At 37.7% G+C, this 144,179-nt stretch overlaps 4 protein-coding genes across 9 annotated transcripts; all 4 read right to left on the bottom strand.

The window, feature by feature from the left end:
* Window positions 1-45,418: 45,418 nt before the first annotated feature.
* Window positions 45,419-61,734, bottom strand: card14 (caspase recruitment domain family, member 14). Its single transcript, XM_038295635.1, has 20 exons — window positions 61,393-61,734; window positions 60,170-60,307; window positions 59,757-60,082; window positions 56,634-56,741; window positions 56,394-56,513; window positions 55,822-55,947; window positions 53,845-53,994; window positions 53,627-53,749; window positions 52,476-52,576; window positions 52,005-52,060; window positions 51,760-51,814; window positions 51,240-51,456; window positions 51,039-51,165; window positions 49,418-49,658; window positions 49,265-49,328; window positions 49,060-49,180; window positions 48,784-48,948; window positions 47,749-47,867; window positions 47,341-47,456; window positions 45,419-45,856 (listed from the first exon to the last, which is right to left on the bottom strand). Exons 1-20 carry the CDS (start codon window positions 61,604-61,606, stop codon window positions 45,649-45,651), a joined length of 2,895 nt encoding a protein of 964 aa, XP_038151563.1. The 5' UTR covers window positions 61,607-61,734; the 3' UTR covers window positions 45,419-45,648.
* Window positions 61,735-64,094: 2,360 nt separating this feature from the next.
* ccdc40 (coiled-coil domain containing 40) lies at window positions 64,095-78,910 on the bottom strand. The gene is made up of 19 exons (XM_038295640.1): window positions 78,808-78,910; window positions 78,352-78,441; window positions 78,091-78,154; window positions 75,742-75,854; window positions 75,533-75,616; window positions 75,112-75,331; window positions 74,239-74,396; window positions 74,016-74,138; window positions 72,441-72,562; window positions 72,016-72,259; window positions 71,710-71,892; window positions 71,300-71,545; window positions 69,435-69,648; window positions 67,568-67,737; window positions 67,374-67,465; window positions 67,114-67,231; window positions 65,476-65,664; window positions 65,242-65,400; window positions 64,095-64,833 (listed from the first exon to the last, which is right to left on the bottom strand). The coding sequence occupies exons 2-19, from the start codon at window positions 78,427-78,429 to the stop codon at window positions 64,591-64,593; spliced, it is 2,820 nt and encodes a 939-aa protein (XP_038151568.1). The 5' UTR covers window positions 78,430-78,441; window positions 78,808-78,910; the 3' UTR covers window positions 64,095-64,590.
* A 3,547-nt stretch (window positions 78,911-82,457) lies between these two features.
* LOC119790205 (testis-expressed protein 2-like) lies at window positions 82,458-134,339 on the bottom strand. 6 transcript variants are annotated; one of them, XM_038295641.1, is made up of 13 exons: window positions 134,234-134,339; window positions 132,926-133,017; window positions 100,707-102,163; window positions 98,809-99,009; window positions 98,304-98,631; window positions 97,966-98,195; window positions 97,642-97,806; window positions 97,219-97,318; window positions 87,258-87,384; window positions 85,699-85,812; window positions 85,284-85,496; window positions 84,750-84,870; window positions 82,458-82,662 (listed from the first exon to the last, which is right to left on the bottom strand). In XM_038295641.1, exons 3-13 carry the CDS (start codon window positions 102,138-102,140, stop codon window positions 82,543-82,545), a joined length of 3,153 nt encoding a protein of 1,050 aa, XP_038151569.1. In that variant the 5' UTR covers window positions 102,141-102,163; window positions 132,926-133,017; window positions 134,234-134,339; the 3' UTR covers window positions 82,458-82,542. The 6 variants fall into 6 exon arrangements, with proteins under 6 accessions (XP_038151569.1, XP_038151572.1, XP_038151573.1 ...); XM_038295644.1 differs by having other exon boundaries at window positions 85,284-85,493; XM_038295645.1 differs by having other exon boundaries at window positions 85,699-85,806.
* A 2,363-nt stretch (window positions 134,340-136,702) lies between these two features.
* On the bottom strand, window positions 136,703-140,033 carry LOC119790215 (myeloid-associated differentiation marker-like). Its single transcript, XM_038295659.1, has 2 exons — window positions 139,910-140,033; window positions 136,703-139,829 (listed from the first exon to the last, which is right to left on the bottom strand). The coding sequence occupies exon 2, from the start codon at window positions 139,525-139,527 to the stop codon at window positions 138,643-138,645; it is 885 nt and encodes a 294-aa protein (XP_038151587.1). The 5' UTR covers window positions 139,528-139,829; window positions 139,910-140,033; the 3' UTR covers window positions 136,703-138,642.
* Window positions 140,034-144,179: the final 4,146 nt, after the last annotated feature.

Raw genomic sequence — 144,179 nt, 5'->3', positions numbered from 1 at the left:
TAAGCCACCGTACAGGAACCTCAATCTGTCACAATCGTTGATGGAGTGAGAGAAGCTGTGAGAGACAGACATCATTCATAACAGACATTTAGATCCCTCTCAGTCTTGCCCTCCATCACTCTCTGTCTCCCCCAAACTTGATGATCGGTATTGGATAACATGCTCTGCCTGGTATGCAATATTTAATTACAGAGAGCAACAAAGAGCTATGAGTTTGCAGAATATACAGAAAATTACAGTAATGACTATGTCTTTATCTGAATAAACTAGAATATTACAAAAGTAAATATCCATTTCACAAATTCAAATAAAAAATGAAACTCAGATTAAATGGTCACTACAGAGTACAAGTAATTATATGCATTTGTATTTTGACCTATTTAGTGATAATTGTGTATCACTTATAGCTAAAGGAAAAATAGAGAAATCTTGTTTCTCATCAAATGATTAATTTTATATTAACAGATATGTTCTGTTATTTCACAATTATAATAAAGACTGGTGACCTGGACAGCTTTACATAAAACATTTACTGTCAACCGTCACAAGAATGTCAAGCAATAAAAATGTGTTAGTAAAAGACTAGTTGCAAAATATTGAGCAGAAGGAAAACGTTTGTTTGAAACGGTGAAAAGTAGCAGCAATAACCACAGCCTTGACTTTGCACTTGCAAATGTAACAGATTTACTGAAATGTCACTCTATTCTTTAGTTTATATTTAAGAAAGTAACCATGATTGCAACCTGCTTCTTTCTAAATTTCTGTCTTTACTGTTAAATAAAGCCCCACCTCCAACACTCCTTTTGGACTTTAGAATCTCAACCTGTAAAAATAAGCATCATGTGTGAGAATTATTTCATTGAAGGTGGGAAAATACCAATAAGATACTCGTCAGTCTGAAATTGCCTACTAGTTTTAGCATTATAATGGTCATGTCTCCAATCACCTCTTTATGTTTGTAACTAAACTCTTCAGTTGAATAACTAAAGAACTATAGTTCTATTCAGAAGTGTTGAGTTGTTTCCAGTGGCGGACAGGCTACTGGGAGAACCTGGAAATCTCCCACAAGCCTGGCTGCTGCTCAGTGGTTCTAGATTCAGCAGGATTAATGGCTCTGTTCGGGCTGGGCTTGTTTTTTCAAACAGTGCTGTTTTTGACTTTCATCCGAGACTCTGTCTGAAGCTCCCGCAGACAGAGCAGCAGTGGTTAAATACAGGCAGAAACAACCCCTCACTCTCTTCTGTCTGTTTCTGGCACACGACCGGCTTAGGTAGATAGTCGAGAAAGAGGAGGATGAGAAGAAAAAAGAACTGGCCACAAAGTGCTGTGAGATAATGCCACAGAGAAGGGAAGACATACACAACATGGGAGACATCTCTAGCATATTCTATTCAGCATAACTAGCCTAAGTAGTTTAGTTTGACTTTGAGGGACCTAAGGAGGCCAAAACATATATAGTATAATGATAAAGAATAAAAACATAAAAAATGGTTTGCACAACACTGTCTGACTGTCTGCCAGATTGTAAACACAAATAACTTTTCAACTTGCCTGAACAAACACATTTGCAGAGGTTTTAGGACATGCAAACCTTCTGAAGATCAGGCCCTCAATAAATAAACATTTTGACTTTGCAGTCTCTCCATATAAACACATGTTATGTTATTGTCAAGAATCATGCTTCATATTTTCTTAACTACAAATATAACAAAATAAAATCACATATTTTTGTTGAATCTTAGTAAGATGGTAACTTCATTGGCTTCTGATTTAACTAAATCAGCTAAACTTAACAAAAAAACTTGTCATGTGAAAATAAAATTAAAATAAATAACATGAAAATAACAGTCAGCTTGAATTATTTTTGGATTCTGCAATAAAAATAAGTGAGCATATATGTTTCTGGTTAACTCCAGACTGTAGACATGAAGCTAAAATCAACCATGATTTGGACTGAGTGTGAACAGGAGCCAGGATAAACACAACGCCCATTGAGGTTAAGTTGGGTGTGTAACTTTATTTATCACAAAAAAGGGTGTTTTCTCCTTACACTTAGCTCTGCAAAGCCTATGTTTAAACCAAAAGAATATACTTATTTTTGCTGACCTGTCAACTTTATTAAATCATTTTAAAAGATAATTTTAGGTATTTTGTTTAATGTTTGATTAATCATATATTTTTATAAAAAATTATCAACATTGTTTGCACCTTTTAAAGTAATTGTAAGAGATGCCATAGAAAGTGTTGAAGTCATTGGAGTTTTATCTGACTACAAGGCAGTGCTGCCCCTCCCACACCTGTTACTGGGCACAACTTCTCAGGTGCTTTGGCAAAGGCTACAAAACATTTATCTCCCCTAAAACAAAACAAAGCAGCAAAAATAAATAAATAAATAAATAAAATAAAATCAGAGAATACAAATATTTATAGACACAAAAAGACAGACAAATATGATCTAGTAGGTGGAGTTATTTTGTTTGAATTTAAAACCTTTTCTCCAATGTATCTATAAGAACACTGCTGTGTTAAATTTTACCAAGCTTATCAGCAACACATTTCCCAAAAAAATGAAATGTTAACCCTCAGCACTATATACAAATATAAAGATGATATTAGTTAATACCACAGTTTAAAGCTAGACATTTCTGAAATAAATGTGGACTGAATGTATTAAGTGTGGAGAATTTCAACACAAATGACATCCGAGGAATCCTGTCAGACAGTCATTTCGCCCAATCAAGGGATCCATGGAAACAACAAATGACAGGAATTTTCCAGCACAGCCTTTATCCCTTGCCGCTTAATATTTTATGAGTTTATTGCTTCATTTTTTTGTTTTGTTTTCTTTCTTCTATTGATATGTTACTCATAAAGACCCAAAGATGGAAGAGATGCCAATTAAGAAGAAAAAAGGAAAAGAGAAGGAGTGGGTGTGCGAGTAAAATCCATATTGTGGTATGTGCACTTGTGTGGGAGAACAACATGCTGCAGAGTAGCAACCCAGAGGGGGTGAGACCTAGAAACACTGGAAAAGAGTGAAGAATAAGAGTGTTTCTAAAAAATAAATACAACAATAAGAGTGTTTTTGGAAGAGGAATTCTATGAGACTCTACTGAAAATGTTCAAGACCGGGATATGAGCAGGTACAGATGCAGTCTGACATAATCGAGCAATTTCCAAGTCCTCCTTGGTCCTGTTCTGTGGTTGCAAGCTTCCCCGTTCAGACGATATCGACTGCTTTGGTTCAATGTTGGCCATTTCCCTTTTCTGCTCTGGGGAAAAGGGAGACAAAGCAAATTGGAGTGGATTTTACTTTCGCCACAGCCAAGGCTCAGTCCAACCCATCAATCACAATGACATCCTCAATCTTTCACTTTGCACCTGGGAAACCTTACTTTTTTCTACATACCCACATATGAAGCATTATCACACACTTAAGCACATATTTATGGACATACACAAGTGAAAAGAGGCCCAAAGATGTGCAAAGTCTGTGGATCATTCTCAGGAGGGACCAAGATTAAAAGAAGATGCAAACAAAGCCAGGTACATCCGTACAGCTATACCTCAAACAGAAGAAAAAAAAATTAAATACAAGGCAACAGACGCAGATGTGAATATAGATGCATGCCCACATTTACATCTTTGTATTTACATGCAAACAGCACAGTGGGATTCTTTGTAGAAAGAACACACTCGCACAGACAGACACCTCTGAGCTCAGCTGTGTGGAATGAGGACACTTTGAAGTGCTTAAAAACGTTCTGCCTCCATTTTCACTGCAGTCCGCTCCCTGCGGGATAAATACTATGGCAACAGCCACCACAAGCATGCATGCACACACTCATACACACAAGAGCACAAACACTAAACTTTCTGACCTTAGATAGATATGCAGCCAACCATCCGCAAAAAACGCGCATGACTCTGGACTCCGGAAAAAAAACAAAAAAAAACACCCAACTTTGTTTTCAGCCATGAGGGTGATCAAAGAGCAAGATGCAGGGAATGAAACAGAGGTTCAGGATGTCAGATCATCCCACACACATTCTTTTTATCTCTGTTAGTGTAGGTTCAAGCTAAAATCTCCATACCCACCCCTGTGTAATATAAGAAGATTGACTTATTTATTTTGAATTTACACTGGATTTGGTAATAAACAGATCAATGAATGCATACAATGTCAAATGGGTTTTGACTTTTGCTAGAGGCTGATAGCTTATGCCTCGAGGCAAACATGACTGTAAAAGGGTTTGCAGCAGTTATAATAAAGAACAACAGAAACGATCATTCAGAATATTCACTAGCTATCATACGGAGATTTGACAAGTAGTTATGTGGAGAAGGGTTGTTATGTGTAAAAAAGGGAACCTTCTCATAAACTGATTTTTCCAGGTTTGAAAAGGCAACTGTCAGAATACATGTCTAAATAAAGGGCGATAAATGAACATCACAAAATTATGCTCAAATATATCTCTGAAAGAGACCCTGTTAAAAAAAAGCAATTGAACAAACACCTTACTATTGCCCCAACGATTAGGTGAATTCTTTACAAAAAATGTTTATTTTTATTAAATGTGCAAGGCTAGTGGTATCACTAAATCAACAAAACCAAAACAATTTAAAAAAGACATGCCAATTGCATTCACCTCCTCTGCTCTTTTATTTATTTTTTGTTTTTCTTACTTGCTTCGTACAGTTGATACTTCACAGTGTGTTGATCAGGTTGGGTAAAGTTGTGGACACTCCATTTCCAGTTTAACTAACGCTTATCCCAAGTGGGGTCGTGAGGTGCTGGTGCTCATCTCCAGCTGTCTACGGGCGAGAGGTGGGGTACACCTGGACAGGTCAGTTATGGACATGGTAAATAGATAAATAAATAAATAAATAAATAAATAAATAAATAAATAAATAAATAAAACTTGTTGATGAGACTGAAAAAAAAAAGCGTTCATTCATTCCTTTCATTAGGAGTGTATGGTGGCATTTAAACCCTAAACTAGTCCTACCGTGGTTAATTTACATCACATGCAACAAAACTGAACATGGTATGTTTTTTCTAATACCAAGCAATCATGCTTTGACAAAGAATATCTAAAGCATATTTTGTATTCCAATGTTTTATTCCTGTTTTTGAGGAACTTGACTACAGGATGACCACCTGACCAGTCCGCTGTTTTACCATGACTCTTTCTTGACCTTATAAGTATCTTAAAACACAGTGCCATCATCAGACACTGTGATCAGCCCTTTCAATCCAACAAGCATGAGCTGGTTGATCCAATGTCCTCTAATTCTAGCCTGCAGGCATGAGCCACGCCCGACCCTAAATCTAATTTTGCCCCTGGCTCTTTTGTTTGGGGGGGAGGCATGTCAGGAAAAGTAGATAGTTGCTTCTGTTTCACAGGTAATCTCTCCTGTATTGACTTAATGGGTTCAGGCGCTGTAATAGAGGTCATTTAGCACAATGGTTTGATGCTGTGGAACATTATTGGGGAAAGTGGGGCTTACCAATCCTAATGTTACATCTTAGCTGCAATTTGGGGATATTTATGCTCTACCTTCAATCCCTGAGCTCACATAGTAACCCCACTTTCCCCCCACCCAAAAAAAGAAAAAACCCTGTAGCAGCACTCAAATAGCCCCTCGAGACAGCAGATTTACAGGATCATCTTCCCCTGGGTGTGTATGTGACTGTGGAGCAGTTTGTAAATGGCTGAGGGGTATAGATTGATTTGGTTTTGTTAGGCAGAGAGGATTTGCACCAAAGCAAAGCTTCAGCTCTTTAAAATCTCACCCCTCTTTAGATTTCACTCCACTTTTTTCTCTTTTCAGTAGGGAGAGGGAAGTAATTAACAGCTACTTAAATTCCCTTGATGGACTTTGTGGACTATGGAGAAAGGGGAAGGGGGAGAACAGTGAAAGATGTGCTCTATCCTCTGAAGCTTAATGCCACGATTTGCAGAGAGGCATTTTGTCGGATAAAGAATTTATTTCATAATGATTGAAAAGAAAAAAACCTTCCTCTCTGGGCAGCATTATTCTGTGGTAAATTGGAATAATATAAGAGGCTACTGACATCTTATGAAAACCTCTTTGCATATGCTACATTCATTGACTGCATCAGTCTTTAGCCTTCCAGCCCTTTTGCCGTACCTGGGTTCAAGAGCTTTCCTTTTTTAAATCACACAAACCTTAAGACGACTCAAACCCAACACCCTGCTACCATGCTAGATACCAGATTTTAGACATTATCATCAATTAAGTTGAATTTGGAATGGCTTATTTGAATTGTACAGATTCACAACAAAGAAAGTATTTTTCATGAAGGATCTTTTAGAGTCTGCATGTGAAGATTCTCAGTTATCCGTTTCATGGTCACCAGTAAAACTCTTTTCAGAAAAACTAAGTGAAAGTCTGGTTGATCCCAATTCAAGCCTGTTTGTGGTGTTAGATTATCATTTTACATCATTCTTTGCTATTGCTATCAACAGCTTTTCAGAAACCCAGATTTGGGCTGACGGCTCGGTTCTGCTGCACTGTAGTCGACCTAAATCCTGGACGATTTCGAAATTCCCTGCAGACATTTTTTTAGGTATGAAAAGTAGGACATGTCTGGGAAAAAGATGATGTCTCAACAATTTTATGATTCAGTGAGTGAATGCTTGTTGCTATGATGCGTTTTTGCTCAGCAGCTTCGCTAGTTGCAAACCAAACAATCAGCACACAGCTCATCTAAATATTCATGATCATACCATAAAAAGGGCTTTTAAACATGCATGCATTAGGGAGCATAAAACAGCAAATATGCCATTTTCAGCCCAACCAATGTTACACACCCTATTCAGAGAACTTAAAGACCAGCACCAAATACCCTATATAATCATTCTATGACCCCTTTAAAGGCAAGAATTCAAAATTAACCATAATAACTGTAATTATTTCAGTTTTGTAAAAATAAGCTTATTATATTTGTGTGCACTGATTGTAGTTTATCTTCTAAATGTAAAAAGAGGAGTAGTCTATGTAGTTATGAATCCATCTGCAAACATGTTAGCACTGGTATATGACGTGTCACATCACACTTACTGGATCTGGCATGGCTGTGGTAGCTGGGTCAGAGGGCAGGTTTTGTTGTATTGTAGTGTTTTGTTGTGAAATGTAGTGTTGAATTAAGTTGTACTGAAGTGTGTTGATGTTCACAGTAAATATAAAACTATATTGTATTACTTGGGCTGGATTTTGTGTTATGTGGCTTTTTTAACAGATTTTTGGGCTGGAAAACCTCAACTCACTCAACACTGTCTCTAGACACATGGATTTTAGCACATGTTAACCACGTGACTTCCAAATAAACTAAGCAACGATTTAATCTAACTAAGTTGTAGTTAATTTATACAAACAGTCAGGACCTGATGACAAAAGTACACGTCATAAACCCCCCTCAAAAACACTTTTTAAAAAATATATTTAGAGAAAGATCTTGAATGTGCCTTGCTGTTTTGCAGGAGTGTCTAACTTAACATGTGCAGTATAAATATTATCAAAATAGGATTTTTCTGAATAAAAAAAAGTACTGTTGCACCTTTTCCCATTCTTCCCATACATACATTTAGTGGCATTACTAGTTTCAACAATGACTAAATATTGGAAGAAATAGCTTACTGTCTCATCTATTGAAAGAAAACAGAAAGTAATTGGTAGCGATAAGTGAACTGATGACCTCATTCAGAAAGGTGTCACAGCTAAACACTAAAGGCTAAGTCAGAAGCATCTCCAATGATGATAAAAATACATTTTAGAGACACTTAAGTTAATTTCAAGAATACAATCAGATGTAGCAAAGTAAAAAAAAACAAATGAAGTAACAGAGTAGGCCACTCATATTTCAATAATCTTCATGATGCAAACCAAGACTGATTGTTCAATCCCTAAAACCTGATACTACTAAAACTCTGTACAAAGTCATTAAAATAAGTATTGAGTGCATCAGCATTTTTCTTAGTTTACAGATCTCCAATTGTTTCATGGATATAGAAATCCACACCAGATGTAGTAGCTGAAGTAACCTAAATATACAGAGATATCACAGCAAATTAGTTAATTAATTAGTTAATTTTTGAAAGTTAATTTCTGACAATTGGACCAACATATTGGTAGAATAATGTAAAATGATAATCTAACACCACAAACAGGCTTAAATCGGGATCAACCAGACTGTCACTTAGTTTTTCTGAAAACTGGTGACCATGACCTGGATAACTGAGAATCTTCATATGCAGAATCTAAAAGATCCTTCATGAAAAATACTGTCTTGGCCATGGGAACCTCAAGGTGACTCCTGCAGGGTGTGCATGGAATTTTCTTTTCACACTAAGGGCTAAAAGCAAAATCTTGAATATTCTGGGGATGATACTGTATAACTGTGCATTCTGATATTTAGATAGCTGCCCATTGAATGAAGAAATATTTGACCGTCATGAGATGATGAGATGATGTAAAGCTAGGGAAACTTCAACACTTATGCAGGCCTGTATGTATATGATGCAGTACCTGCCAAAGAGGTAAACAAATTCTCGTTGTGCATGGGCATACAAGTATGGTATGAAGAAAAAAGTTGTCATAAATACGAAAGCAGTTTGAGTAGAATCTACAATAAGGTTCTAAAGCACAACTGTAGCTCTGATGTTCTAGCATTGTTGTTGATGTTAAAAAGGTAAAACTTTTTCCATTCTGGGAGCAAATTTCCAATATAAATTGAAAGGGGCTTTGCTGCCACTTTGTTTGGACAGGAATTGATGACAATTCTGAGCTTGAAAGACTGAATGCAAAAATTTAATGAAAATATGCTTCAGCAAGGTAGTAGTGACTAAAAGGTTAGCTATTTTTCTCCTGTAGGCCTAACTAACAAAATTTGAACAGAGATGTGTAGTGATGTTTATCGTGACGTCGTGTTGAGAGGCTGAAATGCTGACAGTCCACCTGCTGTCACAAATCAAAATCAATTCCCAACACATTCTAATGATTCACACCACAAGCTTGTCCCCACTTGTCAACAGGAAGTCAATAAAATCTTCATTACTTTCTGGCACTTTTTGTCCACAGAAGGTCAAACCCAAGCACATCAACCAGCAGCTCCCAGATGGAAACACGATTTCTTCCTGTCAACATCGTTCAGTATCCTTTTCCGTCTTGCAGTGCGAAACGACTCCTTCATCTGCGTCAAGGTTGCCAGATCAGATGTCCTGTGCCCAGTGTGGATATCAGAGCAAACAATGGACCTCCTGCTGCAGGCTGAAAGAACGCCGTCTAACCAGAAAGCGTTCATTTCCCCTCTTGAGATAATCCTCTTTCCCAGGAGAGATGAGCGGGTGGCTAATGAATACAGAAGGGGTAATCTGAGTTCCTCATGCTCCTAGTCACCAAACCATCATGTATTTTCCAATCTGTGTTTAGATAGATTCACTGATGCATGTCCTGACATTTAATCGTTTACACTTACACAACTTTTTCTTATGTAATTCAGTTGGAACATGGCTAATGTAGATAGGAATATAAGACTACATATAAATATGCTCACACACAAAGTTTACTTTCTAATATATCGCAATTATTTGACTGAATATGTGGTTAGCTATATATCATTATGAAATCATTTCAAATCATTTCACCCAGGTGATCGTGTGCATCAGTTTCACTGTTTCTGTAAAAATTTTCCTTATCATTAGCTACACATGATTTTTATTTTATTAAGAATATTCACAATTTTATGACACTTTTTTTTTAAACTTTAGCCTGTTCTGTTGTCAAATAAATGGTAGAGGTTTATTCATCTTTGTGACATAACCAGTTGTGTTCATCATGGTCAATGGAAAAGAAGTAATTTTACACTTGCACAGTTTTTTTCTTAAGGGGATAGTAGAGATTTGTTTTTTTTTCAAGCAGTGGCCCTGTAAAGTAAATATGCCAAGAAATTTAGACAAAGAAGAAGGAAAAAGAAAAGAAGACATTCTTGTCGGTCTTTATTATTCAAAATCTTTTTCTTTTAAGATCGCTCTCTGCCTGTTGACATCTGACCCCAGTTAACTGAGCCACAAGACAAAGCAGTGAAATCTCAATAATGACCAGAACCACATCTTATTTACAAACATGGTCTGGCAGAGGGCAAAGAAAAAATGCACAAGAGCAACAAAAAACATAAATAGAAAAAAATACTCTTATCAAGAATGTGAATCATAATGACAATATTAAAGCCAAGTACAGCTCTATAAAATGTTTTTATCTGCTTTATTTTTTTTTCTATTTCTTCCCAGCAGTGTGTCCCTTAGAAAAACAGTAGTATACTTGAAGTAAATTCTATTAGGAATACTTAAGTGTACTTAAAGTATTACTAAATAATACTTCTTCGAACTAAATTGGGACATTGTTAAGTTTACTAAAGTATAGTTTAGTAAACAATAAAGTAAACAATAGTACACTCCTGATCAAAATCTTAACACCAGTCAAAACATTGCAAGAATTTGCATTTTGCACAATTGGATCTACAGAAGGTTCTAAGAAGAGCTTCACAATGTTAAAAGAAGAAATCAGCGTAAGAGACAAAAACTTTTGAGCGGGGAATTAATTCAAAACTGCATTTACACTCAAACATGATTTTTTTCAGCTGATCAAAAGTTTAAGACCATAGCTCAAAAAAACCCGAAACCCCCCCAAAACAGAAATCAAAGTGTCATGCCAGTAACTTTGGAAGCCATCAGGACCATCAAGGTTAAATTTTTTCTTATCAGAGAAGAAAACTTTCTTCAACCTTTCAATGTCCCGTGTTCGGTGCAACCTTGCAAAGTCCAAATGGGCAATTTTGTGGCGTTGAAGAAGCCATGGCGTTTTAAGACGTTTTTTGTTTCTGAAGCCCTTCTCTCGCAGATGCCATCTGATGGTTATTGGGCTGCAGTCAGCACCAGTAATGGTCTTAATTTGGGTAGAGGATCGTCCTGTGTCTTGACGGATAGCCAATCAGATCCTGCGGCTCAGAGCTGGTGAAATTTTTTGGGGTCTACCACTTGACTTTTTTGTTCCATAACCCTCAGGATCATTTGAAAAATGCAAAATGACTGTCTTACTGCGTCCAACCTCAGCAGCGATCGCACGTTGTGAGAGGCCTTGCTTATGCAGCTCAACAATCCTACCACGTTCAAAGACAGTGAGCTTTTTTGTTTTTGCCATCAGGAGGTCTTGACAGTGTAAAGACTTGACAGAAAATGACATGGAATCCAGATTTTTGCACAGCTTTTGGCTTTTAAAGACTATGTTCTTAAACGTTTGATCAGCTGAAAAAATACTTTTGTGAGTGTAAATGCAGTTTTCAGAAAATTCCCTGCTCAAAAGTTCTTGTCTCTTGCACTGATTTTTTCCTTTAACATTATGAAGCTCTACTTTGAACCTTCTTAAGATCCAAAAGTGCAAAATGCAAATTCTTGCAATTTTTTGACTGGTCTTAAGATTTGGATCAGGAGTGTATAGTCAAGTACACTTGTCTATACTATTGTTAAGTATATGAAATATATATTTAGAATAAGTAAACTCTAAGTGCACTGCCTGATTTAAGTATGAAATTAGTGAACTTTTAGTATACTTGAATAAACTACTTTTTGCTAAGGGATAAACTAACTGTGATTGCATTGTACTGCAGGTGAAGACATTGTTGTGCAAAATAATGTCCTGCAGATAATGAATAGATGGTTATAGTTAATTATTTAACCTATTCAAAGTCAATCAATTTAGCGTTCTCGGTTAGACAATTGTAGCTTTGAATTATTTACTTACCGGGTTGCGGATTCACCTCTGGAGGGTTCCTGGACCAGCTGTTAAATCCAGGTCTCCACCAATCTAGTGACCCAGGTTAAGTGGCTAGCAGAGCTATTAATTATCAATAAAGAACCTCTTATCTCTGTTTATTCGCACTATTACCAAAAGGGGTGGATCCAACCTGAGTGATAAACCCTCCGTTATATGAACGACCAGAACCACTACAAATCAATGATGTCTTTATTCTAATAATTCAGGATTACAGAAAATCTAACATCTATGCAAACACTACACGCTACTAGAAAAATAAACACGAGGTAGATTAAATGACTAGTTTAACGAAATCCAAAATAAGGAATAAAACGAAATAGAAAACAAAGAAATAAAACCATAAGAGGCATTTACTGGCTTCTGAGATTGTCCAAATTATGCCAGATATTAATACATTCAGTAATGCCCGTTAGCAGCAGGTATGATGATAACAGAGCAATTAGTCACGTAAGATTAATAAATCCAGCTTAAAATTGGTAAATGATTAAAATGCATTAACAAACAGCAGCAGGTATGATGATAACAGTGCAATTGATCATGTAAAATTAACACATCCAGCTTAAAAATTGGTAAATGATTAAATATGTATTAACAAATAGCAGCAGAAGTCGTTTAGCAAACGCATTAACGAACTATGTACCTGTGTATGTGAAGGGGTGTAACTTTCTCCACGTGGTGAGAGGAACAAAGAAAAATGGGGGAGGGACAGTCTGTAATCAAGATGGCTCTGACCGCGTGGCCCCACGCGGTTGAATGTGGTAATTCGGTAATGGTCTTAAGGTAGAAGCACAAGAAGATAGAAAAGGGAAGAAAAAGGGGAAAGAAAGTTCACTTGCGCGCTCACACACACACACACACTTCAACCAAATGAACCAACTCTTAATCAGCACAGATTAAAAATCAGCATTAATTCAAATCCCTGAATCTACCTGTTTCTCTCGCCGAGCGCAGCACCTCATTAATGCATCAAAAAGGAAAGGAAATTGATTTACTGTGAGCTGCCTTCCGTCTGTGAAGGATTGGTGTTTCCAAGGGAACCGTGGCTTGCTTTCGGCCGCGCAGAGGGTTTCTCTGCACCGGGTTCACCCTCGGGAAAGTTCAGTCAGTTCGGTGCTTCAGTAGAGGGCTTGATATGCTCACAAGTCGAAGAGGATGGGTTTTGCGAAGGTAATCGGCGAGGAGCGTCCTCCTAGCCGACCCGTCCAAACGAAAGGGCGAAACGAAACTCACTCCGCGGTCAGCTTCAAAGGCTTCCGTCTCCCCAGTTGGCGCAGCCGCTGTGCACGATGGAACACTGCGATCCTTGACTTTTGATGCAGGAAAACGAGAGCTACCTCCAGTCAGCTTTCTTTTGGTATTTCACGAGAAATGAAGCCTCTCCTATCGGGTTAGATCCCACCGGAAAAGAGAAAGAAGATGTGCGCGCGGTGCGTTTTAAGCCATGAGTGACATGGGGGCACTTCCTGTCGGAGTATCGGCTGATTGGTCTGTGCCATGAGTGACATGGGGGCACTTCCTGTCGGAGTATCGGCTGATTGGTCTGTGATTAAGGTGATTAAAGCTCCGTTTTGGGCAATATATCCCAACAACATGGTCATGCAATCTACTTCAAATTGACTTATGATAAGACTGTGATCTTGAGGGACTTAGGAGTTATAAAGTTTTTTTAAATTACAGTTTAGGAATTTTATTGCCATGTAGAACACTACTAAATCTGATGAAGAAGAAATATGAATTTAAAATTGATTCGTTTTAAGCACGACTCTTTGGTTTATAGTTCTGCTCTCTTACATTTCTAACTTACATGTAGAGTTTGTACTTATAAAGTATATTTTATCCACTTATCCTACAATCTATAATAAAATTAAAAAAAACTTCTAGCTGCAACACTTTTTTCCTAGAGGGCAAACTATGCATCACTTAGTCTGATTACTAGTAGATGAAATATTCAACAAAGTCAAAAAATGATGTGAAAGGTTTAAACCTTTACATTTTTAAGAATAAATTGCCAAACAGAAATCACAGTATGAAAATGGGAAATAAATATGACGACCAAATTCCTTACAATTTGCTGTGTCCAAAAAATGAACACGTTAAACCTATCTTCATGTTTACAACTCTAACCTGTGAGACTTAATGGTTTCGTATTGCCTGCCATGGATGCAACACATGACATGTCTTTTCTCTAAAATGTCTTCTCTCTCTCAGGGGTCTGATGATATGATAGACTAGTATTAGCCATAATGTGAGGTGTCAAAAAAGGAAAGAGCCTTGATTCTTTAAAAGTGAAGGCTGTCAACTTTATAGATACCTGCTCCTTTCACGAGCCTGTAATCTGCCTCCATCAGGAGTCTGAACACTCTAGATATAAATACCCAGCAGTACCAAGAGGCTGCTGGGGGACAAATTAAACAGAGGGGGCAGGGGAGAGCCTCGCCAACGCACACAACACAGGAAAGCACAAAAATATCTCTTCTTCAACTGGCAATCAGGAGTGAATGTCCTCAATTTAGGAGAGATAAGTTCAGCTCAAAGCCAATATATAGATCTAGTAGAGTGTAAAAGGCCTTGGTAATACTTTCAGGTACTTACTGAAGGGGTGTGCTTTATAATGTGTGTGAGTGTGTGTGTGTGAGCACGTGATAGCACCAGGGCCATCTCACACTGTGAGGCCGGTGCTTCCCAGCTGCCCTTCCCCTGGATCAATAGCCCTCGCTCCAGGTTTTAATTAGCTAATCAGTGGAACATGGGCTTTTAAGCTCGGTGAGAGAACGTAGCTAAAACCTGCCGTCGATACCTATTAAAAAGGTTGCCTTAAAATGTGACTGCCATTGACTCAGACTTTTTTTGAGCTCTTACCAGCTTAGTTAAAAAAAAAAAAAAAAGCTGAGCTAAAAACAGGAGTAGAGTAAAGCCTTGCGTTATAGTCGTAGATGTTGTTAACAACTCCTTACTCTTCATAGATCTGCCTCTAGGAAATCTGAATTGCTCAGTAATCATTTGAAAACAATTGTCCTCTTGCACATCCCGTCATAGTTTCTCAACCTGCGTTTGAATTAATTAAACTTATTCATTGAAATTATTTTTTTTTCTACTCGGCTTATAAAACTGTTTCTGACTAAATAGATTGACTCAAATTCCCTGAAAGAAGCTGATATTTCGCTTGGAAATTGCAAAAAAAAAGAAACTATTACCACACCCTGTAAACCAAGTTGAATCGCTCTTGTGTAACAAGCTTATGAAAGCTGCGGATGCTAAAGAGAATTGGATTTGTGACATGAACTTCCTCAATTTTGGTCATGTTAAAACATTTTTTAAATACGTAATTGCCTAAATGTGTCTTTTGAATGTCAGGGCTACAATTAGTTTATACTACATATAAAAAATAAGGATGACATTTTATTTATTCTTCATGAGACTGTCAGTAAATGCCAATACACAACACAAAGAATCAGAACACTAATTAGAAGCTGATAATGCAAATTGTCAAACATACGATGAGCATGTTGTGATTTATGTAAGGAACTTTAGCTTCAGGAGTATATATTTTGAGGACAACATACCACTCGTTGCATGAAATAACCTGCCCATTTGAAGTCAATTTCAGTGGCAGCAATGATGAAAACGCATAAAGGAGAAGCAATAAATATACCAAGCACTAAACTCTGTCACATATCTGACTTTGTTTCCTTTCTCAACAATAAGCATTCACTATCCCTTTGACAACTGCCATGCAGTGGCCCCTAATTGCAACTTAAGCTTGATTTACACTCACTATGATGATACGGTTCAGTGTAAGTAAAACACAACCAACGCAACTTGAGAAACTGTTTAGTCTCTCAGTGTTAAAAAATAAAATGAACAAAAAAACTGCATGATTAGAGCTTTAGCATTTTTAATAAACCATTGCAATGTGAACATTGAAAATTCTTCTGTAAAGTACAGTATTCTACAACATAGTATAGTGTAGTGAAGTGTAGAACAACATAGTATTGTATAGTATAGGGTTGGGCATTGAGAATCGATAATTGATCTGAACCATCATATTTTTGATCCCTAGTTTTGGTGCCCAGTCCACCGACTGGAAACAGAAGCTGCCTAATATAAGCAAAAGTGTGTGTGGTGTGTTTATCTGTTTGTGAAGCTGTATTTGAAAGTGTGACTTAAAATGATCAGTCATTAAATTTGAAACTGGTGATGATGGATATGCAAAGGACAGAGCATGGTCAACATAATTCATCACCATCACAGTTAGAACCAGAGCCTTATTTTTGACCAGCGTTGTGTTAAGGTAGGTTCCCTGAGAGAATTTGTTTCTCTTCTAAATTCATTGTGCACCTTCTTTTTTTACTTTCTTCTTACTTTATGTCTTAACAGATATGACTTGTTTTCTACACCTTCTGGATAGAATGAAAAACACTTAAACATACAACTGCCAAACTCATAAAAAATTTCAAGCGTAACTTCATCCATTGTTTATTTTAGTCCATTTGGATCTGTTTCATATGATAAAAGCCACTTACTGAATGACTGAGTATGAAATTGTTCCTCTGTCCACAAAAGGAAAACATCACTTCTTCTATGTCTAGTTGAGTGGAAGGTGCAGTAAATGGCGCTGAGGATAATAATTCAGTCTGAATGGCTTCCTGCTGCTCTGCTTTTCCCTCCAGCTCAGACACTCAGCATAGCACCACACCACAGTCAGAATCAGGTCGATAAAATAATAAAATCATCTTATACGACATAAGGACCTGTTCCATCAGAAATATGATATATATGTACAATTTTTAATGAGGTTTTAAACAATAAAGCTGTATGTGAAAATATGTGTGATTAGACTTCATAAGATTATATTAGAATTCATAGGTTTGATATTGATGTACAGGTTAAAATTAAAGTTAGATGTTTAAGGAGATAAATTTAATTGAGAAGTTTATAATATTTAATCCAGATAAAGCTTAGTCAGCCAGCCAATTCAGGTCATAAATTTTATTATTCCTCTTCTTAAAAGAATCATAATCGAAAATCGATAGGAATCATCAAGGGATCATCCCTCCACGTTCCGTCATGCTTATCCCAAGCGGGGTCGCGAGGGGGGCCACTGCCTATCTCCAGCTGTCTACGGGCGAGAGGCAGTGTACACCCAGTCCATGGCAGGGCAACACAGAGACAAACAGGATGTATGTGGCTCTGAATATTTCTAGTGTCCTCTTTAATTTTCTTATCTCTCTTGTGGCCTTGTGTCCCTGGAAAATTAACTCTTCTCCCAAAAAGTACACTGGTAATTGGTATCCAGCATATAGACAAAACAGATTAACAAAAGTATTCTTCTAAATAATGATTTAAATAATACTACTTATACTTCAGTGATAGTATCAAGGTGCTACTTTAATGTTACACTATATCTGTTGGTTGTGCTGTTTTTTTTACATCTCTCTCTGCAGGTGATGAAGCAGACAAAAGATCTCCCTTTTTTCTCCTCTTTCTTTCATCTTTTCTTCTTTTTTCTGTTTTTCCTTTCCTGTTCTACTTACATTGCAGTGTCCATATAATCTGTAAAACTCCCTGGATGAATTATAATAAAGCTATTTACATGCACAAATCAAGCGGATCACTATGGGGATAGCTGTACTGCTCCACTTGTGAAAACAAAATCTGTTGGGTTCTTTTTTTCCATCAAGACAATTATTCTTATTGCTACATTGCAAGACAGTTGTAAAAAAAAAATTAATAGAGTTGAATGAAGAAGGAAGAATCTGAGGGAAGTGATGTTAGAGGGAGCAGGAAAGCATTTGTAAGTGTGGGGGAGGGATGTTCACAGCTTTAATATGATGACACCAGGCCAGCAAGGCCATTATCAGCTGGATAGACGTTTCCAAATACAGACGGGGAGAAGGAAAGGAACCGCTACCCTTTTTAATAAAAGGAGACGTTTGCCGCAGTCTGATTAGAAATATCATTTCCTGACACGCTTTTATTAAATTGGACAGAGTTGTGTAGGGATTGCCTGTATATTATTAGGTGCTGGGAAAGAGGCTTGTAAAAAACCCAAGTTGATAGACCTGCTAACAGACTCAGGCACATGTCCAGATACATTTACAACACATCTACTCATTGGTGCAATCTCATTTTGAAGTCCACTTATTTTTAACCTGTTTGCTAGTATCACTATCTCAACATAAGCAGAGATATCAGGTTGTTGATCTATGCTTCTCTTTAAGACTGTGTGAGGCTGTATGAGACAAGACCATCTCCATCCAAGCACGCAAGAGGGAGTTGGTCTGATAAGTGGGAGCGTAATAAATTGCTTAATGCAGCCGTGAACAGCATGTAGATATGTATGCACACACACATGCACTCACTTTCCTCTCTGCATCGCAGTTTTGGCCCCTGTGGCCAAAAAGGCATCTGCTACTCAAGCTGAAATCATCTGGAGATAATAACCAAGCTCAGCGTGGCACCAGGCCACAGGCAGAGCCTCAGACCACTCCACGCTGCATGGGCTTACTACGCTCTGGCAAACTACAGTACATCTGGGAGCTGAGGAGTTGGCAATCTGTAGCTGTTGATTTCTCTGAGGGCGGTAGGCTGATGGGGAAAGAGGGGGTTCATGGTGTAGGACACATGCAAAGTACATTGACTGGGATGGGGTGAACTGCAGTGAAGGGTTGATGACTCACTTGGGGTGTATTTAAGGTCTGAAATGGATGTGTAGTTTCCTCTCCTGCTACAGAGCTGCAAACTCCCAGTCACTCTGTTACAGTACAGCTGTGGAGAAAAGCCTCCTGAAGCTGGGGGCAAGATTATACAAACATCAACTAAGAGCCACAAGTGCAACTGCGCTGTAGTATGATGGATCAGCTACGGTAACTGTTTTTAAAACTGTGCAATTTAAGTGTCTCTTTTGATGCAGAAGCAACAAGTACTGTAAATCAGGAGTAACCAATTAAAAATCAGCGGTTTCCAAATAAAGAAAATCAACAACCACTAAAGGTCCAGGACACATCTTTAATTATAATCCGTTACTTTAAACAGAATTTAACACTGAAATAGAATGAGGTGTTTATGCATTCATGTTATACATTTAATTTTCAAATAGAAAACTATAAAACAAAATAGAACATTTTTCAATTTTAAAATCAGTGGGCTTTAGGCGGCCCTGCAAGGCTTAAAAAACTGGGTTTGAATGGCGACAAAGCCATTCTGAAGCACATATCAAGGTCCTCATTTGTGAGCCTGGATCGATATTTATTTTTGATTATGTTCATGGCGGGGAATCCTGCTTCACAGCAGGTTGAGCCAAATTGCAGAGGCAACTTTGAGCACACTTCTTTCAGCAGTCCACCACAGTTCTTCCAGCAGTCCACGCTTTCTCTGCTTTCTTTTTTTTTTCATCGTCTTCTCCTTCTTTCCCATCGCCCGTCTTGCCACAGGTTTGCCTGCTGTGTCTAAAAGTAGATCGCAACCCAGACTGACAGCTCATTGGCTAATTTGTATCATGTGTAGCCTGGTCTCGGACGCTGCGAAGGGCTTTACCATGTTAACAGGAGAAGTGGCGCAAGTGAAGTCAGACATAGTCATCAGAAAACATGTAATTATTATATATGTTTTAAATCAGGTTGGGTCCGGATTAGACAGCAGGTGGGTCCGGATCCGGATCGCGGTCAGCTAATCTGTGACCTCTGCTGTAGATACATTTTCAGCTGTTTGGTGTGTTGGTCAACACAAGTCATTGTGCTGTCCCCCAGCATCCTCCTCGATATACATATATATAAATATACAGCCAAGGTGGATGTATGATTTTTTTTGTTGTATACATTTTTAAGAAGCATACGTTTATCAGAGCAGGAAGTCTTCTTTGTTTGCATGAAGAATGTCATGGGACGAGTGCTTCAGCAACCTTGGCCAGTATAAAGAAGGATTAACTAAAAGATTTTGTTTGTCCGAGGGCTCTGTTTTTTCTGTCTACACAAACCATAGCGAAAGCAGAGAATTGTGCCCTCTACTTATGTTAGCACTGTATGCTTACTTTTAGCTATTTAAAAACATAACCTTACCAAGAATTCTGAATACCAATATCACACAAACGGTTTTGCAGTCTCTTTGGTTTCCACTTTTGTCTTGAGGAAAGAAGGACCCAAAATCCAGTCAATGACGTTCTTGGCACTAGTGCTAGCTAACTCATTAACTATGGTAGACACTGTAAGTCCAATCAGATTGTGGTTGTATTTACATTGTATTTCAAAAGGTATTTCAAATGTGCTTTGTGTTAAAATGTTGTCAATAACATTAATGAGTACAGCTTATGCTACTACTGTAAACTGCTTAATGGTAAAGTGGAGGATGTTCTTTTTCAGGGTGGATCATCAAAATAAGTGGTCCTCCTAATTTTCAGTCATTCTGTGGTATGTTTACATAAGGCCGTCCTACGTGCTCGTCCCCATTTTTACTTACTGGTGGTGAGTCTGACATAGTGGAAAAATTATTTTGTGCAAATCTTCTTTTGCAAAGCAGGCTTGTATGAGCTCTGTAAAAAGCTAATTTTAAACAGAGTGTGTATGAGGAGCATGCTCCCGCGTTCGCTTTTGGGAGTGGGTACAGGGTTGTGCTTGTACATTTTTTTTAAAGTGGAGAGGGCAGGTCTTATAAAAATATTTGCAAAGATCCTCCACTATACCTTTAAGTTGTATTTGCTATTATTTAAGAAATAAAATTCTGTGGTTGTAATAGTGGTAGTAACTGGTGCTTATATTGGGCAAATAAAGGGAATAAATTAAGTGCCTTCATTGCAAATTCACATAACAGACTTAATATTTTCTATAAACCTTCATCCAAAGCTGAACATCCACATGACTTCTATTTACATATTCAGCCCACATACAAAAGATATTTAGAACAAGTTGGGTACTCTAATATAAGCAAAACATCATTTCCTCTTTAGGGTTTTCTAAAAAAATCTTGTAGAAACATGTATTATATGTATATGTATCAGCATTCCCTTCTTTCTGTACAATTTTGAAGCTTAACCAACAGTAAAATTAACATACGGGTAGTGGAGAAATGCACCCCAGAGTGAATTTCAGACATCAAGACATACCAACCAGACTGGACCTAGGCTGCTATGTAAGTATTACATCCTTGATGCATATGTTGTACTATACACCCACAGAGATACAACTTGAACCGACCTTGTGTTACCACAAAATCAGTCCCTCTCCCCATAATTCATCTTTCTACAGTCCCTTGTGGGCTGGTAAATCTGGGAGCATTATCATGTGTACTTCCCACCCTGATGTACTTAAAGTGGTTGAAACAAGAGACCAGAACTGACGAATTAAGTTACTTTAGACAGCATGACTATCCTCTTCACAGCCCACCTATACTGTGGTCCATTATTGAAGCTATTAAAGGAGCTAAGAGGTGTCAATCTGTCCATTTGGACAGCAGTGAGTGGGTGGACTATTAAGTGGCCTCCTAGAAGGCCTGCTATTGTTTTCCTGTGTTTCTGGCAGAGAACCTTTGGACTGATTAGTTCTCTACTCTCTGGGTCCTTCTTCCTTTGGCATTCTTTTAGTCCTTACCTTTTTGTTATTTCTGCGCCTTGTTGTTTTTTTGCTCCAGTTTAATGTGGCTACTCAGAATCTCTTCTTGGTCTACACTTTCTGTCTATATTATTCTGCATTTCTCCTTTTCTCTCTCTCTTCCTCTAAGCTGTTTCTCTCTAAATATCAAACAAGCCCTCTTTTCTCTCTACTGGGGAAAGGAGAGCCTTGAAGAGGAAGAAATCACATTGTCTGCTGATGTCTAATTCTCCCCGACATTCACTTCAGGCTGTCTTTCTTAACTCTCATCCTGGAGGTAGAAGAGGGAAGAAGAGGAGCAGAGGGGAAGGATGGATCCTGTTGTGCAGGAAGTAGAAACATCATAGAGAAACAGTTGAATGTGTGCGTTTAGAGGAAAGTGCAACAGGATGGGGGGTAGTTGGCTGCAGGCAGCTTCTGACTTTCTGTGCTTCTTGTCAGATCAGCCATGGAGAAACCTGAGGCTTCACCTTAACATGAACATATATTACAGCATATAACATGTGTAGATGTTATTATGACAAGCTCACTTAACAAATTACACTCTAAAATTAGGTTCAGTTTAGATCAGTAGAATTATTAAATGCTTGTTCCATGCTCTACGGAAATATTTCCAAATGAGCTTAAAAACAAAACTAATTCATTCATGGTCCTTGAACATACAATATATGTGCAAATATATTTAAACAGGCTATTGGCGTCATCTTAGCCAGGTGTGGACAATATTTTGTTTCTGGGAAAAATGTGAGGAACTTTTGCATAAATTAAAAGATACAATATGATGAATTGCATTAATTCAATAAATGTTAAAGTACAAATTCTATGCCAATTGGAAGAGCCTTGGCTGCAATAAAGAAATTTAACCAACATGCTGCGAGGTAGATTTGGGTGCCCTACCATTTTAGGGGAATACGTAAATTAATTAAAAAATCCATATTAGCATACTTTACATTTTTTGAGCAATTGGTTCGACAACTAATAAAAATCCTGAGAGAATATCCAAAAACTGTGATGCCTAGTGCTAGAAATATAGTACTTTGTAATTTCCTGTTTGTGTGACTTGGAAAAATAATAATTTTCATACTTATTACCTTTTTCTTTATCTAGAACTGGGTTGGGGTCCAGACATCTCCTCCAACTCTGCCAGAGGAAGCCTGAGGTGCTACAAGGGCGACCACGGCTCATCTTTCTTCCAGCATGTCCTGGGCCATACCCTGGGTCTCCTTCTGGTTGGACGTGCCTGGAATACTGTACCTCCCAGCCACCTGGTGGAGAAGGCTAATTTCAGTCACTTGAGTACACAAACTCATTGTTACAGTCATGTTACAGATTTCATCATTATACTGAAGGGTAGGAACTTAGACAGACCAGTATATCGAGAGCTGGCTGATTCGCAAAGGACTATAAACCACCCCAGTGAATGATGTCATCTGCAGAAAGCAGGAACACCCCCATTAGTTTTATTCCCCTTTAGCTTTAATCATAACCTAAATATAACTATTTCCTAGGTATGTTTAAGCACTGTAGTCTTCCCTGGTTACTCTATGTTGACCTATGGGTCCCCTCTCCTTTCCACTTAAGTCTTTTCTTGCTACTTTGGTAAGGCAGGCATTTTCAATAGAGAAACTGCCTGCTTTGTAAGTGTTGTAGAAGTAAATCCAACTGTAGGCTAAACAGCTAATTTGGTGACTTACATCTACCTCTATTCATGTTCTTGGGCCAGTGAACCAATGGGCTGGTCTGTATGTCAATTTTGGGGCGTAACAAAAGTAAAGGCCAGAACCAAACAAGGCAACATCCTCAAGTTGACGTCAATTCAGGGCTTCGTTTGAATTCGTCCATTTTATGGTGGAAGTTTAGAATTGTGAGATTAGCAGAGGAAGGAGGTGTTGATGGGGTTTGAACTTCACTGTACTTCACCCACTAAACTATTGTTATTCATCTATGACAATGTAAACTCGGTTTTGCATTCTATCACCCCTTTAATTGACCTGGCCTAAGGTGGAAAACTGAGATTTCGATTTCACAACAGCAGGAGGGAGGTAGTTCAGTCAACTTTGAGTGGATTGTCTTGTAGCGCGAGCATAACAAATATAAAAAGGCATTATCGGTGGAGGACTGAAAACCTTCTCCCTGCTTGAATGGTTGTAGATCAATGTATTTTATTTAGTTATCCCACGGTGGAGAAGTGCACCTGGCAGCAGGTGAAGATGAAGTATTAGAAAGGTTGTTCAAACATGTAGGACCTATGCATCATTACATGGGATTCCTCCTCATTTAGATTCTGTCTTCCATTACACAGTAAATTTATATAATGCTGTTACACATATCACACATATCAGTGTTCTCTCACCGACATTAAGTTCTAACACAAACTTTTCTGCAACACAAGAAAGGGAGACTCGCCATAAAATGGGTGGTGGTCCACACATTCACAGCTGACAGAAGTAGTGGAGTCTCCATAGAGGTATTAACTTATTCTGAATCTTGTTAACAGAGAGTGGCAGGAAGGTCCTTTAACTTCCATAGCCCAGTTGAAACAGTAAGATAGATCAGTAAACAAAAATGGGTCATTTTTATACCAAACTGTATTCTTTATTGTCCACCTTCTGTATTACCAGCTATCTCATAAAGATACCTGTATAATACTACAAATGTGAGGATGGATAAGCTTGTTTATGTATATGTATGTGATTAATTGTGAGGTGAAACAGTACACTCATAAAGGGCATCTACATTATACACGGCCTGAGCATCCTCTGCCAACGAATATTTAAATCTATGTGAACCAATGCCACTTCTTCACCAATTGGATACTGGTCAAAAGGACATGCCATGTTTATGTTGTTAACATCTAATGTGTCTAACGGACCTACTGACCCTCACACTAAGGATCCCGTCATTTCTTCCACACCATATCACAAAGTAAAGTCCATCTCATCAAATTCTTATCCTTCGCTAATGCACCCAACAACCCCGGAGTCATTCAAGTAGTTTTAATAAACATACGGGCAATATTTATCTTAGGATGTAATAGAGAGTGTATTAATAAGTATTAGCTTTTAATTTTCTTTTAATATAGATGTCTTATTCATTGCCATTCTACCAATTATATTTTACGGCTTTAGTCTAGTTTTTCATATAAGAAAATAAATATTTTAGTTCTGGTTTAAACTGAAATACAGTAACACCAGAGGCAGTACTGTTTGCCTGTTTGATAACTAAAGTTAAATCTTGCTACATTTTAACAAAAAAAGTTCCATCAGTCAGCCATAATTGACTCCAACAACATATCTTTATAATGCAATTTCTAAATTGCCCATAAATTCCATTATTCATACACCATCAATGAGGAGGCATTCACACGGAAGCAAGAGACAAAGCCATAAAACAAGGTAATAACAGAGGACCTTCGATCTTGTCATTATCTAGCTTTTGCTGTGAGCAAATGACTTCATTATCTGAAAGTATCGATTGTCTTGTGGCTGTCTGACAGAAGGTCAGTTAATACATGGCGTTTTCATTTTTAGCTCAGGCCCATTTATAAACTAGAAAGGGTATATGCCAAGATATCTGTCCTTCACTCAAAAAGGAAGGCCAGATTTTAGGACTTGATGACAGGCGGGAACACTAACACATTCTAAGACTTCCTAAATGAATTACACATTATTTATTATTACTGTTAGGAGCTATCAGGAAGAAAGAGGAAAAAGTATGAATTAGGTTTAAGAACATTTGAGAAGTGCAACACAACAATATGAAGTCAAAACAAAATTCCATAATTTTTTTGTGGTTACAGTTTTGATTTTACCTTTTTTCTCAAATCCAAATATGGATTCAATAAAACTGTGGTTCTGGATTATTACAGTGCCTTTTAACAATATCATACTCAAACACCTTCAACATTCATATTAATGTCTTGGGATTTAATGATAAATTAAGAATGTGCGCTATCCAAGTCTTCCTGTGTATATATTTTATTGAACCACCTTTTAAACTCGGTTACAGGTCATTGCCCTGTTTTTATTGCCATCCCTTATCGAATCCACTTTGAACAGCTTGCCTGCCTCTCACTAGCAGACATTTTTTATAGGGCCAGTCAGGGGCAAATGTGCGCAGTTGGCCAAAAAGGCACCAGAACCAGTTTTGGATCAATCTTTACTTATAACTCTGTGCCAACAGTAAAATGAAGATTCTCAAAATGTGTGCTTTACGATAAACTGACAACAGAATCAATTTTTATGAAGCATAAATAAACACACGTTAAAAATCTACTATCCACTAATAATTTATGGTTGCATAATATATGCATGAAATGGCTGCAAAAGTTGTTCTTTATCTCTGAGTGATTACATACAACCTTTTCTGGTTGACCTGCAGAGACACGTAAATTCTTCTTTTCCCCCATAATACACAAAATCTAGTTCATCAAAGAGTAATAATTATGTGTATTTCATATTTAACCACTTGACGCCATAAAACATGCAAACAACCATTTGTATAAACCAAACAGCTAGGATAGGGTGTGGTTTTCTCCCAGTGCCAATTATTACACATTCAGTGCAGACCTAGTGTCAGATCGAGTGGAGAATTGAAGAGGACCCAAATGCAGAGACGGAAGCTGGGTTCCTGCAGATTTGATAACAAATGGTGGGAACAGTAGCTTAATTGCAGAAATAACTAATCACCGAACACAGGAACCAGAGCAAAGGGGAACACATACAGTAGGTCAAAGAGGGAATGAACACATAAGAACTAAAATACAACCAGAAAGAATCTAGAATGACACAAAATGGAAATGAATCCATTTAGCTGGAAAACACAGAATTACACGATTCAAGCTGAACTGAAAACTCAAAAAGAAAACTCAAACAGAACCAAAATGTGCAGAATCATGATGCCTAGGACCCTTTCGTAAGCACTTGTTTCTGATAAAACTGGCCCCTGAAGGTGTTTGTTATAATAGTCCATCATATGTTATCATAGACCATTATAAGTGTATTTTTCAATATAACTGAATTTGTACCTGTGCAGTGGCCAAAGTAGCTGTCTCAATTTGGCAACTACTGAAAGGAAAAAGACATAGACAGTGCTAATCAAGGACAAAAAAAGTACCTTGGGTGAATTAATACATTGCAAAAAGTTGCATATAATTGAAAAACATTATGGAGGTGAGATCTGTAAATCTGGCAAGATGATCAAAGGGATCTTAGAACAATAAATTATAGTAGTCTCTTATGAGGACCAGGCTGCAGAGGCAGGAGGAATGTGAGGAGAAGGTGCTCTACTCCAAGCCTCACTCAAATGGCTGATCTCCTCAACCTATCTCTAAGGGAGTGTCTGGCCACCTTATGGAAGGCAACTGATTTCAGCTGCTAGTATCAGGGATTTATTTTTGGTCATGACCTACAATTTATGTTCATAGATGAGGATAGAAATGTACACCTAGTCTCATCGAGTGGTAGATTAAGAGCTTTTGCCTTTTATTTCAGCTCTCTCTTCACCACAACAGACTGCCGCAGCACCCACATTATGGTGTATGTCGATCTCTCACTGCATTCTGTCCTTGCTCATTAGCAGGACCCAAAGACACTTAAACTCCTGCACTTGGTGCTGGAACTCTCCTCTGACCCAAAGAGGGCAAGCCACCTTTTGAGAACCATTGACTGAAACTTGAGCAAGTTGATCTTTATCCCAGTAGCTTTGTAGCAGCATATTCTGAGGGAAGTGAGCAGAACCATTTCATCGAAAGAAACTAAATCAGTACTAAATTACACAGCAGATCTGTCTGCAGTGTAATTTAGTATTCATTATGTTGATGTCTACTGTTATATAATAAATCTTTGAGGCCTTAACAAATACAGCAGGATTCATAACGAATTCATAAAAAGAACTGAGAAAACTGGTAACTCTTTAACATTACCACTTAAGGGTGATTGGATGCACAGGATTTTTATTTGTGGGTATTAGAATAGAGATGGGTGAATACGAGTGAATTGTACATTTTTAAGTTTTTGATATGTGCTACTTTGTTTTAATTGGTCAGTTAAGATGATTTACAGAAGGGTGAAATAAGATATGTGGGAAAAAAATGTATAAAGTATGTACACTTAAGTTAATTACTTTACTTAAAAAAAATTAAAAAGTTTTTCCCACCCTGTTCTTTTTCTTTTCCTGGATTTTGTTTTCAGGAATACATTCCTGAACATGTATAATATTGCCTCGTGAGATCATAACTTAAAGTAGGCAGGTCTAATCCGTTATATCTCTGCCTCTTTTAGGTCTCCATGATCAATGACTCCAATTACCAGATCTCTGACCTGCTCCAACTGGGCATGTGTGGGTTAAAAAAAATCTCTCAATACCTTTGTTGCACTGAGGGATATTTTTACATTAAACAGCAATATGCAGCAACAGAAATATGGGCCCTCAAGTGCCGAAGAGAAAAAAGGCAACTTCTCAATCTGAAAATCAATGACGAGCTCTCTACCCATTTTGGCTGAGACACACTTCGACTAAGATGCCTTAACTTGAGTGCTTTGTTTAGCTATTAATCTCGATTAATCAATTGTTGAAATAATCATCAACTAATTTAGTAATCCATTAATCGTTAACTAAAGTATAGAGATTTCAAAAAATGCCTTTAGCCAACAGAGCAACCCACTTACAGCAGTAATTAAACTAAGATTGTAAAAAAAAATATAAACATTTTGCATTCGGATAAAAAAAATGTAACCTGTTAAAATGCTCTATTCAGAACTCATTTAGAAAGACTTTAGTTTCACAGGGTCTACGTAAAAAGTCCTCTTTAACGAACCTTTGCCTATTCGATTGTTAATCAATTAATCAAGGAATTAATCGACACATATGACTTTGCTCACAGTGGTCCTCAATGTAATCTGGGTGCTTGTGTGTATCTGCAGACACATGAACAATTAGAGGAATTGCTGTTTTAGGGCCAGGAGTTCAAGGTAAGACCTAAGGGTTGAATTTAGTCTAGGTTGGGGTTAGGATTAGGTATAAATCCGTAATGTTGAGGGCAAGGTTCCCGATTGGGCTGTAGAAATGGCTTAGAAATAAATAGAGGTCAACGGATAGGCCTGGCAAAGATAAAGAAACATGTTAGGTGTGAGTATGTGTGATGGTGGCGGTGCTTGGTGTTCTCACCAAACACTTATGCGAGAACCCCAAGGACTTGTGATGTAGTGGTTGATGGATATTATTTAAAGTTTCTCTTTTAGTGCCGCTGCAGATTCATGTGATACCTAAATTGAAAAGCTGTTTCATTGGACATAAAAGATAACCGAAGTCCTGTTTCCTTTTATATAATTTAGAATTTATAGTGTGAATATCTGTAGCTGTTTGTTTCCAGCTGTTCCTGGTTTGCTCAAAGGTTAATCTAGTTCATGGTTTGCTGAACAAAAAACCCATCACTTTGTTTGGCCACACTTTTACATCGCATTATCTTTTAACAGACTTTTCTAGAATACAAGAGACTATCTGGAATGAGAGACGTTATTTCACTGGTGTGAAAAAGAATGCGTGCAGTCCAGTCTGAGTAACAATAAAAGGACGCAAAAAGCCTAGTAAATGAATGCTCTTTCACTTTCTTTTATGAATACTGAATGTTGCTGTTACCCATTGCCTCTCTTGATTCCAGTTCAGATTAACTAATGTGAATCTTTAGATAGGATCAACTGTAACTCATGTGGACATCTAGTCAAACAGGTCTATCTGCACATCCTGAACAGATTGTTATCAACAGTTATTACATTCAAAATACCTGTAACTTCAACTTCCAGAGAAAAAGCTTGAGAATGCTAAAACAATTATTGATGTGTGAATTTGAAATGATATTAAACCCAATTTAAAATCATAACCCCAACCCCAGAATTCTGGAAACCTTCACTAACACAAGCTGCACCATATAGGCCCTAAGTGGCATGGCCAAGTGTGAGGAGGAGCTGAGGGGGTTTATGGTTGGGAAAGGAAAAAAAACAAAACAAAAAAACAGTCAAGGTACGTAAAATGAAACCTAAATAATTTATTTAATCAATGCTTCTAATGCTCGCAATTTCAACTCCTGATTGGCCCTAGGGGTGGGGTGTATTTATGGTGTTTTCCATTAGGTTTGAATACCACAAACAACAGTTATTTTCACTGTTTTTTGTTTTTTTTGTTTAGCAGTTGCCAAATATAAACAATGGAGAAAAGAAAGCTGTTATGAGCTTCAAGAGTGATAAAAGCACCATCTTACCTGCATCTCCTAAGTCTCATAGAGGGTAAATCTGAGAAGTTTTTATTCCAAATATTGCAGAATTAAACAGGTTTACATAAACATGTCAAAATTTACAGTAATCATAATCAGCTAGACTATTGATTTGGCATATTTGCTTGTGATTATTGATGTTAGATTGTTCACTTTTAAATATTCTCTGTATAAAAAAGGCAGCTTCACAATCAGAATAGTTAACCACAATTTGCCTGTGTGTTGTTATAAAGAAAAAATAAATAAACTGGCATTCAACACACACACACACACACACACACACATTTTAAACTTTTACGGAATGTCTTTTGACAATTCAAGGCAAGCCAAGGTCAAAAAAATGAAATAAAATACTGTTATAAAAGACTACAAATTCAACAATATTAGGTAAGTTTCCAGTCTATTTTCAATATAATTTTTGTCTTGATAAAACTTTGTATAGACCACTTTATCTGTTCTGATTGATAATGTCCATTTATTTTAATATGTCAATTTTATTCTGAATTTCTTTTGCCTCGTCACCTCTACAATGTGCTTTTCTTTTTCCCTATACAGCCCTTTAATCATCTTGCCATTGAAAGATGCATCATAACTGGTCTTGACTTGCCTTACTGCGAAATTGGTTTGAAGAGTAGGCTAAATTAATTTCATTCACTGCAAATTTAATGCAGCATACAGAGAGATGGTGCTGGTCGAACTCATCAATCTGGAAGACGAAGAACTGCCTTGTTTGCACATGCGCAGTAAGCAAGGTTCAACATTTGCCCAAAAAGACCTTATGAAGTCCGAATGAATTTCAAACATCTTTGATTTTCTTCCGATTCCTGATCGGGAGATGGTCCCGAGAGACTAATAATCCCTTGTTATCGCCTGTATACTACACAATGCAGGACAAACGATGAGGATTAAATTCGTCTTGATCCACAAATTTCCAGCACAACTGGAGAATGGGCCTGTAAAGGTCAAAAAGTCGTAAAGTGTATACCCGCTTTAAGACAGTTTGTTAACTGAATTTGTATGTGGCATTGGCTCCAGACTTCTGGTAACACCACTTGTGTTGCTATAGCCTTTCAATAACAGAATGCCTGTATATACAACAAATGAAATTTTTTAGTTCCACCATACAATAAGCTTTCTTTCCATACTGAAACAGCATGGATTGTTTGCTTTTCAAATATTAGGTTTGTTGCCTTTTCAAAGCAACCACGAAGGGACTCAAACCCTCAATCTTCTGATCCGAAGTCAGGCGCCTTGTCCATTAGGCCACGTGGTCCTTGACGAGCAACTCTTTGCCTCAATGGCGCCAAAACTTAAGTGTTCATCACTCACAAACACAAATTGATGGTATTTAATGTATTTCATGAGGACATTACAGTTAGCTGAAGGATGAGGGGTACTCTTTATGTGTATTACACATAAAATCTTGTAAGGGCATAAGGCTATTTCAAATGGGTGACTGTCAAAAGGTTTCTTCATTAAAGTAGATAGTGTGTCTGCCTCACGGATTAAAACTGGTAGTTGGTTCCACAGGAGAGGAGCCTGATAACTAAAAGATCTGCCTCCCATTCTTCCTTTTTAAATTCTGGGAAGTACTAGTAAATCTGCAGATTGAGAGCGAAGTGCTCTGTTAGGAACATAAGGAACAATCATATCTCTGATGTAAGATGGAGCTTGGCTGTTTAAGGCTGTTCACTAAATAAAAAAACAAAACAAACATAAACAACAAACATGAAAAAGTAAGAATAAAAAATGAATACTGATCTGGCCCAGATAGATGGACTGAACCATATATATAGCAGAAGGGAGCAGGTGAATAAGATCAATGGTAATTTAGAGAGCGGGGAGGGGTATGGTAGGAATGAAGTGAGTAACCAGATCAGCATGGGGCTGCAATCATGACACCTGCACGAACGATAAAAACATGCTCTGGAGGAATTATTTTTAATCTTTTTGTTAATCTTTTCTTAAGTGTAGCATAATATTGAGAGACACTTTCTGAAGCCCAGTTTGAAACATGCCAAATCATCTCTATTTTATCTAAATGCTTTAATACCCAAAGTGTGATTAAGCTGAATCTTAAGTTGCCCTGGTTGCTTTAGCTGTTTTTTAAGTATAACAATAAAAACAATCACAACAAACATAATCTACATATGCAGCGCAAACCTACAAGAGACATTTAGTCTCTTAGGTGAATTTAAACCAGAAAGATTAATCTGTTTATAAGTCACATACATTTGGAAAATTATAAAAGAGGTGCAATGTCATTTTGACAAATGAGACAAGGTCTTAGAAAATCTAGTAAAAGTAGTACTTTCTTCTTTTGAATTCTAAATTGTTTGATAAAACATATTCTTAATCTTAAGCAAATTCATTATTTGATTTTGTGCTTTTCCAAAGTGTCTTAATTGTAGATGAATATCTTCGATCTTAAACAACCAGTGGGTGAAGTGAATAAGCAGGTCTGCTTTAGGTGACATTTAAACACATTGACATTTAACTTTGTTACTATTGTGAGACAAGTCTTTGGCAGGGGCTGAGGAATTCTGGGTAGAGCCCTTTAAGTATGTTTAAAAAGATGCCACTGATGAAAGATGCTGGATAGACTCTTAATACCAATGGTAGAGAGAACAAAACTGATGACAAAAGGGTTCTACAGTGATGAGAGGTCTAAAAGCTGAGGTCTTAGTATGTGTAAATGTGTGTTTGTAATGATAGTCCAAAGACACTCACACTTGAGTTTACAACCACCCCTGTATGACGTGTTTCACACTGTGCAGGGTCATCAGAGGGTCACTTCTCTCAGTATGGAAACATACATTGAAAGAGATAGATTTCTGATGCATTTTAGTTTTTTTTCCAGTACTGTAATAACATTTAAGAGTTTAAAGCCACCAAACTGGAGATAATCAAATTTAACTGTACCCATCCGCTGCAGATCTACAGGTAAGGGTTCCCCTACCAGCTTAGTGTGGTGAGAAGCAAGCAAATGATCAAATTATACCGCATGTTGTGAAGTCTGACTAACAGTAACTGAAGCTCACTGGAATGGCCCCTCTACTATTAGAAGAAAGATATTTTTATGAAAAACCTGATAATTCTACTGAAGCTATAATGTACATCCAGTGGTTGCCACAGCCATAGACATACATACTTGTTCCTGCAGGTTTGCTGGTGGCCTGATACAAATCACCAGTGGTCTTTGGTGATAGGAGGCGTAACTCTTGAACAGGTTGCCAAGGGATATGCATTATAGGGCAACACAATTACACAATACAAAAAAACCACACACATCCACTGTTACCTGATGGCAGTTTTAAAGAGACCAAAAAACCTACCAGTGAAGTTTTTGGATTGCAGAATATCAATCTTTCAGGCTGGTCCTGGCCAGGTCACCCAAGGCCAACAGCCGACGACAGCCCAATCTTTAACCTAACTTTATAGACATATTTGAAACAACACGATTTGAAAAAGATATTTGACACTTTTCCTCATGTTGACTTTTATAAGTAGAGCAAAGTGTGAACTATTACAAGATTTCCCTTGGTTCTACTCAACCTAAACTCATTCAGACTGAAAAAGAACAAAACTGACTTTAACTTTGCATAGACAAAGTTTGACAGAGGAAAAGTATTTTCCAAGCCTTGTCAGAACAAACAGACCCAGCCCTTTTGAACATGATTTATCCAGGCTGAGAGATTATTTTGACCAAGCCCAGATATATTTAGTTATTACAACATGATTGCTTCGTAATGAAAGAAAGTGAGATCACTGAATATTTTTCCTACAGTTTGACTTTATGATGTTTATTTTTCTGAATTTACTGTCAAACTTGAACATTTCCTGTTTCCAAAGCAAAATATCATGAAGGAAAGATTAAGTTATCATTGAATCAAGAAAGGGTTTATTGTGAATTAGAAAACAAAGAGTGAAAACCATCCATATAAAGAACTGTAATGATGTCTATGAGTATTGCTTGAGTAGTGATGCACTAATATAAGTTGCAGGTTAAACGGGAATCCTGAAGTTGAGTACTTACATTATTTTTGAACCCCATTTTGAAGTTGCCCAGTCCTGAATGACCCTGAAGGCTCAGCAGCATAATTAGTCAACAGAGAAAGCTATACCTTACAAAACACTGAAGTGTGGGATTTGACAGAAAACCACATATTGTACCTGGAATTTGTTTTCAATCACAGTGTTTTTTGTATTTCTAATAAATGTACCCATGCACTCATTTAGCCTTTTCCTATCCCATGATAACCTGCTGTTTAAAATACCTGAATATCAGGTTTTTCCAGTCTTGTTCAAAGCTAACATGTGACGCCCTGATCCTTTAAAGGTTATAAAAGAAAACATCAGACCGCTCCCTCTCTCCTTTGTATGTTTGTACATAAAAAAAATTTATACATTAACATTAACACAGTGCTAAGACCAAATTTATTTCTTATCTATTAAATCTAGATGTTAAATATTTTTTATTCTGCTGAGAAGTTTTATCTTGAAGGGAAGTGACACAGCCTTAGAGAGTCAATTCAAAACACGATACCTTCAATTAAATGATACAGCCATGAGAAGAATATGAACATGGATTAAATTAGAATATTGTTTGGACCAGGGTTCTTCCAGACTGTAGGCTGAGAATCCTCTCCAAAACAGTCCAAAAAGCAAAATACATCCTGGACCTCCTTCCCTGTCAAAGCCCTGTTTCCCCTCATCCACTTCCTCTTTGTGCAATTGCAATTTCTATTTAACATCCTGTGTGCAATGACCTGTTTCTTTATATTTGACACCTAGTGCAATAGCTATATATATAAATATTCATCTATATAAATACCCATGTAAATACCTTGTGCAATAACCCTGTATAATAATCCTGCTATTAAAAAAAAGCTGTCATATATGAACGCACTGTATATACTGTCTATATCCCATGCACCTTTTTCTTCCTTTGGCACCCTCTTCTTCTCGTTTTGACTATTCGAGCTGGTATAACAAGTACATTTCTCTACTGTGAGATCAATAAAGTCAGTCAATCAATCAATCAATCAATCAATCAATCAATCAATCAATCAATCAATCAATCAATTTGCCTTTGGATCTAGATGAGGGACACATTGGGAGGGACCACATGAAGTCTGCTGACAAGGACCACATACTTGAAAGCTTGATAAAAGGTTGACTACATCTGCTTTACAATAAATTATAAAATTATGTCAAACTCTATTTTAACATGGGCTTAAACACTAATATAACATTAACATGTGTCTTCTGATTCGATCATTAAATCTAATTTCTAAAACAGGACAGAAGAGTCCATTTAAAACAAGTTCTGTGGTGTCTGCCAGCCATTTGATTTTTGTCTAAAAAATTTAACTAATAGAAAGTTAAACCCTATGTCATAATGGTTCCTAATCTGAATGGTTACATGGTTTAAAGAATGTTTTATTGATTAGATAATGGTTTTCAATACTTAATATTTGCATTTTTCTTCTATGTGTAAATAGTAGCTATATAGTTCAGCTAAGTTTCCTTAGCTCAGTTGAGAGTTTTAACTGTAATATGTGGAGTTCATAAAGGTTTTTTATACTGCAGGTGTGCAGAGTTTATTGTTTTATCATGATTTGGGCTTGAATTAGAATTTCATTTCATATTCAACACATGGACAGGTGGGCATGTGTTCACAGAACAACATTACAGACCAAAGGTTATATGGTTAAATATTAGATAGCATAAATAAATGAACAGAGTATACATTTATAGAAAAAGGATATATGGAAAGTTATCACAAAACATTTACTTTAAATTTACACAAAATCAGAATCTATACATTTTTACTGTTGACTGCTTTGGTTTTGTTTCGTCTTTCTCCAAACGATTTGCTGAACCCTAAAACAAAGGTTCCATGATCATTGAGCCACAATGTTTTTAATAAAAAGGAAAAACATTCATATGTAATTCAAACCGAGAAATATAGTATATTAAAGTGCCTTCTTTTTAAAAATATGATATTCTATCGCTAGATGCAATATTTAGCAACAGGCTTTCATGTAGTCTGCTCATACTTTCCCTGCTCACAGAAAAGTCACTTTGGCACAGACAAGGTTATCTTAAAGCCTTCATATTACATTCCCATTGGGTTTTTAATTAACATGTTATACTCTACAATTATTGTTGCTTTATTATTCCAGCTAAACCTAGCTCAACCTTTTGAATGTGGCAGCAGGCGCTTAAATGGGAAATCAAGGCATGGTGATCATGCATGTGATTGTATTGTTATTTTCAATTTCCTCCAGCTATATTTGCCTATTTCCTGTCTTTAATGCATCCTGACAATGCACAAATCACTGAAGTGCTTTCTCAGCGTAAGAAGGGAGGCTTTGGAGCCAAAAATATCTTCCAGTCAGGGAAATTGATTCCATTTAAATTTTAGAATAAGCCCTAGATCTGGTCGATAAACAATAGATGATTAAAGAGAGAAAACAGAGATGAGAGGGAGTGTGTGAGCAGAGCAGGGGGTGAGTTGCCTCTTGCTGTTTTACTGGTCCTTTCCCAGTTAATGTGTTTACAGCCTGCACTGTGATGCTCTGTGTATTTGGTCAGAAACCAAATAGCTGCTTCCCATTACTACCACAGATTTAGCTGCGCCATTTTTAACCACATGTGCTTCTCTCTGCTGCCATCAAGTGGTCAATGAGGGTCTAATATTCGAGCTTATTTTTCACTTTCTGGGGGTCAGAAGTTTACACACGCTCATGTATGGGCGTAGATTTGCATAGGGACCACAGGGACATGTCCCTACCAAAATTTTGGACCGACCTACTTGTCCCTACCAACAATTACATGTGAAGAACATGTTTATAATTTACAATCCAACATTTCTGCAGCAATAGAGGAGTTCTGGATGGAGAATTTTGACAGACGAAAACATGTTTCATCTAAAATGCAAAATGAAAATGTTTATTTTAGTTTTTACAATTTTGTCTCTATAAAGTCTCTATACTCCAGTTAATGATTAATTGATTACTAAATCTGTTGACATTATTTCAATAATTGATTAATCCAATGAATTGTTTCAGCCATAGATAAAATACATGAAATGGGTTAAACAGAGTAACTACAGCCTAGATTTACAACTTGTAGAGTAAAGTTAATATATGAAATGCTTAGTGTCAGTTCCTCTTCTATTTCCAGTACTTATGTAAATACAATACATTTATGTGGCGTCCCTTGAATCTATTATTTTGCTTTGTTTCATGATACAAAGAGAAAATTTAAAAGATAAGAGTGGGTTTTACCTCTGTTTACCTCTGCACAATACTATATTTTAAAAATAAAAAAAACATATATATCCACATATAGCAGACATATTTAGACTATATTCTGTTAAATAGGCACAGATAATTTCAAATGCAAATCTTTTCAAAGTGGAAAAAGTCCTAAGTCCTCATTCATCAGAGCTAGTTAAGCTTCAGTCATTGATAAACAGCGTCTAGTGTGTGTAGTGCTTATAAAATTTGTGTAACTGTAGCAAGAAATGCTGCTTTTCTCTTTAAACGAAATACACCCTGATTTTCACGTCAAGCATAAAATAATGAGCATGCATATTTTTGTATAGGACCAATGACATCAGACCAATAGTTTCCTTACCAAAGTTGAAATCAAACCTATGCCTTTGAGTTATGGTCAATGTCAGCATTCAATAGTAATAGTTTTAAGGTGGTTAGATTATAAAAATATTTTATAAATCTTAAAATGAGATTTGATTTTCTGATTCAAACCAGTAAAAATTTTTACAAATGGCTAACATTGGTTAAAATATATATCTGATGCTTAGAGAGTGACTGCAATATTTTCAAATGTCCTGGGAAACAGTTTTCCTTTAGGAAAGTTTGTGGTAGATTGTTGAAACACCTTCACCTCTGCAGTTGCGTCTTGCTCCCTTAGTTCCAAAAGTGTCTTCCCCTTCTGTAAACATTGATAAACCAAAAATATTTCATTGTAGATATAAAGTTTTTAAAAAGTCTTCTGAATTAAACCATGGCAGATAATGGTACGAGTGAGCTAGCTTTCCTAATAGAAGCACTTTGATTTGGTTAGATCACATTTATAACACATTCAATTAGATCTTTCTTTGAGACATTTGCTACACACCTCTCCAGAAAGTGATGGCTGCAATCAGTCCATTAAGCCGGCAATTCAGTTTATTTGCTGGGATTTTTCCCTCTGTCAGTATGTATTTATTCATTTTGTGAAATATTAGATGCATTTAGTTAGCCTATATTGGTATAATATTCGAAAGTATTGCATTGATAACTTTAAAATATTGCTTTCTGTCAGGTTAATTTAATTTCAGACAAAGGGTTTAAAACTAATGAATATTAACCATCTAATCCAGCTTGTAAAATATAGATATGTGCTCGTGTGATAAGTATATGCAATTCGATATCAGAGTAATATGGGAACTCAAATTGTCTTTATAAATCATTTTATAATAAAATAAAACCTATTGATAAAAATAGAGCGAGTTAATAGGGAAGCTTTTGGAGGTAACATCCACAGTTGAGGAAAAATTAAATGCCTTATACCTTCAAAGTTATTATGTTTGTGATATATAAAAAAACGTATTTTGATGTATTGAGAATTTCTTAATCAATTTATTCTGATTGTAATAAATAATGCATTCAAAATCCATTGTCCTAAGCCGCCTTCATTATTATTTTGTAACATAGTCCCTCTATTAATATACATTTTTACATGCAGTGGAAATGTGCTTCGTGTATAACTTTAATCACATCTTTTGGGATGGACAGAGAATAAGCTAGGGGAAAAAATGATAGATGTTTTCCATTTTTGTAAGAAAGATTGTGCCTATAATGGAGAGGTTTATCTGGAATCAAGACTTCAGATAAGGTTTACTTTTTCCAAGTTGTTTGGATGTCAAATCTAGTTCACTGAATTTGAATTCACTACAGAACTCTTCTAAGACAGAATTGCAATGAGGATTTTGGCTTGAAAGGCAAATTGTCAAGCCATTTATCTCTTGTCATGGCAATATAATGTGTATTTGAGTACAAGATTTGTCTCAAAATATCTTTGAGAAAATCTTCTGAAACAACAATTGTCTAATTATTCTGATGTTTAGCACTTGTGTGAAGGAAGCCCTGGGAAGTTTGAAGAAAAAAAGTAAATATATTTATTTACTACAAAATTGTGAACTTTAAACATAAATCTGGGCCCAAGAAATGAAAATGAGGTCAACAAAACCAAATTTAACACAAGCAACAGAAGTATTAATTGACCTAACAAGTATTAATTATTAATTGACCTTCTTCTTTTCTATTATGGCAGATCGCAAGCAACTTTAAGGTGCATACCACCACCTACTGTACATGAGTGTGTAGCAACATTACTTTACATCTATCATTTTCTAATTTTGTATTCTGAAGATACATAAATAATGCTTAATCTGTAAATATCCTTTATATTTCCTTCATTTGCCAATATTCCTTTAAGACTCCATTCTTTGCCTGTCCTTCCAACCATCCTTCTCAACCTCTCCCTTTCATGTTCATAAGTTTTACTGTTCATCAGTACATGTTCTACATTTTCTTTTTCTTTCATTTATCATTATTTTCCCTCCCCATTAAATATAAATAGTCATTTAAATAGGTATGTCCCACGTTTAATCTGATCATTATTACTTCTTCCCTTCTGTTTCCCTCATTAATATTTCTATTTAATACTAACTTTTGTACTTACTTTATAATCCTCTTCCTTACTGATCTTCATTCCACCTCTTTTGAAAGAAATTTTTCCATTTCTTTAATCCAAGTGATTTACCTTCCCCTTTCCGTAAAGGAATTGTAATTGACCCTCTAAAGCCCTTTTTGCCAATATATCTGCCTTTTCATTGCCTTTTCCACTTTCATGTGCTGGAACCCAACACAACCAAATATCAACGCCACCCTTACATAATCTAAATACACTTTGCTGAATTTCTAATACTAAATCTTTTCTATCATTTCTTCTCCCTGAATACTTTCTAAAACTGCTATGGAATCTGTACAGACCACCACCCTGTCTGGTCTTCCCATGGTAAGCTTAGTGTAACTGCTACTACTTTTGCTGTGAAACAGATAGATGATCTGATATTCGTTTAGAAATGTATATTTTAAATTCTGGTATATATTTCCTATTCCCACACATCCTTTTAAATTCTTAGAACCATCTGGATATATTTTAAGGTAGTTATAATATGAGTTTCTTAAATATATATCAGTCTTTATCCCTATTTCATTTAAATTCCAATCATTTTTCATTTTCAGTCTCATGTCTACATTTACCCCAGGGAATAGCCATGGAGGAATAACACTAATTGGGTTAAACTGAGCTATTTTCTTATCTTCTGATCCATTTTATTTAATCAATTTGCTTATAATCCATCCAAACCCATTACTCTGCAACTTTGAATATTTCAAACAGTTTTGTAGAATTGTTGAAGTTACATTTTCTTCCTTACTGCTTTTAATTTCCATCCAACGGTAATTTTATTCTTCTCATTTCCAATTGAGTCTCTCCAGTTTCAATTAAAAGAGCATTAATATGTATTGTTTTCACTGCAACTGTACATATAAGTAAAGCCCTACTCTGTATCTTTTGTAGTGTTGTTTTAGCTGCTGCTCCATATATATTACTGCCATAATCTATTATTGATCTCATGAGAGCCCTATATACACTATATTGCCAAAAGTATTTGCTCACCTGCCTTGACTCACATATGAGCTTAAGTGACATCCCGTTCCTAATCCATAGGGTTCAATATGACGTCGGTCCACCCTTTGCAGCTAGAACAGCTTCAACTCTTCTGGGAAGGCTGTCCACAAGGTTTAGGAGTGTGTTTATGGGAATTTTTGACCATTCTTCCAGAAGTGCATTTGTGAGGTCGCACACTGATGTTGGACGAGAAGGCCTGGCTCTCAGTCTCCGCTCTAATTCATCCCAAAGGTGTTCTATCGGGTTGAGGTCAGGACTCTGTGCAGGCCAGTCAAGTTCATCCACACCAGACTCTGTCATCCATGTCTTTATGGACCTTGCTTTGTGCACTGGTGCACAGTCATGTTGGAAGAGGAAGGGGCCAGCTCCAAACTGTTCCCACAAAGTTGGGAGCATGGAATTGTCCAAAATGTCTTGGTATGCTGAAGCATTCAGAGTTCCTTTCACTGGAACTAAGGGGCCAAGCCCAGCTCCTGAAAAACAACCCCACACCATAATCCCCCCTCCACCAAACTTTACACTTGGCACAATGCAGTCAGACAAGTACCGTTCTCCTGGCAACCGCCAAACCCAGACCCGTCCATCAGATTGCCAGATGGAGAAGCGCGATTCGTCACTCCAGAGAACGCGTCTCCACTGCTCTAGAGTCCAGTGGCGGCGTGCTTTACACCACCGCATCCGACGCTTTGCATTGCACTTGGTGATGTATGGCTTGGATGCAGCTGCTCGACCATGGAAACCCATTCCATGAAGCTCTCTGCGCACTGTTCTTGAGCTAATCTGAAGGCCACATGAAGTTTGGAGGTCTGTAGTGATTGACTCTGCAGAAAGTTGGCGACCTCTTCGCACTATGCGCGTCAGCATCCGCTGACCCCGCTCCGTCAGTTTACGTGGCCTACCACTTCGTGGCTGAGTTGCTGTCGTTCCCAAACACTTCCATTTTCTTATAATACAGCTGACAGTTGACTGTGGAATATTTAGGAGCGAGGAAATTTCACGACTGGATTTGTTGCACAGGTGGCATCCTATCACAGTTCCACGCTGGAATTCACTGAGCTCCTGAGAGCGACCCATTCTTTCACAAATGTTTGTAAAAACAGTCTGCATGCCTAGGTGCTTGAATTTATACACCTGTGGCCATGGAAGTGATTGGAACACCTGATTCCAATAATTTGGATGGGTGAGCAAATACTTTTGGCAATATAGTGTATGTCTAATAGTGACTGTCTATCTGCACCCCAATTATTTCCAGCCACAGCTTTTAGTAGATTTATAACTTCCTTACATTTAATTTCCAAGTTATCTGTATGTATTTTCCATGCATAAGAACTATCCAACCATAGTCCTAGATATTTCAATGTTGCTACCGTTTCCAACAGCTGTCCATATAATGTTATTGTTCCCATTTCAATACTTCTCTTTTTTGTAACAATTATAAAACAAGACCTGCTTGCTGATAATTTAAAACCCTGTTCATAAGACTTATTTTTTTCCTCTATTAATTGCTTTCTTAATATTTCCTACCACATATCTTAAATTCTTTACCCTCATCCATAGACCTAACGAACTGATACACAAGGGGAAGATATATACTGGCTGGTGAGGCCATTTACATACATTTACCTGAAAAAAAAAAAATACAAAAAAAAAAGAGCAAACTAATCTATACAATACAAAATCAGAAAAGTGAGAGAAAATAACTCAAGGAATTAAACTCTAATTAAAACAAAAACCTACCAAAATGGCAAAACTTTAACTTTTCCACACCTCTTCTAAAAATAAGTGGAATATTCCGAACAAGTTTCTGCACCACTGACATTATTAAAGTTTGAAATACCAGAATTTGTACATAAATATGTCTGATTACATCACTTGAAACACATTAGATTTAACAAGGCAACAATTACTCAGTGCTTGAAAGGTAATTTTACCAAGAATTCTTTTTTTATTATTTTTACTTGAGTAATTTCTTGTCTACTTTTACATGAGTTAAAATGTTGAATAAAATGCTTTGGGTTCCACAGTATACCTATACCTTCAAATAAAACTCCACTAAAACATTGTGTTTATACACTTTTTTCAGGATCATAGTTGAGAAGTAATTCTACAGAAGCCCTGAAAAGCAAGTAAAAAAAAAAGGCAAGTTTTTCCTGTTTTTTTCTTGCAATAATTTATTTTGCCACTAGAGGCCCTGATGTCAAAAGACAGTCACTCACAGCTGTGCTCTTCATCTGTATAAAGTCAGAGAGGCCTGGTTTTCAAGATTTATGTTTAAGCAATAGAGCAATAGAGAATTATTTGCAGGGATGATCCAGCTTATTTGTAGGACATCATCATAACTGCTGTTTCTTTGGATAAAAACTGTATTTCCAAGAAAACCTTAGACTAGCTGTAAGTCAATGCCTATCAATCACTTACCTTAAAATTAAGTTAGACATGAGTTTAAGAAATAATTTGTTAACTATTTAAATATTAATCCTTCAGTTATAATAATTCAAATATGCAGAAAATAATACAATAAAATAAAACTTCAAACTTTTCCATATGTTTCAGAAAACTCTAACAATATGACAAGTTGGAGTCATGCACCTTAAATTCCCTCTCCCAGGATCAATTTCAATATATTTATGCTACCAGATTTTTATAAATAGAAAAAGTTGTCCATTCTTCTTTTACCATTACTATGAAAAAGTACTCCCTAGATATACAACAATCTGTGTAAGGTTTACTCTTAACCAGCATAGCATACAAATATATTATAGAGCTGGTTTAAACTAAATGTATTATCACAGACAAAAAAAAAGTCAAGGGATAGAAACAGTGAATCTCACTGTGATATTATGGCTCTTTAACACACACTGTATGAACAGGTATTGTTAGGGTAACAGATCGATCAGCAGCATATCTAAAACTTCCTTCATCCTTCTTTTTATATATTTATGCTAAACTTAAACAGTAAGAAATTAAATATAACAAAAAACAAAAAATCGTCTAAATTTAATAGCCTTAGGAATCAAACAATCAGCATATGTTCTATTAAAATAAATACTCCAGATAAAGAGATATATGAGGCTGCTTTTTTTTTTATTGCCAAGAAACTCTGAAGTCTGGCAAAAAAAAAAAAAAACGCAAAGATGCACAAAGAGGCTGCAGAGACAAGCATTCAGGAATAGAAATCATGCTCAAGTTCAAAACTGGTTGCTGAGAGACAGAGGAATAAAGAGCAAGCTTTTCTGTGATTGCATCATAGCTGTTAAGTACCACAACATAAGCTACAAGGAAGTACGATCATAACAGAGTTCAGAGAGCACATACACAATGTGTCCAACTGAGGGCTCAGTTAGGGGTTAGGGACAACATAAGACAAGCAGCCTTAGAGAAACTACATTTACACAGAGATCTGTAAAGCTTTTCAAATCTTATTAAGAACCTTATATTCCATAAATTACATAAAGTGGCAAATGTAGTGGTTTGAAACTGACCTACAAAAGATGCAATCCATAATAGCAAGAACTTACCTACAACCTAACAAGGATATATAATTCCTTACAGTTAATGTGTTAAATATGTTGGTGAAGTTTCTCTGTCATCCAGGTCATAGTTATTCCAAAAAAAAAAAAAGTAAAAAACAATCCACTGTACTTTGTTCCAGATTTTAAGACATTTTGCTTCCCATTCAGGAAGCTTTTTCAATTCAAGAGATGAAAAAACTAAAACTTGTCCACACCTCTTCTAAAAACAAGTGGCAGAGTCCGAACAAGTTTCAGAGCCACTGAGATTATTTGCAGCTGGGACTCCTGCTTCACCGCCCCAGCCAAGCCTACATGGCAGCCTCACAGGAACTGGACACTCAATAGAAAATAATTAGTTCTAAATAAATCATACAAGAAAATTGTGGCAAAACGAGTCAACCAAATGTGTGCACCCAAATAGCCAACCAATGCCAAATCATTAGTAAAAAGAAACAAAACCAACATGGTAAACAAATATATCCAGGAAGTTTTTTCAATTAAAGTGATGATAGTGGGAAGGGATTAACTCAATAGCTGCATTGTAGGTTTTTGAAAGCTGAAAGTCCACCTCTTCTGTTTAAAGCTGGCTTTTCTTTCTTAACATGGCTTCCTTCATGCCCTTAAAACCACCTATTGTCTTTGTCAAAAATGTGAACATTCTGGTCCTCAGGACCAGACATTCTTTTGAGCAATTGAGCTGATCCCTTCCCGCTATCATCGCAACCCCTTTAGCCCGGCATACACTGTGCAATTTTTTTTCAATCGTTCCACGCAGCTGCTGCTCACACTGTATGACTAAACACAGGCTTTAGTCGTACAGGGTGAGTTCACAGCTCACGATTTATGTTCGGTCCGTCAATTTTGCAGACGGATCTGCATTTCACTCATTGCATCCCTGACACACTACTGTGTTTACATCTGAGAGGAAGAATAAAAAGAAGAAGCCTTGTTTGTGCATGTGCACTGAGCAATTTACCCACGACGGTCGGGAGAAAATCCGACCTCACAATTCCTGATCAGGAGGTGGTCGTGAGAGGCTGATCGGTGCTCGTAACCCCCTGTACACTACACAACTCACGGCGAACGATCAGGCTGAAAGCCGACCAGATTGAAAGATTCTCGCATGACTGGAAAATTGCCCCGAAAATCGCACAGTGTACGCTGGGCTTTACAGGAGAGCAGAAGACCTCGCCTATTCAGCCAGGCCAACAATGCCCTTTAACAACAACCCTTTTAGAGACATTGTAAGGTATGGGTCACACATTGACAGGCTAACAAAAGAAGCCAAATGCCCCATTCCAAAGGGATGGAACCCTTCATCCATTTCAATTTGCATGTTTTCAAAACAAAAATAAGGTTTTGATGGGCCACTGTATAAAACCTCGAACTCAACACTATTCCTGAAATTTTGAAATAAAAAAGCTTCCTGGATGGGAAGCGAAACATCTTCAAACTTGGAAACAAAGTTCATTGGATTTTTTTTTACTTCTTTTTTTTGAGTTTTTAAATATGCTTGTTATAAACAAATACAATCTATAAATATCTTATATACTAAAAAGTATCACAGATACATACTCATGTCTACAAAAAAATATCTTGTAAAGCTTATTCATTATTGTAGTATCCAAAGCTGAGAATCAAGCATTCTCTTCCTTCTTCACCACAGATCTGGCTCCACCCAGACGATCTTCCTCTGCTCCTCCCAGATGATGGTGCGGAGGCTGGTCAGCAGCGAGTTGAGGTCACACCAGGAGTCAGGTGCCATGCTGTGGTACAGACACGGCAGCTTGTCCAGCAGCGGCTCCTCGCTCTTCAAACATGACAGCAGCTGTTCCTCCGTCTGGCCTTTACGCTGCAGCTTTGACCTGCAGCACGAACATTTTAAAACTGGAGCAATAACTTTCAAACATGCATCATTTCAATAGAGTTCCTTACCGCATAATTTATGTTGAATATCATGGTTTTGTAAAAATGTAATAAATCTGTACTGTCAGGCCGTATTCTTAAGTAAATATTTAACTGCTAATCATATATAAGGGGAAAATGTAGTTTATTTTAATTAGGAGTCAAATTAAGACCTCATTTAACAATAGAATGTCATAATTTAAAGTAAACCCATCTTTGAATGAAAATATCTTTTGGGAGCAGTTTTTTAAAAAGATTGTGATATTAACAATTGTAAGCAAATAGCTCAGCAATGTGACCACTTTCCTGTCTGTGGTTTTAATGTTACAGTCCTAGAGAAGTTAAACCCGTCAAACCATTTTCCCATTTGTTCATCCTTAACCTTAAAGGTTCATGCATTTAATAGGAATGTTTTTTTAGATAGGCCAAGGTGTAACCTTTTGTAAAAAAAACACACACACCAAAAAAACAGGAGTGTCTGGGTTACATTTGTCCACAGTACTTCCCCCTCAAGACTTTGTAAAGCCACATTTCGTTAAAACAGCAACTTTTTTCTTTTTATAACTCCATTAGAAATAAACTATTTTCACACTTAAGCATATTTCAATCTAAACTCTTCCATGAAAGCCTTTTGTATGTTTACAGCTATTTTCCTTTTAGATTATCAGCCTTTGTCCCAGCCTTCACCTAGGAGTTAAGGATTGCCTTATATTTGGCTTTATTAAATTTTCCCATTAACAAGGACTGATTTCAAAGGCAATATTTTTTCTGCCTGCTTATTGTTGTCCTCACACTGTCAAAAGTACAGAGCAACTAAATTCACTCTTTACATTTAACCCATCCACTTGTGGAGCAGCGGGCTGCCATTGTGCAGCACCCAGGGAGCAGTGTGGGGTTAAGGGTCTTTTGCTCAGGAAGTTGCAGTCTACTCGAACTCAGAACCTCAGGATTCCCAGCTCTATGCCCTAACCACTAGGCTGCCACTCCCTCTTTTTTTTTTGACTCATTTGTGCTGGAACAGGGATGCCTCTAAAACCTGCAAGACAGCAGATCTTAAGGACCAGTGTTTGAGACCCTACTTTAACACAAAAGTGATCTCTGCAGCTCCTGTTGCCTGAAAATTAATCTGCTCACCTGCTGCTGCTCAGCCTTAAATTAACTGGATTTAAACCATAATTGCAATGTTGCTCATTATACTGCAAATCTTCTTACTAATTAGGCAACTTCTGAAGGAAATCATTTGCAGTGGAATTAATTTACAAGTATTGAGTTTAGGGCTGATTAATGAAACTTTAACTTACTTTAAAAACCATGAACTATATTACTACCATTGAGCTACCATTATGCACTACGCTTTGTTGCCCTATCACATAAAATAACTGCAACACAACTTGTAAAGACGTTTGAAGGGTGTCAAAGTATAAGCCAGAAAAAGACAAAATACCTCAGTTTACGCGCACTGCGCGCAGATACGCCAATGAATATGATAATTGGAAAGATCTCGTAGCGGTGCAGCCGACGCACACAGTCCAGGCCTAAGGGCAGCACACAGTGAAGGCCCTGAAAGAAGAAGATGGATGGGGGGTGTTATATGCCTGCCAAATCAACATCCATCACTCGTCTGTAATACTGCTGTCAGCTGATAGGCTTCTGTCTCTTCTGCTTGTTTATTTGGTTTTTATTGCCTCTAGATGAACCACAACATGGAGGTGGAGAAGTGCATATATAGACAGATACAAATTATTCAATCTAACAGCAATGAGGCGGCAAACAGATTGAACTTAGTTCCATTACTTTTCTTTACAAAAGATGACTGACTCCTAGTCATTAAAGCATTGGAGGTTTTCCTGACCTTTTTCATGACCTTGTCAACACTCTGAAGGGTGAAGCACTGATTTCCGCCCGGTTCAACCTCCTCCAGAATCTCAGACCTCTGGAGTCGAGCGGCATGCTCGCTGGAGGTCAAAACCTCTGCAGGAAAAAGGAAAAACGCATAAAGGAGGAGGTGAGAGGAAAAGAGCTCCCACGAGACAACAATGTGTTGGTCATCCTAAGGACTGATTATTTGACTCTCTCAGTTACATGTTCTTGTTCACTGCTATTGAAATCATCAAACTTTCCGTCAAAGGTCAACAAATATTTACTGTAACCTGCTGAACATCGGCACACATTCGCTATTTATAGCTGCTGTGGTTTAAAATAAATATTTACCCACCAAGTTTATTTCCTTCTTGAATTATCATTACAGACAAAACCTTAAAATGTTTACACCTGTCCAGTAAGAGACCAGATTATTTACAGAGCTGGCCAGACACAGCATCACTTCAGTGTAAAGTCGGAAGTAGAGGAAGAGATGAGTCATTAATCTCAGCAATAAAATGTCTACAGAACAGACGGTGGGTCCAAATGGCCTTCATGGCCTTTAAACTGAGTCACATTTTGTCACGTTATAGCCGCACACACTTTGTTTAGCACTATTTGGATTTTAAGCAACAGACCAACAACAAGCTTTGTAACACTGGAAGGAAAAGGATAAATAGTTTAAAAAAATGTTTAAATTCAAATTTGAAGAGTGATGTGTGCACCTCTCCCCCTTTACTCTGATGCTGGTAAATAAAATCTATACAATTGGTAAAAATAAGAGTTCGAATGTGTTGAGCTTAATGTCAACATGAAACCAGCCAATATGAAACCATCTTTTTCACAGGTTCTACATTACTTTGTTGGCTTATTACGAAAAATGAAAAAGACACATTGAGGTTTAAGATTATAAAAGGAAAAATTGTAAAAAAAAAAAAAAAAAACCCAAGAGGAACAGAGAATTGTATGCACTGTGTTACAACCTGTTTCCTTGTGGCGGTTCTAATGAGGCTATAGCATTTCTTACCAGGCTCACAGAGTTGGAAGCCCTGCCAGCTGGCCAGCTTCTTGTCCAGCATGCGGCCCAGTATTGTAGGCAACAGCAGGATAGGTCTGCAGACTGGAGGGAAATGAGGTGTAACCAGGGTGAAGGGCATGAGGGTTACACAGCTTTTGGATGCTGATGGAGGACCTTGAGAGGTGGAAGGACAGAGAAAAAACGTTTTATAAATACTGCAGTAGCAAAGTCGAAGTAGAGATGAGGATTTTCCATATGTGACTGTACTGCTGTAGTTTACCGTACCTGACTCTGTGCTCTTGTTGTTTTCCTCCTCCACACTGACCCACAGAGGGTTCCTCCCCTGACGCCCTGTGCTTACAATTCTCACAACCTTCTGCTCGCTTTGTGTGTTCAGTCGCCCAACCTGAAATGAGGAGTTTTCCAGGATCGACTTTAAACACTGATCTCTTGATTTGTCAACTGGCTTGTGTTTTTTTTTTTTTTTTACCTTTTGACACTTTTTTGTCTGAAAGCTCATATCTTCAATTGTTTGAATCAATAGTCTTTGCGCCCTTTAACAGAAAGAAATCTGTTATTACTCCATAAATGTCATCATCTTGACCTTTTATGATCTGCTACAGGCTCACAGCAGTGCACCAACCTGTAATAATTGGGTACAGTACCGCTCTGGAGATCGAGCAGCTTACACGGGTGGACTTGGCTGGCATGCCACAGATCCTCAGTGCCAGCAGGTCGTGTGTTTGTCACATGTAGGATATCATTGCAGGACACGGCCAAGGTCCAGCTGGCACCGGCAGAAAGGGATAGATTGACCCGAATGTAGAAGGAGTCTCCTGATGACATCTTGCTGTTCTGCAGCTGCTGCAGCAGAGCCTCGTAGTCTGTGAGGCATAATAACAACACTAAACACACTGCAACGCCACGTGGACTCCTTTGTTAAACTTTCCCCTTTTGCATATGAAGATTTTGATCTTGCAAAATTCATCATTATTAATTCTTATTTTTTGAGGTGAGATTAGGTAACGTCCTTTCAAAACAGTGGTCCACACAGCTAGTTAAATGTTGATAACTGCTTTCTTTGATAGATACACACCATATTTAGTTTCGAGTTGAGTAAGTTATTTTTTAAAAACTATACAGCATTCCTTTTTTAAGATGTCCCTTTTTTTTTTTTTTTACTGTAAAACTATTTTAACTTTTTTGTATTTCATGCGGACATCACGGGCACTAGGGTGTTTGCAACACCTGAATGAATTGCTTTGGATGGATGAGTTTATACTTTTGGTAAAATGCTCCATAGCCCATTAGAAAAGTTGACTGAGGTCAACTGGGGTTCACACTGCATGAATCTAGAGCACAGACTGCCATAAGCTGAAGCAAGCCTTCTATTGATAGATCAAACATCAGAAAAATAAAGAAGCAACAGATGGAAAATGAGAGGTGCTCACACTTGTATTTGCATTCGAAGTGAAAGTCTAGAGCACTGAAAGGAATGTAGATGGACTGCATGCTTCTCTGGAAGTCTACTGCACCTTTGTGCTGATTAAGTTAAGCAGCGTGAGTGCAGCTAAGATCTGAAAGGGAATCCAGTCAACAGCCACCTTTATTTTTAGCTGAAATTGGTAGTGTTTACCTTTAGTTTCTAAAAAAAAAATAAAAAAAATAAGAGGAACTTCACAATAACAGAATCAAAGATGTTAAGAACTGAATGGATGCTGGAATCTTAAAGCTTTCCAAAAGAGTAAAAAAAACAACAAATCCCCTGGACTTGGTTTCAAAGTTTGAAGACATTTTGCTTCCCATCTGGGAAGTTTTTTTTTTTAATTCAAAATGTATTGAATTGAAAGAGCTTCCTGGATTTTTTTGCATGACTATATGACCTGAATGAATCTTCACCAGCGATCTTAAAGCTTAGATTAAAATGCATTATATGATGTTTAGTTTATAACTCCATGATTTCTTTACTCCACTTTAATGCAGCAGCTGTTTTTAATCATTGGCATAACTGACAAATAGTGAAACACAGAAACAAGTCTTTGACATTATTTCTGCCTGTTACAGGTTTAAATATTAGTCGTAATCTCATTTCACAATCTCCAGAAAAATCCACTTCCTGATAGTTTCACATCACTTGGAACCATTATTGTTTAGTCAGTGTATCAATGTAAAAAAAAAAAAAAAGAAGAAGAAGAAAACAGATTCACAGTGGCTCTGCTACATGTTCAGGTTCATGTTAGTCTTTTCCATGCTGTAGGACCTACCATTTTGCCTGGGGCGAAGGGACAGCTGACAGAAGCCTGAAACCTGGCTGAGAGCCCATGTAGCTTCTTCTAAAGTGGAGTCCTCCAACACCATCTTCAGAGCTTTGTTATTTTGCTCATGCCTGACCTGCAGAACAAAAACATGATGTGGGACCTTTTCATCACATGCATATTTATCACCTTTATCCTCTCTAAACTCACCTCCACTATCTGCGCCCCAGGGGAGATGCCAACAGTATGGGCAGCACTGCCTTCAGTCACCTGGTGCACAAACACCCCCGACTTATTTCCTCCCACTACAGTTATCTGGCTAAGCAGTGCCTCACACTGGAGGGAGATGCTGAGAACACGGCCGTTTACACGTATCGCTTTTGGACGAGAGCGCACAAGGAAGGGGGGGGCTGAGCTTCTGGAGAGGCTGAGAAGAAGAGAGAAAGCCGGGATCAATTTTCAGGATTGTTTTATTCAAAAATTTCAATCTTGCAAAATATTTGTTCAAGGGCAAATTTTTTTCTATAACAAATCAGTTTTAAAACTACTGAGACACACTACAGTACATAGCGTTATTAATGAAACTAAAATGCCTGTTTTTGTTTTTCAATTGAAAGGTTTATGCTTAAAACTTTTACACTTCATCATTTAGTGTGTTACAATCAACCTGGCTTCTTCTTCAGGTAACAGTACCAGCAAATTCAGGCCAGATTATCAGTGGACTCCTCACCAGACAGAGCTACGAGTAGAGGGAGATCTGGGTTTCTGTTCGTCTTCACCTCCTGCTGAACAAAAGAGAGCTTATAAAGTGAACTCTCACCAGGATTGTTTCCACCCGCCAATAATATGCTAGAGTTCATGTCTCAATTTTCCATTTTGGCAAAGTTTGGCAAAGTAACAAAGGTCTTTTGACTCAAGAGAAAAGTATTAAACACTTAAAATAGCTCACTGTAAGAAAGGTTTTGTCCCACATACCATCAGGAAGGAACACAAATTCATCCAGTAGAGAGTCAGTCTCCGCTGCCTCCAAACTACATGAGGAAATGAAAAAGCATGAACTTTGGAAATATGTATGCAGAGCAAAGTCTTAAATAGCTCAGATGAAATCATGCAACAGCACAGAATGGTTTACTAGGGAGCAGTAATTATTGCCTCTGGATGATAAAACTTAAGCTTTTGGCAAGCTTCCCACTGAGCATTCCCTTAGGCTACAGGGACACAACTAATAAAACATTTTGCTTCTAAGACTGCATGACTTGTACCTCACATTCCTGTGAATTAATAATCCACTGGAGCCACAGGTTTCAACAGTACAGGAACAATGCAGTGGAAAGAACAGCTCAAATATCCCTTTTCAGGTTTTTAAAATGACTCATTCAAAGTTACTTTGGAGGCTAAAAAAAAACAAAAAAAAAACACACATCGGCCAAAAAGACGCAGACATACCTGCTGTCTTTGTATAAAATTTCCTGTCTTCGACGGAGAGACTCTGGACTGGGTGGCTCGACACCTTTGGATCGGACACTGGTCGGCAAAGCATTTTCTGACTGTAGGATAAAAATAAAGAAAATATCAAAATAATGAGAAAATTAGAGCACTCAAAATTTCTTAGTTTCTGCTAGCATAATGTTTCATTGTTGTCTATGTAGTTCAAGTAAAACTGCAAATTGTATTCAGCCCTCGGTACTACATTGTTCATAAGAAATAAATGTCTACTACCTGCCTATACAAATACAGTTCAGCTGTCGGTAAAATATATGCAGTATCGTTCAGCCCTGAGCTTTGTTGGAGAACACTGGAGAACAAAAAGCATCTAGGAAGACCAAGGAACCAAGGAAAGGGGTCAGAGAGAAGGAGGTAGAGAAGTTTAAAGCGGTTGAGCAATAAAACTATATCTCAAACTTTGAGCAGCTAAACTTTTCAGTTAATCTTTCATAAACAGGGATAGGTTTGGAAGAACAGCAAATTTATCAAAATGTAGCCTTTCGCTTAAACTGAAAGGGCAGACAAACAGGACATTAGTCAGAGGAACAGCACAGAGGCCCATTAACTCTGGGGGTAAAAAATCAATAAACAGAACAACTTAGTGGTAAATTCCAGCAATCTACTCATTATGGAGGTATGGCAAGATGAGAGTCAGCGTGGAAAGACAGGTACTCATGTTTGCAGTTCTTCTAAGGCTATGCATGAGGCACAGAGTAATTATTAATCATGCTGTTAGATGTTTGTACTCAACAGGGAAGGGAAAGCTGCTCAGAGTTATTGAGCTCATTAACATAGTCGTGTATGAAGCAGCAACGAGATTATGTTTTCATTTTGAAAATATATCAGTCAAAGTTTAAACTCAAATCCAACTGAGACTTTAATGTGGCCAAAAAAACATTCCAGATGTGCATAGCTGATTAGGGGAAACCACAAATAGATTCACATGAGAGGGACAAATAGGAATGATAATGAAATAAGAAAAACGTGAAAAACTGCTACTTTGTGTATGTCTACAACATATAGTTGCAATCATTGTAATAACATTTAAGGAGTTTAAAGTTTAGAAAAACACCTAAAAGTAATAAAGCATTCCTTAAAATAGAGAGACATACTTCTGAAAGACAAGAACTTAGGGACATGGGGTTGAGAGCATCCATGCGTCGAAGCCTTCGTCGAACAGGAAGCAGACATTCTTCAGAGCTGGAGGTTTCGCTGTCCCAGCTCCTCTCCTTCACCTTTAATTACAACCCCATTGCGTTAGTGGAGTCATATTAGTGCCTGATGGGTTTGCGTTTACAGAATGTGATCGTTCTTGAGTTTATAAACATACATCCGAGCTTTGTAGTTTGATCCTAGGGCTCCGCTTAGCTTGAAGCGCAAAGACGGCCTCCTGGAGCTCCACCAGCTGACTCCTCAATGTGTCCTTCTCAGCCAGGATGCGGGCGATCATAGCCTGGGCATCATCTCTGGACTGGTAGGCCTAGTTAAAACAAAAAACGGATACAGATGCATTGCTGACTCTGTTGGGCCAGATTGCTGATTTATTCTGAAAAACATCATTATTATTACAATTTTAAAAAATTGTTATTTGCTATCTACAACCTGGAATGCAGATATGCAAGGGTTTGTTTAAATGCTTCTATAAGATGGCAAATGCTGGCTAACATCTACTTCCTTTTTCATTTTTTTTTTATTTACACAAATCACATAAAACTGCAAACTATTTAAAATGTAATCTAATACATGCTATTATGTAAATACAGTGGTTTATATAAGGTTACCCAGTTTACCCAGTTATATTATAGGTTATTATTATTACTAGGGATGGGAATCGAAAACCGGTTCCTGTTCAGAACCGGTTCCGTATTTTCCGATTCCATGGCATCGTTTGGCAGCTCGCTGAACGATTCTTTTTTCGATTCCCGCAGCACCAGAGCCTAGAGCGCCGGCTCTGGGGAGCACGACTTACGTCACGTTTTTTTACGTACGTTACGTAAGTTACGTAAGTTACGCAAGTTACGCAAGTTGGAAGAACTATTCGAGGAGGAAGACAACGAGCTGGGGTCACTTTGTGAATCAAAGCCCCGTCTTTCCTTAGCCCAGAGGGTAGATCAGGAAATCCAGCTCTATAAAAGCTTGCCCTCCATCCCCTGCAGGGATAGCGCCACACTGTGGTGGTGGAACAAGCAAGATGTGCTGCCCTTGCTATCTGGACTGGCTGAAAACTACCTCTGTGTGCAGGCTTCCTCCACCCCATCTGAGAGGGTGTCCTCCATGGCTGGAGACACCATAAGCCCTGAAAGATCCCGTATCCTTCCAGAAAAAGCAGATATGCTCATCTTTCTGCAAAATAACTGTTAATTTTCCCTACTACTGTTTTATAATTAGTATTTTTTGTTATTTAAAATAGGTTATTATCCCATCATTTGTTATTAGACATTGTTGGTTATTAAGTTTGTTCTTGTATTAATTTTTCATTTAAACACAGATGTTACTCCAGTTTCACATTTCCTGTGGACATCTTGATCTTGTTGATTTTGTAAGATTGTGCAATAGTTAAGTAAACACAGTTGATGCTGATAATCAAACTGTTTGTTCTCCTTTTTTCCCCAAATTGGAATCGAAAAAAGAATCGATAAAGAATCGAATCGTTTCATAGAATCGAAAAGGGAATCGGAATCGTGAAAATCTTTTCAATTCCCAACCCTAATTATTACGTTGTCATACTTTAGTGATAAAGTAATAAATCACTTAAGAATAAGAGATGGTTTTCTTAGGAGATAACAGTGTTTTTAAAACACAGGATTAAAAAGTAATGTATGATTTGAATAAAAGAATGTCAAGCATGAGCAGTTTATTACACTCAGGAAGCGTCACACAGTGAGGTAGACTGATGACACTAAGGTGCGGTCACATTCTACATCTGCGTTTTTCTTAGAACAGAGATAGTCTTACAAATAGCAGCCAAAGGGAGGAAAGTGTGCAATAAAGCATGCTTTCCCTTCAAATTAAAACACAAACCTTTCTGCCTAGATAGATGATTTTTTTTTTTTTATTAAATTATGCTACAGTGTTTGCTCATCCAAAAATAAAAACTTAACACTTAAATTAGAATAGGAACGTAAGGCAAGCTTAAAGCAAACAGCTGAAAAGAACACAAAAGAGTTTGATTACTCAAACTGTTGGTATGTTGCATAAGTGAACAATGAGAATGTTATTACAGGCGACCAGTTCCAGGTGAGCATTGCAGGTAAAGTATAAATCAACAGGCATATTAAGGGGGTATTAAGGCGGAATAGTTAGCTACCTGGTCTCTCTCAACCTGAAGCTCCTTCATCTGACTCTGAACCACAGTGCTCTTCTGCTGATGCATTTTACAGTCCAGAGAAAGCTGCTGCACCTGGAGGCTCAGAGTCTCTGTTTGATCCAGGAGCTAAAAAAAAATCAACAACCAAAAATTTTTCTTTAAGAACATGCAAAATATCAGATGCAATTTTTGTCGCTAAGCTAATGTGTTTATTATTATGAAAAAAAAAAACATAATTTTCCTCTGGTTGAAGGATGAATTCACCTACGTCATGGTTAATGTTATTTGTTTCTACTTTACTCATGGCATGTTGCATTTATTATCCACATCAGCAGATTTGGGTAGTTATATTTACTCATTGGAAGAATTGTAACAGTTGTTTAGTATGTATGAAAGACAGACATGAATCAACAATGACCTCTTCATGGTTAAATGAACATACAGTTTCGAACTCCAAAAAAAAAAAAAATTAAAGGTCACTCTACCTATAAATGAGTGACCTTTATCCTTATAAATGTTAAACCAAATTTGCATACTTTTCCCAGATCCCATATTGATGGCGGAACACATACCCCTTGTTTTTCTCTCAGCAACTTTTCATTTTCTTCTCTGTAGCTCTTTAGGTGCTCTGCAAGCTCCACCTGACTGTTAATTGCCTCTGCTAGGTCCTGTTCCAGGATGTCCTCATGAGCCTGACAGGTTCAAAGCAGACAAGGAAATATCATGAAGAGAGAAGGAACTGCTGATGCTTTCTCTTTCTAAAATAAATTGGGGAAAAAACATAATAATGCCTGATTATAGAGGTTTCTGACCTCCTGCAGCTGTGGGGTGTGAGAAGAGAAAAGATTTCGAAGGGAGCGCTGTTTGTGGAACTCCTTCTCCATCTGAATATTCTGGAGCTCCGTCTGCAGCTGATATACCTGTCATCAAAGACCAATAAATGCTAATGTTCTTAATCACATGCCATGAACTGATTTAGAATAAAGCTGATTTTAAATACCACAGTGCTGTCTGTTTTACAGAAGCCTTTTATGTTTTTCTTGTTTTTACAGCACTAGTGGCTTGTTTTTTATGAACAGTAGGCTGATAAGAAAGTGGGTACAAGAGAGGGGGAGAGACATGCGGGAAAGGACTACAGGATTCAAACCCGGGTCGCCTGCGTTGAGGACTGAGGCCTCCATACATGGGTTGTGTGCGCTAACCACTACGCCACCAAATCACACCCGATTACAGAAATCTTAAAGGCATTTTTCCTCTGCACAGCCCTATTCCCATAACAAAGAAAGGGGTTAATCAAAGCTTTGAGTCACACAAAACGAAAAAGGATATGATTCCTTTCTACTCAGGGGAACTTATAAAAGCTGAAAGACATCAAAGTTTTGAAAAAAGTAATCAAATAGAGGTAACATTTAGTCTTAGAGGGGGCAGCAAGTCAAAAGCCAGAGCAGAGAGTCATGACATGCCTTAGTGTTAAACCCTTTGAGTGGTCATTATCACTAGAAAACGCTTAATAAATTAAGTCTATCTACCTGTGACCTTTAATCAAGCCTTCCTATTAAGTAAATTAAATATGGCTAACCTGGCAACACAGGCAGTTTATTAGAAAAGTGAGAAGATAAAAACAAGAGGCAATAAAAATGAGAGAAATGGAGAAAACAAAAAAAAGCAAAGGGTGTTGTTGTTTAGGACTGAATCTATGCAGTCGAAGTAATAGGTCTGCAGTTATCATGAGAAGACTCTAGAGGTAGACAAACTTTTTAAGAAGCATAAATTCTACATTTCCATGAGAAGATGGCAGTAATACAGATCATCTATAAAAGAAGAAGATGAGGAACAAGAAGCACTTGACTTTTATTAAAAATCTTTAATAAAACAATAAAGCCAGTTACTTATTATAGTGTACACAACCACTCAACCACGTTTGCTGTCGCATGTTGATATAAGGAACCTGAATTTGTTTATTTGTGATCCTGATTTAAAAAAATAATAATAATACCATGTTAAAATGCACTTTCCTATCTTTTTAGATTGGATACCTATTTTTTAATTATTCTATCTATACAATCTATACATGCGTAATACCGAAATGATTTAGGTCTGGGCCGGTTCAAAAAAACCTCCGTGTGAAGAACAAACATGAGTTACTATTCAGAAATACTTATTGAATGAGAAAATGTGAATGAATGTGCTGTTATAATAATCAAGTTCTTGTGACATGTTTTGGTCAAAATACCTAAAAAAGGTGAAGTATCTCCTTTATTAAAAATATCTCTTGTCAGACTAATGGGTTTCAATGACTGTAAGCTTAGTCACCACACCAACTTCTACCCACGCTTTCTATCTCCAGTTCAGCTACAGATCATTGTAATCCTTGTCTGTGTAAATTCTCAGTAATTCAGGTCATGACGCAGCAACGCGCTTAAACTGACTTTCTCTCAGTTTTTCTGAAAACGTTTCAACAGTCTTTGCTATTCTGCTGGCTTGCACTAAAGCAAAGGTCAGACCTATGATGACCACAATGTCCAGATTTTGGAAAGAGAGGACAGATGTTTTAAAAGAGGGTTCAAGGAAGCCATCTTTGTGAATCCCTGAAAGGTGGTCTGCGGTTTCATCTTCCATGCATCTTCAATTCCTGGAACGCATTCCAAAAAAGATTGCACAAACAATCAATATGATTCAGATGGCCATACACCAAAATAGACTCCAACATTCCAGGACGAAAACAGGTGGGATTTTGGTTTCCTGTTAAAGTAAGCATTGCAGGCTGCAGCGATGGCAGAGAGGTGAAGACTTAGCTCTCCTTGGTTCAGATCCCAACCTGGACACCTACAGGTTTTCTGCATGACTCTCTCCACTTTCTTCCCTGTCTGTTTGCTGATAAATAAAGGCCACTTGGGCCATAAAAGTTAAAAAACGATATAAATCCGGCCACAGCTAAAGAGAATTTTCTACAAAGCTTCCTAATTCTCGATATGCACCCCACCCAGGCTCAGCTTACAACAAACAACAGGATAGTGAATCACATTTATGTAGATGACACACAGGTGCACTTTACATTGTCAGCAGTTAACTATGAAGCCATTCAAGCGCTGGAATAAAGGCACAGAAGAAATCAATGCATGAATGCGTCAACATTTCCTTCTGTGGAATAGAGAAAAAAACACCTAAAATATCTATTTTTGTACCAAAGAGGGAACAATAAAAGCTCAAATCAAAGTCCAATTATTTTTTGTTGAGTTGTCTGACTTTTTGTACAGTAGTTGAACTATTACCTGAAACATCACTAATTTCAGTCTAAGGTCTAAATTTATTTTTCTTCATTACACCTCTGCAGCCTACTTTGTGCTTTCTTTTCCTATGCATATAAAGCACATTAAACAGTGTTGTTGCTAAAATGGGCTATACGAATAAAGTTTATCTGCTCATTTCTGATGTAGCCCAATCTGGAATATTTAGAACATACAGAAGAGCTGAGTAGAATATAGAATATGTTAAGATTGGTGCTATACTAAATGAGTCTATGCAAGTGTCTTAGACCTTATGTTGACAGCTTTCACTATATTGGGTTTTGAAGATTTGCAGAAACCCTTGTCTATTTGCACCTTAATGAACTCCCTATAAGAGCCTAGTTGTTGTTAATCTAGGATGGAGTTAAGGGGAAATTCAGGCTCCTATAATTCCATCTTTTTATTCCTTTTTAATTTTGATGTATTTTTTATATGATGTTATTAGTATTTCTGTATTTATACATCATTTGCAAAAATACTTAGTGTCTGTATGTACCTTTCACATTAAAAGTAGTATTAGAAATTTTAAACTGAAAAATAAATACATCTTTGTTAAATTTTGCATTCATAAGCTAGAAAACAGATATCAAAGATTATTCTTACTTTGATAGAATATATGCATCAATTTGTTGTTTTTCTGTAGCTTACCTGCAGGTTCAGGTCGTGGAGCCGGCCGTTAAGAGCAGATTTCTCTTCAATAGCAACAGTGTAGCGGATGTATAGATCACACTTTTCATCCTTCAGCTTGGTAACTTCCCGTTGCAAGGAACTCAAGTGTCTCTGCAAACGTCCGTTTTCTGCCTGAAGGTTCCTGGACTTCTCTTCCTGCTCCATCAGTTGTCCAACCTCCGACTCCAAGGAGGAGCAGCGTGCGCTCATCTTGCCTGCCTCATTGCGGGCCTCCTGCAACTCTGTCTGCATTCCTGTTACCGCCCTGATCAGGTACTCAGTGAGCTCCGAGTACTTGATCAGACCTGTGAAGAAGAAAAGATCCTGTACTGCTTGTACATCACAGAAAAGACATCTTCTAAAAATGTAGGAAGGTGTTTCAGGTAACTGACCACTGAATCTGGAGGGCTCTGTGCTGGGCTTACGTCCTGTAACTTGGGTGTAGAGAGTTGGATAATGGATCATCAGGCCCTCTAACAGAGCTATAGCTCCATTTCTTCCTTGTGTTCTCAACAGATCCAACATGTAGCCTAAAAGAAGATACAATCATCGTCTTAATACCTCGAATGCAGTTTTACAGCATAAAAATATCAGCAATCTAACTACTGCAGGGACACCAAAGAAATGATAATTGATGTTTTTTTTCTACACAGCACGTCCCTGTTCCAGTTGTGCATACCTTTGTCAGTCTCAGAACTTCTGAGATTTAAGATAAACTCAACAGCTGTTTTTTTTCTTTTTCCACATCATTTTGAAATGTGTCACTTTGAATTAGGAAATTGTTTTCAGACAATGTAAAACAGTTTTTTCTGTCTTAATCGATTTGAAGTTATCTGCGCTTTTACAGATTTTTTGTTTTTGCTTAATTTGGACACAGTAAATATTTCAGATCATCAAATGTTACTCTAAGACAAATAACTATTTGATTCACTCTCAAAAAGCACAATATAATTTCCTATAGCCATTATCATGTCTCTTTAAACCAAAGGGAAGCATGCAAGAAAAATGATCCCTAAATTGCAAACAAAGCTAACAAAACAAACAGAAAGAAAAAGCAGAATGTCCATCTATAGAGTTAAATATCTTCTTATCCCTAAACTTGACTTGCATGCTTAAAACCTACCAATGTTAGTGAACAAAAACACATCTTCAAAGAGGAGTAGGCCGAATTCTTTAACAATATTATATAACTCTCAATAGCAATTATCACAAATCATTGATGGCAACTGTTGCCACATACACAATAACATAACCTGTTGTTAGGTTTAGGTGACCATTAGTTTTCACGCAGGGTCATGCTGGACAGGCTAACATTTTCCCTTAATAAATCAAACTGATATTTAACATTTTTGCATTTACTCTGGTAATCTTTGTCTCACAACAAACAACTGAAAAATGTAAAACCTGAAACAAACTGAGGATCTCTGTGATGAGGGGAACTACTGCTTAGCCCCTCTGTATAAATTTGATTGCCTCATGCCATATATTAGATCAAATAAGAATCCATAATTTAACAGTTCTAAACGGTGAAATCTTCAGTTATTCTAATCATTTTCAGTAGATCTGGCTTTCCTTTCATAATGAAGACCTAAAATAGAACATTTAGTTAGCTTACTTGTTCTCATGCAGCGGTTAGTCAGATTATGACAGGAAAGGATCTCATCTTCATCCACCTCAGTGAGAACCTTAACCTGCCTCAGATACGGGATCAAGATGCATGGTCGGACCCCTAAGGAGATCCGGTGGCGGTTGTCATTGATCAGCTCCCAGAGTTCCTCATCGCTCATCTCCTTCAGGTTTGGACCCTCTGGAACACACTCCCCGGCCATCCTTAGTGTGTTTCTTCACTTATGTGAACACACAGCTGCAGCCGGTGAGGTGACAACCAACACACACAGACCTCTACAGCAAATCAACAGGCTGAGTGAAGGAGCCACACAAAGTATGATTTAAAAAAAGGCAGGGTAGTTTCCACGCCCTGGTGTTTATTTCAAGCATGCATATGTGGGCGTGTTGGAAAACCTGTGTAACAACCTTTGTGTTGCAGCTTAGCTAGAGGCTGACAAAACCATCTGTTAATGATAATAGACACCCACGTTTTCACACTCAGCCATATTTTAGGCACACTATTAAAAAACAAATTCAAATTCAGTATCATGAATAATAAATATCTTTACCACAGGGAATGACTAAAAACAATAGTTTTATTTATTTATGTTGTATTAAGACAGACACAATAGAGAATACGGGAGTACAGCTTAATAATCCCTAATCACAGCAGGGTAAACACAGATCATGCATCACAGACTGGAGCAAACACAGAAGTGCAGAGCAAAGTCCTCTTCCACAGAAGGATATAATACTACCAGGACAATGTGTTTTTCTTAGCCAAACACATAGTGTGTTAGTGAGAATGTATACAAACTGAAGCCGGTGTACATGATATATATGTGTAAAGGCTTCAAAGGAAGTCTATTATTAGCAAGCTCATATGCAGTAAAGAAGGTTGGGGAAAGCTTTTTTTTTTTTACACATAGCTTCCAATTGCACATTTGAGTTAACTCTAAATCCTATCCACTGACAAAGTCTTAAAGACTGATAAATGGTTCTAGTTTATGAAAGGCTGCTTCAAAGAAAATGATATGAAAATAGCCTTTCAATGCATAACCACAATGAAGAGTCAAAGTACATAAGCCAAGGATGTTTAACTGATTACTCTGATCTTATTTCCTGCAACCCAGAGATTTTTTTCTCTGTGTTTAGGATCCAGCATTTTGTAGGTTACTCGGCCTGGGTCAACATCATTATCTGCCTTATGTTACTCCAAACAGTAAAGGCAAAACAATATGGGGAAATTTCCTATAGGATATGAGAGGTTATGTAAAAGGTGGGTTATCATAAAGAAAATAGAGAAATAGCAGTTGAACGTCTCCATATTTGGAAACAGTTCAACTGAAGTTATACATTAACCTCGAACCATGGTTATCTAACAAGACAGTCACAGTTTGACCTGTCATTGTGAATCATTTGCAATTTTTAGAATGGCAGACTGCCATTTAGCGGACTGATTTGAACATATGACAAAGTCACCAATCTGAAAATGAAAACAAGAAAACAACTTTTTAAATAAGCACAGAAATCTTGAGATGCTAAAATATATTAGCAGCACATACTTTGTGCAACGGGAACAGTACGTTCCTAAGATTATTCATCTAAGACTTTATAGCTGTATATATATATATATATATATTATTTTTTTCTTCATCCAGGAAACTGTCTAAAGCCGAGCAATATGTGCAATATTTTCAGTCGTTACACGCAGCTACACAGCTCAAACTGTACGACAAAACTGGAGGGTTCACAGCTCACGATGCACTTTGAGACACTTAGGTGAAGTGCACCATAGATATTATATTTATTACTTATATCTTCATGAAACAACATGAATTAGAAGCTGATCTTTATTTTATGGCCACTCTCAAATGAAATAAAAAACATAATCTACTCATTTCAATATGGCAGAACCAAAACCAGTTTGCCTATCTTATCATTTTTTTGAGCATACTTTGTAGATCATCTGCAACACAACCAATGATTGCACGTGGAAAGAAATTTTTTTTGCACGTGCAGTTTAGCGCTCCTTAGTTGCAGTCATTGGAGATCAAGCCCTTAGCCAAGTTATATGAATAATCCAGCTCCCATTGCTACACTCAAGCAAGAAAATGCTGTGATCTGTAAGAAGATAAGAAAAACAAAGTAAACCAACCTTTGTCAACTTAAGTTAAAATCTTAAAATAAGGAAAATGGATGAAAATGTTTTTAATGAAGAAAATTAATTTCCTCACGTTAAGACATGCAAATCAAGTTTTTTTTAGGCTTAACCTGCAGTCATAAATATGCATAGGGGTTTGTTTTGGAAAATTAGAAAATTTCTTAGAGAAAGCCAGTTCCACGACATAGCCTCAGTGATTTTAAAATACCTTTACACTGTATTCAGCACGTAGTCTGCGTGCAGCCATCAAAGACGTCATTCAGCAGCTTAGTTTAAAAGGGAAAAAGGTTTAGACTCTAGATTTGGTTTAGATAAGTAGATGAACAATATAATTAAGAAAGAACTTTATAAAGTAAATGAAGTTTAATTATAAAGCTCCTTTCAAAGACAAAATGTTGCAAATACTGTACGAAGGAATCGTAATACCATAAAAACCACACAAGAGAGAATAAAATCAAGATACATAGAAAACACAATGGAATCCCAAAAATATATAAGAATAGAAAATATAACATTTAAGAAATAAAATGTAAACACGACAAAAATGCCTGTTGGAACTGAATGGTTTTTAATTCATTTTCAAAAATCTTCACAGAATCAGCAAAACAAAGTTTTCTTCCACACTCAATAAAGACAAGAAATGCCAGCTGCATGCTTTGCAGCAACTTAATGACAAATATAAAGATCAAACAACAAAAATGAATGAAATGAGAAAAAATTGGACTATATTTCCTAAATTTAATATTGATTCAATCAAAACAGCACAAGTTTAGTATCAATAGCCTTTAAATTGATAAGCTGTTTCAAAACTAGTATGTCTATTCTAGTAATGCATAAAGAAATCATCAAAAATCAAAAATGTCTGTCGGAACTGAATGGTTTTTAATTCATTTTCAAAAATCTTCGCAGAATCAGCAAAACAAAGTTTTCTTCCACACTCAATAAATATTCTAGTATTGCATAAAGAAATCATGAAAATAAACAAGTTTTTGGGGGCTTTTTTCTCTTTAGGCTCTGTATAATGCCTTGGTTATGCTCTATTTACAGCTGGGAAATTTGTATGTATGCCTCCACCACTTGTATCACATTGCAGAGCGCTTCCCTGTGCTCAGAGAGGTCCTCCCAGTTACGCTTGAAGATGTTTCTGTAAGCCTCCAGGGTCTGTCTTCGACTCTGCAGAGTCGCTATGACAGTTTCGTTGTTGGATGAGACTTTGTGTTTTCCCTCAAAGACTTCCTCCAATTTCTTGTTTCGATTCTGCAGAGCAATTAAGTAAGCTTGGCTCTGGAAAGAGGTGCAGAAAGATAAAGAGCATTTTCAGCTGGTTGGTGTTATATCTGTAACACATATACAGACAGATGAAACAATATGACATTATCTGAACCTCTTATTGTTAATGTAGGGGAAAGGTTGTTTAAAAATAGACAACTTAATACTCATGCCAGGAAATTCATTTGTGTTCACTTGACGTAGGAAAAATAATTCTTTAAAAGAAACGTTGTCATCACGCCTTCATTATGGCTATTGTGTAAGATGCAGTGATTCACTGATTGTGAAAGTCTTACAGCTGTCTGATGCATACCAACTGTTATTTCTAACTCAAAAAAATAAACAGTTAAAGGGATTGATTTTCATGAAAGCTTTTTAAGCCAAACATAGAACTCGGATAGAAGAGGTCCCGTGCAGATTTACCATCATCTTGTTGTCCTGGAGTTTCACCAAGTCGTCATCTAGTTTTGAGCTGGTGCAGGATAGTTCGCATAAGTGTTGCTTCTGCTGCTGAATCTTCTCACTCAGGATGGTTTTTCTGTTTTCCAGCTCCTTAATTACCAGTTCACAATCAGCAATCTCCTGAAGAGACACATCTAGAAAAATCAATGTTTGTCCAGTTTATATGAGGAGGTTGACTACCAAATTTCGTTTTACCTTGCGTGTTATTTTGATCTTTCTCTTAAGGCCCTGTATGGAACGACTCAGCTCTTCCTTTGTCCTCTCTTTGCGCGAACTTCGGAGCATGGTCTCCTTGCGCAGGTCAAGGTTTTCTCTTTTTGCCACAGCTAGCTCACTTTCCCTCATGAGCTGCTGTTGCTGTTTTTTCAGCTGGCTGATTCGTAACTGCACAAACATTAAACAGCATCCAAAGCAGAAATAAAAACTGATAAAAGATTTTTTTTTTTACTGAATTATGTGAGAAATAAAATTCAGCAATCTTTGTAATAGAATGGGAAACATGTCTGGTTATGTCTGAATAGGACGGAAAACTGATAAGTGGGTGTACATTTTATTTAAACCAACACTAATGAACTTTTCAACCTTTGTAAAATATTTTCATAACTTTTGTGATTATGTGTCGACAACTAGTTGCTATTCATCTTTCACTCAGCCACTGGAAACAGAAATGTAGTTCAGTACAACTGCAGGTGACCGGGAGATCAGGATTTTACAATGCTATGTATTGGTTCACATGGGAAATGGTGTCTTTCTTCAGGCACAACAATACAGCTTTTGTCCACTGGAGGGAGCCAAAATCGACCAAAATTGAAGGTAGTTTATTACTGCTTTCATCAATGTTTTGTTGCTGAATGCAGATGATGGCCCAGATAATGTTATAAATCTACAAAAGCCGAAAGCAATTCATGTGAGGGAGTGGCAGCCTAGTAGTTAGGGCATAGAGCTTGGAATCCGAAGGTTCTGAGTTTGAGCCCCATTCGCACAGCCTGTCGCTATGGTTCTCAAAGCAAAACACTTAGCCCCGATTGCTCCCTGGGCGTCCCACAGTGGCAGCCCACTGCTCCACAAGGGGATGGGTTAAATGCAGAGGTAAATTTCTCCAATGTGAAATCAATAAAGTTCAATTACTTAATATAGAGTGGCATTATTAGATTCACAACACAAAGATTGTGCTAAAACATTTATACCACTGCTTATGCTGCACCTTTAGAGTGCCCATAGCAAGTTTAGCTAGAAACAAAAATACTTATTATTTGTTCTTTTATCCATATATTTAAAGGTGGTCCTTAATGCAGGGATCCAAGTTTAAATCTTAGGTGCATCGGGAAGATAGGCAGTAGCTCTGTCATCTTAGCCTTTACCCTGACCAGAGATACCTCCAAGCTGTTACCTGGTTGAGCACGCTGCCTCTGAGTGCATGTCAAGCCTGGCTCTCAAGTTCTTCATTGCAAAGAGAAGCTTTGCATTTGTGGTCGAGAAAGAGCCAATGATGTATGAACTACATTCTGCTCCATCTTTAACCTACTAGCGAAAGGCTAATAGGGTCTAGCCTGTTTGAAATAGATTGCTTGTTACTCAGAGAGCGGATGCAGCTGTTAAAGCTCTGTGCCTCACTGGTTACTACATGGCTGAAGAAAAGTGCAAATTGAAGGCAATTTTACACTACCAAAATAATTTATACCGAATGAGCCCCAGAATGGACAAAAGGACAAAAAGAAAAAAAAAAACGCCCTTGACTGTGATAAAAAGTCTGGCAGTTACTCAATGGCGAGACAATGCAACTCCTTCATGGCGCCCACACCTCTAAGGTCCAACCGGCGCTGCTTTGTTTACCTCCATACGATGAATCGCAGCCTTCATCTTTTCGGATTCCTGGCATATCTCTGTGTCCAAAACCGACTGAGTCTCCTTCAAAATTTGAGTCTTCTTCTTCCAAAGCTCGATCTGTAGACTGCAGGTCACACAAGCCTTAAATCAAAACTGTTTTCTGATATTATGTTATGAACTTTAGCAACACATCAGAAATCCTTTCCTATACATATTTAATTTCACTATATGAAAGGATATGATTATGGGATTAAAATCTGACTGACTCAGCCACCAACACATTCCGGGCAAGGTTCTCTTTTTCCTCCTGCGTCCACTCGATCTTCATTTGAACACCGACAGATTCCTCTTCAGCTTCCTGACAAAAATTGGGCTTAAGTTAGTTTTATTTCAAAGTAAAAAAAAAAAAAAAAGAAAAGAAAAAGGGAATAAATAACTATCAAACACAGCCATGCCATGCCTTGAGTTTGTCGATAAAATCTGTCTCCATCAGTGTGCTCTCAAGCTTCAGAGCCTCACTCAGTTGTTGGTTCTTTTCCATTAGCTTGTAGAGCATCTTCAGGTCTCTCCTAAGCAGCTGTGAGTTCTTGTCCAGCTCTGCCTGCTCTCGCTCCTTTTCTTTAATCTGGCCTGGAGGTGGTGAAGTCAGAATCAACACTGTTTAGATATGATGATGGTTATGAATGCTAAAAGTAAATAGTTTAACAATTAGACAGGGGCGTTGCTAGGCACAAAGCTTTACTGGGGCACTGGCCCCCTAGTGCATATGCCCCTCCTTCCATACATAAATACAGACAAGCACACTGCCCAACCCTGATACATTCCTACCAAAATTACCAGTTGAGATATTAATGAGTATAAGAGCATATTTGTTTTAACAAACATGAACATTTTCAACATTGCAGCTATAAAAAATAAGACATCAACAACTTTGACAAATAAAAAGTTTCCTTATACACATTCTGACGTAATCATTAATTCCTAGGTTTTAGAGTTTTAGTTCGGGGGAAATTTTAACTCATCCTGAGCTAAGTTTACTTTTATTTTTTGAGCATTAAAGTGTACCTCCTATTTATCATTTTTGCAAAGCGGTCAATCACTTGTGACTCAGCTTAGAAAGTTCTTCCTTTTCAACTGATAAAATAGCAAGATGATGGAGCCTATCTTGTCCCATTGTGCTCCTCAGCCAAGTGTGGATCCTTCTCAACACACTGAATGACCTTTCACACCTCCAGCTGTAGACTGGGATGGTGATGGAGATCTGGATGATCTGCGTTAGTGTGGGGAACATGATGTTATCGAGCAAGTTGAAAACACACTGCATATCCTTGATGACAAGGCTTTCTTTTTTAACCAGGAAAAGCTTTCAAACCATTTTGAATTAAATGAACGTTTGTTTTACTCCAAATTTGTCCTGGGGATGGTGGGACAACTTCACTTGTGTAGGACCATCATGCTTTCCCCCTAAGTCACTAATGTCCCCTTCTTGTTTGTGGACGCTGGTTGTTGCATCCTCATCTCCTTCATGGTCCTGTCTCTCCTGTCCTTCACCTGCCTCTTGCCTGTCAGTCTCACCTCCTCCTCCCTTTCCTACTCCAGCACCTTCATTCTCATTCTCTACAGCAAACATAAAAAAACGCAAATTTATAATTATGTAAATATCTATCATATTGCTTATAACGTCCCTAATGTAACTGCTTAGCTTAAATCACTAATTCATCTCGGGCTCTTACCTCCCTCTCTCATCTTGTTTTACTGCTTCCCTGTCTCTGCTTCGTGTGAGGAATTTCCTGATATCCATCTACAAACCAATGCAGTCATTTCCAGTTAGTAGCCTATAAATAAATCATGTGGTTTCACTGGGAAAATAATAAAACTGACAGGTAAGAAACGTTACCAGAACTAAAAATGCGTCGTGGCCGCACAGTGTCCCATCCAAAACAGCTGAGAGCAGCGTGTTAATTTACCTGCAGTTCATGCAGTGACATGCGCTGACGTGGGGGCGCTAATTCATCCTCAATTTGGAGTTACCAACACACTTGCTGCGCATTTGAGTAGAAATATACGTCTCCTCCCGTTGGAATCATCTAAATTGATGCATTAAAAAAATGTAATACTGTTGCAAATATTCATGAGATTTATACTGGGGCACAGCTCATTTATACTGGGGCACGTGCCCCAGTAAATGGGGTCTGGCGACGCCGATGCAATTAGATGTGTTATAATCCAAACTCTCTCTCCTTATACACTAAAACCTTACTGTATCACAGCTGGCTCATATCTGTCAAAACTGTTTTGCCTTGTGTGAGATTGCATGGATTTCCTACCCCTTTGTCGGATCTCCTCCTGTTGTAATACAGTGTTCTCCTGCTGAAGTTTGCGAATCTTCTTGCTGTTGGCCTCTAACTCTCTGGTTAGTCCCACAAGTGTTCCCTGCTGCAGCATCCAGTGGTGTTGGTCTTTCTTAGTCTGAGCATCCAGCTCCTGAATGTCAGCTAACGTTTCCTTGATCTTGATTTCCAGAGGACTTAGATCATCATGCTGAAATGAATCAGACAGGCAACTTGATGTTTTTAGTCTGGTTTACAAAAACAATCTTCCAGAAATGTTGTGATGTAGAAAATAATAACGCAAAGGTGAGTTCATCTTTAAACATACAGTAGAGATTGATTAGGCTACTTAATTATATTTACTGTATGCGTCAGAATTTTATAAGATAAGTAAAACTAATCGGCTAAAATCTATCATACCTGAAGAGTATGATGTATTATTTTATTATATAGCCAACTCTAAGCATATTCTGTAAAAAGAAATTAGATTGGTATTCAATATACATGTGTATATATACACATGTATGTGTACTATAGTTCAAATCCTAGGAATCCATTTATTTCTCTGCACTGCAGTACTTAATATAATTGTTTGATTCCTTTTCTTTAATGATGCTGTGAAGTCCACACCGTTTAAGAACCAATAAAAACAGAAGTAGCTCTCCATTTGTCAGGCATAAATTCAACTCTTTTGTAGGTAAGTCCGAGCTAAATATTTTTACAGTAGAATCATTATCTTAACTGATACTATGTAAGGTAAAAGTTTTACATTTCTTGATCTAAATAAAATATTTTTAATGATTTTTTTTAACAAAACATTTTTAAACAATTTTTTTTTTAACCACAGGAATACATAATATGTTCCAAGAAAAATTATTTTACTATTATTACAGTAATTATTTGGACATTGACCCAGATGAAAAGGTGTGGTAAGCTGGGCAGAGTGCTGAGAAAAAAGGAGGGAAGAAGATAGTTCGGCTGGATGCATAAAGGCATGAACTCATCTCTAGGCAAGTTGAACCACATGACCAATTTATTTTTAAGGAGTCATATCTTCTTAAAATGGTCATCCTAATGGAGCAAAGCTATATTAAAGAGTGACATCTTTAAAATGTTTGTTTCACAATTTATCCAGTTATTCGAGATGCTTTTTATTGTTCCATCACTTCAAAGGTCAACATGAGGTGTTTGCTAACTGTACCTAGGCTTTAACTAAGACATAAAAAAAAAAGACTAGGATTTAGCTTTATGGCACCGAATGTTCTAGGTGTGTTTAATGTTAAACAAAAGATGGATATGTGGATAAAAAAAAACATGCCTAGTATTACTGTTAAGTATGGAGGAGGCCTTTGATCCTGTGGGCCTGCTATCTGGTGATTCCAAATAACAAATGTGATGGACTCTTTAAAATAAATTAAATGGTCCATTATTAAAACTTGGTTATGGCTACATTATTACACAGAGGATTTACACACCAGCTTTCTTCTATGAGTATGATCAAGGAAATTCTTTATGAAACCAGAGGGGTGAGATGAAGAAAAATGAGCTTAGGAAAAGATTTAGGACAATCTAAAACAACTAATAAATAACAGAGATCCTGCTCACAGAAACTTTGTGAAATTTTAAAGGAGAAAACTAAGTGTTGTAGTCATAAGGAAGAATAAAGGCACATGCAAAACACTTGTGCCATTTTTGGATTTTGTTGAGCATAACAATTCTAGTCCACATTGGATTCATGAGTTTATACGAAAGGTGTACATTGTATTAAGTTTGGAATTTGACTTTATAAATATATATACGTCTTATGTTAGATGTTAAATGAGTACAAATAAATGTAAATAATGCAATATACAGTTGCTTACCCCAGTGGATTCCACAATATGAGAAATCCTTTTTTCGAGAACAATGATTTCTGTCTCTTTCTGCTTGATTTGCAGCACCGTTGAAGAGAAGGAGTTCTCTTCTAATGTCATTAACTTGTTAAACCTCTCAATCTCCTCATCAAGCTTCTCTACAGTAAGGGTCAGGATGTTGTTTCTCTGATCCAAGTTTTGGTACTCCAGTTTCATTTTCAAAATGTCTCTTTCCAGGTGCAGCAGCTGATTCATCTATGGGAAATATGGTAGGGAAGATAAATTACATACATTCTCAAAATAACAATAATAAACAAAAAACCTTAGAAAAACAATGAAAATGCACAAAAAAAATCAACTTAGTTATCTTAATCTGAAATATTATATATTCTCCTACATTCATGATTTCAACCTTTTACCTTCTCCTTCTTTTGAGTTGCCATCTTGCTTATGAGCTGTTTTGAATATGTGGCAGCCTTGCTGTGTGTGAGCTGCTGCTGCATGTGATCCATGATGTTCTCTTCCAGCTCCAGACGTGTTGCACTCAGTTTCTCTACCTGCTTCCTCTGATTGTTTAATTTTGTTTGATTCGTACTCATTTCCTTATGAAAAGAGAGAAGTAAAATCAGAATGCTTAAAGCACGAATCGAAGCAGTTAGAGAGGAAAAAGCAAGCTAGTCTAACAAAACATTCTTGGAATAATAGAAAAGAAAGGAGTTCCGTACTTTTGTGAGTGTGGTTAGGGTAAGCTTCGTCTCAGAAAGGGAGTGTTGACAGGCACTGTACTGGGCATGCAGCTCCATTTGGGCCATCTGTTTGTTACTGATCAGTTTTTTCCAAGTCTCACAATCCATTTCATATGAATTCAGCTGAACAGTTAGTGATTCATTTTTCTCCTGCTCTGCTTTGTTGGATTTTTTATAGCCTTCAATATCTCTGCCCAGGAGAACTGCCTTAGCCTCAACCTCACTAGAGAAAAAAGGAGGAAAGCAATTTTTTTTTTATTATTCATTTTAAATCCTAAAGATATATACTGTAAATCCAAGGCTACTCATATTGAATCTCCTAGCTCGTCAAGTCTTTAAAACAGATGTCCGTCTGATGTAAATAAAATGACACATGTCCAACTTTCATCTTATCTCCTTCTTACCGTAAATCTTCCTGCATCGTGTTTACGAGCTCACTGTGTTTTTTAATATCTATTATGATGCCGTTCCACTGCTGCAGCAGCTTTTTATGCATCATTAGCAGCGACTCCAGATGCATCTCAGCCTAAACAAAGAGAGCCATGAATGCACAGGTTTCAAGTCTGACCCCATGTCAGAGTATGCATATATAAAGATAACAATATTGACTAAAAAGTCTAAATCTAATAGATCTAATAGTCTAAATTGACTATATAGCTTACCTTATAATCACTGTCATTGATGCCAAATAACTCCTAAAATTCCTTGTAAGTTCAAACCTACTTTGCAATAAATTTGATTCTGATATCTATGATGGTCAAACTGGTCAAAATATTTTTTTCATGTCCAATATTTTGTTTACAGCCATTATGACACTTATAATTACACTATTTCATTGAAAATGATCTACTGATCTGTTATTTTACCATTAATTTAATTTATTTCAGGTTGGAAAACAACAACCGAATACAAGCTCAATCTTTGCAAGTAAAAAAACTATGAAAACATGATTTCTGTTATTTTCCTGTTATTTGATTAAAAAAATACCATGTAACAAATCATCATAAATCTGGATGTACAAAAACATACGTGTAAACACTCAAACTGATTATTCCTTTAAAAATATATAGGATTGAGCTGGTTATTAGTAGGTGGCTTTAATTCATGTGATGTAGTGATCCTTAAAGCTACATCAGAGTTGTCATATGTAGGGTGTGAGTTGGCTTGTTAAAGTTTATCATTAAAAAAACATCTGACATGATCTTAGAACTGTGGCATCAAGGCAGCTGGCCGTCAGTGATAAAAGTCTCTACTTTATGTATTTACGATCTGCCTTTCTAGACTCTTAAGGATTGAATATATTGCAGTGGCAGGCTGGATTTGGCCCCTTGGCCTTGAGTTTCACATGTGTTCTGGCTGGACAGCAGCCTAGTGTGGAGGACATCAAAAGTCTAGATTTAATTGTCTTGTCCCAGAGCAACACTGAGAACCTAGTCCATACTTTTGTTACCTAACAGTTGGACCACTCTAATTCTACTGAAGAACAACTGCTTTTGAATTTTAAGAAAAAACTTAAACAATTCCTTTTTGGTAAAGCTCATAGTTAGAGGGACAAAGGTCATCCCTAGCTATTTCCAGGTATGATTTATACTTAAATCACGCATGATCTTCAATTATAGCAACTTATGATTTTAGTTTTGCTTTCTATAAATAATAGAAGTTAAACTACGGGACCCTGAGGGAATACGCCGGAGAAAATGGTTGGATGGCTAGCCTTATAACTGTCTGTTGTTGCTTAACACCCAGTCTCTTCCTTGGATGAAATCATTCAATAAGGCGGTGCTGCCACCAGCTGTATGTCTTGAGTCATTTCGATTTCTAGTTTTTTTTTTATTAGATTGAAATAAAAGTGAAGCAAGTTTTAACTTCAATGCATGTGGTGCATGACTGCATAACTTATGGCAGAGTAAACCATTTACAATCAATGCAAATGTTTAATCAAAGTAGCTTACATTTTGGTACATCAGATAAACAGTTACCTCAGATAGTGCTTTAGTTGTTTCCTGTGTCTCCTGTACTTGAGCAATTCCCTGGAGCTCATATTCAGCTACAAGCAGTGTCCGGTTCTCCAAGTCCTTTGTCAGATGTTCTACATACAAGTCCTGATGACATGGGGACATTTTGAAAAATCATCAGATGCACAGTTCAGGATGTTTTGAAAACCAGGAAAGACGTGTCAGTATAAAGTAATAGAGTATGGACCTGCTTTTTTTTCTCTTCTTCTGCTTGTGTCTTCTCAGTGTCCACTTTGTGTTTGGCATTGTTTATGATTTTGACATTGGAATACAGTCCCTCACTGACTGCTTGGGCAAAAACGACCTGCTGCGATGTCTTCTCTAACTCTGCCTGCAGCCTTGAGACTGTGGTAAAACAAAGAAAGTTATTGTGATGTGTAATATTTGAAGTTTAGGTCTGTTAAGGAATTTTGTATACCCACTGAACAGATTGAAAGCCTGCTTCTCATATATGCCTTTTTAACACGCAGTTTTAAAGCTTTAAGCATTTCCTTTGCACTATAATCAACATTTATTAATTATGTGACCTCTTGGAGTAGTTGTTGATATGCTCCTGGTGTGAGCTTGGTAGCCGACCACTCACAGGGAGTATCACAGCTGTTCTGTTTTCTCTTTGGGCCCTATTTATTTTTATTTTTCTAAGTTTAGAAACTTCTTTCCAAGAATAATTTCAGGCATTAGTTATCTTTCTTTTCTTGAAATGTGTTTGATACTCAAAACATGCATGACATAAATAAAAAACCATAAATAAACAAAGATACTCATTAAAAGCATTGCATTAAAAACACATTAATTTGCCAATAAGTTTGAGTTAGAACAATAACAAGAAAAAGATCTAGATCTCATTTAAAAAGTCATGTGTGGCCTGAGCTGTGCTTAGTTTACCTGACTAGCATATTAGGGTAAACTCCTTAACCCAAATTAGTAAATCCTTTTTGAACACATTACATTGATTATTAACATTAAGTGATTTGAGATTATGCAGCTCATTTTGTCAATTAGAATAAAAGAAAAGAAAAAAAAAACAGTAGACTTGAGAGATAATCTAAGTGCATCCTACCCTTAGTTTTGGCCTGACTGCTCTGACTGCTAAGGTTGGAATATTTGCTCTTTGCGGTTTCCAGCCGATCTTGTGCCTGCTGCCATTGGGCTTGAGCCAGTGCCTTGGCTTGATGAATGTCGCTCAGCTTGTGTTCAGCTCTTGCCTGCTGTGTATGCAACTGAGATATCTCGATTCTCGTGCTCGTCAACAGCCTGTCATCATCCTTTGCAATTATCAACTGGAGTCACAGGAATGGGGGCACATTAAAAGAATAAAAAATAAAATAATGAATCTACACATTTGTCACTTAACTGAAGCCACATTAGTGAACTGTATTGTTATGTTTACAAACAGGCCAAAAAAGAACCACATTTTCTGCTGAGAAGTATTAGTAATGCTTTCTGGTAATTATGGTGCTCTAGACTAAAAAGCAGCTGACCTCTTTTTTCAATTCCAGCTGGGTTTTCTCCAATTTTTTCTGGAGGTAAAGGCGTAGAGCATCATTAAATCTCTTGTTAAGGGGCTGCAAACAGAAGACACAAAATAGGAGAAAGATATCAACAGCATCCTAGAGAACCCCATCTGAAACCATCCAAACTTTCACCAAATGTTCGTATCATCATATGAATCTATACATCACAAACAGACATGTTGAAGGTCCAGGATGACGGCTTCCTTGTCCGTGTCTTTTTCATCTTGTGGTGTTTCTTGATCAGCTTCATCTTCTGATGCATCAAGGCTCAATTGGTGAGGTGCCAGAGCTACAGACGGCATAATAAGCAAAACTCATGAATACAAATATTGCTTTGATATGGACTTGTAAATAAAGAAGTGGAGGCATTATTAAATATGTTTTAGTCTATTTTTTTTCTTTGTACTTTAAGCCAATTTTAGAACAAATATTTTTGGCCTTAAGATCCTTTAATACTTTAAACCAGTGCTATAAAACGTTGCTATTGTTTAGAGTGACAAAATATATACAAGTGTTTCATTACATTTTCACGTGGACAAGTTCAAAGTTTATTCTCATATAAAACATTGCCATCCTATATGTTGTCTGAAAAACTCAAGAAGATTTTCTCCAAACACAAAATCCCAGTACATTTCAAACCGAACAAGACCCTTAGACAGAGGCTAGTGCATCCTAAGGATGAAACCCCCAGACCAAATATGAACGGAGGTATGTATGCAGTTCAGTGCAGTGAAGAATGCCCTGATCTTTATATTGGAGAAAGCAAACAACCACTCCACAAACGCATGGCCCAACACAGAGGAGCGACTGCAGTACATCTACTCCTTATGGACAAAGGACATTCTTTTGTGGACCAGAATGTTCACATTTCAGACAAAGAAAATAGATGGTTTGATGTTAAGAAAGAAAAAACAACCTTAAACAGAGGTGGTGAACTCAGGTTTCAGCTCTAAAAAATCTACAATGCAGCATTTGAGTTATTCCCTTCCCGCTATCATCGCAGCCTTAACCCCTGTACAGGAGATTGGAGGCCCTTGTCTATTCAGCCAGGTCAACAATTCACGTGACGACCGACCTTTCAGACACTTAGACGGGTATGGGTCATTGCAGGCTAACAAAAGCAGCCAAACAACCCCCATCCCAAGGGGATTTGTCCGTTTCATTTTCATCTTTTCAAAACAAAAATAAGGCTTTGTTGGGCTACTGTATAAAACCTCAGACTCAACTCTATTCCAGACATTTTGAATTGAGAGAACTTCCTGGATGGGAAGCGAAACGTCTTCAAACTTGGAAACAAAGTCTAGTAGATTGTTTTTCATTTTCTATTTTTTGGAATGACTGTGACCTGGATGACTGACAATCTTTACCAGCACATTTAAAGGAGCAATATGAACCATGATTTTGAACACTTAAAAAACTTAAGACACACCAACCAACATGGTGGTAAAAAAATATAAAATGAAATCAGTTTTGTTGTGGTGTATGTCATCTCCAGCCACACATCCAGAACGTCACACCACACACAAGACAATTTTGATACTCTTGACTTGAGGTGGGTGAATGGATCCTAGTATCGATAATAACGATTCCAACACTGGTATTGATATAAAACCATATTTGTGTTAATAAAATATTCACTTTTCTTTCTCTTTGGCACACACTGATTGTGGCAGATTCACCAAAGTCTGTGTCACAGCACTTTGCTGTTCCCCCTTGCCTCTTTTCACCATCTTGAACTGTCACAAACAAGGAACATTTGTTGTTGTGTGCTATTTTTGTTTTATTGTCTTAAGGTATGGTTTTAAATTGCTTTGAAACTTTGTTTTGCTCAATTGCTTGTTCAATTGTAATAATAAATTAAAAATACCCAAAAAACATCTAAAGGTCAACAGTTACATGATACATCAAGGCTAAATGTAGAACAGTATCAGTATCAGAATCGGTGATACTGACCCTGTTTTTAGTTGGTATTTGATTGTCCACCACTCTTTACACAATTCAGCTCAATTCAGTTTATTTATATAGCGCCAATTCACAACACATGTCATCTCAAGGCCCTTTACAGTTCACCAGATCATACAGTCAAATTGATTCAAAGTTTTCTATCTAAGGAAAACAAGTTGATTGCATCGACTCATTGACTCGAATGCAATCCCTCACACTAAGCATGCTTGTAGCGACAGTGGAGAGGAAAAACTCCCTTTTAACAGGAAGAAACCTCCAACAGAACCAGGCTCAGTGTGAGCGACTTTCTGAAACCAAGTTCTTGTTTGGGAAAGAATACTTTTAACTCTAAATATTCTTTACACTGTGAATCATTTTGGGTTAACTGTTAAAGTTAACTTTACCTCCAATCTAAATGATCTAGGCAAAAAATATTTTAATGCATTAATGCATTAAGTGCTATTCAATACGAATCCAAGCACCCCAAGAGGTACCTGTACAGCGATTTGAGAATCAGTGTATGTGGGGTATACTGTGAGATCGGTGAATTATTGTTTAACAGGATGAAAAGGAGTATTCACCTGTCATGTTTGAATGAAGGACTGTCGGAGGTGAGAGGCTGTCTGGCTGTTCTGCTGATGGATTCTGTGGGAGTAAACATATAAATTCAGTGATCAATTTCACATTAAGATGTGTGAAACAAATATATATATTTTTTAACAAAAATCATAATACCAACTCTATATTAGGTGTCAACCAAGTAGGCAGATAATGGATTACCAGGGCAGAAATTAAAAACTAAAAATAATAAAATAATATATTTTCTCTTATAGAAACTAAACCTCATGGGAGTGCAGGACATTCTCATCTTCATTCAGCAGGTTTTCCGCATGTTGATTTTCACCTCCTGGGTTCTGCATTTTATCTGTAATCTATCAACGTCTACAACTCATCGAAGAACAACCTATAATAAATACATTTAACAACTAATGTATTTGAATTGAACATGTCGTTTTGTAATCTCTTGATGTTTTTTTTTTCTATATTCAAACTAATCAAACCACCATGAGTTCTTCTAACAACACTCATATTCTTAGTAAATATAAACAGTTACGTAAACGGCTTTAAACGGTTAACTTCCAAACGATGTAAACCAATGGAAAGCAGTATTTTATGGCAAAAATTATAAACAAATATCGGAATTTATTTTTACCAAAACTTAACGAAGTTATAAGGAAGAAATTAACAGTTTTTTGTGTTTTCTCCAACCAGAAAACACCAACAAAATAGACACTTACCGCCTCCTCCACGTAGTGAACAAATCTACGCGGAGTGGTTGCCAGGCAACGCTAAACGTCCGCTCCAGGAAGAGGATGCAGCTGTAACTTCCGGTGTGTAGTTTCGTGCGATTTCGCCGACACGTGCAGTTATTATTAATAATAAAATAATAATTATAATAATAAAAACACGCAATGCAGCCGGTTATGCCTTAAAAATGCAATGAAGCTTGCTGCCATATAGACAACTGCAAAAGATATATCAACACTTTCAAGCATAGTGATGACATACACACAGGAAAGAAGACAAATCACCACAGCAATTTCTGTTTCTACCTTCTATAAAAAGACGCCATTGTAGCTTAAAAATAGAAAAAAATACCTCAACTATTATCTAAGGTGATATATTATGTAAAGCTTTTCCAAAGCTTGATTTTATATTTGGAGGAAATAGAATATCAGAATTTAATAATCCCAGAGGGAAATCAATTTTGTATGTGTATATATATATATATATATATATATATATATATATATATATATATATATATATATATATATATATATATATATATATATATATATATATATGTATGTATAACTATATATCCAAATAAAGTGATAGTGACATGCAAAAACAGTGCAAGGAATAAATAAATGTCAATTACAGAGGGGCAGTGTCTGAATCACTTGAGGGAGGCCTGTCCACTCAGTCGGACATCATGCATTACTATGTTTCAACTTTAATGCAATGTCAAATACTGCCAACATTGTTCTTGAAATTCATATACTATAATATTCTGGCTGTACTTTAACTTCCTTTTTTTATGAAATGTGTTTTTTTTTCTCTCTATATTTAACTTGGGAATTAAAGTTAGAGTACAAGTAGGATCCCCTGAGTACATGTACAACTTTGAACATGTATTACAAAAAAGTATGTTTACAACTTTTGCATTTATAAATAGAGCTCAAATAGAGAGGCCTGAATGGAGTAGAGGAACCACCGTTCCTGCAGAACACCTCTTTGAAACTTTAAAACTAAATTGCAACTATATCTATGCAACTTGGTTGGTTTATTGATGTTTTTACAGTATAAAATGAGCAAAGTACACTTGAGTGGACAGATAAATACTTCTTTATAGAATAAAGATAGAAATTTTTTATTTTTGATACTTTGTTTTAAAAATGTATTTAAAAAAACTTGAAGGACTTTATCATAATTCATGCATGAGATAGTTAATACAATTATTTTATACTTTATTTTTAAAAATGTTTTGTGTAAAAGATAAAACACGCAGACCTATAGGCCTAATACCACTAATTATTGCTAAGTCGTCATTACTGTCGAAAGTTATATCATAGAGATGGAGATTAGGCTACTTCTTTCAGAAAGTTCTAGATGCGTTAACTCATATAGGTCCATGTGTGGTGGACAGATCACCATTTCCCTCCTAAATGCAAGCTTTTATAAAGGCTGATCAAGAATGAAATGTTCTTGAGCTTATGTAGGCCTAATAGTTGAATTGATGGTCATCATCATACTGATGACCATCAATTCTCCTTTTAGGCCTACATAAGCCTAATAAAACAGCGTCTTTAAATCAATATTTTCTCCTTTCAAATTTTGAAGTACAGTTTGGAACTACTGTGGTGCAGTGTGTAGCCAATCAAATGAGACTTCTCAGGGCTGCCAAAACAGAGCAAAACATGTATTTTTTGTTGGCAAAAGCAGCCACCTGCAAAAATGGAAGCCAGAGAGAGAAGCAGACCAGAACTCATCTCAATACCAAGAAGCCTTAACATCCTTCGAATCTATTTGCATAACTTACTGTTGCTGAATTACCTTCACTCATCTTGGGCCATGTGTCCCAATACTATAATGGTGACAAGCATCTGTAGGCCACCATGCACTTTGAAGTACATAAAATACCTCTTTTTGAAGCAAAAAAAAAAAAAAAAAAAAAAAAAATGAAGGATTTAGTTGAACTTTAAAAAGGATATAAAATAAATTGCCCCGTGAGGACAAATTCAGAAGAAAAGTCAACAAAACATCGTGACATCAATTAATAGATTTATTTTGCTCTATAAATAAGGCAGATACATGTTGAATCAATTTTGGCCTTCTCAATATTGGCCATAAAATTACATGTACTTGTCAAAAGCAATTTATAACTCACAGATACAAATTACTTCTTTAATATTTCTGAAAAATCTTGTTTCATTCTCATAATACCACAAAATAGACAAAAAAACCGAAGCCATAACCCACTTTAAGCATCTTCTAATGAATGTAAACTGGAATCAAGGCAAAAATGGAAAATAACCAACACAATAATTATCGTTACGGTGCTTTACCAAACTAAAATAAAATAATATCAAGTCCTGTAAAAGAAGTTCATGTACAGTTGTAGCACACTCCCCAGTATGAGTCTATAACGCTTTATAATTTTTAGATCACATAAGAATCAGACCCCACAGGATTTTGGTTTAGAAATATTTCTTCAGTAATTAATCTGTAGCTACATTCCTTGAAAAACAAAAAACAAAGCTACGTTATTGAGAGTACCCTCTGTTCACATAGAGTGTAGCAGGTAGTCTATTAAAAGCACACTTCAGGCTGATCAATAACGATCTCTCCCAATATCAACAGATGACACATAAAAAAAGATGCATCGTGTGCTACCTCATTAGCTATACGGATTATCAGTCACGTGTGGAAAAAGGTATGCAAAGTGAGATAGTGTTTATCATTACGAAAAAAAAGAATAAAAAAAGAGCTTGTGCAATTGTTTGCATAACCCAGGCTAACTTTGACTGGGAAGAAAGTTTTCAGCAAAGAAAAAACAAAAAAGGTTCCTGTAATACATTCAACAGAGTGTTAGAGGCATTGTACTCTTCATCAGACATAATTTTTCATATAGTCCCTATAGAGAATCAGATCTTGGCCCATGAAGCACTTATTGTACATATTGTGCTTGTGTGTGGTCACTCATGTATAGAATTTATAAAATAGATCATACCATAACCACTTTACCCATTAACTATTACAATAGTTTAAGTATGGCATCAGTGGGATTAAAATAAAATCTAAAAATAAAAACAAAAGGTTTTTGGCAGTTGTACAGGGTGCTCAGGTCTGGTCACAGCAAATAAATACTGTAAATTAATACCTGATGCCAAAAAAAAAAAAAAAAAAGAAAAAAAAAAAAAAAATTAAGGTTCAGGTGTCTAACAAAAACAACAGAACATCTGATATGTCCGGTGCTTAAAGGTCATTCTAATCTAAATGTGCTGCATTTCTAAAGGGAACCTACAGTGGATCGTTTCGTCCACTATCAGCTAGCCACCAATCTGTAAGGTATCTGGTGAATGCGTTCCTGTCTCTGCCTATAGGACATACTTATAATACTCATAATCAGAGTTATTACCTTGAGAACAGGAATGAACAAAGAGCCAACCCCAACTCTCCTCCAAATAACTGTAACTCATCAATAGGTTCTTTACATCGAGGAGTACAAGTTAAAATAGCAGCAAGCAACAATATGCTATTAGTTTTTGACTTGGTCAACTTAACCTGGTTCCAAGAGAACCGCAGCATTTCTTTTCTAGAACGCTTGACAGTAACTTTCTAGGGGAATGTCTTTCTGTGACAACAGTGCCTGAAGACTTTGGCTTGAGTTTTTATTATTAAACCCCAGAAGCTTTAGGCAATACTGTAAACAATCTCCGAAGCTTAGGTTTGCTGTCCAGGTTGTGCTAAGATGGCTCTGTGTTCCCCGGAGGGCTGACTAAGGGTCCGCCAGCAGTGCGAGGGTCCATGGCAGAGTGCATGATGGTCAGCCACACGTCGTCCATGTTTGGCATTACAAGGATTTTCTAAAACAGGACAGACAATGACATACAATGCTGAATTATCATCAATACTTTGTGTTTCCTCTCAGATCTGACTCAGCTCACTCAGTAAAAGCACACACACACACACACACACACACACACACACACACACACACACACACACACACACACACACACACACACACACACACACATACACACACACACACACGCTACTGTTACTTAAAGGAATAGTACACCCAAAACATGATTAGCCTTCATTTTCTACTCATCCCCATGCTGAACAGCACTCTGGAGTACTTTTTTGATATCTCAAATGCATCTGGAGATCTGGGAGGCTTCTTGCTGTCTGCTGACATTCAAATAATGGAGGTCTACGGTGCCCGAGACAGAAAGGTCCATAAAAGTCCACAAAAAACGTGTCAATATTCCTCCATACTGCTCGTCCAATGTATTCCAAGTGTCCTGAGTGGGTAGCATCCAGAATTTACTCGAAACAAAGTCATTTAGAATGTTTTTAGAGCATAAACAGTAGTGTATAAGATTTCCTGAAAGCGCGCACCTGCGCGTTTACAATGCTACGGAAGCCGGCAGACCAAACCAGATGAAAGTGCGCATTCAGCGTCTGCTCTGCCAATAATGCAAGTGTTGAAGAAGAAATGTGCTGTTTACCTGTGCAAAGAAAGAAAAATGTCTGAGGACTTCAGCGTTGAGGAAGAGCATGAGTTCTTTGCTGAGCTGAATGCGCACTTTCGTCTGGTTTGGTCTGCCGCGGTTTCCGTAGACTCGTGAACGCGCTTTCAGGAAATCCTATACACTACTGTTTATGGTCTAAAAACATTCTAAATGACTTCGTTTCGAGTAAATTCTGGATGCTACCCACTCAGGACACTTGGAATACATTGGACGAGAAGTATGGAGGAATATTGACACGTTTTTGTGGACTCTTATGGACCTTTCTGTCTCGGGCACAATAGACCTCCATTATTTGAATGTCAGCAGACAGCAAGAAGCCTCCCAGATCTCCAGATGCATTTGAGATATCAAAAAAGTACTCCAGAGTGTTGTTCAGCATGGGGGTGAGTAGAAAATGAAGGCTAATCATGTTTTGGGTGTACTATTCCTTTAAGTGCATAATTAGGAAGTTAATAATGTTCATAACTAAGATGCCCCAAATATAAAATCCAGTTCCACAGGATGCCTTAAATTTTACTTAAATAGTACATCAGAGATTGTTTAGTTTTATCTCACACTAAATCAAACTGTTATGCAATAGCACAAGTGATAAGAAACCATTACCAAGGATATGAGGAATGAGGCCAAGGATAAAGATTTAGAGAAGTTGAAAGCTGAGTTAAGTCATTAAATAATTTATCAAGGTTGAAAGATCTTAGAACTCTTCAGTCTGTGACCTAAAAACGAAAGTAGGAAACATCCCTTTCCACCCAGAATGGTTGGCTAGAAAAGGAGCAGCAGCCAAGAGGTCCATGGTAACTGTGGAGGAGCTACAGAGATCAATGCTCAGAAGGAAGACTCTGTTAGAACCATTGTTGTGTACTCCACAATGGGAGGAACCATTGTATAAAAAGACTTCTGATTTTCTATATAGAAACATTTTAAAATCCTGCAAACTTCTCTTTCCACTTCACAGTTAACTACTTTATCAAAGTTTACATGTACTTTAAGAGCTATGTGTAAATTTTTTTTTACTGCATACAATAATAGCAGGGCTGAAATATTAATCAGGGTTAATTAAATATTTAAGTAATTGTCCATTGACTTAATCAATTAATATGTTGAATGGCATATAGAGAGTCTAAAAACATGCCCTTTGCTGAAAACAGCGCATTCAGAGCAATAATATAGCTACAAGCTCCCAACCAGTATGTGGTGCACTTGCTCGCTCTCTTTCTGTACTGTTAGTTATGGTTTCTGTTACCACTCCCACAGACTGCCACTTTGGGTCTCTGAGCAAGACCTTTAACCCCACACTGCTCCCCGGACGCCGCACAATGGCAGCCCACTGCTCCCCAAAGGCATGGGTTAAATGCAGAGAATTCCTCATAATAAACAATAAAGTAATCAACAATAGTCGTCTTCGGTAATACCTGGAATTCCTGGTACAGTTTTTTCTCTATCCAGTCTGTAACATGAGCCAGAGTCACTTCTCTCTCCCCAAGTTTGGGTCGAGCCTTTAGTTCCAGGTGAGGTGGAGTCCTAAAGCCATACCTTAAGTAAAGAACATCCAGAATCATTTGCAAACATTTGAAAATGGGTAAACTTGTTACCACCAGGGGTCAGACATGCATTACTAACTACATGGGAAAAAAAAGAACATTTCTCTGAAACTGGAGTTTGTATAGTAGGGTGTAAGTTCTGCTTATTTAACAATAGACACCTTGATTGCTCATTTATGAATAAGAAATGTATCACTTGTGACTCATCTGCGTCTGACACTAAGAGATAATGAACACGCTATTAGTAGTCATCCTAAAAACATTTTCGAAATTTTATTTATTTTCTGTCTAAAGGAAAGAAACTAATGCATTGAATAACAATTAACCGATCTGAACAAATGATTGGTGCTTGTGGAAAACTTTTTAACGATTAAGCAGCAATAAGATCAGACTGGCTTCACATACCAAATCCTGTCAGTGGGAGGAGGAGGAATGTTGACAGCCAGCGTTCCTCTGAGTTGCTGAACCTCCACAGTGAGCAGGAGGGGTGTGTTGGACACTTCCTCCATCTTCTTTTTGATAAACTCCGTCTCCGTGGCCTTCTGGAAGTATTTGGACTTGGCAATTTTGTCAACAAAGCGCATGATCTTGCTTGGCTTATGTCCACCCACCAGACTGAAGCAAGAAACAATAATAGATTTGATTGAGATTTTAAATCAATGGGTTTCTTTTTTCAGTGAAAAAACAACCATCAGATAGTCCTTTCTAGAGGTTCTCTTCCTTGTTGAATTATGTTTTTTGAAAAAATTGTTATATTACATAACCTGCAATTCTGAAAATTACATGAGTAGAACAAGTTTGTTGACAAGCTCAGTGGTACCTGTCAGCTCCAGTTGAATCATTTGAAAGGTCAGAAGAGTCTTCCTCATCTGATGAACCTGCGCTTGATGACTCTTCATCACTAGCAGCTAGGCAGTAAGTACGAGGCCTGTACCTGGTAGCAAACAAAACCAACATTAACAACGGCTAAGACACACGCTTGTGTGCTTTTCTGGCTCCATCATGATGAACTATATCCTTTAACTGAATGTTGAGGTATTTGTATCGATGTTTACTCAAATCTACCCACTGAAAACCAATAAGTAAGCATAAGGTAGGCGTAACAATTTGCACTGCCCGGTTCTTCCAGTCCTGGTTCTATTACCTTTGTGACACAATTCTAATGATTTTGGAGGGAATACAGGTGCCGTTTCTCAATATGTTTACTTGTGCGTTCTCATGTGCTCGTGAAACATCATCAGCCTCAGCCCTAGTCCTGTTCCAATTCACAAGAACAAGATGACCGAGAGTGGACAAAGTCCCTGGATGTTGTTCTCGCCCCTCCCTCTTTACCCAGCATGCATCAGAGCAGACTTGTCTGTTCTTGAGATTGACAGCTGTCCCAGCATGCACTGCGGCAGCAGCAGCTTTCAATGGAGCTCTCACAGAGCACTGGGCATTAAGTTAAAAGTTATCTTTTCTCTTGCCGTTCAAAAAAAGTACATTTTAAGATCATTTGAGGCAGGAACATTATACTTTTAAGCATCCCTATATGGCCTATTTACTAACTTAAAGCGAAATTTATAAAAAAAAAATCTGCAAATTTGAGAGCACTGCGGCAAACCAGCAGAGCTCCGAGAGTAACGGCAGCCAGGTCTAATCCTAGCCCATCTGCAGCAGCCCTTTCTTGGCCTAGCCGTGTGTGAAGGACCGCTGGCTCTGATGGAGAGTTTTTTGTTCTATTTGGCAAAATGTTCATTTGATTCGTGTTTATCTGACTGTGTTAACTATTATTCCCCCAATAAATAAAAAAGTAAGAATTTACTTTATATAGAGACAATAAAGTATTAATAACAGGAGGTGAAAGTCGAGCATGCTCCTGTTCCAATTGACCCCTATTTATCCTGCGTGCTCCCGTTCTCCCAGAGTCCACACTTTCCTGGGTTCTTCTCAAGAACATACTTGGCGTGTACACAAGTCCACACTCAAGTTTTTGTGACTTGAGAAACGGCCAGGGTTTCACTGTATTTGAACTGCAGGTAACTAGCTATTGCTGAGAAGTAATTTAACAGACAAATATTAGAGAATTTGTTGTTTTGACAATCAAAGTAATAATTATCGAACACATGAAGTTTTAGAAGGTGTTAGATAATCCAACAATTAGACTGACAGTTGAGCAGAACTCACCAAGGGAGGAAACATCCAATTACCAGCCGCAGAAAAAGACAAGAGTAGCAGGAAGGAGAAGAAAGATTAAACAAGGGATGAAAAACACAAAAGATTTTGAACACTTAGTAATAAGTTGAGAGGCAATGCTTTCCCAGAACGAGACGTATGTAACACTTAATGCAAACAAAGCAATTCTGAAATGTCTGTTATGACAGATTTCATCCATCTTACCCCTCTTTGCCAAATTCCCCCAAGCGGAGACTTTCTCCATCCTTTCCCAGACGATTGAGAATCATCTTGGTTTCCAGAGTCATCAGGAAGGAGCCATTGTAGGAGACCTCTAAGTCAAACCATAGACCTGAAAAATGTAAAGTCTACATTAGAAATATTTAAGAAGAACACCAATAAATGTGATTACAGACGCTAGCTGTTTATCTAGTATATGTTAGACGCCTAAAACACCCTTCACACCTTCCACTAACATGTTACCATGGAGACGGGCTGAATACAGGTATAAATGAGCTCAAGACTGTATGGTTTCCCGATATCGCATTTAAAGTGGACTATAACTATTGCATATCTTCAATAATGACACTGTCAAAGAAGCAGCAATCTATAGAGGCTCACTGTATATCTGAGTCCAAAGACTCTAGGCATTTTAAGTTCATTTAAAGTCACAGAGGGAAATGCAATATGATTTTTGTAACTGAAGAATTTTCTTTTGTCTTTCAAAATTAAAAAGTGCAAAAGTTGTAGTCTTTAAATCGCAAGTTAAGCAGCAGTCTTTGCCGCAAAGTGGCTGGATGAATACCCTGACATTGCTGACCTTAACACAATGATATAAACTTGAATTTATCTATATAAAAGTTAATCATTTTTTTTATTTCATTGTTTTTTTTTGGATGTTGTTTTAATGTTATAACAGTTTTTTCCCAATTATATATTTTTTCTTTAAACTTTTCTGGTTAGTAGTGATACAGTTATTTATCCATTTATTTTTTTTTTTTTATGTATAAACCCTCCCATTCACATGTTTATTTGCTAAAGTGACCCAGCTGATCCCACTTTGATGGATTTACAATGAAACAGTATTTTGGTCAATAATGCATTTCATCTTTTTAAAGACAAGATAAAAGCGTAAAAATCTTTTTCTCAACATGGAATACCTTCAAATGATATACGGCCTTCAGTTTCTTTATGTGCGACTAAACTATGGCAAAAAAACATGTCCCACGAGATAAAGAAATAAGTTCAATTTATTAAACATTTCTTAAATAAAATGAATAAAAGCTATAACCTAGGATAGGGATGGGAATCGAAAACCGGTTCCTGTTCAGAACCGGTTCCATATTTTCCGATTCCATGGCATCGTTTGGCAGCTCGCTGAACGATTCTTTTTTCGATTCCCGCAGCACCAGAGCCTAGAGCGCCGGCTCTGGGGAGCACGACTTACGTCACGTTTTTTACGTAAGTTACGCAAGTTACGCAAGTTGGAAGAACTATTCGAGGAGGAAGACAACGAGCTGCGGTCACTTTGTGAATCAAAGCCCCGTCTTTCCTTAGCCCAGAGGGTGGATCAGGAAATCCAGCTCTATAAAAGCTTGCCCTCCATCCCCTGCAGGGATAGCGCCACACTGTGGCGGTGGAACAAGCAAGATACGCTGCCCTTGCTATCTGGACTGGCTGAAAACTACCTCTGTGTGCAGGCTTCCTCCACCCCATCTGAGAGGGTGTTCTCCACGGCTGGAGACGCCTTAAGCGCTGAAAGATCCCGTATCCTTCCATAAAAAGCAGATATGCTCATCTTTCAGCAAAATAACTGTTAATTTTCCCTACTACTGTTTTATAATTAGTATTTTTTGTTATTTAAAATAGGTTATTATCCCATCATTTGTTATTAGACATTGTTGGTTATTAAGTTTGTTCTTGTATTCATTTTTCATTTAAACACAGATGTTACTCCAGTTTCACATTTCCTGTGGACATCTTGATCTTGTTGATTTTGTAAGATTGTGCAATAGTTAAGTAAACAAAGTTGATGCTGATAATCAAACTGTTTGTTCTCCTTTTTCCCCCAAATTGGAATCGAAAAAAGAATCGATAAAGAATCGAATCGTTTCATAGAATCGAAAAGGGAATCGGAATCGTGAAAATCTTTTCAATTCCCAACCCTAACCTAGGAGCTCTTTGCACATATGCAAGCTAGTTTAAAGTTGTTGTTTTTTTTTTTTTATTAGTATAATGGTTCAACTGCTATAGAAACAGGGCTTTCTTTGATGGTATGATGACCTAAATCAATTAAAAACACAAAAAGAAGAAAATACTTTAAAAAAAATTGTTAGATACTTATAAACAAAAATAAAAAATACACAAATGCAATATGGCAACTGAAGTGTCCATTCCGTTTTCAGCACAATCCATTTTCAGCAGTTCTACTGCAGCTCCAAGATTACTCATGCTCTTTTAGATTTGTCACTTTATTTTACAGGTCTTCATATTTTTGGACACTCCTAACCAGAACAATGCCAATGCAGTCCCATTTAGAAATAAAAATAAATACATTTCATTGTTATTGTGATGTGTTTGATGTTTTAAAAAGGTCTAAAGTAGCCAGCAATATCTTCTTATTCATTTAGGTAAAGGAGTTTATTCGGTACTTTTACTTTGTAAAGGTCTTTTTATTTTTTAACACAAGTGTGCGACTTTTACTTATGTAAAGAATGTGACTACATCTGACACCTCTGCCTAGGGGAATGAGGTATATCTCTCTCATTTAATTAGCCAAGTTCATTTGGCTTAAATCGTTGGTAAAGTATAGCACCTATTATACAGTATATTGTGCAGACTTTGGCAGCTCCAGTGACTAAAGCTAAATGAAATCACATGACAACATTTAACCAAATCTAACTTCCAATAAAATGTCCTCCAAATTCAGTTATTACACTGAACTCTAAGCTTATTCTATGGCTTGGCAGCAGCTGTCTGTGGAGGAGAGAAGGAGAAGAAACAAGGAATATTAAAGTAAGCAAAGAGAAAATAAATAGATGAAGCAATATCTCAGAACGGAAAGAAAAAGATAGGAAAGGGTAAAAGAAAACAGAGGTTAAAACGTATCATTAGCCTTGATTACACACAAAATTTCACAATCAGATTAAAACGTATTCTGGTTAAAACAACACAAATAACAGCTTGATTACATAATCATTAGTAGTTGCAATAAAACGGTCACTCAGACTAAGTATGAGTCAGCCAATCTGAATATTCTGATAACAGCTAGCCAGATCGATTAGCCAGACAAGGAACAGATATGGCATGTTGATGCATGGTGCATACATGCACTGAGGTCAGCGTGCCTCATTCAGACTTACTTTATCCTGTCAAACATTTGCACACATGCAGTTTGATTGTCAATCAGCATAAACCACACCTGATGAATCAGATCAAGATTTAGACAGAAATACATACAGCACACATGTTTAGGACATTTATTTAGATTACTTTTGTCCATGTAAATGAGGAGAATGACTAAAATGGAAAGGAAACCAAAAAGGAAAGCAAAACTAATAAGACTTTTAGTAATGATATTATTTTTTTGGGCCTTATTTCCTAAAAGAAAAAGTGTCAAATATGTGGGTGTTCACGTCAAGAATAAACTGGACTGGACTCATAACACCAATGCCCTGTACAAGAGGTGCCAGAGCCCACTCCACCTCCTGAGGAGGATGAGGTCCTTTGGAATGAGCAGGCCCTGCTTAAAACCTTCTTTAACTCTGTGGTGGCCTCCTCTACGCTTTCATCTGCTGGGCCCCAGGCAGCGCAGGGCAGGACAGAATAAGCTGGTAAGAAGGGCCATTTCTGTCCTGGGCTGCACTCCGGACTCAGTGGAGGAATTATGGACAACACCTTTCACCCCATGCACCAGACTGTAGAGGAGCTAAGCAGCTCCTTTAGTGAAAGACTTTTACACCGTTTGTAAAAAAAGAGCGCTACCACAGGTCATTCACCCCTGCTCTCATCAGACGCTACAATCCCACACTATAACGGCAATAACCTGTGCAATATCTAATGTACATTTACAATTTAATATCCTGTGCAATAACCCTGTATAATAATCCTGATAAATAAGGGAATATATATGTGGACGCACTGTATGTACCCCCTATGCACCATTTATTTATTTGTATTTTGTAATAAAACCACTGTCGCAGAGGGAAAAAAGTATATCATCATCATGTAAACATAATGAAGTTTTGACACATGTTAAAATCCGAGCCACTGGGGTGAAAGTGGCGCCAGTGTACGGCAGCTTTACATCCGTCAGTGAGCCCCAGGACAGCGGTGGCTAAAATGTAGTTTGCCACCATCAGTGTGTGAGTGAATGAGTAAAAGACTGAATGCAGTGCAAAATGCTTTGGTCAAGTCTACCGAGTTGCAAATTTAAAAAATGCACATGAAGTAGAAAACGAAATACATGGACAATACTTAGGTATTACTGATTTATCTCTCAAGTGCAGCTTGAGTAGAAACAGTCTATGGGCCAGTGGTTTGTTGAATTTATCAGCAGGGTATGTTAAATTCTGCAAGGAGGGGTACGACTGTCTTCACAGTTTTGGGAAAGACGCTGTTTCTGGGTCTATTTATTTCTGAAGAAAGATTCCTGAACAGCCGCCTAAACGAGTCAAATGTCTAGTAGACTACACTTCCCAATCCCCTTGTGCCGTCTGTCCTTTCTCTCCTGTGCTCTGCAGCTCTCATGCCAGACAGCCACACTGAGACATAGGATGCTTTCAATTGTGACTCCATGAAAGTTTGTGAAGCTGTGGACAGAGACAAGTCAATTTCAGTTGGGAAGAAAGAATTGATATTGTTCTTCTCCCCCGGGTAGGTGTTCCTATTGCAGCAGAGGTCAGATGAAATGTGTCTGCCCAGAAACTTTATGCCGTCCACACACTCACCTCCCCATGTATGCAGAATGGAGTGTGTCAAGTCCTTCTGGACCTCCTTTAGTCCACTATGAGCTCTTTGGACTTGCAGGTGTTCAGTCAAAACTGTACTTGGAGCAACACTGTCAGATTGTGGGCCTGTTCTTTCTAGTGTCTTATCATTGTTAGATACAAACGTGACAACCATGTTTATTCTATCAATAGCAAAAAAGTGTGTGAGAATAAGCTGCAAAGGGCAGGGTTGAGAACGCAACCTTGTGGTGTCGTAGTGGTTAGGATGAGTGGGGCAGATGCAAGATTTTCTATTCTCACCTCCTAGGATGTGGTGGTGAGGAAGTCACTGATCAAGCTAAATATATCGATGTTGATACCTGATGGTGGAGGTCACTTGTTGCGGCTGCAGGGTGAGGGGAGGATATTTCAGTCCCTCTACGGCTTAAAAGAAAAAGTGCTCCTTTCCTTCCCTAGTGGAGCTGTACCATATAGCCTAGTATACCTTACGCCCCAGAAATGTGAATTTAAACTGTGACGATGTCCGAACATTTCACAGGCTGAATTTCTCTCACAGTATCACAAGATTATGTCAGTTTCTTTGAGCCTTTTATTGACAAAAAAAAAAGTGTACAGTGCTAAGGTACAGTATGAGGCGCCCTATAAATGTTTATAGTTCCTGTTTCTTCCACTTGATGGCAGCAAACTCTGAATTTAAATTCCAGAAAAAGCAAAAAAGACATACATGGCTGTTTCATAACTTTATGCATCATAAATAAGGCAATTTAATTAGATGTCACAGCTAACAATAGCTTGAAGACTGGGTAATTTAACTGGATAAAGTTAAACAGCCAAGGCATATTTTTATATGCAAAATGAAAGATCATACCTACAACTACAACATCAAAATTATGAATTCCTCAAAAACAATACATGCACAGAACATCTAATCGGTGCAGATCAAAATTGTTAGTTACACTGAAAATGTATATAATATTTAGATAATTGTTCTATAAGTTTCTCATTCAAGCTACAACAGGCAATGCATAAAAATAGTAGCTCACTGATTAAGCTGATAAACTTCTTCAAGCTTCTGAGCATTGCTGCCAACTTAAGGAAGCAAATGTGCACCAAGGTCACACAGAGGTTGCTGCTTTCATTCTGAACAAGCAAGTTAAATGGAATACGACCACTTACTGGTTATGAGGGCTTAAACCTATAGCTATTTAATATAGATGAAATGCAGGATTAATACATTTATTGTAAATTAATACACCTTAAGTGCTTTAGAGCTGTGGAGAATGGACTTATAGCTAATAACCAAAAATAAATAAACTTTTCTGTGGCAATGACGTCAACTGGGGTGAGCCATATAATAGCAGTCAGAGGTGAGAACAGCGCAAAGAGGAAAGGAAAGTTAAAAGGAACAAAAAATCAAAGCCTGAAGTAAACTCAAATTAGAACTTGCAAAGCAGTGTGTATAAAAAGAAAAAGAAAGTCCTTAAAGCAGTCAGGCAGGATGAACAAGTAGGTTCTGCACAGACCGCTGAGTCTTGTCTGACTATCAGGTTAGTGGGGGAGGGTTGCATGGCACAGAGACCAGCTTGCTGCATCAAGGGCGTTCTCTTACATGGTTCTGGAAAGAAACGACTAAAAATATGCACTCAGATGAGAAAATAATTAAAGAAAAAAAAGGAAGAAAAAAACCCACAAAACTTATAAAATAAGACACTACGTCATGTTGAGAGAGGAGAGGTTTTACAAGGGGTGCAGTTCAATATGTAGATTGAGTTAAAAGAAAAAAACTGATGAGAAAGAGAAATGATCACAAGGTTCATTGATCCACTGTAATCAGTGATCTTGTTCCAGGAATGAGCTTACAAGAAAAACAAAAGACCAACATAAGATGTGCTGAGAAAAGAAGCACTTCTGCCATTTTGATTTATTTTAAAAATAACAGTTTTGTTTTGTTTGAGGATTTTGCAGCTCATGCGAACTGATTGTTAAACTGAAGGTTCAACTGCAGAAAGAGACATTCATGAGGATGAGCATCAAAAAGCCTTTAGTGAGCTTCATTCAAATGTGTAAAGAGTCATTTTTTAGAAGTAGAAATGGACACTCTGTGGGTGGTGTCTGAGAAACGGTCTAACGGTCTTTCAAGTCAAACTGTTTTGGTAAATAAGTAAAAGCTTTTGCTATCTGGGTAGGGATGCAATCAACTCCTGCTCTCATTAAAGGGTTATATGAGAGCTATGGTGATAAAAATGAGGCAGTGACTCATGGCGCCGAGTAGAAGAGTGAAAACTGAGATGTGAGGAGAGAATATTCACATAAAGAGGATGAAAAGAAAATCCACAGCAGAGGGAAAAACAGGGAAGACAACAGCCAATGTAAAGGCAATTAAGGGACAGACTGTATAATGATGACAAAAAGGATGCAAAGCTAGGCTCCACATCTGAATGCTCCATTAACTACTAAATGTGATGCACTGCATTTTACAAGGTTTGCAACCATATTAAACAAAACTAATCATCAACATTTGTACCATTTTAGAAAAAATCCAAGCCCCAAATTAGCTCTACATGGTGGGTTAATTTCAACTTATGATGCAGACATCCAGCCTGGTTATGCGCTAAAGGCTAATCTATGCTGCACCCTAAAAGCACTCCCTATGTAACATTTCTGTAATCAATCACAGCATCACTTTCAACATCCTTACTGTAGCCTTTGCAGCCATATGAATCTTCTAATACTTTAATGCTGCCCTTTGCCAGCGTTCTGTTGGTCAGTGACGATGTGATGGCAATCTTAGATCGGACAATCGTTTGTACTTTTAACACAAATAAGAACCATGACACTCTGACCCGACGGCCTGATAAACACAGAGGGAGTTTCAAAACTTGTTTTGCTCGACTGGTACGTACTAAATATTGACTGTTTTAAAAGTGAGACTCAATGCCTGTCTCTGACAACTGACTGTTGAGGTGTTGTTAGCTCTCCATTAATATATGTTCCTTTTCTAAGAAATAATTTATTTTAGTGAAAAAAATGTCTGTTTATCAGCTTGATTTGCTGAAGCTACTTTTTTATAAATTAATTGTGTTTCTGGGGGAGTCTTTAGGTTATTTTTCTTTTATCCATATCAGTTTTAAGTTTGCTTTTCTCATAGTTTGTTATGATGTAGCTCTGATGAAACCTGACAGCCAAGTCAAACCTCAGGTTCGTGCACACAGACTTCAGGTTGATTCTAAATCACATCGGCTCCAGTTCTGTCAAGGAGACCACAGCTTCCTGTTGCTTACTGTAAAAATAATCATTCTCTCTGCAAATTATGTAAAGTTATAATATGTGCTCTAAATAGGATAATTCATCAGATCAAAAGTACCCTTTGAACACACTTTTCCATTAAAAATGTTTATTGATCTGATGGATTATCATGAAATGTCGCATTTTATTATGTGTAGGTGGAAAATAATTATAATTAGGAGAATTAAAGCTTGAAAACATTCTTCTGTGTACAATCAATGTGTTTCAATCAGTGAAAAACTAAATTAACTTTTCAATAATGTTCTAGTTCACGAAGGGACACCCATGCAGGGATAAAATAAAGTTTTAATTCTGGCATGCTGCAGTGGATCACTGCTCTAATGGCATGATTTCAGAGTGAAACCTAACTCTGTGATACACTCTGCTAAATCTGACATCTTGATAAGTTAAACAGACAAACCCATCAAGTCAGCAGCTGAATGAGGGGGAGTGCCTCTGCAGTTTTCCTTTGCCAAATGTTGAACTATTTCAACATTTGATACCAATAAGAATGGGACCAACTGATTTGTGAATATACCATCCACAATAAGCCTTTCTTGTGAAGTTGGTGAAGCTACATTTTAACTTGGATTGGACTAGTATGAATATCCTTGCCCCACTGTCAGTGTTCTGCTTATGCCTAGTTCAGTAGACCGATCCACAACCACAACCGGATCATCAAGTACGCCGACGATACCGCTGTGGTCGGTCTCATCTCCAGGGGCGACGAGGCCGCCTACAGAGAGGAGGTCCTGAAGCTGGCTGATTGGTGCTCAGAGAACAATCTGACTCTGAACACCAAGAAAACCAACGAGCTCATCATAGACTTCAGGAGGCACAGCCCTGAGCCAGCTCCCCTCTTCATCAACGGCGAGCAGGTGGAGAGGGTTCACCGCGTCAAATACCTCGGCGTCCACATCTCTGACCGCATCACCTGGTCAGAGAACATCACCACCATCATCAAGAAGGCCCGGCAAAGGTTACACTTCCTGAGAATCCTCAGAAGGTATAACCTCAACTCTGATCTGCTGCTGGCCTTCTACCGCTCCTCCATCGAGAGCTTGCTGACCTACTGCATCATAGTATGGTTCGGCAGCTCCACCGCTGCCGACAGGGAGAGGCTGCAGAGGGTGATAAAGGCAGCGCAGAGGATTATCGGTCGCCCTCTCCCCTCCCTGGCAGACATTTACTCCACCCGGTGCCTCAGCAGAGCCAGGGCCATCTCCAAGGACAGCTCCCACCCTGGCTCCACCCTGTTTGACCTGTTGCCCTCTGGAAGGCGCTACAGGCAAATGAGGATCAGGACAAACAGACTCAAGAACAGTTTCTTCCCCCGAGCCATTGCCGCCCTTAACTCCGACCTGCACTGACGGACACTTTTCACCTGGTTTGCATTATTCCCCAAGCCATTGCCCCCCCTCAACTCCGACCTGCACTGTCGGTCACTTTACACCTGTTTTGCACTATCCCCCCCCCCACAATCTGTGCCAGTACTGTTTACATTTCCTTTTCACTGTTTACATTTCCTTTTCACTGTTTACATTTCCTTTTCACTGTTTACATTTCCTTTTCACTGTTTACATTTCCTTTTAATATATTTATATATATTTTTCGTAACTGTTTACATTTCCTTTCCTTTTAATATATCTATATATTTTTTATATATTTTTTATTTTTATTTTTATTTCACGGTAGCTGTTATGGAAGTCCCAAATCTCATTGTATCTGTCACAGTATATAATGACAATTAAGGCTTTTTGACTTTGACTTTGGACTTTTGACTTTGACTTTGACAGTACATCTGAGAAAACACTTTAGATCAATAAGTAAAAAAGGTTCTTTCAAAAGCACAGCAACCAAATTCAGCTTTAAATTGATAAAAATGAAGAACAAAAATCTATGCATCTCAGATGCATAGATTTTTGTTGTGTTGTGTTGTGTGTGTCTCTTGCCTCGACAGTCAATATAAGGTGCAGATGCTTGATGGATTCTGGGGGTGCTTGTCCCCATGTCCAGTTCTGTCAGGGTGAGCTCATTCATAAAGTAAGGCAGCTGAAAGAGACACAAGCACACAGCCAGTCTGAGGAAATAGTCACTTAGAGGCACCAACTGATTTTTAAAGTACAACTAGATTTAAAAAAGTATAAAGAGTGGACACGAGAGATACTGCTCAGCCAACAAACAGAACAGCAAAAGAATTTCACTGCATGACTGCACTCAGCTTAATAGTTGGAAACATGGGTCCAACTGCATGTATTTAGCCATCCGCCTGTGCTGTAGAGAACTAGCTTGGTTCAAAATGGGGCATTAAAATGTGAAGAAAGGGTTTTCTTGTTATTCAAGAACAAAGGCCTGGAATTGGTCGTTACACTCACTCGAATCTTGCTGAGCTTCATCTGAATTTTCTTGGAGACTTCTTCAACCCAGTAGGGCTCGGTCAGGAAGTCCCAGAAGAGCCTGCCGAGAGCCGCGTTCACCCAGGCAACAGATTCCTCCTCCTCTCCCCTGGGCTGCGCCTGAGCTGTAGTGCTGTTCTGAAGCTAAACGTAGAGTTCCCATCAACAGCAGTTTAAAAGGTTAAATATGATGCATTCAATTATACTTTTAGCTCATACGGGCACACATCCAGATGAGGTGATCAGTTTATAGCTTCAGAAAGACAGAATGTTCCCATATTATAAACCGTAAAGGTATTCTACCTTTTTATCAGCTCCGGGGGTGCTCTGTAGACTCTGAGAAGAGCTGGAAGATGGGAGACCAACCGCTTGATTTTTTGGCATTACGGAGGCCATGTACACACTATAGTCTAATGGCAGCTTGTTTTTGGCACTGCCTGCTGTCATCAAGGAGGTCGTTGAGTCTCTTGATTTGAGCGGTGGTGCCAGGACTTCATCAAGACTACTGCGGCTGCTGCTGCGGCTGTGAGAGGCTGTGGCAAAGGAAAATTCCCATTTTTATTTAATCTTACATGGATCTCAATTTAAACTGGTATAAACCCATAAATATAGGACAGTGTTTCAAGAAATCTATCATCTACCTTTTTTACTGGTTCCAAAACAGGGAACTTGCTTCAGATCAGCTCTGACATTAGAGGCTGACAGAAACCGCTGGAACCATTCCTCTTTCTCCCTCCCAGTCCGCCCAAACAAGAAGATGGTCCGGTCTCTTCTGGTCACAGAGGACCGTCGGTCCTGTGCCGCACTGGTTCTTTCACCATTAAGCTCAGAAGTCGACGACTCACTGGCTTCAGACCTTTCATCTTCTGCCTTTGACATGAAGTCATCTTGTCTGCCAAGTTCGATGCAGATTGGGTACTTTTTGTTCCACACTCTCTTCCTGGCAAGATTTTGAGGCACTAAACAGACCTGATAAAAGATTGTGGGTAAAATAGACTTGTCAATTAAACATTTCTTGCCTTTTTCAAGCAGTAGAATATTTTTTGTGTGACTAATGGTGATAAGTATCTTTTTTGCAGGTTCTTTTCAGTGGTGCTTTAGATTATGTTTTGATAAATATGGCAAAACAGTAGTGCGAGAGCATACCTTGCTATTGCTGAGGTCATAAATCTTCTGACTGACAAAGCTCATGTCAGACTTTGGTTCGTTGTGTGAGGCACGGCGGGCGATGTTGTGGTTGGGTTTGGAAAGACGAATGATGGAACCCTCCAGGCGGACGAACACAGAGTGAGTCAGTGTGGCGTGGTAAGTTTCTGGGTCATAGTTTGAGATCTCATTCATCCAACCCTGAGAGAAAAAACATATGACTTTCACCTAAATAAGGCGCCACTCCACCATATTGGTGCTGAAATCTGAAATTCAAAAAAATTTTTTTACTTCAACTGTCCTCAACAAAAGGGGGGTTATTTGGACGTATTATTGGGACATTGCGTACATTTCTTATTTTAAAAGATATTTTTAAATAACCTTTAAAAAAATAAAATGATCATCTGTTGCCTTACAACATTAAAACAAGGTATAACAGCAGCAATAGCTACAGTCATAAAACTTTTTCTAAATTATAGTCATAAAAAATGAGACCAAAAAAAAATTTTAGACAGAAAATTTAAAGAAAAGCCATTTATATATACAATCAACGGCCACTTTATTAGGTACACCTGTCCAACTGCTCGTTAACACTTAATTTCTAAGCAGCCAATCACATGGCGGCAACTCAGTGCATTTAGGCATGTAGACATGGTCAAGACAATCTCCTGCAGTTCAAACCCAGCATCAGTTTGGGGAAGAAAGGTGATTTGAGTGACTTTGAACGTGGCATGATTGTTGGTGCCAGAAGGGCTGGTCTGAGTATTTCAGAAACTGCTGATCTACTGGGATTTTCACGTACAACCATCTCTAGGGTTTACAGAGAATGGTCCGAAAAAGAAAAAACATCCAGTGAGCGGCAGTTCTGTGGGCGGAAATGCCTTGTTGATGCCAGAGGTCAGAGGAGAATGGCCAGACTGGTTGGAGCTGATATAAGGGCAACAGTGACTCAAATAACCACCCGTTACAACCAAGGTGGGCAGAAGAGCATCTCTGAACGCACAGTACGTGGAACTTTGAGGCAGATGGGCTACAGCAGCAGAAGACCAAACCGGGTGCCACTCCTTTCAGCTAAGAACAGGAAACTGAGGCTACAATTTGCACAAGCTCATCGAAATTGGACAATAGAAGATTGGAAAAACGTTGCCTGGTCTGATGAGTCTCGATTTCTGCTGGGACATTCGGATGGTAGGGTCAGAATTTGGCGTCTACAACATGAAAGCATGGATCCATCCTGCCTTGTATCAACGGTTCAGGCTGGTGGTGGTGGTGTCATGGTGTGGGGAATATTTTCTTGGCACTCTTTGGGCCCCTTGGTACCAATTGAGCATCGTTGCAACGCCACAGCCTACCTGAGTATTGTTGCTGACCATGTCCATCCCTTTATGACCACAATGTACCCAACTTCTGATGGCTACTTTCAGCAGGATAATGCGCCATGTCATAAAGCTGGAATCATCTCAGACTGGTTTCTTGAACATGACAATGAGTTCACTGTACTCAAATGGCCTCCACAGTCACCAGATCTCAATCCAATAGAGCATCTTTGGGATGCGGTGGAACGGGAGATTCGCATCATGGATGTGCAGCCGACAAATCTGCGGCAACTGTGTGAGGCCATCATGTCAATATGGACCAAACTCCCTGAGGAATGCTTCCAGCACCTTGTTGAATCTATGCCACCAAGAATTGAGGCAGTTCTGAAGGCAAAAGGGGGTCCAACCCGTTACTAGCATGGGGTACCTAATAAAGTGGCCGGTGAGTGTACATTCATGTTGCATTTCAAGATAAACTGTGGTAAATAAGAATAGTTTATGTATTAAAAACTATCTAAAAAAACAAACCTCTTCTGAATATTTGACATCAAATATGCAAAACAAAGAGTAAAGCTGACTGACCTTATAGGACTCAGGCTCTTTAACATCCATCTTGGTGACATTCCACAGCTCTCTGTGATTTCTGGAATATTTCACATCCCCTCCAGAGCGTTTTGGCCCCGTGAGCCAAACAATACCGATGGCTAGAAAGAACCCGAGTCCAATCCCAAGTAGTACTCCCCCCACGTAGCTTGGAAGTGGTAAAACAAAGCATGTATAAAGTAGAAACGTCAGGACGGCGAGAGTATAGTGTGGGACATCAGGTGCTGACTCAAAACCTTCATATTCATCATCACAGCTTGGGTCTGAACAACTACTTAGTGGTAGAGTGTTGTTAGATCCTTCAATACCTTCACCCTCTGTGTCAGTGCAAGATTCAAAGTCCTCATTGTTCAAAATGCAAAAGTCTTCCTCGTCCAATTTAGCGAGGGCAGACATGGAAAGTAAGGATAGATTGTTGGGGCTTTTAGTGTTGGAACAGGGGCCAGCTGGTGATTCGGCTCCAACCGCGGTCCAGCTGTTGGGGCTTTCTGCCTCATCTTCACCCCCTTCTTCTTTGATGCAGTAGTTGTTGTTGCTCTCCTGGTTACCATTCAGAGAAGTGAGCGTAGAGAGTTCTGTGGCACTGGATGAGAGCCCCTTAGGCCGATAAATGCTGCTAGCGCTCTTCTCATCTATGATCTTACTGAGAAGCTGCAATGGTTCAGAAATAGCTTCAGTGAGACGCCGCTTGGTATCCTCAAATCGTGCTTCGACCTCAGAGACTTTAAAGAAACTTCGGTTCTCTTGCGAAGTCAACGGTGAGGAGGGGGCAGTTTTAGAATCGCTAATTGATGCCATGGAAGCAGACTGCATTCTTGATTGTGCAAACTGCTTTAAGACTTGCAGGTTAAGGCGAGACTCTGGAAGACGGTAGGATGATGAAGAAGAGGATGAGTCCTGGGATGTATCTGATGACAAGGATTTGACGAGACTTTTCATAAGTTGCCTATGTCTTATGGTCGGAGCAGAGGAGGCGCCATCATCTGGGGGTAGTGCCTTTACCAAACCTAATGTGGAGGGAAAGCTCAGAGATTTTATGGGAGAAGAGTTGGCAGTTGAGGCCTTGTGTTCAGGAACAGTTGAAGAAAGGGTTTGTGGTGAACGGTTAGAGTGATTACTTGAACTGGGCGAAAACCTGGTAGGAGATGCAGAGTCAAGGGGTTCCCCTTCAAACATTTCCTCACTCGCTTCCAGAGCAGTCACAATATTTGAGCCGTCCAGAGGAGCTGAGGCTGTAGAGGAGGCTGTAATAAACAGACCTTCTTCCTCTTCATCTTCTTCCTTCCCGAAAGCTGAGAAGTGGATGGTAATGGCCTCCTTTGATGGCGATTGCTGGACATGGAGCTTAGGAGCCACAGTAGCTGGCTTTTTATCTGGGGATCTCTCTCCATGGCTGGGATACTGGCTGGTCATTTCACTACTCCCACAGGGTCAGTCTGTAAAACAAAAAAACATTTTAACCTCAATAAGTGGTGAAATGTTTGTAAAGATAATCAAAAGAAAAGTTGACATATTTTAATGAATCTTAGTACTTGTCACTGGTTGCTATAACCAAAATCATGAACCTACTTATGCCTTTTCTGTGATTACAAGACAAATTAGGTTGTAAACCTTTTCTATCCACTATAATTATAGTTATATAGAGCACATGTACCCTCACAATCACATGAACTTAAATGAGATTGTGCAACATTACTCAACAATTAAACTGCTGTATATGTGAGAAGGCATTTGAACACCCTGCTATTTTGCAAGTTCTCCAACTTAGAAGGGATCAGAAGGGTTCTGAAATGGTCATTGTAGGTGCATGTCCACTGTGAGAGGCTTACAGGTGCTGGTCATAAAATTAGAATATCATGAAAAAGTAGATTGATTTCAGTAATTCCATTTAAAAAGTGAAACTTGTATATTATATTCATACATTACATACAAACTCATATATTTCAGATGTTTATTTTGTTTAATTTTGATGATTACAAATGACAACAAATGAAAATCTCAAATTCATCATATCAGAAAATTAGAATATTGTGAAAAGGTTCAAAATTGATGGCCCCTGGTGCCACACTCTAATCAGCTAATTAACTCAAACCACCTGCAAAAGCCTTTAAATGGTCTTTCAGTCTAGTTCTATAGGCTACACAATCATGGGGAAGACTGCTGACTTGACAGTTGTCCAAAAGACGACCATCGACACCTTGCACAAGGAGGGCAAGACACAAAAGGTCATCGCTAAAGAGGCTGGCTGTTCACAGAGCTCAGTGTCCAAGCACATTAATAGAGAGGCGAAGGGAAGGAAAAGATGTGGTCGAAAAAAGTGTACAAGCAAGAGAGATAACCGCACCCTGGAGAGGACTGTGAAACAAAACCCATTCAAAAATGTGGGGGAGATTCACAAAGAGTGGACTGCAGCTGGAGTGAGTGCTTCAAGAACCACCACACACAGACGTATGAAAGACATGGGTTTCTGCTGTCGCATTCCTTGTGTCAAGCCACTCTTGAACCACAGACAGCGTCAGAAGCGTCTTGCCTGGGCTAAAGAGAAACAGGACTGGACTGCTGGTGAGTGGTCCAAAGTCATGTTCTCTGATGAAAGTAAATTTTGCATTTCCTTTGGAAATCAAGGTCCCAGAGTCTGGAGGAAAAGAAGAGAGGCACTTCATCCACGTTGCTTGAAGTCCAGTGTAAAGTTTCCACAGTCAGTGATGGTTTGGGGTGCCATGTCATCTGCTGGTGTTGGTCCATTGTGTTTTCTGAGGTCCAGGGTCAACGCAGCCACATACCAGGAAGTTTTAGAGCACTTCATGCTTCCTGCAGCTGACCAACTTTTTGGAGATGCAGATTTCATTTTCCAACAGGACTTGGCACCTGCACACAGTGCCAAAGCTACCAGTACCTGGTTGAAGGACCATGGTATCCCTGTTCTTAATTGGCCAGCAAACTCTCCTGACCTTAACCCCATAGAAAATCTATGGGGTATTGTGAAGAAGAAGATGCAATACACCAGACCCAACAATTCAGAAGAGCTAAAAGCCACTATTAGAGCAACCTGGGCTATCATAACACCTGAGCAGTGCCACAGACTGATCGACTCCATGCCACGCCGCATTGCTGCAGTAATACAGGCCAAAGGAGGCCCAACTAAATACTGAGTGCTGTACATGCTCATACTTTTCATGTTCATACTTTTCAGTTGGCCAACATTTCTATAAATCCTTTGTTTTTATTGGTCTTCAGTAATATTCTAATTTTCTGATATGATGAATTTGAGATTTTCATTTGTTGTCATTTGTAATCATCAAAATTAAACAAAATAAACATCTGAAATATATGAGTTTGTATGTAATGTATGAATATAATATACAAGTTTCACTTTTTAAATGGAATTACTGAAATCAATCTACTTTTTCATGATATTCTAATTTTATGACCAGCACCTGTATTTTTACTTTTTTTCTTAATTTATATGAAGTAATTTTCACCTCTAACTCTACTGCTTGCGTTCTTTCATTGAACCTTGGTGTTCTTAAGCTATAGCAGGGATCTAAGCTTAACTCTGTGTGAAACAGACCTGATTTGGGGAAAACATTTCTTGCCTTTATAACAAAGAGTCTGGATTGGATGGGTTAGGGAGGTCTCCCTTTCAGGTTTTCAGCTTCTTCAAAAGCAGCTCAGCTGTAGACTCGCCCTGTTTTCACTGGTTCCCTATGACTCATGTGATAGAATTGTAAAATTTTCCAATTGACCTTTAAATACCTTAGTGGACTTTCACTTCTGTTTCTGTAATGACCTACCTCAGCCTTATATCCCCTATAAGATACTAAAATCATTAGATCTGCAATTTTTGTTACCGTTGTTCTTTTTTTACCGTTTGATCTGTTATTTTTAAGTATGCTTTATTAAAAAAAATAAAACATAAGAAAATTGAAAAAAAAAATTGAAATTTAAAATATAGTATCATTGTAAAAAAATGCAAAAAAGAAAAAAAAAGAAAAAAAGGATCTAATTCTTGTCTAGAATTGTGCATCTTTGATCTTTGGCACAATTGTCAGGTGAACCACAAAAAGTATAACCCTAGAGAACAATGTCTTAATTAATCCATTTAAATTCCTTCATCAATGTTTAAGTACACCGATTTTTACCAAAAATATCAATCAACAAAATGCTGACAACAGCACAAAATGATGGTGCAATGAGGGGGCAAGAAAAACACTCCTATAATTTACATAATTACAGCAAATACATACTCTGTCAGACCTGTAGAGGTGATAACAGCATAGACATTCAAAGGAAAAAGGCAGAGCTGTTGCTCTAGAAGTTTGAGACGGTTAGTATTCAAATATTCCTATTCATTGCAGTACAGCAGTGCCAGGAGAGCATGATTCATCTTTACAGAAAGTGAACTTTCACTTTAAAAAAAAAGAAATCACAAAAATTTACAGAAATTCCTTTCTTCTATCCATTCAAATGTTTTTGTTTAGGTTAAATGTGTGTAGCATTCCCTTTTGTTTCCAATTATTTTATCTTTAATATAATTTCCTTTTTTCCTTTTTATCCTCTTAAATTACATGTGTTGCCTTTACACCACTGCAGGGTACTTTGCCTTTTCTTCTCATGTAAAGCACTTTAAATTGTCATGCAGCATTTCAGATAGACAATGTTCATATGTCTATATTAACAAAATAATGATATCTACGTCTAAATAAATGAAATCCAGAAAAAAACACTGCGCGGTGATGTATATATTGGGACTACGGCAGTGAGAGGTGATTCTCAGAGAATTTCTGCTTTTCATAAAGAGGTGAGATACGCAGCACTTACCTGTTCTGTCTTCCCCTGGTTATTTGGTTTTTGCTGGGCTCAAAGAGGAACACTATTTTACTATATCTGTTTTCTGTCCTTCTGAAATCTTATCGTGGGTAAAGTATTATTTCTCTTAATGTTTCATTCATTGTTTTTGCACGAGTCTGTCCCGCTTACTATATACGCAATGTTCGACCAAAGCTGACTCTTCCCCTCTACAATAAAAATATTTCATTTTGTATTTTCCCCCAAAGCTGATGTTTTACTTTGTAAAAGGCGTCTCTCTTCCTGTCAGACCCATGAAATTGCAGCTCAGTAGGAGCTACGCAAGCCCCCTTGTCTAAAATCGTGTTGGTGTGATCATCCCTATTGACTTTCAATGAGCACTAAATGCCACAATCATGTCCGACACAGTTTTCTGTCGGATCAGACACAAAATCGTTGGATTCAGTGCGTTTTGGCTTTAAGTTGTATTTGTCCCAAAAAAATAAATAAATAAATAAGACAAAAGCCTAAAATTTCTCAACAACAGAAAAACAAAAATGACAATAAAAAACTCTGTTCAAACTTTTGGCTCTATTTTGATGACTGTTAAACATAAAACTTATATCATGCTGACATCTGGCACTCATGTGCTCATATTTTATCTTAGCAGAGGAGGCAGCAGAAGGTCACATTGGCTCACTCATTTACAGATTTCACTTTACCCACAACTCCTCACATGGGTCATGAGTGAGCTTATTACCCAGTCACCACCCACCTCTTTCCCCATTAGTCAGCTTCTGATGCACAGCAGCACAATGAGCCATTGTATTAGGCACTTGGAAGTGGATAGAATGTAAACACAAGAAATAAAAGGTTTGTGATGGACGCTGGACTTGTTTTGGTGTCATCTTCAAAATAAAGCAGAACTCGACAAGACAGAACAGGGCAGCTAAAACTAAGTAAAACTTTCCTGAATGGATAGTATTTTCCCTAAATTTAAGTGAGTTACACATGATTCAAATATTAGATAAACTATCAAATTGTGAAATGCTCAATTAAATAATTAAAATGTTCCATTAAATATAAAAACATGCACAATGATCGATTACACAGTTATTGAATTAAATACGTTTTAAATGAAATAACTAGATCACTATTTCTGTATAAATACATTTTAAGTATTTATATATTTTAGGTGGTTGCCAACTAAAATGCTTGTGAACCTCTGCACGAGATGATTATAACTAGTTTTGCACCGATACCAGTATCGGAGGGGGCCCCGATCCAGCACTAAAATGGTGGTATCGGTAACGACGAGTACCGACAAATAGGGCACCAATACCATTTTGAGAGACAAGTCATTCAACTATTGTCACCCATTCCAGGTGGGTAATAAAAAGTTCTACTGGATTTACTTTGTAGAAGTCTTTTTCCTGCTTTACAAAGGTAGGCAGCAGCTTGACAAAGCTATGATGGCAAATTATTTTACATCCAAGTAGTATGCAGTTCTTCTTATACACACACACACACACACACACACACACACACACACACACACACACACACACACACACACACACACACACACACACACACACACACACACACACACACACACACACACACACACACACACACACACACACACACACACACACACACACACACACACACACACACACACACACCAACTTCAAACAGATGGTATCGTATCGGCCAATACTGCATAGCCAGGTATCGGTTATCGGTATCGGGGCCAAAAAAATGGCATTGGAGCAACACTAATTATAACTAGGTTCAGGTAATAAATCAAGAGTCTTGATTGGAGAAAGAGACGGGAGTATTGGCTAAATGTTGGTCATGTCCAGACACATTATAAATAGCTTGAGTGTGAAAATACCAAGGCAGTGTGTGAATTCTACAACAAACCTGTTGTATGGGTAGGGCTGGGTACCGAACTTCGGGTCTTTTATGGTACCGACCGAAATGCTTCGGTTCTACCGAGTATCGAAACATGCCTAGTCTTTCGGTACCGAGTTTCGGTGATTGGCTGTAACACTTAACGTGATTGCGTCATCCAGGAAAAATACACAGGTGGTCACGCCTACAGCCAGGGTTGATGTGTATCTGTTGTGAACTGGTTGTGAGCGTTGCGGAACTCCTTTAAAATGCCCCCCAGGTCAAAAGTGCGGCTTCACTTTATTAAGACTGATGCTAATAGTGTAGAGTAGACGTAAGCAATTTAAGAGCAGAAAGTTGCTCGGTGTTTGACTGCAAGAAGAGCGGACCGCAACCAGCGCGACCATCCTCCTCTCAGCAGCCCGTGGGCAGAGCAAAGCCAGAGCGGAGTAATGCTGTAATAATGTAATAATGCTGCAATTTCAAACTGGACGCAGCAGGAGAAGCAAAATCACGTCTGCTGCTTCCTTTTTTGCTGCTTGTACCAGCTTCTGACGCGCGGCTGAAGAAGCTTTGCTGCTCCGGCTGCGCGGTGCAAAAGTGGCTCTGATGCGCGTTGGGCGGAGCTACTCTATCCTTTATTTGCCTTGCAGCTATATTTGCTGTGATCAGTGGGAATAAAGTAGTTTTATTATGTTTGTAAGTGGGAAAATCCACCTGAAAACTTAATCAGTGCAGTCAGTTCATCCTGCCTTCCAATATTCTTTCTGTCGGAGCCGCTCAGACCCCCCCATACCAGCGGTGCGCTGTCAATAGGATCCCATTCAACGGGCTTGTTTGTCAGACATGGTAATTTTTCTAAAGTAAAACTGCTAAGTAAAAAGGTCCTCACAATGTTACAGTGAATATTAGACACTGATTTTTTTTTTTTATGTAAGAGGAAAAATGTAAATGGAAAAATCAGAGCTTAAAATAAAACTCAAGATTTGTACTTTTTTATGTTGAGTAATTTTCTTTTTCTTCGAATTGATATTATAAAACTGGTATCGAAAAAAGTATCGTTCAGGAACCGGTATCGAAGTGAAGGTATCGGTATTGGTACCGGTACCGAAAATTTTTGAACAATACCCAGCCCTATGTATGGGCTATTCAATTCTCATAGCCAATCATTTGTAGTTTGACAATGCGATTAATTAAAATCTAGGGAATCCAGTGAATGATAGGACAAGAAGGAACATATCATACAAGGAAAAACTAGGAGAAAAATCAGAAAATGTAAAAGTGTACATAAACCCCTTCTTGATACCCAAATAATTTGTCTTTCTTCTAACATAATGTTTAAAAACTGTTGACTTCACAAAAAAACCCTCTGCTCACAATGACATAACTCTTTGTCCCAATCTGAGATCACTTCCTGCATGACTGCACCACTTAATAGTCACATTTTTTAGATCGTTTGGATCTGGGACAAAAGGGAAATCAAGAAATGGGCCATCATGTCTTACCATGTGCCACTGCACCACCCCCTCACCCCTCTTACAACACAGTAGCATTTGCTCTTGAGACATGAAATTATTACAAGTATTTAGGAAACTGGTTCTGTTTTTTTATACACACTTTAACAAGATGGCAACACCGACTACATAATCATTTCCAACCACAACCGTGGAGAAATGAGACCACCCCTGTCCCAAATACTTAAGGTATCTACAGACTAACATATTGGTCAAGTTTGAGCATATTTAAAGCATTAAGATAGGGCAAGCCACTTAATTTCTAAATCTAGGGACATCCCTTTCAGGCATGTCGAAAATTGGTCCTTGAGGGCCGCTGCAGGTTTTAGTGGTTTCCCTGCTTCAGCACAGCTAATTCTGATGATTGTAGTTCAGCAAAAAGCCTGTTAATCATCTAGCAATGAAAATCAGCTGTTCTGGAGCAGGGAGATCTCTAAAACTTGCAGTACAGTAGCCCTCGAGGACTGGCTTTGGACATGCCGGGTAGTAATGCATTTAAAGTATCTTTGGCGCCACACAAAAGGAAAGAGAGAGTTGGAGCTAGTGTGCAAATATATGCATAGGAGTAGAATTTTTACTTGCAACAATCTCCATGCACACTACACTAGTACAAACATTAAAATGTAAATGTGTAACCTCCTTGCCCCACCACTAGAAGGCGGTATGTTTTTTTTTTAAACTTAAACACAAGCATACAAACAATCCCTGTTTAAAGAGGCGCCAGCATACAGTCATACCATCCATACCATGGATGTACCAGTACTTACCTCACGGAAGAGGATTTAGTTTTCTTTACATGGTAATGTAGAGAGAGATCTTTTTAAATAATACATTCTTCATCCTATTTTTAAATCCTGCAGTTTTGTTTTTTTTAAGAAAGTGCACACTTTTAAAATGGTGCAACTTTTCAGTTTTCATTATAAACATTATATGTACAAGGCTGAGCCTAATGTTGTTTTGTGACTAGTGTTGTGAAGATATTGGTGTTGTTGAAACAGTCTTTAGTATGATATTATCCAAGCTCTTCAAGATACCCTTTTAGATGGAAAAAATAAGCAATTTTTTATCTTATTGAGTAAGCTCATATTTTATATAATTATAGTGCGGAGACAGTAGCACTAAGACTATTCCTGCAGAGGCTATCCTAAATAATCATGGCCTGAGAATGAAAACAGCTGCAGGAAGTTTACACTACAATTAACATTGCAATTACACACAGAGATGAATAGTGGGCACCTCCTATAATCAAACAAATCATCAGAGATATTTTGCCCTTTAAAAGAGGCAGGGTCACATTATATACCTATACAAAGAAAAATCCCAAAACTATTCTGTTATGGTAAAAAAAGCTTACATACACCAAGTGTCTGTCCTAATAGTGTTTTGTCATACCAGAAAACTAGATGGTCACAAGTGAGACAGCTACTTAAGAGAGCCCATCTGTCTTAGTAAAGCACTAGAATTACTGTTTATTAAATAGACTGATCTACAGCACCTCTAAGGTCTAATGAATCCTCCCAAAGTCTCCTATCAGAACATCAAGAATAAAGCAAACCCCTGTTCCTACTAAACAAAGACTCAGCATCAAGGGATGAAATCTTTAAATTATAAAGTAAAAACAAAATGTCATGAGCTAAAAGAGTTTCATTAGGATAAATGCAAATTAAATGATAGTAACAGTAAATGCATTGTTGATGAGCCCTGAATTTCTTTAGTCTTCTAGGTTTTAGCAGCCTAGCAGGTTTAGCAACCTGCTGCCCTCTCACCCCCACTCTGATAATTACAATAGAGTAATCCATCGTTGTTGTTTGGATTTATACTGTGTAGAGAATAAACATAGCTTTGCCATCAATAGTATAATAGGATGTTTGCTTACACATCTATCAACTCGTATTCTGGCACTTTTCCAAACTTATCCTTCAAGAAACTAACTTTTTTTTTTCTTTTGCATCTTTTTCACATTTGATTTTGGGACTTTTCATTATGTTCACACCTTCAGTGGGAGGTACCAACTGGCTTAGCCTATTACTTCCTTGTTGATCTCCTTGTCAACATGTCCCGTACCTTACCTCCAGTCAGGTGATGTAATTGTAAATAAACATGAGGGACTTTATTTCTTAACAAACTGAACAGAAATAAAGTTATAAACATAAAATAAATAATATCCCAACAAGACGCTAATCTTTAAGAAATACTTTGCATGCAACCAGAGTGCTCTACTTGTGTATAAACTTCAAAAATGCCCGAAATGAATGGCACCTATATTTCTTTATGACAGCTAAACTGAAAAAGCCATATGGGTACTCGATACATCATACATTTAAGGGAAACATAAAATAATTATCCAGCCAAATCTCTAACCTACATAGTTCAACAGAAGTGCAACATATTGACTCAAAACGGTTTCAAAATAATTCTGTGCAATATTGCAATTGTAAGGTACTGCACAAATGCAATTTTTGGTTTGATGTTGCATTTCGGGGGTATGTATTGAATCGTTCCTTGCCTTAATAACGTACCTATCATTGGTAATTATTCCCACACTGGGTAAAAGTTTATAAGGGAAAGGGTTGGAAATAGTAACATGTTGTAAATTGAGCTGTACATAAATATGGTATAATAAGCCGTCAGTAACAGGACTTTCTATTTCAACAGGTTTAGGGGAACTGGTGCAACAGAAGAAAACCTGCGGCACCTCTGGAAGAACATACATCCCTCTCTGTCAGAGCGTAAAAAGCCACAAGATAAAATAGCATAAAGCACATGCAAAAAGGGATAAAGGCAGTAAACAACTCTTACCCATTACAGCCAATAATCCTGAAAGTTTTGTGTGTGAAGACAAGCTTCAACTAGGAACTGAACACGCCGACCAGGTTACCACTGTACAAAAATCAGTTGCCTTACTGTAAGGACATTTCTAATGATTTCTCTTTGGAAATACAACATTTCAGCTCCCTAAGAGACTCTCAAATGCCCAGCACTGCTGTTTCAGCGGACATCACGTACATTAGGAGGACCCTTGCTAAGAGACGAAAGGTAAACTGCACAAGAAAAACACCCAGCAGAGACACTTAGAGGTTGCCAAGAGAGAAAGATTAGAGGAAGTCCTTACTTAAATCCTGTCGTTTACCTACACAGGTAATGGTTTTTCCTAGGTTTTGTTGCTAAAAGCTAAAAAGTGCAGAAAGTGCTACAAATGTCTCATATCTAGGTGATCATATAATGTAATTCAAGTATTAGATAATGTAGCTAAAGATATCTTCCACTTTTGTAACTAATATTTAAAAGTTAAAGGCTTAGAACTAACAACATGCATTCTTAAAAAAAAAAACTGTTTAGGAATGTGGTTGAACACTCCCTCTTTTTCTTCCTCTCTTCAATAGGTACGGTCCAACAGGTCAAACCTCTGGAAAAACTTGAATCTCACTCCGTAAAGAGAAGCAATCAGCTGTCTCCATCACACTAAGTATAGTATGTGGGTAGATAGCTACCATTGAATTAAATTGAAACATAGTGTGGAGCCTTATTACAAAACATATCGATTCCAAAAGCTGTTGTCTTTTAGCGTTTGACAATGCCTGCATTCAAAAGTCGTAAGGTATTACTAAATTACATTATGAAATGCAAGATGATTCAATTTAAATGACATCAGTGCAGCAGTCTTTCTCACCACCATACTCCCTTTGTTCATCTGGCATTTTAATCAACCAGTAAAATGAGTTGACAAATTCCTTCCTGAATTCATGCTGTGGAGACAAACAAAAAGCAGCAGCCCAACATTGAGGAACGTGTTCTTAAGAATGCTGAATAACAAGTGAGACAAGGACTACAATGTTTTGAGTTGAGATCATCAGCAATGATCAACTGACTGCAAGGCATCAAGCCTCTGCTAGAAAAGCTCAACTTTATTGGCCAAGTTTTTGTGCATAAACAAGGAATCGGACTTTTCATTGTAAATGGTCCAAAAAAAAAAAATAATATTAAAGTTTGTAGAGATAAAAATGGGCAAGTGCGTGTGCACAACCTAACTGTTCTTTTCACAAAAAAAGAGGGAAGGTAGGGAAAAAGGCCTATTTGTTTCCAACAGAGTCTCTGTTTTTACTCATTATTGCCATTAGCTTTCTGTGGCACCAACTTGAAGGTAAAAGTTTGAACCGCCTCCTACCAGGATGTACAGGTTGTTAGAAATATGACTTGTACTTGTTTATGGTCCTAGACTTGTACACGTTGTAGATTAATGATTAGACCAAATTACCATCGATTATCCTTAAATAAGTTTAATTACCATTTAATAGCAGTATAAATAAAACCAGCAGACACCAAGGGTTTTTACATTTGTTGTTACGTGACAGCAGTGTTAGATCAGCTTGTACCAGATAAGAAACACACATCAAATTTCAGGCCAACCACTTATGGTGAAATTTAATTGCAGCAAACAAGATGTAACTTTTTTTTCTCTTTTTTTTTTTTATAAAATACTTTTATTTACAACTTTAGATAACAGGAAGAACTGATCTGAAAATAACAAAGTTTGATTAGTTTAACTTATAAAAACTATTATCATCATCAGTTGCTAGGAAAGTTAAGGACATGATTGATTAGCAATGAATATACAATATCAGATTGTTGACATGCTGTACACTGAATGCATTTACCCTTTGGATCTCTAATTAGTATTGTTAGAAATAGCGAGCAATTTGTATTTTTAAAAGTATCACAAAATCTTATAATATTTGCTGTACTGAACACTGATTTAGAGGTTAACCAACCTATCTGTGATTGTAAATCACTAGGTCCAGGGATGGGGGCAAAAGATCCCCATTCACCATGATGCAGAATTTATATAAAATGACTAATAACCCAAAATAATAACCCAATAGCCCAAAACTAACCATCTTCTTTGAAAGCAAAGATCTGGAATCTTTCTGTGTTTTACTGGAAGCCCAGGAAGACCAAGCTTTGGATGAACTTTGCAGGATGCACCGTTTGCAAAATAAGGATAAAGCACTTTGGCAGCACCACAAATGCACTGACTCACATTTCAAGGAGTTAAAGGACGAGGAGAAGATTCAGCCGCTTGCAGCGGACCAACAAACATTAAAGTGATTCACCAGACTCTTCCAACTACCAGTGGGCAAAAAAAGAGGCAGGTCTATTAGCTTCATCAACACAGCCGTACGGCCTTTAGAGATGATGGGCTCATCTACATGTACCTGTAGGCTTTGCATTCAGAAAGCTGTGCCACAGTTCTGAAGGCTTTTGTCCTTCAGTGTGTGCACACGCTCTTTTCTCTGCTCCCTGCTTGCTTACACTTTCTGGTCCTTTTATCTTCTTTTTATCTCTTAACCAAAACTACAGAAAGTTGGATTTAGTTATTTGATTTATTTTCTTTTATTTCTTTTTAAATATTTTTATTTTTATCTATTTATTAATTTTTTTCTTCCCCGAAGTGGATATGGAGAAGAACCACCCGATTCAAAGGATGCCTACCTTCAGCACAGACGACTTTGACAAGCTTCTACAGAAAATAGCTGTCATGGAGCTGAAAATCCACCAACTTGAAGTAAACTATGATGTAAACGCCGCGTATGGTAATGAAACAACGCTGCCTGTGATTCCGAATGGGGACCACCAGCCCAGAAACTCAGCAAACAAACAGTTCCCAGAGGAAAAGGAAAATCCCTGGACCACTCTGGGTGCTAGACCAAAGGATCAACGAACCCACCTAGACACAGAAAACTGGCCGAGACCACAGAGAGATATCCCAAGAAAAGTGAAACAAAAACGGGATGTTCTCACAACAAATGATAGGAGTAAACCTGCTGGAAATATTGGAATTCCGTTACAAAACAGATTTGCTCCACTTCAAGATGAGACCCAGAAGGATCACAAAGACAATCAAAGGTATGTCAACAATCTTCACTCTAAGCTACCAGAGAAAAAAGAAGCCACAGGGCCAAGGACCCTGATATTATGCAGTGGATCTATACGTGGGATTAAACATTTCTGTAACAAGAAAAACACAGAGGTGTTGATTTATACCCCTTTGAACTATGGCCTGGTGTCTAATGTATCAGACATCCTTCCAGAGATCATGAAAAAACGCCCGACCTTGGAGAAACTCATCATACAAGCTGAAGCCTTGGGCGACGCAGCCCTGAGAAAATCAGAAATACTGAAAGAGGATTACATTCGTCTGCTGAATTTAGTTGATGGTCTTAATGTCAAGGTGTTTCTCAGCGGCCCTCACGTGCCCATTAATTGTGGAGATGAAATGTTTTCCAGAGTTCTGATGTTAAACAAATGGCTGGATGCAACATGCAAACAAACAACTGTAACGTTCATAGACAATTTTAACATCTTTTGGGAGAGGAGACATTTGTTCAACAGAGATGGTTTCTCTTTAAATAGGTCAGGAGCGAAACGGCTGATATCAAACATTTTCTATTCTGTGAACCATGCACCATTAGCTTTGTTCCAAAACAAAGTACAACCAGTGCCTAAACAAACGATAAGCCCAGTAAAGCCCGAACAAGCCAAGATAAAGATGGCCAAAAAGATGACACAGAAAGAGCCTACATCAGAACTACAGGAGGATTCATCCCAGATCTCAGCAGGACAAAAAGAGGACTCCCCTTTAAATTACCAAAAACCTCCATCCCCACAGACACCAGTCCAGACTGCACCCAATTCCCCCTCTCCCCCACAAAGCCCAGATGTTCCTTTTCTGGAATTTTCTCATAACATGAACAAAGTTTTCAAGATTGGCCTACAGTTGACATCCTCTCCACATAGCCATTCCGAAAGCCGCAGCTATGTGAAAAAACCAGCATCTTCTAAAAGCAGCAGAGCCCCAGATCCTCCTCTACATATCACGGAACGTCAGGACCTTCAGATAACTTCTCCGTGATACACACCGGGCCCCGGCAACAAGCTTATCAGACATAACAGTTTCCAGCATCAGCTTGGGCCTTACACTGGAGCTTATGGAATATCTGTGATGATACGTGGCAGAAATAAGAAAAACAAAATGGGAACAAACAGGAACAGACACTTAAGAGTCATAAACTGTCAGATGCAGCCTGCTACAGAGACAACATCAACCACTAATTCATATAAACTGGCTTTATTAAACATTAGATCTCTGTCAGGAAAATCCCTTTTAATTAATGACTTTATTATTGACAATAATGTTGATGTTATGTTTTTAACAGAAACGTGGTTACATGGACTTAATGAAGCACATATTCTGTTGGAGTCGTCTCCTCCAAACTACAATTTTCTTTGCGAGAGCAGACAGCAAAGGAAAGGTGGAGGAGTGGCAACATTGTTTAATGACTCACTGAAGTGTAAAAAGGTGTTTTTGGGAAAATTTGACTCTTTTGAACATTTGGCTCTGCAGGTAAAGAGCCCGGTACGAACTATGTTTCTAAATGTTTACAGGCCTCCTAAGTCCACGTCAAACTTTTTTAATGATTTTAGTGACCTCCTGTCTGTGATATGCGTTGATTATGACTGTTTAATTATTGTGGGAGACTTTAATTTTCACGTTGACAACCCTGAAGACAGAAGTGCAAAAGAACTGTGTGACACACTTAGAAACTTTGGTTTAACTCAACATGTTAAACAACCAACACACAAACAGGGACATATTTTAGACTTGATCATCACTAAAGGTCTGAAGATTTCTAAAGTCAGCGTTACTGATGTTGCCCTATCCGATCACTTTTCTGTTACCTTTGAGGGCATCATTTCCAGTGACTCATTTAGCCAAAGAGACATCATAAGAAAACGCACCTTTAAGGAAAATGCCACAGAAACTTTTATTCAAGCTTACTCTGCTACTTCAACCTTGGGGTGCAACTCAGTAGAAGAGCTAGTAGATAACTTTCAGTCTAAAGTCTCAGACATCATTAGCTGCATTGCTCCAATTAAAGTGAAAGTCTTTTCCGGTAAGAAAAAATCTCCTTGGAGAAGTGCTCCAGCAGTTAGAAGTGAAAAAAGGGAGTGTCGTAAAGCTGAACGCAGGTGGAGAAAGACGAAACTCCAGGTTCACTATGACATCTATAAAGAGAGACTTTACAGATATAGCTTACAACTGAAAAATGCAAGAGAATCTTTCTTCTCTGAAATCATTAACAAGAACATTAATAATACTCGCGCTTTATTTGCCACAGTCGACAAGCTAACAAATCCTCCTGTGTCCGTGGCTCCTGAACTCCACTCCACCCGGGCCTGCAATGAATTTGCTAATTTCTTTACTGAGAAAATCCTAAAGATCAGAGGATCAGTTTATACATCCATATCAAGTTCAGTACCAAAGTTGTCTCCAACTGGAATTGATCTTGGCCAAATGTCCCAATTCAGCCAAATAAACTATAAAAGCTTAGAGGAAATCATTCAGCAGCTAAGTTCCTCCTCCTGCTGCCTTGATGTTCTACCCACAGCTTTCTTTAAGAAAGTTTTACCTGTCATAGCATCTGATTTGACACAGATAATAAACACGTCCCTTCTGTCAGGTGTTTTCCCGCAGTCCCTAAAAACAGCAAATATCAAACCACTGCTGAAAAAGAACAGTTTAGACAAACTACTACTCCAGAACTACAGGCCCATATCAAACCTCCCCTTTATCAGTAAGATTATTGAAAAAGCAGTGTTTCAACAGTTAAACACTTTCTTAGATATGACCAGCCGCTTTGACGTGTTCCAGTCAGGTTTCCGTGCTCACCACAGTACAGAGACTGCCCTTATCAAGGTGTTTAATGACATCCGTATAAATACAGACTGCGGAAGAACCACAGTGCTGGTACTATTGGACCTCAGTGCAGCATTCGATACTGTCGATCACTCCATCCTGTTAGAGCGCCTGGAAAACTGGGTCGGCCTCTCTGGTACAGCTCTCAACTGGTTTAAATCATACCTAAAGGACAGGGACTTTTTTGTGTCAGTAGGCAACTTTACATCAGAGATGACAAAAATCACATGTGGGGTTCCCCAAGGGTCCATTCTGGGTCCCCTCCTATTCAATATCTACATGCTCCCTCTTGCTCAGTTAATAAAAAACAACAACATCAGCTACCATAACTATGCAGACGACACACAGCTTTACATCACCATGTCACCAGGTGACTATGAACCAATTCAAGCACTGAGGAAATGCTTAGAAGAAATCAATGCCTGGATGTGCCATAATTTTCTTCAACTGAATAAAAACAAAACTGAAGTAATAATCTTTGGACCAATAGAGGAGAGATCTAAAGTTAGCACACAGCTTCAGTCGCTTCAGCTAGTAACCACTGATCAGGCCCGAAGTCTAGGTGTAGTGCTGGATTCAGACTTGAACCTCCAAAAGCATTTAAAGACAATTACAAGGTCGGCTTTCTATCACCTGAAGAACATTTCCAGGATTAAAGGACTAATGTCTCAGCATGATCTGGAAAAACTAATCCATGCGTTTATTTTTAGTCGAATTGATTACTGCAACGGTGTTTTCACAGGTCTGCCTAAAAAGTGGATCAGACAGCTGCAGCTGATCCAGAACGCTGCTGCCCGTGTCCTCACTAAGACTAAGAAAGTAGAGCACATCACCCCAGTTCTAAAGTCCTTACACTGGCTCCCTGTATCTCAGAGAATAGACTTTAAAATACTTCTGTTAGTCTATAAATCTCTGAATGGCTTAGCACCTAAATACATCACAGACTTGCTATCAGTGTATCAACCCTCCAGACCACTCAGGTCTTCTGGCTCCAGCCTGCTCTGCATACCTAGAACCAGAACTAAACATGGAGAAGCAGCATTTAGTTCCTATGCTCCACTTATCTGGAACAAACTTCCAGAAAACTGTAAAAGTGCGGAAAGCCTGAGTTCCTTTAAATCAAGACTAAAAACACATTTGTTTAGGATTGCCTTCGACTGTTCCAGTTAAACAATTCAACAAAAACATGTTTTCTTTAATCCAACTGTTTTTAATATTCTTTTTTGTTTCTGCATTTTTTATTTTATTTTATTTGTTTTTTATTTTTTCCTACTTGCTTTGATTCAATGTTTTATCTTCCTGTATTTTAATCATGTAAAGCACTTTGCATTGTCTTTGTACTGAATTGTGCTATACAAATAAATTTGCCTTGCCTTGCCTTACCAAGAGATGGAAAGAAAAGTCACCGGTGCCTTTATCAAAATGACCACAGAGGTGCTAACATGATGCATGGGCATCAAGAAAAACCACGTCTTTAATTACATTCACAGCTCAGTGTATAACTGAGACATAGCTGCTTGAATCCAGTGTTTTGCAACTATTGAGGTGTAAGAAAGCCACAAGGTTGTAGATGTCAAAGCCATGTTTCACTCAGTCACTGAAGAATGGGAGCCAACTATCATGGATGTGATTGTTAATGGTAACAGCGTGCTATATGAATTGATGACTTGGCACTTCAAAAATAAAAGTTCAATCTAATCATGGCCCCAACGTCCCAATTGATTTGTGAGGCAGTGACTTTCTACCCCTAAGGTTAATTGATGAAATATCATTCTTGGCTTTTATTCATGTATTCAATGAAACTTAGAAGTGCTAAAAACTACAAATATAGTTTGTTCATGGCTAAGTTTCATAAAATTAGGGTTAGGGAGATGGCTCTGACATATTAATAAGGATAAACTTTTAATATTTTCTATTCTTTGCTTTGCTGCTTTCAAAACTACCCCCCGTAATAAAGAAGCATATTGCCCCTTTAAAGTTTCCTAAACCAAAACTAAAAAAATAAAATAAAAATACAACAAACACCTGAAATATACCTAAAAGAACACTTAAAATAAAAAACCGGCTAGGAATAGCCTACTGTCTGCATCGGTACATTTTTCTTCCACTAAACTGTGAGAGAAAACACAACAAACAACACATTAAACTACTAAGAAAACAAATCAATAAAGTATTCTAAATAGATCAAAATCAAGAAAAACCTTTGCCCAAACAGCAAGCAAGATATCCAGGTTTCTCAACAACCGCCTGCAACACCTCAGCAGTTGTGGATTACAACACAATGGCTTGTGTGGAGCATGTGACAAAGGATTCACCAAGAGTAGGAAGTACAAAACACTTCATTTAAAAAAAAAGAGAGAGGAGAAGAGGGAATTAAAAAGATAATGTTTTTATTAAACAATCATTACACATACTAAACACATTTAGACTATTATTCTTTTAAAAATTCCCAACAAGAACAAAATACATCAACCCATTTACTACAGACCTTGTCAGAGCAGCAACCCAGATTTATTGGTGTTAATAATCAACTCTTTGCTGATGTGCTTACACATCAACAAGCCCTAATTTTTTTTGCATGAATGACTTAGCCTGCAGAGAAAACAAAATGACGTTGTTCTGAGAGCTGCCTCTCTGCTGCAGTCACAGAGACTCAAGGCAGGCTTCTCCTACTGACATGCTTGATAGCTTCATGCCATCTGGAAAATAGAAACTGTTAACTGTCAACAAAAAGACAAACACCTAAAACCTGTTTGGAAGCTAAACTAATCACCTGTAACAGAATCATTTTGTAGGTTCATGTATGACAATTGACATGCCTGAATCCAGACAAACCTCTAAAGCAGCCACAACTTCCCAAGAATATAAATTAAAATGAAATGCAAATGAAAAAGTATAAAAGCCTGAATCAAACAGCACACTGGATGAATGGCTCAAATTCATAGAATAAAACTCAGACACTAAAGTAGAACTTTTAACCTTTGTTTCTTTTGTTCTAAACATATCTAAGTTTTATTTCAAAGTATTAAAAATCTTTGAAATATTTCTCAAATTTTTTGTTCCATCAAAAAACATCCTTCTTTTCATTTAGATTCTTATATGATAGATGGAGAGTTCCAGCCACAAATGCAAAACTTTGTGTTGAGGTAAACTAGCTCTGCCAATTACCATGAAAACCACATTCCTGTTCCAAAAAATGGTGCTGGCACTTTTCCTATAAAGGGATAGGGTAACTCATAACACTTAGTAGATGGAAAGAGAAAGGACACAAGAACTCTGGTAGACAATGGCCGTTTCTCATATGTGTGCTTGTGCGTTCTCATCTGCTCGTGAAACACCATCAGCCTCAGCACGAACACTGTTCCAATTCACAAGAACATAGGACCGAGAACGGAGTCCCCGGATGTTGTTCTCACCCCTCCCTCTTTACCGAGCATGCATCAGAGCAGACTTTTCCATTCTCAAGATTGACGGCTGTCCCAGCATTCAGTGGAGCACTCACAGAGCTCAAAGTATTAAGTTAAAAGTTCTCTTTTCTTTTGCCGTTGTTCTATAAAAGTACTTCCTGCAGAGGATGAGGAGAGCCCACCTGCCTCCACCCATCCTCATGACCTTCTAAAGAAGCAACATAAGCCCCATTTACACTACCCTTGAAAAACCGATCCATGCCGAGACCGGTCCGAGCTCGGATCAGTTAACCAGGCCGAGCTCGGTTCTGTCGACCATTTACACATCACGCTATCTCGGTTGCTCGTCTCCTCCTTCCTAGTGACGATCTGCGGTATTACTGCCAGTATTAAAGGAGGAAAGCAAGCAGTTGGTGGGGGTAATGCACCAAATGTTGTTTGCCAACTGCCATAAAACACAAGAAGAAGAAGATGAAGAAGGAGGGAATCAAGCAAATCAAAATGGCGGCGCCCGTCACATTCAGAAAGTTATGCTTGATTATTATTACTGTACCTTGGTGTTATTATTTAAAATGCCATTATTTAAAATGTTGCGTGGAGAAGATTTTGATTGTTGTTTATAGCTGAAAAAGAAGTTGTTGTTCTTCTTCTGTTTCTGGAGGGGCATTACCGCCAACTACTGGAATGGAGTGTGAATCGTGATGTGCAGCCAGACGGTGATGACGCGTTCTGCTCATGTGCTCTTGTTATCAGAGAACCGAGCCAGGGAAAAACCGAGCCGAACCCACCTCTGGAACTGGTCTGCAGATATCTCTGTTCGGTTGTGTCTAGCTTGGTTCAGTTCAGTTTGCTTTCCATTTACACACCATAAGTTATCTGAGTTACTGAGCTCGGACCGGTCTCAGCACGGTTTTTCAAGGGTAGTGAAAATGGGGTAATAGAGAGCGTTCTGACCAGCTGTCTCACTGTGTGGTGTGGAGGCTGCAGTGCCTCAGACTGGAAGAAGGTGAGAAGAGTGGTGAGAACAGCAGAGAGCATCATTGGGGCTTCACTCCCCTCCATAAAAGACATTTCATTCCAGCGCTGTGTGTCCCAAGCCCGAATCATCAGCGACCCCTCACAACCCCACCATGGACTGTTCTCCCCGCTGACCTCTGGGAAGAGGCTTTGCAGCATTCAATGAAGGACCAGCAGATTCTGCAACAGCTTTTTCCCCACTGTCATCAGACTGTTGAAACTCTAATCATGTCACAAATCGAAACTCTGCATCATGGCGAATTTTCAAATCTCTTTAAATAGAATTCAACGTTCTACTGCATTTTGCACCATATTTATCTATTTATTTATTTTTGCACTGCTCCGAACCTTCCACATCAGTGCCTTTTGCACCATGTCTCTACTATGTGGTTTAGGTTTTGATCACTTATGCCCTTTATAAATGGTAATATCAATTTCACTGCTATAAGCTGCACATTCACTGTTAAAAAAGCTGTATATATCAGAATTTCGTTCTGTATACACTCTGTGTATACAAAATGACAAAGTTTGTCTAAGTCAAAGAGTACGTTCTAAGACCATTTGAGGAGACAACATTAAACTTAAACTTCACAATATTTACTGATTTAGTGCAAAATTAAAATGTGCATAGCTATGTGTGAAGTACCGCTGACTGTGGTGGCGTTTTTTTTGGCTTATTTGGTAAAAGTTTCATTTAATTTGCGTTTATCTGATTGTGTTAATCATAATTTCCTCACTTAATGAAAAAAGTTATCATTTATAATTATCTAGAGACTATTAATAACATGTGAAATGCAGCTCCAGATGAGTCGAGTATTAACTTCCACTTACAGCTGGATATGTTAAGCTGAACTGAGATTGAACAATTTGGCAAAGTCCAACTTTGTGTTTGTTAATCAAATAAAGGCCAATTAAATGCATTAAATATAATGGTTGTGTAATATGAGAACCTGTAGAGCCTCCAATATGAAAAGACACTGAATAAAGCATTTAAAGGATGCTTTAATCTTTCCATCCATTGATTTAAAGCCATTGATTAATTTAATCGAAGCAAACTGCAATTAAACCTAATCAGTTACACGTTGTCCAAAATGGGAATGGTTCTCCAGAAGAAAATCATCTGCCAAATAACTCCCATTTGGTCAAACCCTGGAGAGCAGAGACCCAACTTCCTGCCTCTATTCCACAAAGACTCTTTGTTTCCCTAAATAGTTCCCAAGCCTTGTTTAATGTCAACATGCTGCATTCATCAGTCTCTCACAATTCAAACAATTAAAGAAAACTACAGCAGTTTACAACATCGTGCAATGGTACAATAAATTCAAGGTTGTTGCTCCTCTAGGATTTTTCTTCCAGTCTCTGGTTACATTCACCACACCTGCAAAGCGCTGCTATAATCTCCTTGAAGTAATCACAATTTGTGCCACTCTCAGTTACACAACAGTAAGCACATAAGGGCCTCAACTGGGACGCCATTCAGTAATAAGCAGCAGTTTCAAAAGTGAAAACAATACAAGCAAAAATAAAGAAATACAGACTGGACAGCTGCATTTTAAAATAATAAAAAAAACCATTTTAAATTTGTTAATGCCAAAAAAAACAAAGGAAAATACCAAATAACAATGTGGATATTTTTGAAGTTTGTGTTGAATACAGTGCAAAGTACTGGCTGAGAAATAAAGTTGGCATAGAGTATTTAAAGAAAAAGACTGTATTGTTGTTAAGAGCTTCTCATCGGGGCGTTACGCATGCAACATTCCTCGGGGCTCACATTAAAACTGCAATATAAAGGTGATGTTCAGTTTTCTTCCTGTCTATCAGTATCTCCGCTGTCCCTGCCTGCACTCTTTTACGTGCCAGAATCCACCAAGATTTATTAATAGAAACACTATATTTACACATGTCCTCACCTCCTACCTTGCTGCTGTCTCTTTCTGCTGGTAACAAGGGATCATTACTGTGAATGAAAAGCTAGAGCTGCTGCTCACCAATGGGGAGGAGGGCAGCAGCTAAAACAGGCTGCAAGCAAACAGTGCATCACAATTTCCAAAAGATTAAGAAAATACACAGCACATCTGTTATTGGTTCAGCCCTTGACATCAGCGCTGTCCCAGGTCACTATAGGGTAAACAAAAGGTCGTGTCAAAATAGATACACTGACTACTGAGTGTGAAGTAACATTAGAAAACTATTCAGTCAACTTACCATCTACAATTTGACTTGCAAAAGTATTTATACCCTTTAAACTTCAAACAAATTAGACAATATTGAGGCGGAAGAAAAAGATTTATCCTATAGCCCTAAATAAAACCTGTGCATCTAGATGTTTTTAGCAGTCACCTGATAAGGAAACAGTCCAATAATTCAACATATTAACTATGATTATTACATCATTATAGGGCTGCAGCTAATGATTATTTAGCAAATCGGTGGATCTGTTGATTAATAATCAGATAGTCAAAGGTTCCTTAAAGAAGATGTTCTTACAAAATTAAACAAGGCAAAACTAAAACTTTTACATTTGAGGAGTTCTGGATAGAGCATATTGATGGACAAAAACATTTTCATCTTGAATGCCAAATGTTTATATTATATTATATATATATATATATATATATATATATATATATATATATTTCTTGCAATTTTGATTGCAATTGCTGCTCTAAGGGCCGGATCTATCAAAGGTTTGCGTGTATAAAAATGTGAGCTATTTCACTGCGCACGCTAAAAAAATTTACAAACTGATCTATCAACAGCGTGCTAAAAGGATTTGGTCTTTAAAACGTGCTAAATAGCGCCTCTTATCCATTTAGTACTTTTTCTGCAATGAATATGCAACATGGGGCGTTTACACGCAAAAGTGCGTCTTGTGGGAGGAGAACATGTAAATATATTAATTTAGCACTCGCAAAGTGATTTATCAAACCTGAAAGCAATTTTGCTAACGGTATCTGACTCTGTATTTAACATGTTTCAAAAGAAGGTGCAAATGGTCTGTATGCGTAATTGCGCACACATGGCAGCGGTTATTGTCGCAAGAAGGAGACATCGAAATGAAGCAAGGAGACGCAGAGAACGCATTTTTTCACTCCGTGTGAATATTTTTGGAATGAACGAGGAAACGATCATCAAAACACATCGTTTATCCAGCATTGCAATTCTGGAGCTGTTGGGGGAACTCCGAATGGATTTGGAGCTAGCCACAAGGAGGACCCACGGAATACCAGATATCACAAAACTCCCTGCAACATTGCACTTTTTTGCATCTGGGTCATTCCAGCGTACGGTTGCAGCGAGAGCTGGGATCTCCCAATCTCGTTTTTCAGAAGTGCTGTCCGACGTTCTAAATGCTATGTCGCCCTGACGCCCTAAAGGAGAGAACCCCGACCTCCTCCTTGCGCCTGTGGAGCAGCATGCCAATGCTGCGGGGATGCGTAGGCACAGTAATCTCCTCCACAGTCACTTCTTGTGAGCCATTTGGTATGTGCATTTTTCTACAGGCCAATACAAAACACCTGTTTTTTGTTTTGTTTTTTACTGCAGTGAAGTAGAAATTCAGCCACATACCACCTTAGGGAATAAAGGTTGCCAAAGTAATATATATATATATATATATATATATATATATATATATTTTATTTTATTATTTTTTTATTTTTTATTATTTATTTATTTTTAATTGGAGGGGGTGGCGGTGTCACTGTAAGATTAAAATTTCTTAATGCACTAGTTTCCTCAAACGAAAGTGCGCAGACAAAAAGCAGCTATGATTGATCCTTGGTATGCCTTTCCGGCTGTCTGTGTGGTCGTCCTTCTCGATTCAGTGCAGGGCAACGCCATTTTTTTAACAACCGAGGACTAATAACAACAATGGATAACCACGACGAAAGGTTGATCGAGGAGGTTCGGAAGTAAAACCACTTGTACGATGCCTCAGACATGTTTTGGAAAATTAACACTCCCGCCGGCGCCGCCAAAGAAGTTCTTGTGACCATCTGCCAAAGTTTTCATGAGTTCTCGAATAGGCTCATCCTATTCCCTAGAAATTCCAGACCGACATTGCAGAACCATACCAGCAAAACTGGTTCGCGACCAAACGCATGCGACATTTGATGTGTGTGGTTGCAGAAGTATAATTCGCCCTTTAGAGTCTCTATATAAATCAGTTAACGATAAATCGTTTACTAAATTAGTTGATTATTTCAATAATCAATTAATCATGATTAATGTGATTAATTGTTTCACCACTACGTTATTACATCAAGCCTTATCAAGATGATGTTATTGCAAACAATTAATTTTTAATCTTGATTAATCTATTATTGAAATAATCATCAACTAATTTAGTAAGAGTAGAGACTGTAAAGCATGAATTTAGCCAACAGAGCACCACAAAAAAAAAATCAAGATACTTAACATAAATAGAGTACTTATAAGTGGAAAAGTTTTAGTTTTACCCGGTTTAATTCTGTAAAAAATCTTCTACAAGAAACGTTTTGGAAAAATAATCTATAGTTTAATCGATTAGCAAAATAATTGTTAGTTGCAGTCCTAGTTGTTTGAAAAAGATAGTGAACAAAACTCATTACAAACACCAAGGAAAACAGCAGACAGGTCAGGCATAAAGTTGTGTATAACTATAAAACAGGATTAGGTTATAAGAAAATATAATAGAAAATGAACATCTTTAAGTTGTTCAATTCTTTACCTAATAATGACCAAGTGTGCTTTGTCTCCAGACTGGGATAGTTCAGCAGTATTTAACGTAGCAAAGAGAGCAATGGAGGAGTTGGCATATCCAAGCACATTATCAATTTGGCCTTTAGAAAAACATTATGGTGAGACCTAAGGACTGCGACACCAATAAAGACAACTGCTTACTGTTTATGGCAAAGAGAGTAAATAAGTGGAAGGAGGCAACAACAACCTAAACACACCAGTTATAACATCATACTGTGGCAGGCACAAGGAGGAAGTGAATGGAATGAAGCATTGCACTGGGAGAAAACTAGCTCAAAAAGTCATGGCCAACACAGCAAACATGAGGAATATGTGTTTTTCAAGAAAACAAACCAAAATAAACACCTGTTTTGAGAAATTACCACGGCACAGCAACCTCAACTCACCATCCCCACAGCTAAGCTCAGTGGTGGCAGCATTAAGCTGTTCTTCAGCACGGCTGTAGAGGCTGGGCAGCATGGATGGGAAATCAAATGAGTCCAGAGAGAAACAAAGTCAGAAGCCGATGAAGACTGAAGTTCATCTTCTAGCAGGACAACAACTTACAACATGAGACAAAATATGTTCTTCAAACAAAGCAAGGTTGCTCCTCTTAGGACGTGTGAAAATGATAGAGGCTAGGGCTGAAGCATCGAGATTCTGAAATAATTGTCAACCATTTTAGTAATTGATTAATCATCAACTGGAGTGTAGAGAGTCTTAAACATGGCTTTAACTGACAGAGCAACCCACTTAGAGCAATAATTAAACCAAGATTATGAAAAAATATGTAAACCTTTTTGCATTTAAGATAAAAATATTTTTCATCTGTCAATATGCTCCATCCAGAACTCAAGTGAAAGTGAACTTCATACATTTGTGAAAATCCTAACAGGGAGTATCAGTATTTTAGGAAGCTGCTTTAGCAGCACCTGTGTACAAACAGAACAATAAAGACAAACGCCACAATTATTGACAGAATAAGTCTTTTCAAGGAATACAAACACACCTCTGTGTGCATTAAAGCAAAGACTGCAGGTCTAACAAACCTCGGGAAGTTTCTCTGATACTAAGGCAGACTGCATTCATGTGATAAGTGGTAGGCCTTACGGGCTGGAATTATTGGGAGGTTTTTCAGTGATTTCGAAACGCTTCTCAGTCAATATACACAACTTAGGGTTTTCCCATACTGCTGTATATCTAGGAACACTTAATGGGCCAATCGAGCCTGCTAAACACATGGACAGTGTGTAAAATAATAACAAAAAGCTCTTAGAAGAAAAACACTCTAATGATAAGCATAATCCATAAAGTCGCATGCTGTTAGAAGTGGGAATTTGTTGCATTCAGTCAAAATGAGCAAAAGGTCAGAAGGCTGAAAACCATATAAAGGGTAAGTAGCCAGAAGACCAACAGAGTTAGCACATGACAAGAAAATAATGTTCCAGTTTTGTAAATTTAGATCAAGGGTGAAAAACAGATTAAAGAGAGAAAAACATTCTCAGCTAAAAAAAAAACAAAACAAGAAACCATCTTCTCCTCAAGTGGATTAAACAGAAGATCTTGTGCAGTAACCCTAATAATGCATACACGAAACTATTCGTTTGTTATTAAATTAAATCAGTTATCAGTTAGTAGAAAAATTGGCCAAAATTTGGCTGTGATGTTCTGAACAGTCATTAGCTACTTTTAAGATGTGTAGAATTTCTCCGATCCGATCTAAATCTGGGTTGATCAGGAGTTCCAAATCTCTGTTATCATGGACACTAAATAAAAGAATACAATCATGATGTTTGTATACATGTATCAAGCGTTTGATCAGTTTAAATAATCTGAACATGTGCATAACTGTTAAGTTTTCTGGAAATGCTTTAATAGAAGACGAAGTTGCCTGTTTTGTAAACAAACTGTTTTTGCTCGCTCATCCTCAACTTTAGCTACTCTTTGCTCCTGCGTCTTACAATTCTTTTTCTGTGGTTCTTCATTCTTAGACGACATTTATTGTCATTTTGTATACACACAGTGTATACAAAATGAAATTTCCTTTTGTACAGCTTTTAGAACATTTCCATTCCATAAAGTGCAGCAGGGATCAAATGTAAACAGTGTGGGAGAAAAAAACATGGTGCAAAAAACGCACTGATATGGAAGTTCAGAGCATTAAATATGTATGGTGCAAATATGCAGAATTTTGGTTTGGTGTAATCAGTGTGATGTGGTGTCAGTGGCATGATTAAAGAGTTTTCTCAGCAGTTCAGCTGTCAGATGGAAGTGGAGAGAAACAGTTTCAGAATCTGCTGGACCTGCATCAAATGCTGCTAAGCCTCTTCCCAGAGGGCAGCAGGGAAACGTCTATAGTGGGGGTGTGATTGGTCATTGAGGATGTGATGGGCTCAGGACATGAAGCGCTGGGATGAAATGTCTTTTATGGAGGGAAGATGAGCCCCAATGATCCGTACTGCTGTTCTCACCGCTCTTTTCACTTTCTTCCAGCCTGCACACCACACAGTGAGACAGCTGGTCAGAATGCGCTCTATGGTGCTTTTGTAGAAGGTGGTGAGGATGGGTGGGGGCTAGGGGTGGAATGGTTCACAAAATCCACGGTTCGGTTCGATTCACGGTTTCTGGTCACGGTTTTCGGTTCGGTTCGATTCGGTATATGTTGATTGTTACACCGAAATCCCATAAAAATTTATGGAATTAATGAAAAAATCCCCCAAAAAATAATAGATTGTAATAATTTTAAATGATCCGCGAAAACCCTGGATCATTTCCGTATGTTTTGCTGCTTTGAATTTAATCATCTCGCGCATGCGCTCTACCATCTCCAAGGGACTCGGAGCGGAGCGGACGGGAGCCACAGTGGGGGCTGTAGGCTTTGCTTTGAGCAGCCGGTCTGGAGCGCAGCGGGGGTTGCGGGTTAGCATGACATGTTGGTCATGTTGCTGTTAGCATAAACAAAACATGTTGCACAATGCTCGCACACTGTTGCACTTTTATCCTCAACTTTCTTTGCGCCGTCATTGTAGGTCACTCTAAATGCAAAGTGGTCCCATACAGCAGACCTATAAAGTGCTGCTGGCGCGTCTTCCAACTCCTGTTCTTTCCCACTCGCCATACCCACACAATTCTCCACAACAACTGATTTTTTCCCCTGCTACACCCGGCTAAGCTGCTTCGCTTCTTCTTTTTCTTGTTTACTACTGGTGGTTGGCTTTGGTCACAGTAGCGCCACCTTCTGCTCTGGAGTGTAATCGCCTCCCCTATGAGAAAAAGGAGCAGCGCATGAACCGAACGAAACACAAGCGAACCGAACCGAGACAGTCGAACCGAACGATTCTGACGGTTTCCATAAATCGCGCATGTGCGTCCCATCCCTAGTGGGGGCCACTAGGGATGGGACGCACATGCGCGTTCACAACGCTACGGAAGCCGGCAGACCAAACCAGCGCATTCAGCTCGGCAAAGAACTCATGCTCTTCCTCAACACTGAAGTCCTCAGACATTTTTCTTTCGTTGTTTCTTTCTTTGCACAGGTAAACAGCACATCTCTTCTTCTACGCTTGCATTATTGGCAGAGCAGACGCTGAATGCGCACTTTCATCTGGTTTGGTCTGCCGGCTTCCGTAGCGTCGTGAACGCGCATGTGCGCGCTTTCAGGAAATCCTATACACTACTGTTTATGCTCTAAAAACATTCTAAATGACTTCGTTTCGAGTAAATTCTGGATGCTACCCACTCAGGACACTTGGAATACATTGGACGAGCAGTATGGAGGAATATTGACACGTTTTTTGTGGACTTTTATGGACCTTTCTGTCTCGGTCACCATAGACCTCCATTATTTGAATGTCAGCAGACAGCAAGAAGCCTCCCAGATCTCCAGATGCATTTGAGATATCAAAAAAGTACTCCAGGGTGTTGTTCAGCATGGGGATGAGTAGAAAATGAAGGCTAATCATGTTTTGGGTGTACTATTCCTTTAATGCATCATCCATAAACTGATGTGCAGTTTTGCAGCATTTTAATTTTGGACTTCAAGAGCACAATTATAGTGGAGTTTATTAAAGATGGCCTCCGATCATCTTTGAAATATGGTAGATGGCTCGTAGTGGAGGATAGGTTGCACAGCTGATTTATGGAGGAAGGACAGAGCTGGCCAAGTGAGAAGGCAGCTTGATTTGCTGCTCACAGCAGAAATATTACCATTCACTTAACATCTCTGCGACAACAAAAAGACAATTTTATTTTTTTTTTCTACATATGAACTGGCAATAGGTTAGTTTAGAAAGTTATAAAAAGCTGACCTGTCAATAAGAGCACTAGTTCTGCTGCAACACGGACAACAATGAGCCCCATTTTGTGAATTAAAGCTGAAATCTGAACCATACTCTAGTTAAAAAATTATTTTATAAAATCAAGGCTTGCCTAGACTCCTGGCACTGAACTGTCTCAAGAGTCCTTTCTGTTTTTAAGATTTAGGGATTCAAAATTTACAGGATCTGGCAACAAATCTGTTTCCTAATTCAGGTCATTTTTTATTTTTGAAACAAAATCAGAGGCAGGAAATGAAGATCCTCCTACAAATGGTTTCGATAGGCTGTAGACAGAGCTGATATGACAAGTCAGAGTGGGATATCTCTCTTCACTGGACCTGCTGCTCCTCTGAATGTCATTTACACAGGATAAAATCCTCTCCGCTTCTCTTTGGACACCATTATCTGCCTTTTAACTTTAATTCCCTCCCTTCATAAAAGAGGAGCTTGCCTAACTGACTGTATATTTTTCATTTATGCAGCTTCTGACATAACAATAACAAGTGTATGGATTTTATCTTTCTTTATTGTAATTAGGCCCTGTGTGAGATAAAACTGCTACTATGCCAAGAAGTAATTCATTTGTCCAATATGTATGGTTTAATAAAGGCAAAGCATGGAACTCTAGCCTTTTCTATTAGTTCCCTTCATGACCTGTTCCAGTAAAACCCGTATCGCCTTATCATCATCATCATCACCGTGTGACCGATATGTCTAAAAAGTCAAGGATTTACTGTGTAATGAAAGAGCTGCGCCTGACCTCCCACTTACTCTCAGTGTTGTTAGCATAACTTTTTGAGCTGTGGCAAATAGTGATAAAGTGGAGAGTTTGGAAAACAAACACCAAAAAATTCAGAGGGAAAATGGTCATCTAATAAGTTAAACCTAATGAAAGCCATATTTATTTTTTGCTTTTTTTTTGTTTATTTAACAAATTCTGGTGCATAGCCTTAGGATATAAACTCTGTTTTATATTCACAGGCAAAAAAGGAATTAGTGCTTATTAAGAAATTTGAAGCTTTTTTTATACCTCAGACACAATAAATCCAAAAGGTAATATTTTTTGGTGTCAGCAGTTAAAATGTTAACATCCAGACCTGTCAACTAGTAAACACCAGTTTTTTTATGTGACAGGCAAAGAAAAAGTAGAAGCTATTAATACAATAGAGGGGAACTATTGGGCCTCTTGGTTGCTTTTCTAGTATATTCCCTGCTTAAAAGGTCTTTTAGATTAGTTGGACAACCATATCCTTACAGTTGTTTCATTTAATTAATGGCATCATAGTATAAGGGGATAAATAAACATGCAGGCTATCCTCAGATTTTCCCGTTATAAACTATTCATGATCTTTTTAGAATAGCACAACATAACACTGCTCTATCGTAATAAAATAAAGTAACAATACATCACATTAAGTTTGTGTGTTCCATATAAAATGTAGAAAACTCAAAGAGTGAAAAAAAAGATCAAATAAATAATAAAATCATTAAAAGCATATTAACCCTTGAAATTTTCAGACTGCTTCTATATTCTAATGAAAAACAACTCTGTTACTTGATCCCATATATGGCATAAGACTTGATTTCATTATTGGCAGAATTAACATCCAAGTTTTAACGTAACCCCTCTACATACTCACTATTCAGAGTTGTGTTCCTCCTTCCCATTATCTCTCCCCTTATCTTTTCTCTCTCTACATAGACTTTGCCCCCTCTCAGGTCATTTGCAGCACAGGAAACCGATCAATAATGAGTTCAAATGTACTGGCTAAGTGCTTACCTTGGATACTGCAGGCCATTCAATCCAGCCTGGGACTTTCATCTGCTTACAGAAGAGTCAAGTTTCTTATGTCCGCAGAGCTCATAGGGCTTCTGAGAAACACATTTTGAAATAAAAAAAAAGTATATCATAATAAAAACTGCAAGATAAAACTAAAATCTCCCTTAGTCACGCATTCATTTAGTTGAACTTTTGGAAAACATTGCCTGCGTTGATGCAATTGCAATTCAGCGATAGGTTGCCCTTTTTCCTTTATTTCGATATTTACTGCTATTCAAACTCCAGTTTGTTAATACAACACATCTGCAACTTGTTAAGATGTGCTGTCTTTATCCTTGTCTGCCTGACTGTGTGTTTCCTGGATGGGGACGCTTTTTTACAGTTGCTTTTGTATCTCTGCTTCCATCTCCTTGAACCCCAGTCGGTCTCGGCAGATGGCTGCTCACACTGAACCTGGTTCTAATGGAGGTTTCTTCCTGTTAAACGGGAGTTTTTCCTCCCACTGTCGCTACAAGCATGCTTAGTGTAGCATCTGAGTCAATGAGTCGATGCAATCAACTGGTTTTCCTTAGATAGAAAACTTTTAATCAATTTGACTGTATGATCTGGTGAACTGTAAAGTGTCTTGAGATGACATTTGTCGTGAATTGGCACCATATAAATAAACTGAATTGAATTTTAATTCCTTGGAGATGAAATCCCCTTAAAAAGTTGTGTTTATACAAATATTCAAAAGAAAAAACAGGTTGATATACAGCATTTCTGTGGGAATCTTAAAAAAAAATCCCTGGTATCCAATAGACATAGTTGAAGCACTGTATATTAAAATAACTTTAGGTAAATAAAAAAATAAAAAAGAATAATCAATGTTGCTTCAAATACTTTGAATATAGATAGATTCAAAGACTGGAGGTAGTTTCTTGCTCTTTCATTTCCAGCATTGTGGACCACCAAGAATCCATATGGCAAATAAAAAGCTTTTTTCCCCGTGGTTAAAACAGAGAGGATCAACTGGACTAATACCTTTTGTACTTTAAACATACTTTTTCCGGCTTTGAGAAAAGCAACTCGTCAAACTAGCTGGTGTTAAGGAGCAGCTGTGAAATCAAGCCCAAAACAAAATGAAAAGTCATACAACTTTTAGCCATTATTAGATTAAACCTGACTACAACTAAGCCTATAAAGCACTGATGTAAATTTTAAAAATGTCGATTTAGCTCCCATGCTGGTTTTTAAAGCGCTCATCTGGCCGATACAAACTCACAAATTCTCCCACGCTTTAAAAAGGAACGTAAAGGCAACACTCACCGATAAAGCTCTTCATTGTGGCCTGGATGTTTCCGAACAAAATCCCAAACGAACTGCCAGATTCGGATGCTAAAATGTTTAGAAATGCTTCTCAGCTCCACGTATTGTTCACGCCTCGTTTTGTCGCTGTGCCTGTTGACAAGCCTGTGACGGGATTCAGTTCCTTGAAGAAGTAAACGTTGGAGTTTTTTCCAAGACCAAAGCAATCGAGCTAGAGTTGGTCCCATCGTGTATGCTGCTGTGTGAGGACTGAGCGATCGATTTTTCGATAAAGCGACTAAATGGTCTTGAAGCCGCTGATGCAGATGTGAGTTGTAAACAGTAAAATGCAAATAAGTCAAGTCTACTGTTACCCTATGCTGGTGAAAGAAATATTACAGCTTTTTTTTTTGATGAATTTAGGGTACAGGTTCATCTTTGTGACTTAGTCTATAGCAAATTAATAAAAAAAAGTCAATAGTTTTAACAGTGAAACCTTTATTATGGCAAAGTTTAAGGCAGGGGCGAGCTAGATTGGGGGCCAGGGGTGGCCATGGCCACCCTTAGCCAATCATTGGCCACCCCTGTAACCACCCCTACCATTGTTTCCATCTAATTCAGATAGTGGCAACAGTAATACTCTCAAGTGGAAGATTCAAAACATTAAAATTTTTCATATATTAACAATTACTTGACAATAAAAACACTGTGGGTAATTAAGCACATCAATATACTAAAATTAAAGATGATAAATACAGAATTCAAGCAGAAATAGATATTGTGTTTTATCGGGTAAAGAGAAAATGATGTGTCTCTGCAAGTCATCTAGGAGTCTTCAGTGAAATTATAGATAAGACTTTAGACTTGTAGACAGATTTTCTTTGTCATTTTGTTTACACAAGTGTAAAACAAAAATAAATTTTGTTTGAAAACAGCTCACTGGACAATTGCATCTTTCCAAAAGTACAGCTTTGAAAAATAGTAAAAATGACTGTAAATGTACAGTTCAAACTAAATGATCTAAATGATCAAATATAATAAATATAATAATAAAATAACCTATTCTACAAAAAATTCAGCAGTCTAATGGCAATGGGAAAGAAACTGTGGAATCTGCTGGAGCTGCATTGGATGCTTCCAAGTCTCTTCCCCGAGGGCAGTAGGTAGAGCAGTCCATGGTGGGGATGTGAGGGATCATTTATGATGTCACAGGCTCGGGACAAGCAGTGCTGGGATGAAATGTATTTTATAGAGGGAAGAGGAGCCCCAATGATCTTCTCTGCTGTTCTCACCACTCTCCTCACTTTCTTCCAGTCTGAGACGCAGCAGCCTCCATACCACAGAGTAAGACAGCTGGTCAGAATGCTCTCTATGGTAAATAACTATTTTCATAAAAACTTATTCAATAATCAATTAATGCAGATATATTAATTTTTGTGATTAAGTAATGACAATGGAAAAGATGTTTGCCCAAAACTCAAACCTGAAAGAATTTTATCCACTATGCCTTCTATCTAGAAAGCACGGGTATTTGAATATATTCATCAATTTGTTAGCAAAAGCTGTGGGAAGGTATAGTTTGTCTTTATCTAGAAAATATGGATGTTTTGCTCGTTCATTTTCCTGGAACAGTGTAGATTGACCCTGAGATTTTGGTGCCTATCTACTTTCGGCCACCCCTCTGTCTCCATTGGTTATTGCCTGGCCACCCTTATAAAAATGTTCTGGCTACGCCTCTGATTTCACGTAGTTTGTGTTTCTATATCGACCATAATGTGTCAGATAACCAACGAAAAAGCAAGATTTAGAACTTCCCAATTGTAAACAATAAACCTCTATAAAATATTTCGTAATATAGAACTGACATGTTATGGCTGCACAATCATAGGCATGATGACATAACTGTCCAGCTGACACACATTGTTGATGCTATACAAGCAGAGTATGACACAAAAGGGTACTCCTAAGAAACTGTCTAAATCTAAGAAGCTGTTTTGAATATCATATATAGTATGTACGCAGATACTATTAATTGAAAGTAAAAGCTAAGGAAATAACCAAAGCCTATAAAATATTTAGGACTGACCACTTTCATACAACACAGCAATGCACAGTAATGCACATGGAAGGAGGATATTGTGAAATGCATGGGCAAAATTTCAGTTGAATCTCTGTGCATGATAAATGATATGTATGTTTTTTATTTATTTATTTTTTTATATAGAGAGAGATTTTCAGATAAACAACTGTTTTAAATTCCCTTTTAAACGTGAGATGCACACATTAGGCACAATGAATACCGCACAACATTTGGGAATATTTAAAAGCTTCACTGACTCACAGTTAAATTAATCCATTTTGACTTTGACATTAAAAAGAAAATTTCTCACTCAAAAAAGCTTACATTTATATTATACTAGTCTTTTTTTAACCAATAACTTGAGCTATCTGTGTGTAAAAAACATACATTATGTGGACAAATGTGGTTTTGAACGTTGGAAGAGTTTATTAAATCAAAATCCTTACATTTTGAGTTATTATTTTTAATGAAAGACAATCAACATTTTTCATTGAAAGTGAACTCCAAAAATAAAATATGGAAACAGGCCACTGCCATCAAGTGATGATTGATGGTAATTACAATGGTGCAATATTTTTTGTGTTCTGAACAAAAACAAATGGTTCCCTAAAATATATATTACAACAAATGGCTTTAATTTAAGGGTCATATAATGCAGCTGATCAATGATACATATGTCTTTATGACAACATATTTAGAAATGCACTACGTCCACATTTAGTAATTGAACAATAAGCAAGTCATACTATATAGTGTGCGAAACACATATTTATCTTGGAGCAATAAAACCAATCCCTTTTTAGCCCTTAGTTAAACTCTATGACATAGTTCGGTGGTCTATAGTTGTCAAGTTTTTTGTTACACTTAAGAAAACACCAACCTCACCTGGTACTTCTTCCATAAAACGATAAAAGCAATCTCATAAGTTAACTCATGTGGATTTATACCTGACATAAGCAAACTAATTAGATCTGTGTCTGGAAATAAAGTGTTTTTAACTTGCCACAAGATTTGTAAAACACCTCCAATTTAAGATTAATTGGTTAAAAACTCTCACGCTGGAACCTTTACCAAAGTATGTTATCCTATGAGAGCTAAGCCAAACTAAACCTCAGTAATAAAGTATTTTACTGCAGAATTGGTTACAACTTAGTAAGGGAACCTATGTATGAACATCTGTAAAGAAAACATTAATTTGTGGCAAAGAGGACCATTTACTAGAGAACTGTATTAAATGTAAGGACATTGTTCAGAATAAGCTGCTATTTCAGAATTATCAACAAACCTGTCATTGAATTAGGAGAACTATTAGTTTCAGTTTCTAAATATTATGAAGAAGTGCAGACACGAAAAGTAAGGTGTACAAAGCCTTATTCCCCCTTTCGTCAGGAAACACCAGATAAATGTTCTGTCAACGATTGCAAAGTTTTCCAAACCTTTCCACAACTGCACTAACCTGACAACAGCCAGATGCATGTCTAGCTCCGCCTAGCTAGACATGCATCTGGCTGTTGTCAGGTTACAACTGCACAACACTCATGGCAGATATTGGCCCGATCTGGATTGTCCAGTTTTCTTATGAGAAAATAATTATTTCCTGCTCATTTATTATGCTTTTATTGGGGCATCCGTTGAAGACGAGACGGTTTCCTGAATTCGTAGTTACTAAGCAGATTCTTCAGATTGGTCTGAGCTCAATGAATTGGTTTACTTTTAGCTTTTTACCAGCATTTTTAACAAGCATTAATTCTGAAACCTTAATTTCAACTTAAAAATAATGACTGGATTTATTTAATATCTTGCAAGCCCTAGACATTTAAGCCTCACTCGGTTACATGATAGTACATTTAGGAAGAGGGCATTTAAAAGTTGTTATTTTTTTATATTTTGTTTGCTAAAATATTAAGAAAAAGTTTATTTAGGGAATATTTGCAATATTCTTTCAAGATTTGGCAGTGTAAGAAGGTACATTTAAAGGGAGTTCATTTCCCTCCCAAAAAATCTCATCTTCTTTCTACTCATAATTGTCAAAAGTACATCATGTTTTTTATAATAAGTCATTCTTCTGAAATATTATGTCTTGTTTTTGTTACGATACAAATGCAATTAAGGAAAACTGTAACAGAATCAACACTGTTGTCATAACAGTTGAAGTTGAACTTGTAAAATGTGATACTTAAGTGTTTCCTCACCACAAGTAGCACCAGCGGTAAACCGACCAAAGTCAATGATTTGGGTTCAAAATGATAGTTTGACATGACAGCAATGATTAAGAGCAGAAATGCCCATCAGTTTGATTTTCTTTCTCTCAGTTTTCATAAAGAATATTTTACAAACTTCACAGCGATCTTTAAATGTGACTCCTGTCACATAACAGTTTGATGGAAAAGGCGAGGTCCACTGTGTAAGCTAATAGTGTGATACTAGAAAACACTGTTTCCACGGTGACCAGATTTAGGTTATCTTGTTTGGATTTCTCCTCTCTCAGCTGCAGTATCTTGGTGAAACAAATCACTGTGGCCAACATGTAGAGGAGCACACCGATCAAGCTGAAGGCAGCCAAAAATCTGTCAAATGGCAGTAGGCATTGTCCCGCAAAGTCACCCAGTATCACTACCAGGGTGATGAGAGATATGAAGACGCAAATGCCATATGAGACGCAAGACACCCAGAGCTGCCAGTGACCTCCAGTCTCCAACTTGGAGATTAACACCATCAGAGGTATCATCTGTAGACCTCCCCACAGTTGGATTATCTTAAGAAAACCAGGGAAGCTGCTTATGTAGCCTCTTTGTTCGTGCGCTTGGGTGCGAAGAACACAACACTCAGAGGCGTAGACCAAGAAGGTGAGACCAGAGCCAACTGCAGCTGCTAAACCGTGCGTAGTTACAACATCATGATCCATGACCTTCCAGGGAAAAACCACGGAGGAGCTGAAGTTCATCAGCACCCCTAACAACGCAACCGTCATGGTCAGGTTCTTCCACGATATCGGGAGGAGGCTGTGGAACTGGATGATGGTGATAATGTGTATGAGGAGAGTAACCACAAAGAAGAAACACCAGGTAAACATACAGAAAATCTTGAAGGTGACGGAATCAGGTGAAGGGTTCAGGCCTTCACCTTTCATTGAGGCCACAAGACTAAAGGCGATGCAACTGGAGAAGACTTCCAATGTTCGCACCAGAAATAGTGGACTGGTGAAGTCTCGAGCCTCAAGAACAATCACAGGCATTGTCACTCCTTCGAATCTGTCGATCCAGTGTCCACATGCAAAAGATTATAATTTTGAAATTAATCCTTCAGTTTCACTTCCTGGAGATTCAGCCTTTGTGAGGCCAATACAGGTCCAAGGTTTAATCCTTATAGCTTCAAGTGGTAATATCTCCTCAGAATCCAACAAAACATGAGAGTTAAGCCTGTCTGGCGGAGGTTATGAAGAAAGCCATCAAAACAAGGCTGAAAAACTCACAAAAGAATCATCAGAAGCTTAAAGTTTGTCTTCTTTATTTCTTGTCGTTGTGCTTCATCTTCTTACTGAAACAATCGAAAACAGTATTTCTTGGAATAAAGTTTTGAAACGATTGTGCCGTGAAAAATAAACCTCGCCTACTCACCTACTTCCTTTTTGAGGTTGCAGTCGTGCTCATTCTGTCTCACTAAATGTAGGTGCAAATGACCACAATATAAGACTAGAGCAAACAAAGCTATCTCCCTCCTCCTCCTTCCAATTCTCATGAAAAGCAGCTCCCTTTTCTCAGGCAGGAGTAATAAATCAGACATCCAAATGATTGGCTGTGCAGCATATCATGTTGCACAGGGGACATTTATTTTAGGACAAGATTTGTTGGGTGCTGCAGATCATTTAAATGTTACTTCTTAGGATCAGTTTGTGGGAGTGTTCTTGCTTAACCCCCAGAGAGATGAAGCTGATTACCTACATCCTGTTTCTCTTTTCAAATTAACACGTGGAAAAGTGCATCTCTGAAATGGAAACAACAGTGGGTTCCAGCAGCAAACCCAACGCTTTGTATCTCCTACCTGAATGCAGGCATGGGGATGCCTTTATATTCTATGTCATGATGATTTACTGTGAAATTCACTGAGGGATGAATTAGAAGAAATGTAAGGAGGCATGACATTTTAACAACTTTTAGGGTAGTTTCCCCTACTTACCCCAAAAACAGCCCAGACCAACTAAGCCACCTAATATTTGAAGCTGAGATCTGCTACCAGAAGATCATTTTAGTCATGGATCTTAAGAATTATGTAATCAATAAAACAGAATTGTTCAACATAAGTCAGAAATGTTGCCATCTAGTGTATTTAAAACAAAATATCAAATATATAATAAAATATAAATTGTAACTGAATTTTTCTTTTTAAATTTTGTTTTCCCCTAGTAGCCAAATCTGTTGCATATAAAAGAGAACACAGTTAATCATTATTCATAACTCCATGGTCCAGCTCCGATGCTTTTGTGTTCGTTTTTGGAGTTCATCCTAAATATTCCATGGCTTTGCAGCTCCATGCACAACAAGCTGTGATGCATTTTGTGTTAAGACATCTAAGCTGTCATAGCTTATCTGTTGGATCAGACTACACAGGCCAGCTTTTGCTGCTCCTGAACATCAATCAGACCTGGCCATTAATGATCTGTTAGTTTACCACCTTTCCTTCTCGTTACCATTGATAGATTCTAACCACCTCCGATTGGAAGTGCTACACTCAAATCCCCGTGTTTGTGCATTTCTCCTGCTTGATACAGAATCTTTCAAGCTATAAACCATGCAGTTACAAAGACATAACCAATATTGTTACCTTTGCCCTATCATCAGTAATGCCCTATCAATGTATAAGATAACACATATGGCAATAATTGCAACTTGTATATTTTAGGGATTAAAGTGCTGTTATTTTTTTTTTCACCCAGAGTAGAACCGAAAACAGAAGTTCTTTGAGTTATAGCTTTCATAAATTACAATATTTATGTACCACAGCTTTCATCAACAATTTACTTTCCTGGATCAGCCATCCAGTGACAGCAGCATGATTTGCAACACTAAGGTCACATGCGCCGCATGTGCAGGCCTCCACACACACTATAGAGGAGAACTGCAATATTATTTATTGCACCTTCAACTATGAATTACATTAGGGTGCCTTTAAGTTTTGAAGTTTGGAACTTCTGTGGTTGTAATAAAAGATTTATTGACGATATTACAAATAGTTTTTATAAGGCCTAAAAAAACATATAATATTAAATATAAGAAATAAAAATATAATCAAGAAGAACATTTTCTAAAATAGATCCAAAATGTTTTCATATGAAAAAATGTTTTTTTTTTTAGTATATTTGCTATATAAAAAGAAAACAGTTCAGAAGGGAAATATAAAGAAACGAGGCTGTTTCTTCTGTTTTTTGTTTTGTCAATCAAACTCACTAGAGCATAATACAGAATAGTCCTGTTATTGCCTTCATGGTACTTCATCACTGTAAAAGAGGAAGTAACACAAGGAAAACAAAACCACTGATCATTTATTAGTTTGAATACTTTTTCGAGAGATTTTATACAGTTTAAGTTGGCATCTCATTTAACAAATATTGATTCTAGCACTTTTGTCTGCTAATAGCTAAATTAATTCATGGTAATATATATGTAGACTTTTATTTTGTACTTAATTGCCTGACTTCATTTTTTTTTTCTGTTAAGTTTCTAAGAAGTTGAAAATAATAGTGGCAATCCTTAATTTCAAACAACAAAGTCCATGCATATCAAACAAGTTGTAAAAGATGTTAGGGAAGCATGCCTTCTCTAAAACAAAAAAATAAATAAATAAAACTGTATTATCAGTGGTTTAAAAGTTTTCAAATTTTTCAAATTGCTTATAATAAATCTTTATGAAAACAAGATTATCTAAAGAATTTAAAATCAAATTGTGCAATCATGCTATGGGTTGACTAGCAGAGACATTTGTTAAATTTTCCTCCAAGAAGTATGCATTTGCAAACTTGCAGTAGTGAAAAAGTGCAGGGTTTCACTGCTGCACAGGAAATGCTCATCGCTTCACTTCGTTTGACTATCATTTCCACCCACCACCATCTGATACTGCTTAACTTACTCACCTGGGACTTAATCACATTGTATAAAATATCAAATGCATAATTAAGAAGTCAATCTTTTTTGATAGCTTTGGCTTATACAGAGACTTTCTAGTAGTTGACACATAAAAAGAAAAAAAGTGCAATATCCCTCAAATGCATATTTTTTATGTTCTTTTAAACATACATGGATTTCCCCAGTATGCAATGGTTTCCCGCTCAACAAAAAAAAAGGAGAAAGAATTAGGTTAACTGGGGATTTTTATTTCTTGTTAACAGCGCCTCTTTCTGTGACAGAGGTGGTGACCTCTGCTGCGTTAACCCGCCTCTTTGCCGTTCAGGGCTGGAAGAAAGAGGAAAACAAACTATTAAAACACAGTTCTGGTGAGAAGACTGATTAATTCAAGTTACTTTTTTTAACAGGAAAAAATATGCAGCAAATATCTTCAGCGAATTTGAATAAGGGATGAGGGCACCTGTTTATATTAATTTAAGATAATATTTAATATAAACAGTCATACAAACAAACACAACTAGGCTATAGAAACAATAGGCTTACACATAAGCCGAAGGTTTAGATTTAGATTTCAGCTTACTTTCATTCAAACTAGACGTTATTTTTCAGTACCCTACTTTTTAAATAATTCATCCAGATGCTGTAGATTGTACAATGCATCTTGCATGACACTGTCAGTCAATGTCATTTGAGACTTCAGAGCACAAATTATGGCTTAAAAAAATCTAAGTGAATTTTCACCTTGATAAAAGAGGGGCAAAGTTAAATAGATGCTATTTGATGCTAAAAGAATGGAGTAAAGAGAAAATCTTTTCCTAGAACAGTCATTATATAACTTTCAACTGGGGGTATGTATAAGTACATTTAACCACAGTCAAAAAAGGAAGCTAAGAAACATGATCTTATGTCTGGCTTGTTGCACACATAACCTATTTAAGGGGTTGTAAGCTTTCCGGTTTTAACTATTTGTAATTAGTGTCCAATTAGCAAAGCCAACTGAGAAAAATAGTTCATGGGCCTGAAAGGTGCATAACAGGGAACCAGAGGCCTTTATCCAGGATAAGAGATAAAGCCCACCTTGATGTCCGATGATCAATGCATATATATCATATTTGTTGCATATATATTTAGATTTATTCCATATATATATATATATATATATATATATATATATATATATATATATATATATTTCATTACATATATATATATATATATATATATATATATATATATATATATATATATATATATATATATATTTCATTACATATATATATATATATATATATATACACATACCCCATTTATTTCTCGGGACTGTTAATCAGTGTTGTATTTTTTTTGATGGTCTCGGTCTCGTCTCGGACTTGACCGCATTTGGTCTCGGTCTTGTCTCGGTCTCGGACGCTGAGGACTCGGCATTTTATTTCAAGACCGGTCTAGACCACAACTGTGGAAATAACACTAATCATCAGAATATTATCTGTTTCTTTCTGCTTCTTATCTGCTTCTTTTTATTGGATGCTTGGATTCAAATCCAAGCAATAACCTGTCTCATTGGTAAATGCAGTGAAGCATTTTTTCAACTAATTATCTGTCTCATAACATATTTCACAACTTGGTGACAGATAGAGATTTATTTAAGAAAAGATATATAATATGGCTTTAATCTGTATATGAGAGAGAAACAAGAGAAATGATTGGCATTTTTTCAGTTTTACACATTTGCACATTGTTTTGAATTAGCACATTTAAAAACAACATA

This window comes from Cyprinodon tularosa, unplaced genomic scaffold (assembly GCF_016077235.1).
Source record: "Cyprinodon tularosa strain WSP-4 unplaced genomic scaffold, ASM1607723v1 ctg358, whole genome shotgun sequence".
NCBI classification, from domain to species: Eukaryota; Metazoa; Chordata; class Actinopteri; order Cyprinodontiformes; family Cyprinodontidae; genus Cyprinodon; species Cyprinodon tularosa.
The sequence above is the reverse complement of the archived record's forward strand: the minus strand, read 5'-3'. Positions and strand labels throughout refer to the sequence as shown.

Excerpts from the sequence above, each read along its gene's own strand:
- card14 (XM_038295635.1), bottom strand. The coding sequence starts at position 61,606 with ATGGCCGGGGAGTGTGTTCCAGAGGGTCCAAACCTGAAGGAGATGAGC. Across the intron at positions 53,750-53,844 it reads TCAAACTACAAAGCTCGGAT|GTGAAGGAGAGGAGCTGGGA; the intron begins GTATGTTTATAA and ends TTGTAATTAAAG. Across the intron at positions 52,061-52,475 it reads ATTTTATACAAAGACAGCAG|TTTGGAGGCAGCGGAGACTG; the intron begins GTATGTCTGCGT and ends TTCCTCATGTAG.
- ccdc40 (XM_038295640.1), bottom strand. The coding sequence starts at position 78,429 with ATGCAGAACCCAGGAGGTGAAAATCAACATGCGGAAAACCTGCTGAAT. Across the intron at positions 74,139-74,238 it reads AAGAAGAGAAAAAAAAGCAG|GACTTGTATGTAGAACATCT; the intron begins GTCCATACTCTA and ends CCATGTCATCAG. Across the intron at positions 65,401-65,475 it reads AGATCAAAATAACACGCAAG|GAGATTGCTGATTGTGAACT; the intron begins GTAAAACGAAAT and ends GTGTCTCTTCAG.
- LOC119790205 (XM_038295641.1), bottom strand. The coding sequence starts at position 102,140 with ATGACCAGCCAGTATCCCAGCCATGGAGAGAGATCCCCAGATAAAAAG. Across the intron at positions 98,196-98,303 it reads TTTTGGAACCAGTAAAAAAG|CCTCTCACAGCCGCAGCAGC; the intron begins GTAGATGATAGA and ends CCTTTGCCACAG. Across the intron at positions 85,813-87,257 it reads GGGGAATTTGGCAAAGAGGG|GTACAGGCCTCGTACTTACT; the intron begins GTAAGATGGATG and ends GTTTGCTACCAG.
- LOC119790215 (XM_038295659.1), bottom strand. The coding sequence starts at position 139,527 with ATGCCTGTGATTGTTCTTGAGGCTCGAGACTTCACCAGTCCACTATTT.